General features: G+C 43.2%; 1 protein-coding gene across 4 annotated transcripts; it reads left to right on the top strand.

Moving 5' to 3' along the window:
* Positions 1–20,226: 20,226 nt before the first annotated feature.
* LOC144679206 (uncharacterized) lies at positions 20,227–78,310 on the top strand. 4 transcript variants are annotated; one of them, XM_078539633.1, is made up of 11 exons: positions 20,239–20,342; positions 37,525–37,869; positions 39,787–39,865; positions 42,189–42,314; positions 48,869–49,012; positions 54,151–54,244; positions 57,131–57,225; positions 68,367–68,474; positions 69,905–69,966; positions 74,626–75,271; positions 76,803–78,310. In XM_078539633.1, coding segments are annotated over exons 4-11 (1,638 nt in total). In that variant the 5' UTR covers positions 20,239–20,342; positions 37,525–37,869; positions 39,787–39,865; positions 42,189–42,313; the 3' UTR covers positions 77,291–78,310. The 4 variants fall into 4 exon arrangements, with proteins under 4 accessions (XP_078395757.1, XP_078395758.1, XP_078395759.1 ...); XM_078539631.1 differs by lacking the exon at positions 37,525–37,869 and having other exon boundaries at positions 20,227–20,342; XM_078539632.1 differs by lacking the exons at positions 37,525–37,869; positions 68,367–68,474 and having other exon boundaries at positions 20,227–20,342.
* The last annotated feature ends 56,500 nt before the right edge of the window (positions 78,311–134,810 follow it).

Genomic DNA, 134,810 nt, shown 5'->3' with positions numbered 1-134,810 from the left:
AAGCTGAGGGCCACTGTGACCTTCAAAGCCACCGGCATGGGGTGTCTGTCCACGCGGTTGGAGGTGATTTCCGGACCTATCATGTGACATATTGCTGTCACTGTGTCCCTGGTGAGACAGAGTCTCCTGCAGCACTGAACCTTGGACACCTGGAGGTAGTCGGAGCGCTGCCTGAACACTCTAGATGCTGGGTAGTGGCATCTTCAGTGTGCCCTCCCGCCTTGGCCTGCCTGCTGGTCCTGCACCAACTGAACCCGTGCTTCTCCTCTTAAAGTTCTGTCTCTGGGACCCTGCCCATGGCCACCGGGCCTCCTCTCCCTCCTGCCCCATCTCTTCCTCTTCAGAGGAGGGTCCACCTGGGGAATACACTGTCCCCATTGGATGGGATGCAGAGGAGCAGTGCCTTGGAAATGAAGGAGCGCTGTGCTGCAATTCTCAGGGGAACCTTCCAGGGAAGGTGAGGACCTGAGGTGCTGAGAGGCAGACTGGACAATCGAATGAGATGCCAGGAAACTCTGGGACAACTCTGTACCCACACAGCGACGAGCTGGCAATGGCAGAGAAAGTGCTGCTGCTCCGGGGCCTTTCATCCTGCCTGTGGATGGGGGAAAAGATTAAAACGGGAATTCCTTATCACCGAGAATTACATTGATTCCACAATGTGAGGGGACCAAAACAGGACACTGTATTTCCAATGAAACACTGAGGTTACAGCAGAATGCACAGCCTTAGCTTTCTGTATCACAGAAGAGTTTACTTTAGTAAATCAACTACCGCCAGCGGAACCTTTGCAAGATCCTCCAAAATTTGTGGTAAGAAAGGCGGTCCAACAGCAGCGTCCTCTCCCCAGGCACTTCCCCAGCCTCGAGGCGCTAATCACTCAAAACCAGCTCCGCTGGATAGGGCATATCGTCCATATACCTGACGCGGCCTCCCAAAGCAACGATTCCACTCGGAACTCGGCTGCTGCAGGAGACCCCCCAACAGGTGATCAGAAACGCTTTAGGGACGCCTTTAAAGCAGCCCTGAATAGGTCAAACATCCCCACTGACTCACAGGCGACACTGGCTTGTGACCAACCAAGATGGAGAAGGTTCATCCGGGAAGGCACCGAACACATCGAGCGACTTTGTTGGGAATACGCAGGTGCAGAATTGAGACGGCAGAGTGCACAAATCCCCAAACAACCCATCTACCCGACCCTTCGACACCACCTGCCCCCCATGTGACAGAGTCTGCAGATCGCACATTGGACTTATCAGCCATCTCAGAACCCATTGGAGTGGAAGAAGGTCATCCTCAATCCCAAGGGACTGCCTAAGAAGAGAATGACAACTACTGCTACAACAGCTTGCATTCATAGGGTGCCTTTAATGTAGTAACGTTGTACAGGAGGGTGAGGCCATGGAGCAACTGGATAGGAATTTTAGAATGAGAAGTTGAAAACTGAGAGTTTGCCGCATCGGGTGCCAGTAGTCAGCCAGCAACCACAGGAACTTGTTGCGAGTCAGGACATGGGGCAACAGAGTTTTGGAAGAGCTCGAGTTTATGGAGGGTGGAAGATGGCAGGAAGGCCAGGGGAGTGTGAGAATAGTTGTGTTGAATAAGCCTGGAAACTGGCTGTTCTCGTTTTCAGCCAGACAGTTCTGCGTTTGCTGGTATGATTTGGCTGTCAAGTACATGTGTCATTTCTAGAGTTAATTGGATTTTCTCACAAGATAGATCAGCTTTAATTGCGCTGTTACAGAACGTCACAGGTATTACCTACTGGCTGATGAATGAGGCTGAGATCTTGAAACTGCCTCAGCCATTTGTAAATGATGAGAAAACATTCCCAATTAAAGGTTGGCTAGCAGTTAGTTTAGCCGTGCAAAGACTCTTTGTTCTTAAAATCTCCAAGTCTCCCTTGTTTACTTATTCCAATCAGCAGGGAAATTGTCAAAATAAAAAATAAGAATGAGCGGTGTTGTCAAACTCAGTAAAGGACGTCTCATGGCAAAGTGAACGTAGAAACCTCAGGAGTGACAGTTAAGCCATATTATGCAAATCTTTCCCTGAAGACACTAAATAAGATTCTAATCGCAGCTTCCAACTGATGAGCTATATTTGCAGAAGTCAACCTGTGGACGTGGCATTGTGCCTGATCAGAAACACCACCAGCATATTCAAACGGAGAAGCTTCGAAACAAACAGGACTTGCTTTTCTTCCCTGAATCAGAATTGCCTATCTGGAAAATGATCCAACAAGTTCAGCTCCCCCTCCACCGCCGTCATCCCCAGAAGCTGAGTCACAATTCTGTCATGTGCTGCAACAGTCAATGTGTTACTAACATACTCTCCCTTCATTTACTTTCTCCCATTTTGAGGAACATTTATTGTGCAGAACTCCTTCCTCTGCAAATCAGATGGGATAGCAGGGGAAAATGGGAGGCATTCAAGCCAGAAGGACGTGTTCCCCCCCACCGAACCCACCCCACACCTCTATTTCCCTTCTCACCCCATACCCACTCAGACAGTTGAAGGCCATCACTTCCTGGCCTACTGCACATAGAAACAGGAGCCTATTCAGCACCCCCTAGAGTGTTCCACAATTCAATGAGATCATGGGTGGTCTGTATCCTACATCCACCTGCCTTTGCCCCATATGCCCTTTCACCCTTGGTTTGCAAAACTCTTATCAATTTCAGATTTCAAATTCTGGATCAAGCTGGGATGCTGCTTCTTGTGCTGTAGAGTTCCCCACTTCTATCATCTGCTGGGTGAAGAAGCATTTCCTAACTTCTCTCCTGCATGGCCTGCCTCTGATTTTAAGGATATTTCCCCTTGTCCCTTTCTCCCATGAGCAGAAAAGGTTCTCTTTATAGAGTCATAGCATCACTGAGGCACAGAAGGGGATGATTCAGTCCATTGAGTCCATGCTGGCACTTTGTAGCACAATCCAATCAGTCCCATTCACCCACTTTCTCCTCAGAGCCCTGCAAGTTTATTTCCCTTATGTACCCATCCAATTTTCCTTCGAAATCATTGATCATCTCCATTTCCACATAGGCAGTGAGTTCCAGGTTATTACCATTTGCTGCATAAGAAAGTTCTTCCTCACATTCCCACACCCCCCATCCCATATCCCTTCCCTTAAATCTCTCTCCCCTAGTCCTTGTATCATCAACTAATGGGAACAGATTTTCTTATCTAAACTCTTCATAACCCTGTACACCTCTTACAAATCTCCCTCAATCTCCTTTACTCTGAGAAGAACAGCCGCAGTTTCTCCAACCTAACCCTGCAGCTCAATTCCCTTATCCACGGAACCATTCTGGTAAATCTCCCCTGGATCCCCTCAAGGAACTTCACACCCTTCCAAAAGTGTGGTGACCAGGAGTGTATCTTCCATATCAATTGTTTCCAAAATCCTCAAAACTACAATTAAATCACCGCCTAACCTTCGATATTCCACAGAATATAAGCCTAGCATGTGTAACTTCTCCTCATAATCTATCATCAATCTCAGGGTCCAGTGGGAGGGAGGGATGCGGGGGCACAAGGGAGACTGTCAGGTAGCAGTGGAGGGCCCACTGACCCCTATTGTTGGCAGGGTGGGGTTACAGAAATAACCCAGCTGATGTTCACCTTCATTGCCCCCTCCCACCAAAGGGCTTGTCCTGCAAGTCTAAAGAGCTTTAACCCAGCAAAATAGGCTAGAGTTATGTTTGGGTCAAAGCATTGGACAGAAACCCCATTGCTTTCCCATGAACAAGAGCAATTGGTTATTTTATCATCCGTCATCATGCTATGCTGTAAATTCACAACATAATGAGATACTGAAAATAAGTAAAGGACATTAATTCCTCTTTTAGTTTCTACACTTATACCATCCTATTCACCCTTTCCTTTTTGAATTCCCATCCCAAAATCAGAGATCATAAATATAAGATAATCACTAATAAATTCAATAGGTAATTCAGGAGAAAGTTCTTTACACAGAGAGTGGTGAGATTGTGGAACTCATGACCACAATCAGTGGTTGAAGCAAATATAAGTGCCTTTACACACATGAGGGAGAAGGGGACAGAAGGATAAGCTGATTGGTTGAGATGAATTAGATTGGGAGGGGGCTCATGTGGAGCATAGATGCCAGCAAGGACAAGTTGTGCTGAATGGCCTGTTTCCGGGTAATAGACTCAATGTAATTCACATTTTTACTGGTCCTTGGAAATAAGACAACAAAGCTAGACTGGTTTGATCAGAATGAAGCTTCCTTCATTTGGTCAATGCCACATAAAACTCAAAATACTCATAATGAAATTCTATAGGGATTGGATTGGTCTCTTGCTGTAACCCCGGGACACTAGTAACTGGTTATACCAGGTATCTGCAGACTCCTCCAGCCTCCCACTGCAGTTATGGTAGGAAACCAAATGAACATCTGCAGAATGTCCGGCTAGAACTTCCATTGGGTTTAAACTTGTACAACAGAGGAAGACAAAAGTGTTTCAAGTGAAGTTGATGTTTCCATGTAGCTTCCACTGGTATCTTCTCTGCTGCTAATACCCCTACAGATTGCTGTAAACAAGGGATGGAAGACTTGGGCTGTCTTGCCCCAGGTGTAGGCTGTGGCTGCGCCTGCATTTCTGTGAAAACAAGAGAAGCAAAGTTCTGATGACATAGCCTTGCCAATCTGTAATATCTGATGGAGCCAGACATCCTGTGCACTGTGGTGCTGCTCTGATTGACCCAGTTATTGGCAAAGTTGCTCTGACTGAGTTTTATTATGCATACCAAAATTGCAAAGGGATATAGATAAGTTCAGTGAGTGGGCAAAAAATTTGGCAGATGGAGTAATAATGTGGGAAAATGTGAGGTTGCCCACTTTGTGAACAATAGAAAAACAGAAAATTAGTGGAGACTGCAGAATGCTGCAGTGAAGAGGAATATGGGTGTCCTTATGCATGAATCCAGAAATTAGCATGCAGATACTTAGGAAGACAAATGGAATGTTAGCTCTTATTGCAAAGGGGATGGAGTATAAAAGTAGGGAAGTCTTGCTACAACTATACAGGCAATGGTGAGACCTTACCTGGAGTACTGAGTGCAGCTTTGGTCTCCTAATTTAAGAAGGGTTATACTTGCATTGGAGGCAGTTCAGGGAAAATTCACTCAATTGATTCTGGAATAAAGGAGGTTGTCTTATAAGGAATGTTTGAGCAGGTTGAGGCTATTGGAGTTTAGAAGAATTAGAGATGATCTTATATGCTGGAAAAACTCAGCAGGTCTGACAGCATCTGCGGAGAGGAACACAGTTAACGTTTTGAGTCCGTATGACTCTTCATCAGAACTAAGGAAATAGAGAAATGAGGTGAAATATAAGCTGGTTGAGGGGGGTGGGACAGGTAGAGCTGGATAGAGGGCCAGTGATAGGTGGAGGCAAAGAAGAGATTGCCAAAGATGTCATAGACAAAAGGACAAAGGGGTGTTGACGGTAGTGATATTATCTAAGGAATGTGCTAATGATGACATTAAGGGTAGCAAGCAGGACAAGCAAGTGGCAGATGTCCCTAGTGGGGGTGGGTTGGGGGGAAGGGATCGAAATGAGCTAAAAGGTGGAGATAAAACTATAGATCAAAATAAATTTAAAGATAGGTGGGAAAAGAAAAAAATATATATATTTTTTTAAATTATAAATTATTGGAAAAGGGGGGGATCGGAAAGGGGGCGGGGATGGAGGAGAGAGTTCATGATCTAAAGTTGTTGAACTCAATATTCAGTCCAGAAGGCTGTAAAGTGCCTAGTCGGAAGCTGAGGTGCTGTTCCTCCAGTTTGGGTTGAGCTTCACTGGAACAATGCAGCAAGCCAAGGACGGGCATGCGGGCATGAGAGCAGGGTGGAGTGTTGAAATGGCAAGCGACAGGGAGATCTGGGTCATGCTTGCGGACAGACCGAAGGTGTTCCGCAAAGCGGTCACCCAGTCTGCGTTTGGTCTCTCCAATGTAGAGGAGACCGCATTGGGAGCAGCGAATGCAGTAGACTAAATTGAGGGAAGTGCAAGTGAAGCGCTGTTTCACGGTGAGGAGGGGGGAAGTAAAGGGGCAGGTGTTGCACCTTCTGCGGTTGCATGGGACAGTGCTGTGGGAGGGGTGGTGGAGGTGTAGGGGGTGATGGAGGAGTGGACCAGGGTGTCCCGGAGGGAACGATCCCTGCGGAATGCCGCCAGGGGGAGTGAAGGGAAGATGTGTTTGGTGGTGGCATCATGCTGGAGTTGGTGGAAATGGCGGAAGATGATCGTTTGAATGCGGAGGCTGGTGGCGTGATAAGTAAGGACAAGGGGGATCCTATCATGGTTCTGGGAGGGAGAGGAAGGTGTGAGGATGCGCGGGAGATGGGCCGGACACGGTTGAGGGCCCTGTCAACCACCGTGGGTGGAAAACCTCGGTTAAGGAAGAAGGAAGACATGTCAGAGGAACTGTTTTTGAAAGTGGCATCATCAGAACAGATGCGACGGAGGCGATGGAACTGAGAGAATGAGATGGAGTCCTTACAGGAAGCGGGGTGTGAGGAGCTGTAGTCGAGGTAGCTGTGGGAGTCAGTAGGCTTGTAATGAATATTGGTGGACAGTCTATCACCAGAAATTGAGACAGAGAGCTCAAGGAAGAGAAGGGAAGAGTCAGTGATGGACCACGTGAAATTGATGGAGGGGTGGAAATTGGAAGCAAAATTAATAAATTTTTCCAGATCCAGACGAGAGCATGAAGCAGCACCGAAGCAGTCATCGAGGTACCGGAGAAAGAGTTATGGGAAGGAGCCTGAGTAGGACTGGAACGAGGAATGTTCCACATACCCCATAAAGAGACAGGCATAGCTGGGGCCCATGTGGGTACCCAGTGAAGCTCAACGCAAACTGGAGGAACAGCACCTCAGCTTCCAACTAGGCACTCTACAGCCTTCCGGACTTAATACTGAGTTCAACAACTTCAGATCATGAACTCTCTCCTCCATCCCCATCCCCTTTCCGATCCCCTTTTCCAATAATTTATAATTTTTAAAAAATATATATATTTTTTTTCTTTTCCCCCCCTATTTTTAAATTTATTTTGATCTATTGTTTTATCGCCACCTTTAAGCCCATTTTTATCCCTTCCCCCCACCCCACCCCCACTAGGGCCATCTGCCACTAGCTTGTCCTGCTTGCTACCCTTAATGCCCCGATTAGCACATTCCTTAGATAATATCACCACTGTCAACACCCCTTTGTCCTTTTGTCTATGACATCTTTGGCAATCTCTTCTTTGCCTCCACCTATCACTGGCCCTCTATCCAGCTCTACCTGCCCTCTACCAGCTTATATTTCACCACATTTCTCTATTTCCTTAGTTCTGATGAAGACTCATACGGACTCGAAACATCAGCTGTGTTCCTCTCCACAGATGGTGCCAGACCTGCTGAGTTTTTCCAGCTATTTTTGTTTTTGTTTCAGATTTCCAGCATCCACCATATTTTGCTTTTATCTTAAGATCCTGGGGAGGCTTGTTAGGGTAGATGCTGAGTGAATGTTTCCCCTCATGGAGGTATCTAGAACTGGGGCACTGTCTCAAAATAAGGGATCTTGTATTTAAGATGGAGATGAGGAGGAATTTCTTGTCTAACAGGGTCATTATCTTCGGGATACTCTTCCACGGTGAGCAGTTGAGACTGGGTCATCCAATACGTTGGTTGGGTTAGACAGATTTTTGATTGACAAAGGAATCAAGAATTATTGAAGGCCGGCAAAAAAGTGGAGTTAAGGGCACAATCAGATCAGCTGTGATCTTATTGATTGGCGGAGCAGGCTTGAGGGGCCAAATGGTCTATTTCTGCTTGTATATCTACTCTTGATCTTGTACGCCTCTTTCTGACCCACCATCTCACCTTTTCTTGAGCCTCTTAGTCCATATTGTCCACTGTGAATGAAATTGTAATCCATCAGAGCAAGCTGTGGTTCCAAATTAAAAGGTTGGTGTTCTTTCGATTCTCTTCCTTTAGATTGGCACATTTATCAGCACATTTAGAAATTTGAGACGGCATCATATGTTGACAAATAATATTAATGATATAGAAATGGATAATATGTTACTGCTCTAACTCTTATACATTTTGGCTCCTTGAATGCAAGGTTAATAAATATTGGATGTAGAAAATTCCTATTTTAAAAACACAACCATGGAATGAACATGAGGCCCAGAAAAGTATGATGCATGTTGCTAAGAGCTGTTTCCACTGGCTGGACACTCTAGAACTAGGGGTCACAGTCTCAGGATAAGGGTCAGCCATTTAGGACTGAGATGAGAAGAAAATATCTTCATTCAGAGTTGGAATCCTCTACCCCAGAGATCCATGGATGCTCAGTCATTGAGTATATTTGGGACAGAGATCAATAGGTTTTTGTGTACTGAAGGGATTAAGGGATATGGCAATATGGGGATATGAGGAAGGTGGGTTTAAGGTAGATAAGCCATAATCTTATTGAATGATAGAACAGGCTCAAAAGGCAGAATGGTCTTCACCAGTTCTTATTTCTTAAGTTTTAATGAGCCACATTGAATAGGACTTAAAATGTTCAGAAGTGGCAGAATACCTTGGTGTTGTTCATCTGGAGGGATTGGATAAGAAACTAAAGAGTGCACACCTCCTCAGCAAGGAAGCTATTGGCCACTTTGGGTGGAAGTTTGACTATGATTAAGGGACCTCAACCAGGCAGTGACTACATTGAAATGGAGCTAGATTAACTTTGGGCAATGGGGAGGGTAGAAGGTGCAACATTGTATTAATGATGGGAAACATTAGCCTGAATTAAAAAGGGCTCAGGAAGAGGACCTCCTTAAAAAAGGAGGTTAGAACATGAATTATTGGGAAAATGCTTCTTCACATGAAGTATTAGCAAAGAGACCATGCTGGAAATATAGAAAATGCTGGAAATAATCGGCAGATCTGGCAGCATCCATGGACAGAGAAACAGAATTAATGTTTCGGGACAAATATAACTCTTCTTCAAAACTCATGCCATGCTCGATGTGGACTCCCAATTTTAATGCCTTGGCCAAACTGGGGCTGGACAAACTTGTGGTGTAGGTGTACCTGTGCCCCAAACACACTGAATTTGTGATAAGAGGCGTATGCCATATTCTGAAATGGTGTAGAGGATCTGAAAACTTAGGTTTCCCACATACTCAATGGGCCCCACAAGAACTGTGAAGAGGACAATCAGCTTTGCCTTCACCTTGATATTGTCATCCCCAGTAAAGATAATCCTAACAATTAAGATATGAACTTCATTCAATGTGGACTCTTTGAAATGGACATTTTCTTTAAAAAGTGAACAACATGCTGCAAATATGGCTGCTGAAGATCAGGTGACCTGGTTTGTGTATTCAAAAACTGCTTCTCTGTCTAACAGAGACAAAAGGGCACATCCAGATGAAAAAGTGTCAACTAGACACATCCTGAGACCATCATCCTGAGACATTCCCAAACTGAATAAGTCTTTCTTAAACCAAAGGAGGTGATTGTCTTAATACCTTTCAGGATGAGTGTTTTAAAACAATAAACCAGGATGTGGCTAATCCATCCAAGGCCATATTTGGAAAGGGAAACTCAAATTGTGAAGAGTCACATGGTAAGGCAGCCATGTGTGTCCCTTTGTAATTTTTTTAATGATGTCTGCAGAAAGTAAGAGACGCAGCGGCAGAAAGGACAGTAAAATCTATGCCTTAAAAGAACTGGAGGCTGTAACATTGCAAGGTCTCCAAGTCTGTTCCTTTTTTGTGTTCACCTATGCAGCAAACTGACCTCCGGGTAACGAGACTACAAGCAACTATCTTTGTGACCTGCAGAAAGTCCAATTCTTAGAGAGAACCCTCAAACCACTTTGGAATACAACTTCAGCTGTTGAATTCACCTAAACTACCCTTCAGGAGTGAAGACGTCTTCTTCATCAGGCCTGCAACATATGTTTTCCAGAACAAGACAATCGTGTGAATTATGAACTATTCTTTTTGTTTATAACCTGTAAAAGTGCACTGCTCTCTTCAACTGTACTTTTCTTGAGCGTGTTTGTGTGTTTGACTATGTGTGTGAGGGCCATAGCATTAGATTTTAGGAGTGAGCATGTAAATGAACAATCCTTTTTATTTAAACCCACAAAACGCTGGCTGCTGGTTATTCAAATTGTCCTCATACTCCGGTTAAAAAACACATCTTCTTCCCAAAAGCTTACTGATTATGAAGAGTTGGGAAGGGGACAGGGATTTCAGCAGTTCTCTTTCACCCTGTCTGGAGCAATACCAATATCTGATTTGGCAATTATATACTAGGGAACTGTGTTAGTGGACAGTGTGGCTTCTAACACACTTGGCTGGGAACAGAAAACCCGCCCAGGTAGCAGTTCTTAAAGGGCTATTGCCTCCATTAAAGGGATGGTGCTGTGGTGGCAGAAATGCGGCAGCAGAAATACATGGACAAAACTCCTCTGTTTTGATGCTGAGTTGTCTTCACTGAACAGCCTATTGCTGCAGGGACAAAGAAGAAGGGTAGGCCCAATTTGGGACTGAAAGCCAACAGTCAGTAAAAGCTCAGGTACAGAGTGCATGAATATTATATGTCTGGAAGGTTCCAGCAGCGGCCATCCTCAGTGACTGTTCTAAGTGACCTCTGTCGGTAGTACAAGAGTGTCTGGCAGATTTTAGGATGAAAATTAGGCAACATAGGATTTATGGCACAACCTGCACTTTGGCTAGGATGGGAGATTCTCGTACCATCTCGGCTGAACATAGAGAAAAACTTTGGGACATAAGCCTGGCAGATCCCTCTTAAATTCCAAATTCCATCCCCACCTCCGACAGATTTATCAGGATTATACCTGACAAAATTATTAGAATTTTGGGACCATTTTCTTGCAGTCCCGGTCCAGTAATGTAATCATAAACATATCCACTACATTATTTTACCCAACAAAAATAAGGACAAGAAACAATATTAATTCATACACAAAATTATTAGTTGTAAGTTAATAAATTGTCAAAATAATACGAAACAAGAAGATAGCTGTGAATATGTTAATTTTCTGAAACTAATTTTCTTTTGTTCATTATATAATGCCAAACAACATGTTATAACCATGACAGCACAACTGGCGGGAGAAAGAATTAAAAAAAGGAAAGAATTATTTTGTCAAAACTAGATTGTAAACATAAAATGGCAATTTGAAAACTTAAATGTTGAAGACATTTGTTGATTCAATGTAAACAGTTTCCAGTATAGATCCTCACTTGTATTTCAATGGATCTTTGGGAAAGGGCTGAGGAATGGGACTATGTGGGGTACCTTTTTCAGAGAGCCAACACAGCTATGAAAGGCTGAGTGGCCTCACTCGGTGCTGTAACAATATGGGCCGGATTTTATGTTGCCCTGCTGGCGGGTTTGAAGGGTGGGGTGTTGTAAAATCCAGCCTGCAGCCTACCCGCCACCTGCCTGCCCACTCCCGACCTGTCTGAAATTTTACTGGGGATGGGGGAAGTGTCAGGTGGAAGTTTAATGGCCTCATCCTGGCCACCACTGGTATTTTACTCAGCCCACATCATGCAGGAATCTAGGGAGCATTAACTACACGGGCAAAGTTGGGGGGACCTCCTTTGTGAGTCCCCTGGGCCCAACGGAGGCATTTCCCCCCCCCCCACCCCCACCAACCCTCCACTGGCCTCTTCAACCAGGGCCATCCATCTGTCCATCCCACCCCCTCCACCTACCGCCCCTCCCCCCGCCACTTGCACCCCCTTCGCCGAGACCCCCACCCCGGACTCACCTGAACTCTTCAGTGTGATGGGACTGCCTGCAGTTCCAGCAGTGGCCACCACTCCAAGCTGGCAACGCTGGGACTACAAAGTTGCCAGCCATCCGATTGGCCAGCTGTGCTCTAGGGCGGTACATCCTCCTGAGAAAAGGGCAAAACCCTTGCAGTTCCCAGCATTATATTGCTGCAGGGCAGCCATGGGAATCATGTGCAGGCTCCTCCCTAACATTTTAGCCAGGGTGGGGACAGGGAATGCGGCATCCCGTAAAATTCAGCCCTATGATTCTAACAAGGAATTCAGACACAGAGCCCTGCAGGATTTCATTGGAAAATCCTCCAGAACTTGCTAGCTCCAAGTCTTGAATTTCTGATTTACATTTCCCATGAATGAAAGTTCCTGTTGTAAAATGTGTCTTAGGTGAGATGAGAATGACATAAAGGCCAGTTAGCTTGACGTCTGTCATTGGGAAGTTATTAGGATCGATCGTTAATGAGGTTATAGCTGGGCACTTAGAAGAGCTCAAGGCAATTGGGAAGAGTCAGCATGGTTTTGTGAAAGGAAAATCATGTTTAACCAATTTATTGGAGTTTTTCGAAGGAGTAACATACCCAGTGGGAAAAGGTAGACGTACTGTACTTGGATATCCAGAAGGCCTTTGATAAGGTGCGACATTAAAAACTATTACGGAAAATAAAAGTGTATGGTGTAGTAGGTAGCATATTAGCATGGATAGAAGATTGACTGGCTGGCAGAAAGCAGAGAGTATGCATAAATGGGTCTTTTTCTGATTGGCAGGATGTGACGATTGGAGTCCCACAGGGGTCTGTACTGGGGCCTCAACTTTTAATGATTTACATCAATGACTTAAATGAGGGGAGTGCAGACATGGTAGCTAAATTTGCAGATGATACAAAGACAGGTAGGAAAGTATGTTGTGAAGAGGACATGAGGAGGTTGCAGATGGATATAGATAGGTTGAGTGAGTGGGCAAACATCTGGCAAATGGAGCTTACTGTGGGAAAATGTGAAGTTGTTCACTTTGGTAGGAAGAACAAAAAAGCAGAGTATCACTTAAATGGAGACCGGCTGCATAACTCTGAGGTGCAAAGGAATCTAGGTGTTCTAGTACGAGTCACAAAAAGTTAGTATGCAGGTACAGCAAGTAATTAAGAAGGCTAATGGAATGTTATCCTTTATTATGAGAAGGATTGAACATAAAAGTAAGAATGTTATGCTTCAGTTATACAGGGCATTGGTGATACTGCACCTCGAATACTGTGTGCAACATGTAGTTGCTGTAGTTTGGTAAATAAAGTTAATTGTTTCCACTGAGAAAAGTTGCTGAAGATCAACTCTATAACAAACTGGTGACGAGGATAAATCAGATTTGGTGCTGTACCTCGCCCAGCAATTGTGAGTATCTAAATTTGTTAAAAATAAAAGAAGATATACTCATCCAAAATGCCACAGTTTGACAGAATCAATCACTTTAAGCCAGCCACAGACGATTGGTCTCAATATACAGAACGTCTTGCTTTCTTCTTTCAAGCAAACAAAATCATGGAGGAGGAAAAGAGTATTTGTCGGAGCAAGACCTACAGTTTAATTTGAAGCTTGATGGCCCCCAGGTGCCCCAGATTCGAAGACTTTCTATTGAAGTAGTCGACCTCATTAAGGGACATTTTCAACTCAAGCCCTCAGTCACAATGCAGAGGTTCAGATTCAATTTATGGAATACAGCCCCGGAGGAGACAATTGCTGCCTATATGCCGAAATTAAAACAACTAACGGAATATTATGATTTCGGTGAAACCCTGAATGACATGCTCAGAGATCGTTTAGTATGTGACGTGCATAGGAAGACACTATTCAGCAAAGGTTGCTGGCTGAAGTGAATCTTGATTTTAAGACAGCATTAGAAATAGCGCTGGTGATGGAAAGCGCTGTAAGGGATTCACAAGCCATTCAAGGCACGCAAATTGGCGCCAGTCTCCTAGTCGGGTGGGAACAATCAGCCTAAAGTGGCGTGTAAAGCCGGGACTCCGCTGCGAAGTGTGAAACAGCCCCCGCTAACTGAAAAATGAGAAGAAACAGCTTAGCAGCTAAATTGAAAAATAACTTTCATCGATGTGGAAACCATCAGTTTTCTAGCGATTGGCAATTTTAAAAAGTAGAATGTTATTTTTCTCGCAGGAGTGGACACATAATGAGATAGTATAAAGAGAGACTTAAACAGGCCTCCAAACAATAATCGAAGTCCAATGAAGTCTATAGTGTAGAAGAGCCAGAAACAACCAATTATAACATATATTCATTATTCAACATGAAAGTTGGGAAGGCAACCAATATTTGTTACAGTGCAAGTGAATGGTAAACCATTAAAAATGGATGTGGACACGGGTGCTTCTACCACTATAATAGGAGAACACACTTTCAAATATTTAAATAAAGGTGTTCAACAATTAAATTTGGAACAAACATCTGCTGAGTTGAAAACACACACAGGTGAAGAAATCCAAGTGAAAGGTATCAGCAGAGCAACTGTTCATTATGGAAACCAGTCGGCACAGCTACTCGTGATGGTATTAGAAGGTAGCGGACCAAGACTTCTAGTTCGAAATTGGTTGAGGGAAATTAACCTTGATTGGCCAGTGAGATTTCAAAAGGAAGCAGGAAGAGGTCCTGTCTTGAAAAAGGAACATGAAAAGGTACTTCAGAAAGAGCCTGGAGAGTCCAAGGACCACAACTGGATGAAAAGGGAGTGTGTAAGGATTCAATAACCTGAAGAAATGAAGACTGTCTTAAACAACGACATTGAAGAACAGTGGAAGAAAACCAAAGAGACTCTGCTGAATGACAGAGCTCAAGATGAAGTGAACAAACTTCGCAAAGAAAAGGACAACCTGTTGAAAGACCTTCACACACCACAAGGATCCCTCCGGTCAAAGTTTGTGCCTCTGAAAATTTACGAAGAGCAACAGGAAGAATTGAACACCTCTCTGAACAAACTGAAAAACCAGTTGGCAGAGAAGACACAGCGATGTTCAAGTTTTCAGGAGGAAGCCAACAGATATAAGAAGGAGACAGAAGAGTTGAAGAATCAGCTGAATGAAGCTAAAGAGGCTTTAAAAGCAAAAGTCATAAAACTTTCCAAGATGCGAGTAGATATTGAAGTCATGGGTAACCCAACTACTGAACCAAGACAAATTGAGGTTGCATCTGAGAGAAGCCTGGCCGACATCGAAGTCAAAGGAAGGCTGAGAGTAAGTTCTGTAGTAGAAAGAAGAAGACATGCAGAAAGGAGATGCAGAATTACTGATAAGGCACCAACTTTAAAAAAAAATCATACTGTGTGGGATTCAGCATTGCTCAACATCCTGATTTTGTGAATCGTTCTGGAAGTGAACAAATAGGAACCCATGATTGTGCCATTTGTTCATTTACAACTATCGGAATTACCCTCCACAAATGCTGGTCAAACACAAGTCAATCTAGCGATACAAGTACCAGTTCGCACCATTTGCTTACCCAGTTCCGGAGTTCTGGATATGCCTCTATCTTATGTCTCAATCTTTTCATCAAGGCACCATCTTCATTCAAGACTGAGCCTAATATTTCCCAATTTGAGGGGAAGGTGGAGAATAGTCAACAGAACCAAAAAGTGACTCATGATTTGCACAGTCATGAGTGAAAATTTACTGTCGGAAAAGCAGTATATGTAAAGAATTTTGGTGGAGGATCAAAGTGGTTACCTGGTAAAGTGAGTTCTGTGACCAGACTATTGTCATACCATGTAGGAGTGGAGGGCCGGATCACCCGTAAGCATGTGGATGATTTAAGAAAAAGAGAGATACCCCAACAAAATGATGCTCCCCCTGTAACCATTGCTGAATCTGTGGTTCCTGTTGAAGTTGCGCAACCAAGACAGACATGCCCAATGTCTCTGCCAGAGTCAAAGACAATGAACTGCATGTATCTATTGAGGTACCTGATGTTATTGCGGCTCCAGAGAATGTGTTTCCTACAAAAGAATGAAACCAGACCGACCCCCCAGAATCGACCTAGGCATCGGAAACGACAATGGCAATCTCAGCCCTGTCGACCCTGCAAAGTCCTCCTTACTAACATCTGGAGGCTAGTGCCAAAATTGGGAGAGCTGTCTCACAGACTAGTCAAGTAACAGCCTGACATGGTCATCCTCATGGAACCATACCATACAGATAACATCTCAGACACCACCATCATGATCCCTGGGTATGTCCTGTCCCACTGGCAGGACAGACCCAGCAGCAGTGGTGGCACAGCGGTATACAGTCAGGAGGGAGTTGCCCTGGGAGTCCTCAACATAAACTCTGGACCCCATGAAGTCTCATGGCATCAGGTCAAACATAGGCAAGGAAACCTCCTGCTGATTACCATGTATTGCCCTCCCTCAGCTGATTAATCAATGCACCTCCATGTTGAACACCACTTGGAGGAAGCACTGAGGGTGGCAAGGGCACAGAATGTACTCTGGGTGGAGGACTTCAATGTCCACCACCAAGAGTGGTTCGGTAGCACCACTACTGACTGATTTGGCCAAGTCCTAAAGGACATAGCTGCTAGACTGGGTCTGCGGCAGATGGTGAGGGAAACAACAAGAGGGAAAAACATACTTCACCTCATCCTCACCAACCTGCCTGACGCAGATACATCTGTCCATGACTGTATTGGTGGTAGCAGCACCAGGCACACCTAAAAATGAGGTGTCAACCTGGTGAAGCTGTAACACAGGGCTACTTGTGTGTCAAACAGCTTAAGCAGCAAGTGATGGACAGAGCTAAGCGATCCCATATCCAACGGATCAGATCTAAGCTCTGCAATCCTGTTGTGAATGATGGTGGACAATTAAACAACTCACAGGAGGAGGAGGGTCCACAAATATCCCCCTCCTCAATGATGGAGGAACCCAGCACATCAGTGCAAAAGATAACGCTGAAGCAGAATTGCCGAGCGGATGATCCATCTCGGCTTCCTCCAGAGGTCCCCAGCATCACAGATGCCAGTCTTCAGCCAATTCAATTCAGTCCATGTGATATCAAGAAACAGCTGAAGGCACTGGTGTTATGACCGATACAGTTGGTAAAGCGGAGTTATTTAAAAATCCAAGAGGGAAACTTTAAACAACTGTCATAATCTATAATTTTAAGTGTTATGTTTGAGATGCGACTCTAAATTCAGAAATCAGACCTTCAGTTCTTGAGGATTTACATTAAAATAATTGAAACATTTTATTAATTTGCACAGGGTAAAAAAATATATACACATGGCTACAAATTACTACTATCATAACTTTTAACAAATTCCCAAACCAATCTCCATTAAGGCAACAGCAACCCATAGACTTAACCAAACACCAGGTAAAGCATTTTCACCTTACGAGTTCAAAATGAGGTTCCTTTCACTGTGGAACCAGTTAGAGGCTTGCAGCTGCCTTTTGATCTCACATTGCCTCCACCTGCACACCCGAAAACTGCTGAAGTTATACCTACCACCACTGATTAAATTCAAATTCTCATTGCCTCACCAATGAAACCCCTTTCATGGTACCAATTTTATTAGTAATATAAACATATTGCTGGGTAGCTGCTAGAAAGGCATCAAGTTTTCACCCCACTTCTTGAATGCTCTATTCAAAAAATGCAAATGCACGCTATCCCTCTTACATATCAAAACTAGTACATATCAAAGCATCCAGGCTAGCTGGCTTTAATCCAATTAAGACATACCCACAGACTAAACTTCTATTTTAAAAGAAAAATATTTTCCAAAATATTATGTACATTAATAGCTTCGTGACAACTGGATACTGCAAAGGCTATGGGCCCTGACAATATTCTGGCAACAGTACTGAAGACTTCAGCCCCAGAACTTGCCGCGCCCCTAGCCAAGATGTTCCAGTACAGATACAACACTGGCATCTACCCGGCTATGTGGAAAATTGCCCAGGTATGTCCTGTACGCAAAAAGCAGGACAAATCCATCCTGGCCAATTACCACCCCATCAGTCTACTCTTGATCATCAGTAAAGTAATGGAAGGGGTCATCAACAGTACTGTCAAACGGCACTCGCTTAGCAATAACCTGCTCACTGATGTCCAGTTCGGGTTCCGCCAGGGCCACTCAGCTCCTGACCTCATTACAACCTTGGTTCAAACATGGACAAAAGCGCTGAACTCCCAAGGTGAGGTGAGAGTGACTGCCCTTGACACCAAGGCAGCATTTGAATGAGTGTGGCATCAAGGAGCCCTAGCAAAACAGGTGTCAATGGGAATCAGGGGAAAAACCCTCCGCTGGTTGGAGTCAAACCTAGCACAAAGGAAGATGGTTGTGGTTGTTGGAGGTCAATCATCTTGTCCTGGGACATCGCTGCAGGAGTTCCTCAGGGTAGTGTCCTCGGCCCAACCATCTTCAGCTGCTTCATCAATGACCTTCCTTCCATCATAAGGTCAGAAGTGGGGATGTTCATTGCTGATTGCACAATGTTCAGCACCATTCGTGACTCCTCAGATACTGAAGCAGTCCATGTCTAAATGCAGCAAGACCTGGACAATATCCAGGCTTGGGCTGACAAGTGGCAAGCAACATTCACACCAGACAAGTGTCAGGCAATGACCATCGCCAACAAGAGAAAGTCTAACCATCGCCCCTTGACGTTCAATGGCATTGCCATCACTGAATCCCCCATTATCAATATCCTGGGGATTACCATTGACCAGAAACTGAACTGGACTAGCCATATAAACACTGTGGTTACAAGAGCAGGTCAGAGGCTAGGAATCGTGCAATGAGTAACTCACCTCCTGACTGTGTCCATCCCTAGCTGTCCTTGAGAAGGTGGTGGTGAGTTGCCTTCTTGAACCGCTGCAGTCCCTGTGGTGTAGGTACGCCCACAGTGCTGTTAGGAAGGGAGTTCCAGGATTTTGACCCAGTGACAGTGGAGGAACGGCGATATATTTCCAAAGCAGGATGGTGAGTGACTTGGAGGGGAATTTCCAGGTGGTGGTGTTTGCACTGATTGAGCGTAGTTCCTACCAGATGTGACTCTAGGACATAAAGCCACCCCAAATTTGCAAATGTTAGTAAATTGATCAAAGCCTGTCCATCAACTACAAGGCACAAGTCAGGAGTATGATGGAATACTCTCCACTTGCTTGGATGAGTGCACCATGAGTCCAGGACAAAGCAGCTCACTTGATTGACACCACATCCACAAACTTTCACCCCCTCCACCACCAACGCACAGTAGCAGTAAGATGCACTGCAGGAATTCATCAAGGCTCCTTTGACAGCACCTTCCAAACCCAAACCACTACCATCTAGCAGGACAAGGGCAGCAGATAGATAGGAACACCACCATCTGGAAGTTCCCCTCCAAGTCACTCACCATCCTGACTTGGAAATATATCGCCGTTCCTCCACTGTCACTGGGTCAAAATCCTGGAACTCCCTTCCTAACAGCAGTGTGGGTGTACCTACACCACAGGGACTGCAGCGGTTCAAGAAGGCAGCTCACCACCACCTTCTCAAGGACAGCTAGGGATGGACAACAAATGCTGGCCCAGCCAGCGAAACCCACATCCCGTGAATGAATAAAAAAACAGAAAATGGCCTCTGAGCAATTTATTAAAATATTATACTGTTTCAGGCACTTAAATGACACCTAATTCAAGTTCATGGTTCAGTTAGAGAATTAATGCTTCTCCTTTTCTGACTTTCTATATTTGGACAAGAACCCACAATTTAAAACACAGATTGAAAACCAGGCTCTGAGGTATAAACCAGAGCAAGTCACTCCTCACAGAGCCCACTCAGTAACACACAGTTAACACTTGCCTTGCATGTTACCAGTAACCTCTCACAGAGAGACAAAGAAGGGGCAGGAAAAGGGAAAAGATTTAGGGGAAAAGAGACCCAGAAAGATAAGAGGAATGGGAGGGGAGTAAATAGATGGAGAGAGGCGAGGGTTGGTTGGAGCAAGTGGGTTATATATTTAAACGTCCAACAAAGAAAATGAGACATTAAGATAGATTTGAGAATAAACAAATACTATGCTGTGGACAGGTTTAAGAAAACATTTTTAAAAAGGAACCACTGCCGTTAACGTGTGATGGAGCAATGTGCCTATAAGAAGGTGAGAGGCTTATCTCAAGGGAGCACATTGCTGGTGGGCAGTTTATTATGTCAGTGTCATGTTACTGGCGGGGATACTTCCTCAAACTCTCGCAGTTAAAGTTCTTCCAAAGCTGTGAGGTAACACACTCAGCACTGATGTGTGTGTCTACTGCGGGGAGTGTATCAGCAGCACAAGGACCTTAAAGACAGTCGATCCCCTTGCTCTGTGAAGCACTGGATGAGGAGGGGGGGGTTCTGCTAAATTGTTCCCTTGCACATTGGTCGCCCTCAATGGAGCCCAGTTTGTCAGCGTCTCGCATTCTTCAGAAGTGGACTGGGATTCTCTTCTGCGTCTCTGCTTTCGCCGCACATGTAAGTTGTCTGTTGGATCTTTATCCGCAGTCTTCTCTGCACGCTTGGGCAAGAGTTATGAGCAATGAGCTGTAGCTTGCCTCTCCAACACTCCTCTGCCCACTCTCTCGCCTGCTCGCAAGTTACTTAACTTGCGCCAAATCTGCAATCGCACTTTTAACATGTAGAAAAAAAAAGTTTTCCCAAACTATTGACTAAATAACTGCTGCATGTATCACTTGCAACCGCGCCCTGTGTAATTGAATATGCGAGGGCTAATCTCCAAGTGAGTGAATAAATGACTTGGAATTATTATTCGCCCACTTCCTTTATTCAAAGGAACACATTTTAAGGAAAAGAAAGGATGTGGCCAAAAACATGACTTACAGGTAAAGATCATTCAGATCTTACTGATTTCCTTCCAAATTTAGTGGGGGGCGAGGTGAGTTGTTGGGAGTTAAGCTAAAATGAGGTCTGGTATCAGGACCCACAGTGGACTCTCCTACTGCGTTGCTAACATCATGAATATGATGCATTTGGACGCCACTCTTTCACAGGGGCAAAATCTAGGGCCAGGCAATTGGATTTTTCCTGGATTTTCTTTCAATCACTGCTAAGAGAAATCTGTTATTCCATACTTTTCTTTCTTAATGGCATGTGGGTGTCACTGGCAAGGTCAGCATTTGTTGCCTATCCCTAATTCCCCTTGAACTGAGTGGCTTGCCAGGCCATTTCAGAGGGCAGTTAAGAATCAACCATTTTGCTGCGGAGTCTCATGTAGGCCAGACCAGGCATGTCAGCAGATTTCCTTTCTCGTTTCTGTGACACTCGATAATAGTTTCACGGTCACCGTTACTGAGACTAGCTTTTTTAAAAATAATGAATGGATTCCACATCTTCCGATCCAAGATCATTTCTTGCTATCGTACTTATTCCATCGCATACTAACAAAGCTACCCCACCACCCTTTCCTTCCTGCCTGTCCTTTCAAAAAGTCACATATCCCTGAATATTTAGTTCCCAGCTTTGCTCTCCTTGTAACCGTTCCCTTTTATATTAGTTGCCAGTCTCTTTTCATAATCTCCCTTGACTTCCCTTATTTGTTTTTTCACCTTGCCTCTGATCCATCTGTATTCAGCTTGGTTCTCAATTGTATTTTCTGCCTGACATCTGTCATAAGCACATTTTTTCTTCATTATCTTAATTTCTATCTCTTTTGTCGTCCAGGGAGCTCTGAATTTGTTTGCCCTACCTTTCCCTTTTGAGGGAATTACCTTGACTATGCCTGAATTGTCTCTTCTTTGAAGGTAGCCTGTTGATCAGTTTTTCCTGCCAATCTTTGACTCCAATTTATTCAGTCCAGATCTGTTCTTATCCCATTCAAGTTGGATTTCCCCCAGTCAGTTCTTTTTACTCTGGACTGTTCTTTGTCCTTTTCCATCATCAGCCCAAACCTTACGATGCAATGATCGCTGTCCCCTAAATGTTCTCCTACTGACATTCGATCCACATGGTACACCTCATTCCCAAGAACCAGGTCTAGCAGTGCCTCCTTTTAATCATTGGACTAGAAACATACTGCTGTAGAAAATTCTCCTGAACACACTCAAGGAACTCTTGCCCATCTCTGCCCTTTACACGACTATTATCCTAGTCTATGTTCAGATAATTAAAGTCCCCCATTATAACCACTCTATAATTTTTTGCACCTCTCTGTAAATTTCCTTGCAAATTTGTTCTTTGACATCCTTCCCTCTAGTTGGTGGCTTCTCGACTTCACCAGGCAATTTAAGCACACCTTTTCTGTTCCTTGGCTCCAACCAAATAGTTTCTGTCCTTGACCCCTCTAGGACATCCTCTTTATCCAGTGCTGCCATACTCTCCTTAATCAATACTGCTACCCCCCTCTCTTTCTACCTTTCCTGAACACCTTGCATCCAGGAATATTTAATACCCAGCCTGCTGAGTTTTTCCAGCATTTTCTGTTTTTATATCATATTTCCAAATGGCAATCTGCGCCTGTAACTGACCAATCTTATTTCACACTTTGTGCATTCACATACATGCACAACAGCCCTGACTTAGACATTATTACTTTTTCCTTTACTCTGACCCCACCTATTAACTTACCAGTCCCTATTCTAGTACTACCTTACTCTCCCAGTACACTGTGCACCTTGGTATTTTTCTCTGATATTATCTCCTGGTTCTCACAACCCTACCAAGATTGTCAGCTTTTAGTTTTGTGCTCAAACCCAGGAGTGGGACTTTAACTTGTGACTCAGAGGTAAGGATACTACCAACTGAGCCACAGCAATGAGCCAACAGTGTCCACAGTAAAGGAGACCATTGACACCAATGGAGATCCATCAAGATTTGCAGTTCTTGATGATACAGTCACAACTGCTACTCCCACAACTAGGGCAGTACTAAAGCAGCACTTAGCTGTGGGGGGCATAGTGGACCAACACAAAGAAGTTCATGACACGTAAGGGAAAAGACACCAACAAAATACAAAAGAACACATACACAATATACGTTGAAATAATACATTTTATTCACTTTTAATATAATTGTTCCATGGTGCGGAAACATGTGCTAAATTTCTAGATGTGAAGTTAACAGAATGAATGGCATTCCAAGTCAAGTGCAAATACGTAAAGCAGAAGTAGATCTATCGCTGTAAGCTTGTCCAATAGAAAATTATAGTGAGAATTGGGCAGGGAATGGGGTGAGTGAAATTCTCTCCACTGGCAGAAGACACACCTGGCGCAAAGAAAGATTGGTCATTGAGGGCCAATCATTGCAACCCAGGACACCATTGCAGAAATTCCTCAGGATTGTGTCTTAGGCCCAACTCTCCTCAGCTATTTCATCAATTATTTTCCCTCCATCTTGTTTGCTGGTGATGATACCATGTTCAGCTTCATGGTTATTTCTTCAGATTAGAGGCTGGGCATTCTTCAGTGAGTCACTCACCTCCTGACTCCCCAAAACCACTCTACCATCTACAGCAACAACGTTTACATAGTACCTTTAATGTAGTAAGAAGTCCCAATGCGTTACAAGGCACAAGTGAGGAGTGTGTTGAAATACTCCACACTTACCTGGATGAGTGTAGCTCCAACAACACTCAAGAAGCTCAACACCATTCAGGACAAAGCAGCCCACTTGATTGGCACCCCACCCACCACCTTAAAATTTACTCCCTCCTCCACTGGGACAGAGTGGCAGCAGTGTGTAATGTCTGCGGGATGCACTATAGTAACATCCCAAGGATCCTTTGGCAGCACCTCCCAAAGCCACAGCCTCTACCAGCTAAAAGTTCAAGGACAGCGGGTGCATGAGAACACCATCACACCCCAGTTCCCCTCCAAGTCACATTATACCCTGATTTGGAAACATATCACTGCTCTTTAATCGTCGCTAGGTGGAAATCCTGTAACTTCCTACCTAATAGCACTGTGGAAGTGCTTTCACTAGGCAGGCTGCAAACCATTCAAGAAGGTGGCTCACCATCACCTTCTCCAAGGCAAAAAGGGGTGGGCAATAAATGTTGGCCTTGCCAGTGATGCTCACATCCCAAGATTGAAAGGTTTTACATTTCAGAGTTCGATGGAAATGTTAGGAAATGAGCTCTTCAAACATCTGCCCCTTGCCTGCCAAATGTCCAAAGTATGACAATAACTTTCCAAATATTTGTTCAGTGAGGACCTGGTTCACTGGCTGTGGATGTTCTGGGCAGGGTTAAAGGAGTTGTGCAGAAGTGTCATCAGCTATGGTTGCAGCAGATAACCTTTAGGGTAAATTTCACTAGTCTCCATTCCCATTAAGGAGTTTTGCTTGATGGGAGGCAGGATTGGAGGAGCAGATGGAAAGATCAGGCACCTGATTTGGGATACTCTTGACTTTCTGATGATTAGTTTAATGTAAATAACTGAAAGGTTAAAGGTGCTGAAGCAGTTGAGTTGATCTCCACACTTTAATTCTCCATTAAGCAAGACTCTGTACGAGAAGTCGAGACTCATATAAATTTGGTCCAAATATCTTGCCGAATCAGTAATCTGCCTGTTCTCCTCCTTCAGAAATTTATGTCACATGTAACCCTCACAGGAAGGAAGTATTACCATGTTATTTTCTGCTGCTGGCCACATACATTTGCATATTTTTACAATAATGACCTTTCTTATTTTGGTATGCACAGTGGTAATTTCCACATGAGTGGCTACTGGCTTAGTGTCAGTGAATTCTCCCCGGTTTGGGGGGGGGGGGGGGGGGGAGTGGAGGGTGGGTGGGGGTGTGTGGGTGCGGAGCGTGGGGGGGGTGGGTGCGGAGGGTGGGGGGAGGGTGTGGGGGTGGAGGGTGGGGGTGGGGTGGGGGGGGTGGGGGATGTGTGTTGGGGGGGGTGCAGTTTCATCACCCCAGGTCTGGGTCTATGGTAGACTAATTAATAGAGATTGATTGATTGCTATGATTAGCAAACAATTCCATTATCGTTGAATCAAGTGATTACCAGGATGGTAGAAGGCAAATTAGATGGTCCTTGGTCCTTTCCTCAATCTGGCAATCCTTATGTTCCTACAGCTGTGCTTTGCTCCCAAAGTCCAATTGCTTGGCACCACTCATTGTCGAGGTCCACACATGATTGTTTCCTGTCCCTAGATGAGATTCAGTCTGAATCACATTGTCTGAAGTCAATTAATTCAGTACAGGGTTATTTCCACTTGCTGAACTATGTCCCACCAAGAGTCAGTCCCTTCAGGAGAGAAAAGGAAATTAGTTGGGGGTAGAACAGGCTGACAGTCTATTGTGCACACAATTATGGTTACAGTAGCTCATTATATTTACATCCATGTATTTGAAGAGGATTAATCTGCAGGGTTATGGGGAAAAAGCATGGGTGTGTGACTAAATTGGACAACTCTTTGAAAACTATGATGGGCCAAATGGCCTCCTCCTGTGCTGTAAGATTCTCTGATTCTATCTCGGGTTTCATAGCAACTAATTCAGAAATTATTTCTATGAATCTTCTCAAAAGCCAAAAGGGCTTCTTTTTTGTTCATGTTTTAGTTATAAATGGTTTTGAATCACTTCCCATATATCTGCTACAATTCAGTATGCTCCAGAGTTTAAGGATGGGTCAGTGGTTCAGAGTTAATTGGTGCCCTTTCTTTTGAGTAGTTGTTTCACTTTTCTGTCTGTTTTCTCAAACCAGTAGAAATGCTGCTTACAATACAAAATCATTTACTTCATTTTTGTTCCAGTTACTTCATTAGGGTTGTAGTCCCTGAAATTTATTAAGTTAAAGCAGGATTTGATTGAAGTTTTCAAGCTATTAAGTGGAACAGATAGTTTCTCTCGATCCATCCTATTTCCACTGATTTGGGAGTCTATGACTAGGAGGCACCGTCTAAAATTTAGAGCCAGATCTTTCAGGAATCAAATTAGGAAACATTACTTCACATAAAGGGTGGTAGAAGTTTGGAACTCTCCTACACATGACAATTGATGCTAGATTGGTTGTTAATTTTAAAACCGAGATTAGTAGAGAGTTAGGTCACAGATCAGCCATGATATCTCATTGTTAGTCAGAAAAAGGCTCAAGGGACTGAATGATATTCTCCTGTTCCTTGGTTCTTTATAAAAGAGTGAAAATATTAGACATTCTAGAAGTACTGCAGCATTTCACTGGAGAAAAAAGTGTGAAATCTGACCTGTTTGTCAGATTGGGCTCACCAGATTTGCCTCTAATTGGAATGTCTGGTGACCGTGCAGGACAAATTGTATCTGGTCTACCAAACATCACTTTGGGATAACCAAGAATGTCAATTTCCTTGCTTTATTTCCTCACTCAATGAAACAAAAGGATAGTGAAAGAAACAGGGTGAATTAAAGTCCAATTAAAGATAGAAAGAGAAATGGAGAAGAAAAGAGTCGACTAAGAGAGAGAGAGAAAAAGTGACAGAAAGGAAAAGTTAAAAATGTTTAAGAAGAAGACATTGTAACCAAGTTGTGTTTGAAAATTCTTTTTTTGGTCCTTGACAATTTAATGAATGAATGGCAGGGTAGATGCATGAAATGTACAAACGTTCTTGAACCAGTGTGACCATCATCGTCAAGAACAGTGGAACTGTTTTCATAGGAACACAGGAGTGACTAAATGAGAAGAAAACCAAGGTCCATTTAGTTCACCTTCTCCCAACCTGGTAGTCACATGATGCAGTGATAATGGAGTTGTTGACAAATCACAGCAATCAATCTCTTATGAATGAGTCTACAACAGACGCTGACATGAGGTGAGGAATACCCCCAGTGGTGGAGAGCTTTGGGAACTGTAGGTTCAAAGTCACCTGTTCCTCACAAACACAATACACTCATCATACATCATGTCTCACATTACTCAGGTACCATATCCCAAGAGTTTTATTTTCGAAAAGAAATCTCTCTAAATTGCATTTCTGAGCATCAAAACAACATTGCACCCTGAATTAACATAGGAGTGGGAGTAGGCCATTAAGCTTGCTCCACTATTCAATTAGATCATGGCTGATCATCTACCTCAACGCCACTTTCCTGTGCTATCCCCATATCCCTTGATGTATAGGAAGAGGCTTTGAGTACAAGATTAAAGATGCTTTTTTCTTTCATGGGCTGTGGGCATCCCTGGCAAAGCCTGCATTTGTTGCCCATCCCCCTTGAACTGAACATTTCAGAGGCCAGTTAAGAGTCACATGTGGACCAGACATTTCCTAAAGGGCATTAGTAAACCAGATGGGAGTTTACAACAATCAATGGTGGTTATGGTCACCATTACAGAGTCTAGCTTTCAATTCCAGATTTTATTTATTGAATATAAATTCCATAAACTGCTGTGGTGGGATTTGAACCCATGTCCCTAGCACATTAGCCTGGGCCTCTGGATTACTATCCTCATGACATTACCACCATGCCACCATTGCTTTATATTACTGCCTCCCGACATTAAAAGAAGTGTAGTTGACAGGAATGGCACAGTGATACTATCAAGATAGATACACAATTTGGAATAATAGAATGTTTACAACATAGAACGGGCCATTCAGCCCACTAAGCACATGCCAGTTTATTTCAATTTTATTTGTTTCAATGTGAAAGCTCATGGTGAGGTTGCAACTCTTTCGTTGCTTGGGAAATTTGTGGAGAATTGGAACTCCTGGTGCATCTCATCTTCACCACAAATTGCTAGATTGTTTATGAACTAATAATGCCAAATGCCATGAGCTCACCGTTAATTTTCCAGAAATTTCTGCGCCTACATACCTGGGAAGGCAAGAACAGATTTAAAACAAAATCCAGATTCAAGTCGCATAGAAAATAATACAAGGTGCAACAATGTTTGGACTGTGCGCAATGGAGATGTGTTGATAATATTAATGCACATGAAGGGGTGAATTTCCATTTTTGCCACTGGGCTGAAAGTGAACGTTAATTAATCAACCACCTGGCTTGTCCTCCAATGATTGGAAACGAAAATCAGGGAAGATGCAAAATGAGTGGTCGATCCACTATCGCCTATTGTCTGCCCAACTGTTTCATCCCTATGGTATTGAAAGGCCAGTGGTAGTATGGATATGGAGCTGAACAGCCAAAGGGAAACAACAACAACTACTTATTTGTTTCGTACCTTTAACCAATAACATCCCAAGGCGCTTCACAAATGCATTATAGAGCAAGATTGGACACTGAGCCGTATGAGGCGATATTGGAACAGATGGTCAAAAGCTTGGTCAAAATGTAGGTTTCAAGGAGCGCCTTAAATGAAGAAAGCAAGATAGAGAATTGGAGAGGTTTAAGGAGGGAATTCCAGGGCTTAGTGGCAAGGCAGCTGAAGGCATGACTGTCAATGGTGGAGCCATTAAAATCAAGGATTCACAAGAGGCCAGAATTAGCGGAGTGCAGATATCTTGAAGGGTTGAGGGGCTGGAGGAGATTAGAGGCAGGCGAGGCCATGGAGGGATTTAAAACAAGGGTAAGAATTTTAAGATCAAGGCATTGCTTGACCGGGAGCCATGGAAGGTCAGCGAGCACAGGGATGATAAGTGAACGGGATTTGGTGTGAGTTAAGACGCAGGCAGCAGAGTTTTATTAGGATAACCTCAAGTTTACGGATGATAGAATGTGGGAGGCCAGCAGGAGTGTATTGGAATAGTCGACTCTGGAGTTTTTGGAGACTTTGCATAGATTTTGGAGATTGTGTATAGAATATGCAGGGCTTGGCTATAATCACACTACATTAACCTTCCCCACCCACAACCTGCTGTATGTCAGCAACAAATCTGCTTATCTCATGTTCCTTATGGGCTGTAACTTAAAACCTGATGATCTCAATACTGAACTTTATTTTTTTAATTTTCTAAAGAAAATCATGCTTTGCTTTCAGATAATTCTAAGTTGTGCATGATCAAGAATGAACATCAAGCTGCCTGTTAGTAAAAAATGGACAGCTGATCATTTATGACATACTACTTAGTCATGTAGTAGTATGACTAAGTCTGAATTTGGGCATGAATTTGGGAGATGACAACACATTCAAAGGCTTTGGAGAAGAAAGGGAAGTTGGAGATGGGGGTGGTAGTTTGCAAGGGCAGAGAGGTTTTTTTTTGAGGAGAGGGGTGATGTTGGCAGGTTTGAAGGAGAGATGAAGCCTGAGGTAAGAGAAGCTAACATGGAAGCCAGAAGCAATGATGGATGAGCAGTTTAGAGGGGAGAGGGTCTAAAGTGCAGGAGGTGGGTCTCATGAACAAGTTGAGCTTGGAAAGGACATGAGGAGAGATAGTAAAGAAACTAGAAAAAGATAAGTAAAACAACAAGGAAAAGGGAATTCTTAAAGGAAGTTTGACCCTGTGGCTTAGGGGAAGGGAGGAATGCAACAGAGTCAGCTGAGTGGATGGCCGCAATCTTTGTAACAAAAACGACCATGAAGGGAGAGATTAGGAGCCTATTGCTATCTGGGAGGTTGTGAGTTTATGTCCTAACAGAAGCAGTTACCTAGAATTACAGGTACAGAAACAGAAGCATTCAACCCAACCATTCCATGTCTATGTTTAGGCAAAGGCAGAAGCAGAATTTTTAATGGATTTTAAAAGGGAAGTGAACAAATATTTCAAAGAAATTAAAAGGCAAGTGCAGGGGAGTAGACTAAGCGGATAACTTAGACAGTCGCCACAGCAAAATGGAACTGAGTGGCTTCCTGTTGTATTGGGAGTGTCTACAATTCTCTGCCCAATAGTTGTGAAGTCTTTTTAAGCTTATCAGTTCCCAGTTCACACCCAGACATTTCTATTGCCAAAGATTACAACTTCTAAAGAACAAGCTGAGCTTTCACTGCACGGATTCACCTGATCCACTCCTGGGGCAGAATTTTACGACCCTGTTTTGGTGGGGACGGAGCTGTAAAATGCCACGAGACATTCTAAACCCCGTTAACTTCAGCGGGAACGTAAAATCCCGCTGTTGTAAAATTCTGCCCCTGGAGTCATAGCTGATGAATTATTTTAGCCCATTGATGGGCATACTTGCGCCATGAGTTTAAGGTGTAAGGGGTAAATTTTCTAACCTCACAATCTTGCCTATCGCTAGTGCACTCAAGGCAAAAAAATAAGACACGCGGAATGAAAACTTTTCTAACTATCAGTTTCACCTGAAGCTCCATTAGCTGCTGAGGATCTGTATTGTAAGCAGCACAATCAGAAAATGACTCCTGTAGCTTTAGACAGGATTGCGAAATCCTTTACGATTCTCATTACGTTACCACACTTCTTCACTTCCGCACATTGTCACTAGAAAGTTTTTTTCTCTGTATTGCCTGGAACTTAGAATTCTCATCCTTGTGCTCAAATCCCGCCATGGTCTCACCCTTGCATATCTCTACAACTTCTTCAAGCTCTACAATCTCCAAGGTCTCTGCCTTTCCCGAATTCTGACCCCTTGTACCTCCTCAGTTTCCTTTGCTCCCACCATGCCTTCAGTTGTCTAGGGCCTAAGCATCCTGGGACATTCTGCTACGTTAACGACACTATATAAATGCAAGTTGTTGTTGTGGACTTGGCGTTGTAGATATTATGCGCCAGTAGACTCCAATATCTTTGACCCTTAAGAGGGAAGTGTTAAGCTGCCAAAAATTTCCAATTCGCATGATTTCAATGTAGTGATTGGTTACTTTTAACCTTCTGCAATTTAAGAATATGGGATAGTGTTAATTATACTATACGATCAAATGTTCATGGCTTTTATTCTATTGTTTGGTGCTTTGCCTATTATGCCAAATTTTTGGCGGCTTAACACTTCCCTCTTAAGGGTCAGCATTCTATGCATTACAAAGCGAACTGACACTTGGTTAACAAAAAAAAAGTCAGGCACCTGGGATTGTACCAACTCTTGCCAAAATTATCCCTGGGATTTCCACAGTTCCGTCTCAAGTATCTGGCCTCGCCTCCGGTCCTGTCTTGAGTGGAATTATTTTCATCTGGGGCATGTAATGCTATCCAGATTGACACAGAACATTTCTGTAGCCCTGAGAGTTTCGGTAGGGTGGTAGTTGAGATCCCATATAAAATGTTATCCTGTTACACTTTGGAGCCAACAGGTAGTAATTACACTTTCCCTCTGCAACCTGGTATAACTTAATAACGTGATCATGAACGGCTGCTATTTGCAAAATGGTTCCTCTGTTGTTCACTTGTGCTACATCTTAAAACCTTAGAGAACACCTTTGTGATCAGAAACTATACTGTACTCTTACACCAAAATTGCTGGTGTTTCTTTGCTGAGAGCATGGATCAGCGTCATTAAAGCATAAGAAATAGGAGCAGGAGTAGGCCATTTGGCCCCTCAAGCCTGCTCCACCCTTTGATGACCGATCTGACTGTGGCTTAACTCCACTGTCCTTCCTCTCTCTCCCCCCCACCGCCCCCCCCAAAACCTTTTAGTCCCTGTCTAACCCAGTCTTGAATATATTCTCTGACTCAGCCTCCACTGCTCTCTAGGGTAGAGATTTCCAAAGACTAACGACCCACCGAGAGAAGAAATTTCTCCTCACCTCTGCCTTAATTAAGAGACCCCTTATTTTGAAACTGCCCCCTAATTCTAGATACCCCTACGAGGGGAAACATCATATTCTCAGCATGTACTCATCAAGCCCCCTCAGAATCTTATAGGTTTCAATAAGATCACCTCTCGTTCTTCTAAATTCTAATCGGCCCAACCCGTTCAACCTTTTCTCATAAGGCAATCCCTTCATGCCAGGAATCAGTTTAGTGAACTTTCTCTGAACTGCCTCCAATGCATGTATATCCCTCAAATAAAGTGACCAAAACTGTACTCCATACTGTAAGTTGTAGCATGACAGTTGGCAGCGAACACCAATTAGCTCTGCTCCAGTCTCTCGATTTTTGGGTCTCATCCTTTGAAAGAATTTTAAAAATCCCTGATTTTATTTGCTCTATGATTTGTGGCCAGCTGCCTGGGTCCTAAGCTCTGGAATTCAGACCTGATCCTCTCCACCTTTCTACCTCACTTTCTTCCTTTAAGACACTCCTTGCCCACCTTTTGGCCACTTGCTCTGATATCTCCTTGATGGTCAAATATTATTTTATCATTGCTGCTCTGAAGCTGTGTGAGATGTTTTATTATATTGACAGTGCTATATAGGTACAAGTTGTTGCTTAAATATTTGAAACATGGATTTATCAAGAATTGGATTTGATTTAGGAAGCATTGAACATGAGAAAACATGAGGCTGCTACATTCTCAGAAAAGGCTCCAGTCTCTGGCAAAAGATTAATAAACATCTCATATGCACAGTGCACAGATTGACTTGAGTCTTTATGTTTATGCAATATATACCTTGCATATACAGCACAGTATCTAGAGCATTGAGTATCATAAAGGAAGTGCAATGTAATTAGTAACCTTTGTGGCGATCCAGAGAACAAGAATTCATCCAAGCAAACTTAATTTGAGATTAAGGTTGAAGTTGCTGAGTGTAGGTGTGGCAATGTTGTGAGTGGGTTGTAGCTTTTGGGTTAAGGGTCAGATTTTTTTTTTTGTATTCTGTTATCCATTGCTGTATCTCCATTTGTTCAGTTGAATATTTCCCACATGGTTTATTTTTCCATCAAGATAAATTTTATCTTAAGTAGTTGCTTGACTTGATGGGCCCTCATAGGATTCAAAATTCAGGTCTTCAAAATCTGAAGCAAACTCACTGAGTGAGCAGGGGACATTTTGGATATATTTTTGTTGTAGGGGACAGCCAAGGAGTTGGATGCATAACTGCCCCTGGGGCATCAGAGCTGAATGGAGAGAGAATGAGTGTGCGATAACCTGTATTTGTGGAGTGCCACAGATCATCTTTGAAGATTAAGGAACATTTTTCCCCTCGAAATTTGCCATTCGTAAAAGCGTCATCCCATTGGCTAGATTACTAGAAAAGTTAATATGTAAATATCTGCTTTGTCAGTCCCATTTCTCATATGGAATTTCCCTTTTTATTCAAGAGGCCTTGGCATACACACAACACACACACACATGTATATATATCTCGGTAATCCTGACTGCTAGATTAATCACCCTGCCAAATAAACAGGAACTCCTTACAGGTGAAAGAACAAATTCAAAGGCAAACACTTTTAACAGTTTAAAACTTACTCAGTTAACAATTCTTTTTTTTCTGGAGACCTGGCCCTGTGATTTAATCTTTGGATCTCCAGCAATCATTTCACAGCCCAGGGACATAACTGTAGGCAGAGAGAGAGAGGGGAACTGATTGCAGTTACAGGAGGAGAAAAATCAATGTCGCTGGAGTATTTGCTCCCCTTCGATATTTCACAGTTTTCATATTGAATCAGTGGCCAAGGGCTTTCTTTATCAATCTAACGTTTTCTTCAACTGGAGGAGAAGTGGAAAATTTTCCCCGATGCCAAACAGGACTGATTCCGCCTTACAGTCATTACTTGTTGAGAAGGTCTTGAGTGAGGAGACTGGGCCTGTATTCTCTAGAATTTAGAAGCATAAAAGGTGATCTCATTGAAACTTACAACATTCTTAAGGGGCTAGACAGGATAGATGCAGGAAGGACGTTTCACTTGGATGGGGGATCTAGAACTAGGGGGATACAGTCTCAGGATAAGGGGCAGGCCATATAGGACTGAGATGAGGAGGAATTTCTTCACTCAGGCGGTGATGAATCATTGGAATTTTCTACCCCTGATGGCTGTTGAGGCTCAGTCATCGAGTATGTTCAAGACAGAGATCGATAGATTTCTAGATACTAATGACATCAAGGGATATGGGGATAGTGCGGGAAAATAGTGTTGAGGTAGAAGATCAACTATGATCTAATTGAATGACAGAACAGACTCAAGGGGCTGAATGGCCTACTCCTGCTCCGATGTTCCTATGTCTTTTTGACAGACTTATTAGGGGTATGTGTTTTGTTTTTTCAATGCAGTTGGATCCCTGACAACTTCTGTATCATATTGACCTGATAGGTATATGGATTGGAATTTTATGGCTTTGCCCCTTCCCCAGCCTAAAAGTTGGGGTGGGGGTAGTGCGATTTCCCCCCTCCACTTTGTTGGGTCACCCCAAGCCAATTTTATGTCTGTTGGGGCCATTGATTGGCTCAGGGTGAGATTTCCACCCCTGGCTGGGAGAATGTCCCGCCTCCAAGAACTGCCAACCAATCAGCTAGACCTAGCAGCATCACAGGGAGTGGTGGCCCCAGCTGGGACTGCAGGCAGTCCCCAATGAATGGCCTCGATAGAACAAGATCAGAAGGTAAATTAAGGTCTTCCACCTGGGCCTCTCTGGCAGGCCCCGTGAAGGGGGTGGAGGACCAGGTTCAGGAAGGCAGGGGGAGAATATGGGGGAGGGCGTGGTTGAATACTTGGGGGCGTGGGGGATGGGAGACCTCCATTAGGCACAGCATGCCCGAACAGGAGGATTGCCCCCCCACCCCAACCTTCCATCCCCTCTCAGCCTGCAAAAAGGCCGCCAGGTCAAAATACCAGTGGCAGTATTGGGGAGGGCAGTTTCAGTGGGGGACAGTAAAATTCCACCCATGGTTTTCTTTGTACTGATCAAGCTTAGAGGAGTTACCAACCCTGAAATAGCAAGTGAACATTTGTAAAGATAAATTATTAATCTAGAATTAAATCACCCAGTATGATTTAGTGAATTATTCCCCCCCACACCCTGTTAATATTGCAGTAAAGGAGTTGCAGAATCATAGCCTACTACAGCATGGAGATAATAATGGGGAGTGGGCGGCAAAGTGAAGTTGAAGCCAAATTCCAGCTCTGATTGCATTGAATGGCGGAGCAGGCTCAACTGGCCTTATGGGCTATTCCTATTTCTTATGTTCATAATTTTTCAGTGTTTTGCCCACATGAACCACCTTGCCTAATCTCACCCTCCTGCTTTCTTCCCGCTTGTCTTTGTGGCCTCTTGTCAAGAGATAAATACAAAATACACCATAATGGAAGAGGCATGTTTTGACATACAGAAAGAATTTACATTTGTATATTGTTAGGAGCCCCATAGAGACCAATAACTTGTTAAAAGAAATTCAAACTTCCAGTGAATAGCTGAAAGGTTTCAAGCTTTTACTGTAACAAACAAACTAAAAGCACCTTTGACTAAACATTTTTTTTTAGGCAACTTATACTTTAACTATGGAACAGAACTTTTCCCTTTCACTTTTAACACAACAGAAAATCCTATTGCATGGTTATACTTTACACTGCCCCTTAAGTAGACATCCAGTTATCCCGGAACCAGTCCAAAGTGATTTTTGGCTCCTGAGAGTTTACTTCAGATCTTTTCCTTTCCCAGCCCAGTAACTTTTAAACTGTCTTTCATGGTGAGTGCTCAAGCTAGGTGAATCTTCCAACCTTGTTTAAATCCTCATGAATTTGATCTTTATAATCGGAGTACAAGCTCCCACTTACATTCCTGTGCTGTGAATCATGGAGATTTTTCTCTTTCATCTGCTGCCTCTCTCTCTCTCTCTCTATCTCTCTCTCTCTCTCTCTCTCTCTCTCAGATCCTAGTAAACTGCCCTGTCTGTGAAATTCAGGAATATCTTTTAGGAGAACCTTGTACCCCAATCCTACAGTGACTTCCTATACACCCCTCCCTCTCAAAGCCCATATACATGTCAGTGTGAATCACATGGGCCTTGTATCCAGGTAGAAATGCTGATTAGCTATCTTTAAGACTCCCAACTTCATTCTATCTTGAAATTAAATAGGCAGATAAAGAATAACTATTTACAAAACCTGACATTCTTAACACGTTCCTGGGACTTTGGAGACTAACATCCTATCCACTGTCAGCATAGATGCTTCTGCCATTATCTACAAGTGTGAACACCTTGCACTTACTTCCCAGTAAAACAACCAAACCACCCAAGTTTGTCGTCAGCAGAATTCAGAACAGGTCACATTACCTGCTTCATTCCTTCATTGTGCCCTAAATTAAAAACACTGTCTCAAAACATAACAAACTTATAAAAACCTTGCATTTGTAAAAATAGCAAGTTCTCTGGCTCCAAAGCACTTAACAACCAATGGATACTTTGAAGTGCATTCACTGCAGTTTTAACAGCGAACTTGACTGTCAATCAGTACCTAACAAGAAGGCACCATAAACACAAAGGAACATATTCCATTTGGGTGGTGTTGCCTGGGGCACAATTATTGGCCAGGGTATTAAGGGAACACCATGGCTGCTTTCATTGTTGCTATTGGATCTTCTATGAGAATTTGAGTAGAAATTCTGTAGAAGCGTCTGGTACCCGCAGGCATAGTGTGGCAGATCTGTCATGGCCCCACTCTAAATCCAAAATACAGAACCATTATTGAGAGATGGGTGACCATGCCAGCAGCAGCATCCACTGTGGCAGACAGAGTTTTGCGTGGCATCCTACGGGATGGGGAACAGGGTGGGGACAGGGCACAATCCAAAAATTTGAGGAGCACTTACATTTTCTCCTCTTAATTCATAATGATGCCATCCACTGCTTTCTGCAGGGATCAACACTGCTGGGACTCCTCTTTGTGGTGGGGGGCTTTGCAGGGTGCACCAAATAATCACCCCAAAATTAAGGTCATGAGAGAGGGTCAGGCATAGGATGTGCCCAATCTACTGCCAGAATTTGCCATGGCTGCTTTCAAAGGGCAGGAACCCAGCTGAGATGAATTCAACCCCAACCTCTTTTCCTTCAGTCACCACTCAGCCTGATTTCTGCCTCAACAAGAGCAAAAGCCCCAGCCTTGGGTTTCAGGTAAACTTCTGATCTGGAGGACATCACCTCCAGCGGTGCAACAGTTTCAAAAGCCTGGAACTCCCTTCCTAACATCATTGTGGGCGTATCTACCCTACACGGTTTGCAACAGTTTCAAGAAGGCAGCTCATCACCACCTTCTCAGGGGCAATTAGAAATGAGCAATAAATTCTGACCTGGGCATTGACGCCCACATCCCATGAAAGAATTTTTAAAATACTGAAGTGTCAGCCTAGATTGTGTGGCGTAGACTGCAGTGTGACAGGAACTCTCAATATCCTGACTTAGTGACACAGGCTAAAATTTGTCAAAGTTGGAATTGAAAAAGACTCGAAACGTTGACTGATTTCTTCTCCACCGATGCTGCCAGACCTGCTGAGTTTTTCCAGGTAATTCTGTTTTTGTTTTGGATTTCCAGCATCCGCAGTAGCTTTTAGCTTTTTGTTTTTAACTCTGGGTGTGTTGGTTGACTCATCATTTACTGGGAGCAAATGGGTAATAACTAATTAGCAACCCATTTTATACCGTCCTCCCTTTTTCCCAATGCTTTGGTGACCACTGAATACTCTAAGGTCTAGCCTACTCATTGTGGGTCAGTTGCAGTCAGAGGGCCTATAACTGGCCCTGACAAAAGGCCTAACATGTGGTTTAGACGGTCACTTTAGATTTTCCTTCTTCCATCTTGCTTAATGCTCTCTTTGTATTGTCCTTTCAGTATCACCCTTGCCTATGCAGGATGTGCTACAAAAAGTTAATTGCTGCTGTGATCTTTTCTAGTTAGTGCACAAAGAACAAGTATTATTTTCTGTTCATGTCTTTTTAGATCATTTAAAATTTGCACCTCCTTTTTAATCCATTCTTATCCTGTCACTTCAGATGATTTGGAATAGGAGGCAGCCACACTCCCGGGAGACAGATTCAACTGCTTAGGCTATAGGTATTCACAGAATGCAGGCTGAAGGAATTGTTCATTCATGGTTAATTTCAAACCAAGAAAGTCAGCAGTTTCATCCAAGCTGGTGCTTAATTTTGAATTGAAATGGATTTAGAAACTACCTTTCGGAGGATTAAATGAAAATGTTGCAACAGCTGTGGCTCAGTGAGTAGCACTCTTACCTGTGGCTTCAAGACCCACTCCAGAGACTTGAGCACAGAAATCCAGGCTGCCACTCCGGTGCAGTACTGAGGGAGCGTTGCACTGTTGAAGGTGTCATAACCCAGGTGAGATGTTAAACCAAGACCCTGAATGCTCTTTCAGGTGAATGTGCGAGATCCCATGGCATTATGTTGAAAACGAGTGCAGTGGTTAATATTTACCCCTCAAGCAATATCACTAAAACAAGAGATTATTTGGTCGTGTTTACATTGCTGTTTGTGGGAGCTTACCGTGTGCAAATTGGCTGCTGTGTTTTCTCCATTATAGCAGTGTCCACATTTCATTGGCTGTAAAGCGCTTTGGGATGTTGTGAAAGGTGCTATCTTATTGCAAGGCTTTCTCTCAGTGAGCTGATTATCGTTTTTCAATCACTGTATTTGACATTGTGTTTTCTTACTGTATCCCATGTCCAAGGTGTACAGCTGTGAAACTCCAGGATTCTTTCCTGGACTCGGAATGGCACTGGAAGCTGAGTGAGCTTACCCACTAGTGAACAGTAGATTTATCTTGTGTACAAACCTGTCAGATTTCCCAGGCTTGAGTGCAGCACATCCGGCTGACCTAGTTTGGGATTATCATTATTCTCCTTATTTTTCCCATTGATTTAATTATTGTCGGTGACAACATGCTACCTTTCTTGCCTCATGCAGTTCAGACCTGTCTGAAATTATAGTTATAACTCTCACTTAATCTGTGGATTCATACCCTGTTCTTCACACCTGCAAGGTTTCACTTTGCATTATTTGCACAAGTAATGGAGATCTCCAACAGTGCAGGACGGGGAGGGCCCGTTAAGCCAACCAGACAGGTTCATTAGTAACTCCAATGAGACATTTGCAATAAAACATTTCCAACTGCCTCGATGGTAACAAGCATGCAGTCACAAGGCACAACCGGGTGGAGGGACAGCACCACAGAGACTCCTGCTGATGAGAAATAAAAGAGAAATGGGCTACTTATCGATGCATTCAGAAAAGGCAAGGAAATTCTCAGTAACTCAGGGGGAAAAAAAACCAAAACTAAAGCTAAACAAAGTAAATGGAACTTAATCTCCCACCCTCAAAAAATGAATATCGTAAAACATACAGATAGCCCCAACCAAGAGGGTAGCAAATAACCATTTGTACGTACTACAGGTGTACAGTTACAAAATGAGTTGGATGCCTGGATTCCAAACAGTATGATTAGGTAGGCTACAAGATGGGATGCATGGCAAACTGGAATACGTTTTATATTTTATATATACCTTTGTGAAAAATATTCCATGGACAAACTCTTGTTGCATTTCCTGTTTTCTATATAAACCAAGACACCAAACAACATATGAAAAGGAGGGAACACTTGTCTTGGATTATTTCTATTTTAGTTCGAATTTCATTGCTGTGTACATTAGCATGGGCTGTTTATCTTGTGGCTTTGCTAACACTATGTTATCACCTTTTTATGAGATCAGTTAATGTAATGGAAAAACTTCCCATTACGAAACATTTGCATCATTTCATTACCTCAGCACATCTCAAAGTACTTTCCAGCCAATGAAGTATTTTCAAAGTGTAGTCACAATTATAATGTAGGAAACACAGCAGTCAATTTGCGCACAGCAAGGTCCCACAAACAGAAACATGATAACGACCAGATAATTTGTTGTTTAATGATATTGATTGAGGGATAAATAATAGCCAGGACATTGGGAAATAGTGCCATGAGATATTTTGCATTCACCTGAGGGAGCAGACAAGGCCTTGGTTTAATGTCTCAACCAAAAGACAGCACCTCTGACGGTGCAGCACTCCCTCAAGTCCTTGACTGGAGCATCAGCCTAGGTTTTATGCTCAAGTCTCTGAAGTGGGATTATGAACATGCAACCTTCTGGGTTCAGAGACAAGAGTGATATCAACTGATCCACAGCTGTCAATGTCCTCTGATGTTACTTGCAAGCACAAAAATAATTCATTTTTCTAACATGCTTTTATGTTTTGCAGGCAAATCCACAGCCTTTGAATTCAGGCTGTGCTGACCATTATGATAAAGTGAAGAATTGCTGCAATGAGTGTCAAGCAGGTGAATTCTTTATACCATTCTGCATGAGATTTCCCTCTGTTGATGTTGTCATAGTTTGACCATATTTGTAACATTCCTGCCTTGTACTCGCTTTGAAAAGGCAACTTCCATCAGTGTCTCCAGCAACATTCGCATCATAACTGCCAGGCAATGACCATCTCCAACAAGAGTGAATCTAACCATCGCCCCTTGACATTCAATGGCATTGCCATTGCTGAATCCCCCGTTGCCAACATCATGGGGTGTTACCATTAACGAGAAACTGAACTGGACTAGCCATATAAATACTGTGGCTACAAGAGCAGGCCAGAGGTTCAGAATCCTGCGGTGAGTAACTCATCTCCTGACTCCCCAAAGCCTGTCCACTATCTACAAGGCACAAGTCAGGAGTGTGATGGAATACTCTCCACTTGCCTGGATGAGTGCAGCTTGCACAACACTCAAGAAGCTTGACAATGTCCAGGACAAAGCAGCCTGCTTGATTAGCACCCCTTCCATGAACATTCACTCCCTCCACCATTGACACAGAGTGGCAGCAGTGTGTACCATCTACAAGATGCAGTGCAGAAACTCACCAAGGCTCCTTAGACAGCACCTTCCAAACCCACGACTGCTACCATTTAGAAGGACAAGAGCAGCAGATTCATGGGAACAGCATCACCTGGAAGTTCCCCTCCAAGCCACTCTCCATCCTAACTTGGAAATATGTCGCCGTTCCTTCACTGTCGCTGGGTGAAAATCATGGAACTCCCACCCTAACAGCACTGAGGGTGTACCCACACCACATGGACTGCAGCGGCTCAAGAAGGCAGCTCACCACCATCTTCTCGAGGGCAATTAGGGATGGGCAATAAATGCTGGCCTAGCCAGCGATGCCCACATCCCGTAGATGAATTTAAAAAAACATAAGTTATGTGAGTGCATTGATGCCATTCTCCTAACCACAGCTTGGACACACACCATACTTTATCAAATTGAGGTTCTGCTAATTGGAGTTCTGGAGCTTCATCAACAGCTGCTTGTCTCTCTGCACCTTAATTCTGGTAACTCATTGAGCCCTGGATACACCAGCTTATGTTCTTATACCTGGCCTCCAGGTAGTATTTCCCAGCAGCTATTATGACAAGTCTTAAGAGTTTCCTCATCCACCATTTGACAGGCAACCACTTCCATTGTGGTGAATTGGACTTATATACAGAGCTGATATTGTGCCGACCATCTTGATGTTCTCGATGTCCAAGACAGTTGCCCAGCAAGAAGCTTATACATCATCAAGTGCAAAGTCCAGGTCCTCATATGAGGGATTTTGACAGAGATATGCTCACTTTGAGAATGACTCTCCTTCCAGGCTACGCAGTGACAGGTTGATATAGAATGAAATCCTGACTCCCTGCATCCCTTTCCCTTTCTGCTGCAAATATATTTTGCAGCCTAGTCCTTGTTCTCACAAGTTGGCCAGCGGAAGCCCTTTGATTCCTTGTTTTTCCTCCCAAAATCCATTACCTCACACTTGTCCAAAATAGCATTCCCCCAAACTACTACTCCCACCAGGCTGATCCCTTTTCCAACTGCCCAAACCTTTGCATCATCAATACATTTTGGGATTGTGCTGTGTCTGTGCAAGTCCTAATCATCTTGTGTAGACTGAGAACTAAAGTGGACCTGGGGTGCATCACTGTTCCAAATCCAGTCTGAGCCATAGCCCTTGCCCTTGCATCCTGTTCCTGCCTGTCAATGAACTTACTGTCCTTGTTGCAACATTACCCCTCAAACTGTACCAAGTTCATGGATTGGTGTCAGTGCACTCCAGGTCCATCAACAAAGGCGGTCAGCAGCTGTCTGCATGGAAATTTTGGCGATGCGACTCAAACTTTTTTAATGAACAACTGGGGCAAAGGTTCTGACTGATGGTGAAGTCGTTTCATTTCATGTGTACATTACATTAATGGTCACAACAGGAGGCTAACAGCGCGCAGTAGTCATTAAAGTAATGTGTGTTCTTCATAAAGTGAGAATTGAGTTTTGTTTGGATGAGTGGCCACATTTACTGGGGAAATACGAGTTCGACGAGTTAAAGTCTTGATAGTTAGTTGTAGTTGTAAGACCTGTTTGTGTTGTCTGGTGTTGACTGAAAGTATGTAGCTTTTCCCCTTCAGCGCAAATAAAATCCTCAATCGTTGGGCATATTTCAACTGTGCACATTGATACAAATAGTACATATTTGTATACGGATTGTAAAGAGTCCCTGTCTATCTTTCCCTTTTCATTGCTACCAGTGAAGGATAGCATCAGATGACCATTAATACTGTGTATTCCCTTTTAGGCTTCTATCTCTCTGCTCCCTGTACCAAAGACAGACCTGTCAACTGCAAACCTTGTGGGGAAGGAGAGTATCTGGAGCACAGTAATTCTCAAACAGAATGTTTGAAACAGATCGAGTGTGATGAAAGTTAGTATCTACTTGTGACTTTACCGAACTCTTAAGGGATTTTCGTTCTGCGGTCGGGAGCGCAGAGTCAGGATGTATCTGGTTCTGCAAACCCAACCTGGGAAAAAGTGGTCTACTTGTCCCACCCCCCTATAAACCAGCTTATATTTCACCTCTTTTCTATTTTTCCTTAGTTTTGTTGAAGAGTCATACGAAACGTTAACTCTGTTCCTCTCCACAGATGCTGTCAGACCTGCTGAGTTTTTCCAGGTACTTTTATTTTTGTTTTGGATTTCCAGCATCCGCAGTTCTTTTGCTTTTATCTGGGAGAAAGTGCCCTGGAAGGTCAGATTTTCATTTCAGGATGACAGGGCGCTCTGGGAGTAAGGCCAGGCGACCTTAAAACGATTGTGGAGGCTGCCAGGTGCAGAGGCGGGCTGGACGGAAGGTCTGTCTCTGTTCTCCAGTTTAAAAAGCAATAAAACAAAAAGCATCCCTCCAGCCTTCACCCCTCACACCCCCTCATCTGCCTACACACTCCCCATGCCCCATCCATGTCAACTCATGCTCTCTACACCCCTCATGGCCCCTCGTACCCTCTATGCCAACCTATGACCCTCTGCCACCTTCCATGGCCCCTCATACCCTCCATGTAAACCTATGCGTCTTTACCCACCCCCCATGGACCTTTATAACTCCCATGCCAACTTAATTCCAACTCATGCCAACCTATGTCACCCCAGCCATTGCTTTTTGCCCTTCCACCTACCATGCCTACTCACCCAGTGCCCACCATGGGCAGCTCTCAGGACCTATGTCGAGATTACAGAAAATAAAGTTCTAAGTGTCTATTGCAGACTTTATATTTAAAAAAAACACTCTCATTCATAAAAACCCATTCATTGCATTTACATTTCTTCAACTACACCCTTATAAAAATTAACATTTCATTCAAGTGCTTAATCCTTTATAAAGCCAATCATTGGAATTCATTGCAAAAACAAAAATTGCTGGAAAAACTCAGCAGGTCTGGACAGCATCTGTGGAAAGGAAGACAAAGTTAACGTTTCGAGTCCATATGACTCTTCACCAGTTCTGATGAAGAGTCATACGGACTCGAAACGTTAACTCTGTCTTCCTTTCCACAGATGCTGTCCAGACCTGCTGAGTTTTTCCAGCAATTTTTGTTTTTGTCTAGATTTCCAGCATCTGCAGTATTTTGCTTTTATCATTGGAATTCATAGTCCCACTTCAAAGTGTCTACAACTATTTCGAGCTGTAAATCAATGGGTGAAATGGAAGGCAGCCACTGTGATAATGGAAGGTTGTGAAATCAGTCATGCAGCACTAATCCAGTAATGGCAACCCTCAGGCTTATGTCAACAGACAGCCTGCAAGAGTAAGCAATGATTTTATAAAAACACTCCAGACTAAAAGGGCAGGAGAATTAAATACCTTAACAGCATGACAGTTGCCTCTGACAGTTCGTTTGAATACTTTTGACAGTTCATTTTGACACCTTTGACAGTTCCAATCAGTTCGTCATTTAATATGTTTTACACACATTCATGCCTGATTTAACAACCCCAAGGGGCACCTTGTCTCCCACCCCCCCACCACCCCCCAAGAGGCACTTCACTTCCCCCAAAGGACACCTCACCTCCCCCAATGTTATCCTGGGACCATATCCAAAGGAGTACCCTACCTCTCCAAAGAATTCCATAAAGTTCAGACCAGCTCCTACCAGGTCTAACCTGTGTACGTCGTGTTTCACACACCTGGGTCACCAAAATGAGACATGACTGGAGGCAGCTGTTGATTTATATGGGCAGCTGCCTCCACAAAAAGTGTATGTGCAAATCCCAACCCCAGCCCATTCCTGCCCTCACAAAAATGGTAGATGCCATGTTCAGGGGCAGGACTTCCAATTTTGGCCTCTTCTGCCACTTTCACACCAATGGAGTTGTTTCCTGTCATTGTGAAAATCCAGGCCAAAGACATACATCCAAAATAAAATAATTAACAATTGGCAAGTTTGAAAATAATCACTGCTGTTCAATCACTACCTTTATTACTCTTTGAAGAGGTTTAGAAAAGGACACAGAACTGGGGAGTGTGTGTCGGTGTGTATATAAGTATTTGTGTGTGCTTTTCATGTACATATGAAATCATGTATACATATATTATATGCATAAATGCATAAGTTTGAGGTGATCCAAAACTCTGCCTGTGTCTTAACTCGCAGCAAGTTCCATTCATCTTATCGCCCCTGTGCTCGCTGACTTACATTGGCTGCCAGTCATCAAAATCTTGATTTAAAATTCTCATCCTTGTTTTCACATCCCTCCATGGCTTTGTCCCTCCTTATCTCTGTAACCTCCTCGAGCCCCACAACTCTCCAAGATCTCTGCACTCCTCTAATCCTGGCCGGCCACTTGAGCATCCCCAAATCTAATTCCTCCACCATTGGTGGCTGAACCTTCAGTTCCCCAGGCCATAAGTTCTGCAATTCTCTCGCTACACCTCTCTACCTCTCTACCTTGTTTTGCCCCTCTCGGACATTCCTTAAAATCTACCGCTTTGACCAAGCTTTTGACCATCTGACCTGATGCCTCCTTATGTGGCTCGGTGTCAAATTTTGTTTTATAATGCTCCTGTAAAGTGTCTTGGGATGTGTTATTATGTTAAAGATGCTATATAAATATAAGTAATTGTTTTTGAAATGTATGAGACAACCCATCTTACACGAGGTATGAACACAAACAACGCAGGAACAGTTGTCTTGCCATCCCAGTGCCTTTCAAATTAATTTGCCATCACATGAAGATAAATATAAACCAATGACTGTTTCAATTTGGTAACTACACTTAATACAATGGACAAGAGGGTCGCAGTTGCTCGTACAAGCGGACTCAATAAGAGAATAGCTTCTCTAGTGTGCTTAACGTTGTTGCAGGTTTAACCTCCTGCTACAAGTATGACTTTGTTTGTTTAGGTTCTTTTGAAGCCTCATCCTATTTCCCGTATTCTGTTCCTTTGATGTTCCAACACGATGCCTGCCTGAGAGACAAGTCAAACAAGCCATCCCAGATCTCATAAGGCTCCCTATAAGATTGTCAGGGTGAATCACTCAATGATTTTCCATCCAGCCTTTTGTGGAGATGTCTCCTCTCTGTTCAGTGTTTCCCTCACACTCGAATCATGGTGAGGGAATCACAAGTGTGTGTTTAGATTAATGGCTAGGGGGAGGTGGTGGTGGTGTAGTGGTAATGTCACCCAGCCTAATGCTCTGGGAGCATGGGTTCAAGTCCCAGCACTGCAGCTGGTGGAATTTAATTTCAAATAATGAACCTGGAGTTGAAAGCTAAACTCAGTAATGTTGACCAGGACCCTACAATAAAAGCAAAATGCTGGAAATCTAAAATTAAAGCAAAAAATGCTAGAAAGACTCAGCAAGTCTGGCAAGCATCTGTGAGAGAGAAATGGAGTTTGCTCTGAAGAGGAGTCACACAGATGTGAAATGTTAACTCTTTCTGTCTCCACAGAGCTGCCAGACCTCAGCATTTTCTGTTTTTATTTTATGACCCATGGCCCATATGGTTCACCAATCTCCTGGTCTGGCCTACATGTAACTCCAGATCCACAGCAATGTGGTTGACTCTTAAGTGCCCTCTGAAATATTCAGTTCAACGGCCACAAATGTTAGCCTTGCCAGTGATGGACAACTCCCATGAAAGAATGTAGAGAAAAAATACATATCAGCACCGCTATTGGAGCAGCACACTACCGTCATTAAAAATCTTCCTGACAAACCCCCTGATTCCCTCGATTCCTATGGGAGTTAGATCATTACCAATTCGTTTACAGGAGGTGGAAAAAGGCTTCAGCTACCTTGCCATATATAAGGACAGGAACTGATTCCTGTCCAAATTCGACAGTGATCACTGTGCCCAAACTGATGGACAGGGAGATCGCGCAAAACTGGCCATCTTGTGCCATTAGAGGTATTGTGGGCGGCACTGCAGTGTGTGCCAGTCCTGTAATGGATGGAAGGGATGTTGCCATCAACTCCACAGTGAGATCGAGGGCTGGGTGGGGTAGGGGGGTGGTGGGGGTTGGGGGGTGGGGAGAGGCAGTGGCCAGCAGCGGTCTCGATGTGAGACCAGGATGAATGTTCAGTTAAGTGAAATGTTGTATTTAAAGCCTGAAAAGATTGACCACAGCCTGCTCTGGTCGGTCATGAGCAACTAAAGGGAAGGGGCCTGAAACAGATGTTAGACCCTGGATTTGGGTTGGAATTGGACCTGACATTGGCCACAGGCGAGGGCGTCCTAACCAGCTTGGTAAGCAGTGCTGTCTTGGCACAGAATGACCATGTTGGTGCCCACATGCCACATTAGACCCTACAGCACCCATTTTCTCATGCTAAAAATGCAGGCTGAGCGATCCAATTTCCCGACCTATGATTTTTCAGCAAAGAGATAATCATGAAAATGTCTCGAGAGAAGATATGGTGGAATAGTGAGAAATCGCTCTTAAGATGCCACCAAACATTTGGATGTTCCACTGTTCAAAAGTTTGGGATGCAGCTATGGTGTCTTTTTTTATAAAAAGATCTCTTCTGAACTCCTCCAAACTCTTTCCACATCACAAATTTAATTTGATGCAACTGCAATCTGCCCAAGGCTGTTGCAGGAATATCATTGCGTTGGTGATAAGAAACTTAAATATTTTATGAAAACTCTCAATTTAAAAACAAAATCTCTTGAGGGTTGAGTGAATTCTAATAGTCTGCCATGGCACTAATGTAATAGAGCAAAGCGTTCACATTCCCCAAGCAATACACTTGGCAGTTCTGACTCTGGCTCTCTCTTTTGAGTGGATATTGGGTGGAATTTTAACCTCGCCCCCCCTGCCCCTCCCCACCCCCGACCCCTCACCAAGGATGGGCAGGTATGGTTCAGATTTGAAGTAAAACTTGACAAGAAGTTTCAAACCTGGCCCAATTTGCCTCCAACCCACCCATTTGTGGTTTTCATGATGGGGGAACAGGGGCAGCCAAGCCATTTGGTTTCAGGAGGCAGATCCATCATTGAATTCTTTTAAGGTGGCTACGTGCCTCCATTTTTACATTATTTCTAGTTTTAACTCATGACACAACATGTGGAAGGAGACAAGAAGGGACTGGATCCATGAGGAAATTGCCTTTACAGGACTGCTTGTGGGTCAAGAGGAGTTGGAGTGTTTCCCCTCAGGCCTAACAAGCTGACCTCTTTACACATCTTGCGATTGGCCAAATCATCCCCCAACTCCGCCTCCTGATCTTCACAATCTGTCATATAAGGGTCTACCACATATAGGGTTGATGTGGGACTGAGTGAAGTACCGCCCACACAGTGAAGTAAGAGAACATATGACCCGCATCTAGGGGGTCAGTGTGGCGTTGGACAGAGCCGCGTGCAGACCTAAGCATGGAGACAGTTCCTAGCTTGTACCCTTTACTGTATATTTGTAAATAGCTCTAGTAGTTAATAGAGACTTACAGTTAACCTGCTAAAGACTACGAAGACTTCATCAAACTTACTGAGGTGTAACCAACACCCTATAACACCCAACCCCCCCTCCATCCCAATCATCCCACCCACCGCCTATTCTTCCCCATTCCCTGGTTGCAGCCTAATCCTGCAGGCTTACCTGTCCAACAGACGGTTAGCTTGTCAATCAGGCTGTTGGATGGGAAACATTGCAGAAGTTTAGAGCATGTCCTGTACTAAAATTTAGCCAGAAATCCTAAATTCCCAGTTCTCCCTTTGCTTTCCTTTTGGGTAAACTTCCTGGGTTGGGGGGGCATTTGTGTATCAGAGAGTCAGTGGACAAGATTTTGCTCTTAATACTGGGTTATCTCCTTTACTCAGCATCCAACAAAGAATCTGTGATATTTATTACATGTGGTCAAGAAATTTGAATCTTCTTCATGGTTAGCCTGTGGCAACACATTGTGAAATGAGAATCGTCAGCAATTAAACTGATTTACAAAGTGTGCAAATTAACTGTAGACTAAAACAAAAAAAATAAGTTTTAACCAAGGTTTATAGATGTTAGAACTTTATTTGCTTATATTTATAATAATATCTAAATTTATCAACCAGTTGTTATTTTGCCTGAGTGGGTACATTGGTAATGAAGACCCGACAGCCTTGTCCCAGCAACAATTGAAGGAGAAATCGAGGGTAAAAACAGAAAAGGAAGTAGAAAAATCAGAAGAATAGAAAACATTGTGATGTGGACTGAGGGAGAATGGAAGAAAATGAGAGAAGAAGCAGACTATGTCAATGGCCCCCCGTTAAGCTATGGTGACAGCAAACCAAACAAATGTTGTTTAGTCTTGGTTTTAATCTAAATTTTCACTATAGTCTAGATGTAGTTAAAGACCACAAAAACATGTTAATTTGAATATCTATTGTTCCACATTTAAGATGGATATTATCACTCAAATACACAAGCATGCAGCATATGTTGGTTAAACGTGGTCACCAGTTCTCATTGAGTCTGAGACTGTTTTGTTTCCTTCATAGTGAAAGGATTTGAAGTACTGCATAGAGGAGATGCAGTGACTGCTACACAGTGTGTATGTAGAGCCAATTACCACTGTTCACAAGATTGTGAATATTGCCTCAGGGACAATCCGTGTCTCCCAGGTTTCGAAGTGAAGGAGAAAGGTAAGCATGTGTTATGGGAATGCTGTAGACTTAAAGGAAAAATTAAATTCCATGAAGGCTTTGTAAAACTGCAGTTTTTGTATAAATTGAAAATAAGGTGATTTATTGTGGGAGTTAGCCATTGCGTTTTGAGATCAGGGTTCCAGTCCTAACATCTCAATTCATTAGTGTTTCCCTACATGGTAAGTTGGTAATCTTAGCCAAATTGTTAGACATGATGTCAAGTGGATGAGAGGTGCTGAGCTGACTGAAGAGTAGTGTGACCAATGGAAAGTCCATTGTGTTCACTCAATATTGGCTGGCAGCAGCGTGGCTTTGGGAGACCCTGTGATGACTACAACAGGACTTCAGCACCAGAGGAGCCAGCAAGGATCTTAAAGGGACATGAAGGAGATCATAAACTGTTTAAATCAAACATTACTTTCTGCTTATTTAAAAATGGACTTTGCTGGACCAAAAACATGGCTGCTATAGGGGTCACATAATTTGCAAGTTGGCTACAGTTCTGGAAACTTCCAGCAGTAATTACAGGACAAAGCTCAACCCTCAATCTTGTGGAATCTCACACCTATCATTGTATTGACCCATTACAATCAATGAAGCAAAGGAGCAGCAGGCAGTCGGTCTCCCAGGCTGGACTTACAACAAAGAGAGAGCCATCAAAACTCGTTATACCTGCGGAGGCGCTAATAACCACCACCTATCTCCTAAGGTGAACATTGGATTTTTACCGGAGACATAGAAACTGATTGAACCTGAAACTGACTCACCAATGGGTAACACCATATGGCCTAAGCTCCTCTGGCCTTTGCAAAGTTTTAATATTATATTCTGGACTCCCAGGCCAGTCTGCTATTGAACATCCAGCCTGTCAATACCAAAGCTGGACTCCAGGTTGACAACAAAGCCTGCCTCAAGTTTAAACCTCCTCGAACCCTGGTTCTTTGCAAGATTCCTGCCATCGCCTGTAGAGTGGACCAAGTCTCTGGATACCAACATCATCTTGTTCTAGCATCACTAACTTTAAAGGAAATCTGCAACTCCGGGGACAGAATATTGAGCTCGGTGGGCAGGCTTGCACTTGTGTCTGTGTGTGTGTGTGTGTGTGTGTGTGTGTGTGTGGGTGTGTTGTGGGTGTGTGTGTGTGTGTGGGTGTGTGTGTGTGGGTGTGTGCAGCTGTGAAGACTATCCCCAGGTTTGAATGTACGAATAAATAGTACTTCTGATTTCACCTTAAAGAAAGTTTGCTGCGAGTCACTTTAAAATTGATGTTACAAACAGAGGGTTTGGAGAAACACGCCATGGCCTATTTCAAAAATTAAAACACCTCTGCTTATGAACAGACAGCAGGAAAAATAAAGGAATTCAGTTTGCCCCACTCCCCTGTGCATGATCGAACACTTAAGGTTGGGCGCAGTGTCCCACTGAAAGACTGAGACCGGGGCCTTGAGCAGTCAGATGCTGACATCAGAGCAAAGAGGGAGAAGGCTACCATGAGGGTACCTTATGGCCATTACCACGGTTTCCTGTAACCTACCACTACCATCCCCATGGTGGCCCCAGGAAGCGACTATAGCGCAAGCAGATGGAAGGGAAATCCACTGGGAGCCCAAGTCCTGCACTGCCCACCCCTACACCCCATTTACATGCAGTGGGCAGGGAAAGCAAGGCAAGTGGAAGTTCTGGCATGGACAGCAGGAGAAAAATACAGATTGGTCAGCAAAGTAGCAGTTCTGTATTCAACAAATCAACTATTCTAGAGAGTAGGGGAACCCTGGCTCCTATTGTTGTCTTTTGTGCTGAGTTTGTGAAAGTGTGGACGTGTCTTTGTTATACTGTTGGCTCTTATGTATGTGTCTGGTGATACACGTATCTGGTGTTACACATTTCTGGTGATATACGTGTCTGGTGATACATGTGTCTGGTGATACACGTGTCTGGTGATACACGTGTCTGGTGATACACGTGTCTGGTGATACACGTGTCTGGTGATACACGTGCCTGGCAATACAGCCACACACTTCACATTCAGGTTAAAATAATGAACTTGAAAGAACACTGTGAAATAGGGCAGCCACAGTCAATTCAACAACCAGTATGATTTGAAATCTCATGATATATTATGTTGCTCAAGCAATAGATCGCTCCCAACCTAAAATGAGCTCAGGCTAGGTTTATTTGAAGGATGTGGGGAGTCATTGATGGATACCTCATTTACAAGGTTTATAAGAGTAATCAGCTCTAGGCAGATTTCAGATCCAGCTTGACCTCCAACTGGCAGTGTAGACATGGTATAATTAATAACAACTGTACTGTGGAATGTTTTCTCCTTGTGTTAAAGAGATATTGTGACAGATCAATCAGCTATTTTCTCTCCAAAATGTGATGGCTTGAAGCGTTTAATCACCAAAAATCCTAATAGAAAAGTAATAGACGTGGGTTTTATAACACCTTGTGTTGCCTGATCGTTGGTATTAAAAAGCATTGCCGCTTCTGTACAATGTGGCTGGTATGGAGCTGTCCAAAGATTAAGAAGGTCACAGGTTTGTCCCAGAGCATACATCCACACACCCAACTTTAGGTGGCACCTTTCAGTTTTCCAAATCAATTTCTGTCCTGTCCAGTGGGCCCCAACTTCAAAACAGCGTTCCTGAATTTTAAATTACTCATGAGACTATTTCATCCATGAAGAAGTTGTGAATACAGGAAATGTAATAGGTGCTTAATTTGCTCTTTTTTAAATCACATTAGCGACATTAACAATTTATGGCACTTTGACAGCATTTAGTCTTGAAATTAAGCACGTTCCATACTGATGCCCCTTCTTTGGATTGATGAGAACCATAGCAATGCATTAAACTCATTAAACTCATTAGGGACAGGAGGAGACCATTTAGCCTTTGAGCCTGTTCTGCCATTTCAATGAGATCATGACTGATTGGCAACCCAACTCCAAATCTGTCCCATATCCCTTACTACATTTGGTTAATAAAAATGTATCAATCTCAGATTTAAAGGTCACATTTTTTATTTGTTCATGGGATGTGAGTGTCGCTGGCAAGGCCAGCAATTGTTGCTCATCCCTATTTGATGTGGCACCCATTGTCATTTGCGGAAGGGAGTTCTAAACCTCTACCACCCTTGGCGTGAAGAAGTGTTCCTTAATTTCATTCCTGAGAGGTCTGGTGCTAATTTTTTGACAATGTCCCCCAGTCCTAAACACCCCAACCTGTAGAAGCAGCTTCTCCCAGTCTTCCTTATCTGTTGGCTATCTGAGCCCATCAATAATTATGCAAACAATTTAAAATGAGGCAATTTGAATATTCATGAAGCTACGGACAGAAAATTTAAGTGTGGCTACCGTTCAGCCTCCACATCCCCAACCTTCAAGTTTTGTAGAGTGAGAGTTTCGCTGTGTTGCTATGCGTTGTCAGTTGGGATTTTTATTCCTGATCCCGATCCATTGAGCCTGGCATAAAGATAAATATGGCTCCCCAGCCGGGGCAAACAAACTCACTGACAATATATTTCCATCAGATGACTGTTAAAGTCAGGAACTCCGCTAAGCAGTGTGTCAATGAATAAACATAGTTACTGCAGAGCTCAGGATGCTATGTATCTGCTCCTGCCTAAATGTCATGCAAAAACTAGTTTGATTTTTGCGGTTGCGCAAGATTAATTTACAGTGAATGGAAATGGTTTTCTGTAACTTAAGATTAAGTGGATTCTGTCTTCTCTGAGGTGATGAAGAATATCCTTCTGGTAAGCTAGAAATCGCTGCTGACAATAACAGAGGATCAGCACTCAATACAATTCAGATGCCATTCCTCTACCTGCTCTCTTACTGGGGCCTTATGCTTTAAGGGTAGTTTACGAAAATTGTGGACAAAAAGGTTGTCATGCACACAAAATACTAATGATTCATCTGCTATTATCTGTAACTGTGATGACAGGCCCGGAGAGTTGACTTCGACTGAGTGCGATTTTGTGAAAGGATCACTAGTGAGTTGGCATCCTGTTTCACCCCTCTCACCGTTTTTACTGGAAAACTGTGAATATTTTTGTCTGGCTACCTGAGGGAGAATATATCTGCCCTGATAGGGGCTCAATAGAGGTTCACTAGATTGATTCCTGGGATAAGAGGGTTGTCCATTGAGGAGAGATTGAGTAAAATGAGCCTATACTCTCTGGAGTTTAGAAGAATGAGAGGTGATCTCATTGAAACATATAAGATTTTGAGAGGACTTGACAGGGTCGATGCTATTCCCCTGGCCGGAGGGTCTAGAACTAGGGAACATTGTTTCAGGATAAGGAGTTGATCATTTCAGACTGAGGTGAAGAGAAATTTCTTCTCTGAGGAATCTTTGGAATTCTCTATCCCAGAGGGCTGTGGATGTTTAGTCATTCAGTATGTTCAAGACTGAGAATGATTAGGTTTTTAGTCACTATAAGGGAAATGAAGGGATATGGGGGTAGGGCGGGAAAGTAGAGTTGAGGTAAAGGTCAGCTGTGATCTTATTGAATGGTGGAGCAGGCTCGAGGGACTGAGTGACCTACCCCTGCTCTTGTTTCTTGTTCTTATTGAAGTCAATGTAAATAAAAATTTGGAAAGATATTAAACAGGTGCCAACTCACTGTCACATGTTTAGCACCATAATGCAATGTCAAGATCTACTCATAACTATCTTAAGCTTGATTTGCTTAGTTGTTTTGCCTTTTGCTGTATTTTATGAACATTTAAGCAGTAATTGGGTGGCATTCTGAAACTGTCAGCTTCATTCCTTAACAGGGTCTCTTTGAGTACAGAGCATAGCGGTTACATTACTGACCATGAAGCTACCAGATTGACGGAAAAAAAAAATTTGGTTCACTAACGTCCTTTAGGGAAGGAAATCTGCCAGCTTTACCTGGTCTGGCCTACTTGTGATGTGGATTGAACCTTAACTGCCTTCTGAAATGGCCTAGCAGGCCATTCATTTGCCTAAGGGATAGACAATAAAGGCTGGCCTTGCCAGAAACACCCCACATCCTATGAGTGAATAATAATTTTTTTTAAAAAACAATCTTCAGCCACTGATGTTTTCTTTAAAATTTTGCTTGGGTTCCATTTTCTAACTGAATATTATTATCTTCCACAGCAAACAGGTTATCTGATACTAAATGTAGGCCCTGTCCACCGATGTACTTTTCAAATGAGACCTCACTTACAGCGAAGTGTAAACTGAGGACAAAGTAAGTTCGTTATATGAATCATAATGTTATGGTGTTGTAATTTACAGAGTTGAATGATGTTTTATTGTTTTTTAATATCTGTTACAAAGTATTTACAGCACAGAAACAAGCCATTTGGCCCAACTGGTCCATGATGGTGTTTAAGCTCCACACGAGCCTCCCTCCGCCACCACCACCACCGCCCCCCCCGCCAACGTTTCATCTAATCCCATCAACATATCCTTCTAATATATTTTGAGAAAGACGTTTGTAACAGTTTATGTACTTGTGTCACAGAACCTTCCTCACAACATCAGAACAAATTTAACTTTTCTTCAACATGTTTTTACATTATGAAAAGCATCTTTTCAAATAGCTTGGTACACAATTTACGAGTCTAAATCTTTACGTTTCGAAAAAACATCATTTCTGAGGAACAGTATGGCATTTGGTTTATCGCACCTGTGGGTAATGGTGGATAATGGGCCGTGGTTCAAACGACTTTCATCGATTTTTAGTGCTGATAGATGACAAGGGCTGGAGATTTGTTTTGGGCTGAAATAGGTGGAGCCAGGAGCCCTGGGGCTCACCCAATATTGGACCTGGGGCCTCATCAGCATATTGTCCGTCCAGACAATTCCGTGAAGATGAAGTAAGGCCATGCTGCTCAAAGAATGGAATATCCCATCTAGTTTTGGGCATGTTGAGGTAAGGGAAATGCTAAAATTCAACTGTAAAGGTAACATTTCATGAGCTCGAGTTTCAGCTTGGTTAAATTGGCTTCTACGAGGCCATTTGTCCGAAAGCGGTACAATCGATGCAAATGATCTTGGAATTTATCAAGTTTCACAATCAAAACACTATTAGGAGCTGGCCTTGCCCACAAAACTAGCCATGTACAATTAAGAGTTTCCACTGATTGTCTTGTCTTCAGGCCTTCGAGGAGGCTTCAAAAATTAAACTGGATCTTTTGGGTGTAAATATACTAATGGGCACATTTCGAAAGCTTTGTACTAGCTCAAAGAATATGGCACCCTAATATAATGAGCAAATAGCCCTGTATATTTTGCAAAAGTCATTTTTAGTTATTTAAAGTTGGGTAATTTACAGATGGTGGACACTAAATATTTATTTTTTGTGTTTCAACATTTCAACAGTTTTAATCAAACTGCACCAAGTTGCCATTCTTAACGATATCAAGGAATACATTTTAAAGCAACATTTTTTAAAATTGCATTGTGAAATGCTGCTCGATCAGTTTGGTTTGTGGCAGAGTGTGTTTGCTGATATGCAAATACATTTGAGCGAAAGCCCGGGGGGAAAAGATGCTTCTCAAAACTAGTGCAATTCTAGGCCCAGTTTGCACCCAGATCACCCACAATTGTGCCTAAAGCAGAAACTCTACCCTCTAATCTGTATTGAGTCAGTCAACTGAGACTGAGATTATGGAACATGGAGATGTCCTTGTTCTTTCCTCTGCACCATCATTGTCAGTCTGAACAACACTCTGACAGCACCAATCATTCCTGTCACTGCTACATTACGCTAAGAGCTTAAGGGGCTTTTATACAATGGCTATTGGTCTGAGATGTGTCATTTCCTTGGGCAACTTTTACAGTCTGTGCTGGAGGATGGTTTGCTTTGTGGAGCCTTTGCATTCTGATTACCTGTCACAATTGTATTTGCTACAATCCTTCCAACTTCCTCTGTGGTGGACCACAATTACTGTCTATGCAGAAGACATAAGGTGATGATGTTAAGCATTCCACATTTTGGTCTTTTTTTTAAGGTATGGAGGTACAAAAATTTGGAAAGATATTAAACAGGTGCCAACTCACTGTCACATGTTTAGCACCATAATGCAATGTCAAGATCTACTCATAGCTATCTTAAGCTTGATTTGCTTAGTTGTTTTGCCTTTTGCTGTATTTTATGAACATTTAAGCAGTAATTGGGTGGCATTCTGAAACTATATTTTCCTCTCATGATTAAGTTTAATAGAGAAGTATGTAGGAATTAACTGATAAAGTTTTATACTTTATACATATTTAATGCGATCGATTGCTTGTTACTTTACCTGTTAAGTCTAACAACTATTTGGGGTCAGTTTTATAAACAATGGAACGCAAAGAGTTTATTTTTCACCATATTGAAATGATAACAGTATATTCCAGGCAACCTGATTTGATTTATAATTAATTGTGATAGTCAAGCCTCTGCTGTGTTCAAATGCACATATGAAACTGACACACTCTACTCTAACTGTGGCCTAGTCAATGTAAACTTGAAGCTGTATTTCCCTACATTACAACAGTGACTACACTTTGGAGTGGTACGTCATTGGTTGTGAAGCAACCTGGAATGTCCTGAGGGTGTAAAGGCTCCTGTATAAATGCAAGTTGATTTTCTTTATCAATCAGCACTCACACTTTAAGTAAATTATGAATTTCAAACTTTAAAGTCTTTGTTTCACTGCTGTCCAATCCCCAATCCAGTTTCCCAACTATGCTGAAAAGCTCCTTCCTCTTCCCAAATTCTCAGCACTGAGATGTGGCAATTTGTTTAGTGGAATATTTTATGTGTGCAAATAAATGTACCTAGCCAACGTACCATTTTGAGTAATAATGATAGTTGCAATACCTGATTTTATTGAGAAATATCCCAGCCAATATTTATCCCTCAATCATCACCACTAAAATAAATGATCTGGTCACACATCACATTGCTGTTTGTGGGAGTTTGCTGTGTGCAAATTTGCTGTCACATTTCCTACATTACAACAATGACTACATTTCAAAAAGTACCCCATTGGCTTTATAGCGTTTTAGGATCTCTGCAGTTGTGAAAAGCAATATATAAATGCAAGTCTTTCTTTTTAATATTAACGCTGTATTTCATTTCCTATAGTTGCACCATCCTTGGAATGAAGGAAAAGGTTCCTGGTAATACGACTTCTGATGCCGTGTGCATCAGTGTCGATGCATCACTTTCACCCATTTCAGGTACAGTGGATGCAAAATCTATCTGTCACAATTATAAGTACCATTTGGAGCTCTGCATTGTAGTATGTAGCTTGAGCCTTCATTAATCTCAGTTATCTATACTAAAACAATTTATTCTTCTGAGACAAGAACAGAAATGTTCTGTAAAACACTCAGCAGGTCAGGCAGCATCTTTGGAAAGAGGAACAAAGTTAATGTTTCAGGTCGGTCACCTTTCATCAGAATTATTCTGAGGGTTTAGCAATGTTGACTTTAATGTTTGAATTTTCCGAATCGTTGAATAAACTTCCATTGGGTTCGCACTGAATTCAACACATATCCTGAAAAGCAGAATGCTCCAGTGTAATTTAATGGGGCTGCTTTCTAATATATTGTTTAAATAGCAAAGAACAAGTAGGTCAATGATAAGATTGATTGACTTGCTGGCAATTGTACACATTGCAAATTTATAACAATTGTTACATATGAACATACAAATTATGCTAAGAAACGAGCCCCATTTTTGTGAAGTTCTTGGTACAGAAACAGTTGTATATTCAGCCAGAGATATTTAGAATTAGAACTACACAAGCTGTTAAACGTGGATCCTTTATTATCTCTTTGTTGCAGACTGCCTCTGCTGGTACATGTGTGTATGGTAGCCTGAATGGCTAAAATTTTCAATTTTTTAACTCTGTTGTAAGTAAAACTTGATCTAGTAAATGTGGCTTAAAACCCTGTGGATTCTGCTGCTTAAAGTCCAATCACATGGCCACTGCCACCTTCATTATTTCCTGTTCTTGCTTTTGCTCACAAAAATGTTTTCCTACCACTTACCTGATCCATTGGGCAAGAGTTTCCCACTGGCTTGAGAACTTTGGGGCATCAAATGAATGTCAGAAGCCCGCACTGTGTGGGAAACAATCAGTCAATGTGATTTTCCCCGAATTAGTCAATTAGTGGCCAGAGGGCAGGATTGCAATTGTAAAAACACATCTGGTTCACTAATGTCCTTTAGGGAAGGAAATCTGCCGTCCTTACCTAGTCTGGCCTACATGTGACTCCAGACCCACAGCAATGTGGTTGACTCTTAAATGTCCTCTGAACAAGGGCAATTAGGGATGGGCAATAAATGCTGACCTAGCCAGCGGCACCCACATCCCGTGACTGAATTTTTAAAAAAATTAAGGATGGCAGGTGGGTTCTCAAAGTTGGACGGCCAATAGTTGACTCTTCAGTTCAGGAACAGCAGCAAGCTGCCTTTGCAGGTAAGTGAGGGAGAGGGCACCTCAAGCTAAAGGTAACCTCTCTCCAACATCTTAAAATTTAAAGTAAAACCTGGCCTCAGATCCGGGTCACTGTTGTTAGGGAGTGGCTGGTGGGGCAGCGCTCCACAGGGGGCGTCTGCGGCTATAGCTGAAGCCGGGCAGGCAGGGAGCCACCTCTAAGCTCACCTGGAACATTGAGTCACATTGTTCCCTGGTGCCTCTGGCAACCTGGAGGCAACCTGGGATATTCTGACAATAGTTCTTAATAGGCCCTTAACTAGTTGAATCAGCTAGATGCCCCTTGCGGGTGGCTTGCCCTGCTGCTCTGCCTCCAGGAAAGTGAGGGGATGGAATCAGGGAACCAGCACGTTGACCGACGGTGTGAAATTCCATCCCACCCAACTCGATGCCCTCTCTCATCGGAAAATCCTCAACTGGGTTTCTAAATTATTTATCCTCAAAACGAATCATTTCTAAAATAAATGAGAGATAACACATAGGGAAATGAATGATGAAAATGTTTTAAAAACCGTATTTGCTTAGAATGTTGTTGTGTTACTGAAAAGACTATTTAAAAAAATCTGGTACATCATTTCAAAATTCTCTTCCTTGAGTTCAAATCCCTCCATGGCCTCACCCCTCCCTATCTCTGCAACCTCCTCCAGTCCTGTAACCCTCTGGAGATCTCTGTGTTACCCCAATTCTGACTTCTTGCCCATCCCCCACTACCTTCATCCCACTATTTGTGGCTGGGCCTTCAGCTGCCTAGGCTTTAAATGGCAGAATTTCCTCCCTAAACCTCTGCCTCTCGCGGCCCCTCTCTCCTGATGAGGGCTTGGCGGTTAAAACCGGACATGCAATGCTTCGTTCCCGGATTCCAGATGTGTTGCCCACTGCAAGGTCGGCCTCATTTTAAAATCAACCCAGCGACCCTCTATAAGATGTGGGTAGGACCACAGTTTAAGAACTGTGCGCAGTTTTGAACATCTCCAGGATAGAAAGGATACTGGAGGCATGAAAAAAGATGCAAGATAGAGCTGCTATGACCATAGTCGCCCTAAGAGGATATAAAACCCATAACCTAATGCTCTGTACATCTGTAAACTTACAAAGACTTGTCTACTCTCCACTTCTGTTCTGCTTATAAGACAGACGAGCATGTCATCCGTGCAAAACGAACCACAGATGAAAAGGAAAATGCTGCCGTCTGGAGTGAATAAGGCCTGCTGTTTTCTGGCACAGAAGGAGGCTGTTCGGCCCATCATTCCTGTACTGGCTGAAAAAGACCTATGCAGCCTCTTTCCAATTTCCAGCTCCTGGTCTATAGCCCTCTTATTTTATTTGTTCATAGGATGTGAGCACCAGTGGCTAGACCAACATTTATTGCCACCCCTAATTGCCCTTGAGAAGGTGTTGGTGAGCCACTGACTTGAACCACTACAGAACATGTGGTGTAGGTACATCCACAGTGTTGTAGGGGAGGGAGTTCTAGAATTGTGATCCAGCAACAATGAAGGAATGGCGACATAGCTCCAAGTCAGGATGGTGTGTGGCTTGGAGGGAAACTTGCAGGTGATGTTGTTCCCATGCTTCAGGCCAGAGTTGGAGAAACACAGATGTCTCAAAGGGCTGTGGGGCCGGAGGATGTTATAGGAGGCAGGGCCAGGGAATCGGAACATGGTGATGAGCCTTCACTTGGAGGGGAAGAGGGTTACAGCTGGTGTGTCACCCAACTTGAATTTAACTAGGTCAATGCTGCAACATCCCTAAAAGGAATGAAAATATCAAGCACCACAGTTTATGCAGGAGAGACCTGAACCCCACACAAATGCACTTATTGGCATTGGCAGAATTACTTTGCTGATAACAAAGAATTGTGTTTTTGAAGCTGAGACATTGGGCCCAATGTTAATTCTGTGCAAGTGGTTGGGTTTTGAATGAGTTAAAATCTCACCCATTATATCTAGAATCTTGGTTAGGAACTCAAGTGATAGACCATAACAAAAGTGCTGGGTCCTAGTAAAATTCCCTTCCTTTCAGCTGCCTTATATTTTTGCTGTAATCTGGGGTAATCACATTAAAATGTCACATTCCCATCAATTGATTTAAAAATTGCCAGTTGGCACAGACCAATTGACATCAAATAGGATTTGGGTTACACTACCTCTGTACAGGTAAAATATGCTGCTGAGGTACCACAAGCCACAAACTGCAATTGCGCAATGAGTATGTGGCAGACTGTCATCTACTGACCACTGTCTGAAGCATTGCAGAACTAACATCAGACTGAGGCAGTAAACACAGCTCCAACAACAATGAGCATATTGAACAAAAAAAAAGCTGATGACTGCAGGAAGATATCAATGGACTGGTCAGGTGGGCAGAATAGTGGTAAAATGGAATTCAATCCAGAGAGGTTCTTTTCAATTTGCTGCACAATTAATGAGTTTTGGAAAGTCTGTTTTCACAATTTACCATACAGCTTGGGGTTGCTCGTGATACTGCTTCCCTGCTTGTCCCCCATCTACAAGGCACAAGTCAGGAGTGTGGTGGAACACTCTCTACTTGCCTGGATAAGTGCAACTTAAACAACACTAATGAAGCTCGACACCATCCAGAACAAAGCAGCCCGCTTGATTGACACCCCATCTACCACCTCCAACATTCATTTCCTCCACCACCGACGCACAGTGGCAGCAGTGTGTACCATCTACAAGATGCATTGCAGCAACTCACTAAGGCTCCTTCAACAGCACCTTCCAAACCTGAGACCTCTACCATCTAGAAGGACAAGGGCAGCAGATGCATGAGAACACCATCACCTGCGAATTCCCCTCCAAGCCACACACCATCCTGACTTGGAAATATATCACCGTTCCTTCACTGTCGCTGGATCAAAATCTTGGAATTCCCTCCCTAACAGCACTGTGGGTGTACCTACACCACATGGATTGCAACGGTTCAAGAAGGCAGCTCACCACCACCTTCTCAAGGGCAATTAGGGATGGTCAATAAATGCTGACCTAGCCAGCATCACCCATATCCCGTAAATGAATAAATGAAGAAAAATTTGAGCATGAACAGCAGAAAATGTTGGGAAATTGGGAGGTCAGTTTAGCATCACTTCCCACTCTGACCTCCGAGTTTTCATATCCCACTCCTCCACCCAGCCGTTCACAAGCAGCCTCTCTGCACATTTCTGCAGGCACTTTGGGGTGGGGCATACAGCCACCCAGTTACTTTAGGGTCAGCAGCTGTAGTACATGCTCACTGCGATGGGAACTTAAAGGGTTAGTAACTGATGCCCCATTTGGAATCAAACGGAATGTGACTTCCACTTTCACAGCATTTAACGCTGCCCAGCAAACTTTCAGAATGAAGTGTTCTCTCTTCGCATTACCTGCCCCACCAGCACCACACCCTCCTTTTTTACAATTCCAGAAAGAAAAATTCACTATCATCCTGTCTTCTTTCCATTATTCAGCTGGACTTGCCCCACCGCCAAGTTGTAAACGATCTGTCAACCACTTGGTTCTCCTTCATGAATGAGATGGGGTTTTTAACGACACTCCGGTAGTTTCAAGTTCACCATTACTGAGACCGACTTTTTATTCCAGATTTATTTAATTAACAGAATTTAAATTCCCCAGCTGCAGTGAGCTCATGTTACCAGGCCATTAACCCCTCTCCAGTACGTTGAACCCAAGCCTACAATTTACACTGGCTCAGCTTCTTGAAGCACAACTCTGCTTAGCTACTGTACCATTGGCCTTTGATCTCTGCAGGCTATGAAGCTAAGTATGTATAATGTGACTGAGCATAGGATCAAAGTGGAATATGTAATACATGCTCTTTGGTTATGTGCATGAAGAAGCTCATTAGGCGGTATAGTGGATGTGTCTCCGCCAAGTCTTTGAATAACTGCCAGTGTTTGTCATGGAGCTTTCTGGTAGCCTTTCACATATTCATGAAGTTGCTTCCAAACCTGTAGAGTGCAGTTGTAACTGTGGAATATTCTAGTTTCCAACTACTAAATAGCACATGGGTTTAGAAATGCACAGCAGGAGAGGTCTCTGTGCATTAATTGAACAAGGCATAGACATGAAGCAACATATGAAAAACTATCTGCAAGAGCTTGTCTTCTGACCTGGGTAATTTTGGAAATGCCACAAGTAGCCTTGGTTCACCAGAGTCATTGTTTTAACCATTAGAATGCCGCTGATCAGGTACCTCGTTGGGCAGTGGCAATTATCATTTGGTGCTTACCAATGGAATGAGAAGTTGACCGGTTACACTTCAAGGGGCGATGAAATTTTGTGGGCTTCGCCTATCTGCCTGCCATAATTGACAGAACCATAGAATTTTACAGCACAGAGGAGGCCATTTGGCCCAATGTGCCTGTACTGGTTCTTGGGAAGAGCTGTCCAATTTCGTCCCACTCCTCAGCTTTTTCCCATAACCCTGATAATTAATTCTCTTTGAGTACTTTTCAGATGTCTTATGGATTCCACTGCCCTTTTTGGTAATGTGTTCCAGATCCCGACAAACCTCTATGTGGGGAAAAAAATTATCTACGTTTCCCATCTTGTTCTTTAATCAATTATTTTAAATCTATGATCTCTGGTTATCAACCCACTTGCCACTAATTGTGCCTGCAAGTATCACAGAATGATACAGCACAGAAGGAGGCCATTTGGCCCATTGTGCCTGTGCCACCTCATTGGTTAGTCCCAGTAAGTTGCACTAACCTATTTCTTCATAACCCTGTAAAATTTTTGCCTTCGAGGTTTTATCCAATTCTGATTTGAACATTACTGTTGAATCTGCTTCCACTGTCCTCTCACAGAGGTTTTGGCTGCAAAATTGGTCTTCATTGCACCCATAGTTTTGGCACACATGCACAGTTTAGGCATGGCACACACCAAATGCCATCTTGGTGAGCGCATTAGCGGAAGCATGCCACGAGTGCACCAAAAGTATACAGAGTAGGCAGATTGTCTATCAGTGTGTAATGCTGGCACTCTCAAACTCCGTCTAATGCCCTCTTTCAAACACACACAACTCAATATGAGTTCAGCATCAGGAAACCAGTCCTATTTAAAGGGATCCTAAATGACTCTCTAGTTAGTTGCTGATTAATCTCTACTGGCTCTGTTTGACTTTGTAGAACTGCTTGGTGGTTTGCAGTTGAAGTTGAAGTCAACAGGGATGGATGCTGCACAAGTAGAAGGCCGTGGTTCTGACTTCCAAGGGTTCTGGTCAGACCACCTTCTTCCCATTATGGGTACCATAGTTACCAATCTCTCCCTTGAGCTGCAGCACAAGAGGGAGACGGAGCTGAGGCGACAAAGAAGAGGGCAAGCTGCTTGCAGAGGGAGAGGAGAAGGGTTCACAGCAAGAGGTGGAGTAGGAGGTGATAACAAGGTCACTGGACAACTAATCTAGAGGCCCAGGCTAATGCTCTGGGGACACTGGTTCAAACCCACCATGGCAGCTGGTGGAATTTAAATTCAATTAATAAAATCTGGAATTGAAAGCTAGCTTCAGTAATGGTGACTGCGAAGCTATTGTCGATTGTCATAAAAACCCACCTGGTTCACTAATGTCCTTTAGGGAAGGAAATCTGCTGTCCTTACCTTGTCTGGCCTACATGTGACTCCAGACCCATAGCAATGTGGTTGACTCTTAACTGCCCTCTTAAGTGTCTCAGCAAGCCATTCAGTTCAAGGGCAATTCAGAGTGGGCAACAAATGCTGGCCTTGTCGGCAATGAATCATGAATCTCATGAAAGAATAAATAAAAACGAGAGGCCTTATTCATCTTCAGGAAGCATTTGTCTTCCCTGGAGCTAAGCCAACACCCAACCTGCATCATCAAAACCCCTCATAATTTTAAATGCCTGTCCACCTAACCTTCTCTGCTGTAAAGAGAACAATCCCAACTACTCCACTCTCTCCATATAACTGAAGTCCCTAATCTCTGCTTTCATCCTGATAAAACTCCTCTACATCCTCTCCAAGGCCTTGATATCTTTCCTAAGTGTGGTGGCCAGAATTTCAATATTCCAGCAGTGTTTCAAGATCAATGATTGTAGTACTTTCTCAGTGAGAGTCTTTATTGAACTGACTGTAAGACGACCACTTACAGAGCTTCCCTCATGGCAGATTGGACATGTAATATTGCTGTATTTCAAAACCCAAACATCCCCCTTTTCATAACGAACAAAGGACAAAACATCCCCCTTTTCCTAATGAACAAAAGATGAATTTGCATGCATGATCATGTGTAACTGAGAGTTACCCAAGTTACCCACTATGCACCCACTGTTCTCATGCATTAACAACTATTTGTTCTACTCATCAGTCTCTGCATCTGCATTGGATACATAGTCTTTCAACCCATGCAGGTCTCTTAGTGGTACGCGTGCATGTTGTCATTGGCTGTTCATCTGGATGATGTTCCTTGTCCAGAGAGTGTCGTTCCTGTGGCACTTGTTGCCATGGTAACTGTTGTTGTTCCATTGCCGTTGTTGGGGACCCATGGACCTCTGGGGTTGATGATTGTTCTGTACTCTGTACAGCTGATGAGATCCCATCTTCCTGATTGGCCACCTCCAGTGAAGGAACAGCTTCTCTAGTTGTTCGTATATGCCTGTTGTTGTGCAGGTACATGATTTGTTCAATTCTACCGTGTACGATCAAGGTGACAACTTCTCTACACATGTCCCAAGTTACCACGTGGGCTAACACTTGTTGAGAGCGTTGAAGGTTTGTACCCTAACTGGCGGTGGTTTGACAGTTGTGTCAAAATGAAATTTGGTTTTCTGCCATTTCACCTTAATTTTTTCACTCACGCCTGTTACTACTTCTGGTTCCAGTAGCTTTTTTGCTATTGGAAGAGTTGTTTGTGTGCAGTGTGACCTTAGTCTTTGGACTGGACTACTATCCATACCTTCAGTCAGCTATTTCTCCACTCAAGGATTGCCTTGTATACACTTATGCTAGATTTGCTTGATTTCTTGATGATTCATTTGGCGATTTTCACTGCCGCCTCAACCTTTCCACTTGAGTGGGGATAGTGCAGAGATGATGTGTGGTGTTCAATTTCCCAATCCTTTGTAAAATGGCTGAATTCTTTGTTTGTGAACAGAGGGCCATTGTCACTCATCACAATGTCTGGAATGCCGTGACGACGGAAGTGTGCTTTCAGGCATTCGACTATCTCTCCTCTTGTTGTTGAAGTCAGCTGGTTTACCTCCCAGTTGTCAGAAGAGTAGTTGACAGTGATAAGTTAATCAGTCCCTGCTATGGTGAAGAGGTCCACTCCCTTCATCTTCATCCATGGTCTGCCTGGGATGTCATGTGTCATCAAAGGCTCCCTAGCTTGTTTAGCCTGGTACTCGTTACGAGCACCGCACTGGCCAATGCGGTCTTTAATTTCACTGCCCATGTTTGGCCAATAGTGCACTTCTCTTGCCTTGACTTGATTCAATTCCTTGATGGATTACATGGATGCGCTTCAGCATCTCATCTCTCATCTCCTTAGGAATGATGACTCTATTTCCTTTGTACAAGATGCCAACATGTGATGTTGTTTCATTTTGGTGTGCCCAATATACTCTTGTGACCACAGGTGTGTTCATGACACTCTCAGACCATCCTTTCATCACTGCTCCTTGTAGCACTTGGAAAGTTGCATCTTGTCTAATTTGCTTGATTTGAGCAAGGCGCTTTGTCAGATTCACTGTCTCTGCCGGGTTGATGACTTCCAGATCATGTCTAACTGCTGCCTCACATTGAATCTGGAAGATTTCACATTCTATTGTAGCCTCCTCAACTTTTTTCAATGAGAGTGCTGCTCTCGACAGCATGCCAGCAATGTACATCTGTGTCCCTTGCTTGTATGTCATATCGAGATGATATCTCTGTAAAGGAAGTAACATTCTTTGCAGATACTTTGGAGCAGATAGTAGCGGTTTTAGAAAAATGCTTTGAAGTGGCTTGTGGTCGCACTCCAGTGTGACTTTGTCTCTCCCAAGCAGGTATTGATGAAAATGCTCACAAGCAAAAACTATAGCCAAGTACTCTTTCTCGATCTGAATGTGGTGTTGTCCATTTGCATTAGTGCCCTGGATGCAAATGCGACTGATTGTCCTTGCTGCACTAAGGCTACTCCAAGACCTGTCTCGCTGGTGTCACACTGAAAGTTGACTCCTTCATTAACGTAGTTGTACTTCAGCTGTGGCATTGTTGTCATTAGTTGTTTGATTTTAGTGAAAGCTGCTTCTTGGTAAGTGCCCCAATAACATTGCACCTCCTTGGCAGCGAGCTTGCATAATGATTCACACTCTGACGACAAACTGGGCTATAATTTTGCCAGATGGTTCATGAATCCTACAAATTGTTGCACTGCTTTCACATCTGTTGGTTGCTGCATCGCTGCTGCAGCTCCAACTTTATCAGGATCTGGGCGAAGACCTTTTGCTGTCAGTACATGACCTATGTACTCGACTTCAGGCATCTTCAGTTGCAATTTTTCCTTGTCCTTTTGTAGCAGCTTTTAGCAGATTTGAACATTTCTGTGTGCCTTTCTGAGCTGTGGCTTCCCTCAACATTTTCAGGGTTTCAAAATTCTATTCTAAATCCACCTCTGACACCATGTTTCAAGTTCAATGATTGCAGTGGCTTCGGAGTGAGAGTCTGTATTGAACTGATTGTAAAATGGCCACTTACAGAGCTTCCCTTGGCAGAGGTCACATGACTACAGCAAGCCAGATAGGGCATGTAGTATGTCGTATTTAAAGCCCAAACAAGCAGAGGCCTCGCTAGAGGATAGCTTAAGTAGAAAAGCTCTGAAAACGCCAAAAAAAGAGTAATTTCTGCAGAACTTGTGCTAATATTTCATCAACATTACAGCAGTTGACTTGGAAACCTTCTGTATAAAGGCAATCTGTTTTACTGAAGTTAAAAATTACCCTCCGTATTCTAGCACGCAGCATTTGGAGTGCAGTGCCTATCGCACACTGATTTAGGCTACCAAATTTCTAATGGTTCTGCTCACAGTTACATCAGAAGTTTTACAAGGCCATGGACACTATGCTATATGGCATCTTATTCTTTTGTTAAATTTAAATGCATTTACCGTTAAAATTAAAAAATTTAATTGTAACCCAAAACTGATGAGCAAACCCCAATCTGCAAAGCTCCCTGACCAAAAAAAAAATTAGACTCCGAATGTTCCCAGGCTGTGTCCAGCCCTTGAAGAATTAACCACAGCTCCACTTTTGGCAGCTGAATAACATTGTTCGTCATACAGTGTATTGTTCTTGTCATCATAAAACAGTGTAGTTTGCTAAGACCAACACCGCAAGGGATCTGTTAAAATCTATATGGATGGGTCAGGGTGAAACCAGATACAATTGTAAGAAATCTGCACCCTTGGTGGTTATTGGGAACAGAGAAAGACTCCAGTTTTATTCTATGTTGTTTCTTACTCTGTATTTCTAATCTGATAAAATGCATCAGAAAATTAATGTGTGCGATACAAAATGCATTTATGCTATTAGTGTGATCTTGTTATCGGTTGCAAATTACAAGAATATGACTTTCATTATTCTATAAAGACAAGCATTCTCCGTCCAATTAGCATTGAATAATAGCAGTCATTTCAGAGCACTGCATTACTTAAAACCTCAGCTAGTACTTTATCAGACAATGGTTAGTTATCTCTAAATTTGACATGAAGGGGAGTAAAAGAATGTATTTATTGTTCCATCAGCAGCAATGTTGTGGTGTACTTGATGATTTAGTCAATATATCTGAGGAATTACTATGTGTTAGTAATGGATATTCAATTAGAATCTCACTGTGACTGTGTTTTATCCTTTAATTATAGATGGTTCAATACCGGCAATCACTGTGGGCCTTGCATGTGGATGTGGAGTAATCATGTTGTTTATCTGTGCCTTAATATTCCACAGAAAGACTCTGACAACTCTTACAGGTATTTTGAGATCATTCACATGGCTTCAAACGACGTCGCAAGTTACTAAAAAAAATTCTAGATTTAGACGTGTCTTCCACTGTGGCATTGGCCAGGAAATTCCTCGGAAATGCACCCTCTGCAACAGAGGAAATTTTCGGCCATTACGTTCTCTGTCGTGAGTGTGTAGACTTATATTCGCCAGTGTGGGGTAATATTTGTTGTACGGTGTTGGATACAGTTCGATTGGTATGAAGAAGCCTTCGTAGTCATGCATAGGTGAACTGTAGTTCTAAGAGTCAATCAAGACTTATTTACAAATGTACAGTAAAGCATACAAGATAGGAACTGCCTCCATGTTTGCTGATACACATGGCTCTGTGTATCTTGCTTGACCCTAGGCGTGGGTTATGCGCTCTCTTACATCACTGTGTGGTTATGTACGTGGTTGCCTTATGAGGATAGATTGAACAGGCTGGGCTTGTTTCCACTGGAGTTTAGAAGAGTGAGGGGTGACTTGACTGAAGTATATAAGATCCTGAACGGTCTTGACAAGATGGACGTAGAAAGGATGTTTCCCCTTATGGGTGATTCTAGAACTAGGAAGCACTGTTGTAAAATTAGGGGTCGCCCTTTTAGGATAGAGATGAGGAGATTTTTTTTTCTCTCAGAGGGTTGTGCGACTTTGGAACTCTCTGCCTTAGAAGGCGGTGGAGGTGGGGTCATTGAATATCTTTAACACTGAATCAGGGACAGTTTTTTGAATTTGTGCAGAGGTAGATAGATTCTTGTTAGACAAAAGAATCAAAGGTCATCAGGGGTAGATGGGAATGTGGAATTAGAAACACAAACAGATCAGCCATGATTCTATTGAATGGCGGAGTAGGCTCGAGGGGCCAAATGGCCTACTTCTGCTCCTATTTTGTATGCTGGTATGTACTCAGACCGACAGTAACCCTATATGTACCAGATCCTTATATTACGATATTTTGTAAGGTTGATTGCCAGGCAATTTTCTCAGGGCATGTTACCACTCCGCCACTGTGAAGTGGTCAGATGTTCGGCCGAAGCCCCATTTAAATGGAATTTCCACTAAAGCTAAATGTGTCACATATATTGTAGGAGAAACACTGATCTCAGGAGGTTTCACTCTGGAAGGTAGACCTTTGCTGACCCCTGTTGTTGTGTGGTTTATCTATCGTTAATTCAGTTTGTCACATCAGTGGTGGTAGTTTATTGAGTTTATTACACCAGTAATGGTAGTTCATTGGGCTTACTGCACAAGTAGTAATTTGCATAAATCAAGGGTAATTTTTTATTCTGTCTCTGTCTCATAATAAAAATGAAATTGGCTTTACGGGAAAATAAGAATTGCTATTCAGCTCTCCTCCTGCTTCTGACACTGTATCGTAAACTGGTACTTGACAGTAACATGTTACCTTTGCATCCAGATAGTGTTCGACAGAGAATTGCTGATGCCTGGTGCAGTGTTCAGAGTCAAAAGAGAAATGAGGTGAGTTTAAAAAAAAATGTACAGTAAACTATAGAACTGAAAAACCAGCCAAGACATTTGTTAAATAATAGATAATAGAGCCCCTCAAATTCACTTAATTTAAAGGGAATTGCATTGCCACATCATCTAAAAGTATTATAAAAGGAGAGACCTGAACCATTACAGTAGTTCTCAGTCTAATTTTCAGTTTACTATAATAATTAAATTTGACTATCAGCTTTCTGGTGTTGTTATACTCAACTACTTGGCCAAAAAATCCTCCTAAACTGCCCAAACTCTGCCCCAAAAGGCTCAGGAGGGGTATATCTTCCAATTTTCCATTTCAGTCAATAATAAACACCTTCAGGTATCCCTGTACTTTGTATTCTGAATCTTCCCTCTCGGATGAGCAGTCCCTTAGTGTGTCAGTGTGTTATTGATCCAATTCCCACGCCTGCTATTTTGCAGCTAACCTGGGTGGGATTGCAATTAACACTGAATCAGGGACAGTTTTTTTGGATTTGTGCTGGTACCCACTGGAATCTGAGTAAAGAGCTCCCAAACTAACATCACGAAGGAAACTTAACACCAGCAATGAAAGGAAACAACCATCCTTCAGTCTGCACTCAATTTGAACACACTGTACACACACACACACATGCTGCACAGAAGAGGTTGGCCATCCAATGCCGATAGAGGGTGAATGATCTCATCCGTGCCCTCAGGGTATGGCAACCATCTCATCCCTCTAAACTCATGCACTCACAAGCCCATCACACATTCACTGGCATCTCACTCACTGCCAGCTCAAGGGACATCACCACCCATTCTCACACACACATACCCTCACATCTCCATCTGGCCTCATCTCCTCTGGAGACTGCCTCCTCTGCCCTCACCCTCTTGAGGCCACATGCACCGATTAACATGTTCCCCCCACACACACTCTGGGATACCCCCCTTCCCCAGTACAGCCCTCACCCTGCAGCCTCTTCCCTTGCCTGAGGCCACTTCTCCCCCTTCCCCAAGTAAGCCCTAGCTCTGCAGCCTTATGGCTGGTCTGGTAGGTAGAGACCTGCCCGTGAGCCCCCCTAAAGGCGACGTGGTGCTGTCTGTGAAGCCTGGCGCTGATGACTGTGAGTGCTGCCCGAAGCAAGGTAGGCAAACAAACCTCGAAATCCCAAGTGAAGTGCAGCTCGCCAGGTGCACGTCACTTATGTGCCGTTGTGAAATACGTCAGCGTGCAATCACGCCAACATGGCCGAATGATCCAGCGTGGGGGGGTTGAGTCCAGCGAGCTGGCCTTATAATGATATGCAAATGTATTACAATGAGGTTCCCGCTGTCCGATGGTGGGTAACGCAGCCCATGGACGAGCTGAGCGGACGATCGCAAACTGGCTTCATGACGCCGTGAAGCCTATTTCTGGCCTTCTCGCCATATTGTCTGCTCATGCCGCCGAGCACGCCCAATGCCAGCGGGCATGGACAATACCACCCACGGTTTGAAACAATAATAAACTGAATTTCCAAAAAAAGTTAAGGTTTTAAGGAAAGAAACAATTGCTGAGCAGAAGTACAGCAATATCATAGCAATAAATTGATAATTTAAAAGAGAGTAATTAATAAAGATGACCAGAGTGTGAGAGGGTCAGGATGTGTGTGTGTCCAGCTCACTCCAATCTCAGGGTTCTCACTTACTTAACCTCACTCACTGGGAGTGGGTGCTGGTGTATGTGTTGGTGTGGTGGTGAGAGTGAGTGAGAAATCCGAAATTGGTCACAAGGCAGACTCGCACTCCTTCCCCAACTTCCCACACTCACTCAGTCACACTCCCTCACTCCCGCCCACACTCACTCAGTCACACTCACTCACTCAGCCCCACACTCACTCAGTCACACTCCCTCACTCAGCCCCACACTCACTCAGTCACACTCCCTCACACCCCCACACTCACTCAGTCACACTCCCTCACTCACCCCCACACTCACTCAGTCACACTCCCTCACTCAGCCCCACAGTCACTCAGTCACACTCCCTCACTCAGCCCCACACCCACTTAGTCACACTCTCTCACTCAGTCACACTCCCTCACTCACCCCCCCACTCAGTCACACTCCCTCACTCACCCCCACACTCACTCAGTCACTCCCTCACTCACCCCACACTCACTCAGTCACTCCCTCACTCATCCCCACACTCACTCAGTCACTCCCTCACTCACCCCACACTCACTCAGTCACTCCCTCACTCAGCCCCACACTCACTCAGTCACACTCCCTCACTCCCGCCCACACTCACTCAGTCACACTCCCTCACTCCCGCCCACACTCACTCAGTCACACTCCCTCACTCACCCCCACACACTCACTCAGTCACACTCCCTCACTCACCCCCACACTCACTCAGTCACTCCCTCACTCACTCCACACTCACTCAGTCACTCCCTCACTCAGCCCCACACTCACTCAGTCACACTCCCTCACTCACCCCCACACTCACTCAGCCACTCTCTCACTCACCCCCACACTCAGTCACACTCCCTCACTCACCCCCACACTCACTCAGTCATACTCCCTCACTCACCCCCACACTCACTCAGCCACTCTCTCACTCACCCCCACACTCAGTCACACTCCCTCACTCACCCCCACACTCACTCAGTCACACTCCCTCACTCAGCCCCACACTCACTCAGTCACACTCCCTCGCTCACCCACCCACTTAGTCACACTCCCTCACTCACCCCCACACTCACTCAGTCACACTCTCTCACTCCCCCCCACTCACTCACTCACACTCTCACTCCACCCCCCCGCCACACTCACTCAGTCACTCACTCTCTCACTCCCCCCCACACTCACTCAGTCACTCTCTCACTCCCCCCATACTCACTCAGTCACACTCCCTCACTCTCCGCCCATACTCACTCAGTCACACTCACTCCACCCCCCCACCACACTCACTTAGTCAAACTCTCTTACTCCCCCCGCACTCACTCAGTCACACTCTCTCACTCCCCTCCCACACTCATTCAGTCACACTCTCACTCCCGCCCACACTCTCTCAGTCACACTCTCACTCCTGCCCACACTCACTCCTGCCCACACTCACTCAGTCACACACTCTAACTCCAGCCCACACTCACTCAGTCACACTCTCTCACTCCCCACACTCATTCAGTCACACTCTCACTCCCGCCCACACTCACTCAGTCACACTCTCACTCCCGCCCACACTCACTCAGTCACACTCTCACTCCTGCCCACACTCACTCAGTCACACTCTCACTCCCGCCCACACTCATTCAGTCACACTCTCACTCCCACCCACATTCTTACTCCCGCCCACACTCTCTCACTCCCACATATTCATCACAACATGGCTTCGCCCTCCGAGCCGCCAAAACTTCGCCCTCCACGGGCCCAATGCTCCTGGCTTCCCGGACTCATGTTCATTTCCCTCGCCCTCAGCACACTCACCAAAGCTGGTTTTCGCTGCTTCTGCAATCAGAGACGGCTTCTCTCCTGTGTTTGCTGCTGATGGAGGAGCAGCTCCATGCAGAATCTTTCATTGACTCATCTGTTTGACTGGAGTTTTGAAAACTGGCTCGGGGGCCACAGAGAGAGGCTTCACAGGCTACATGTTGGACAAGCCTGGTCTAGATCCATCTCCAGATAAGATCACCCCTCAAACCAGCTCCTATATTCAATAAGGTCATGGCTTTTCTTATTCTGTCATGGGATGTGGGCATCACTGGCTAAGCTATCCCTAATTGCCCTTGTTCAAGGGGCATTTAAGAGTCAACCACATGTAGGGCCAGACCAGGTAAGGATGGTAGATTTCCCTTCCCTAAAGGGACATTAGCGAACCAGATGGGTTTTTATTACAACATCGGCAATGGTTTAATTCCAGACTTTTATTGGATTCAAATTTCACCACCTGCCTTGGTGGGATTTGAACCCAAGCATTACCCTGGAGCTCTTGAACGCTAATCCAGTGACAATACCGCTCTGCCACCGCCTCCCTAGCGGTAGCAAGTAATTCATGATGAGAACAATAGTGGGGCATTTTGAACATAAGAATTGAGAGCAGCTATAGGCCACTCAGTCCTTTGAGCCTGCTCTGCCATTCAAAGACCATAACTCCATCTCCCTGCACCAACTGCATCGCCCTTCATTCCTTTAGTAGCCAAAATATCTGGAATGGCACTTTCTACTGTTTTATGCTTAACATGGTGCAGTACACCATGCCATCTTTATACCCCTTTCAACAATCCTTTTGAGCGTGTTACCAAGGGGATGTGTCACTGCTTCTCCCTGTTGTCCATAGATAATTAATGGGGCAATGATCCTTAAATGTACTGGAAGTGGATATCAGTGAGCATGCATGTATTCAGATGGCACTGTTTATCCTTGCACCATTAAATGTTTATGTTGTAGAAGGAACAATGTTAGTATTTCAAGTCAATCAGCCTTAAATGAATTTCTAAAGCTCTGAGTGAATTTGTGACTTTAATTTTAGGCATTGAAAGAGCAAAATTGGCCATACAAATTTAAATCTGTCTCTTTGTGGTTTTGCTGATAGACACACACGAAGTAGTCAAATGTATTGCTTTCCTTCAGCTTGTTTGTGCTTTTCCTATCACTGCGTGTCTGAAGATTTTCCATTGCTTTTCAAGGGAAATCCACCTGCTGATCAAGCGATTGGTAAGTTGCCAAGTGATAATCACGACTGGGATCCAGAGAGTGAGTTGTTTATACCACCCAAGTATCCGGAGAAGGCAATTGATCAGGACAGTGGCTCCATATTCTACTCATTTGCAAAGCATCCAGATTGTAGCTACGCTTTGAACCCTTTCCGTGAAGTTGAGCCCCTGCGTAGTGCCGCACATTCCCCAAGGATCCCGAGAGAGAATCCAGAAAGTAAATACTCCATTGGAAATGGAGGAGAAGTCTCCAGTGCAACGCATTTAGAAGACCCAAGGGCAGGAAATTCAATGAATCCCCTGTTGCCTGCAGGGTATAAGGTGGAAGAGTCAATTCAACATAATTCATCCAAGCAAGAAAGGAACAATATCAACACTGTCCAAACACAAACATCTTGTAGTACTCCGATCTCAGGCAGAACAGCTCCATTGCCTTACAGACAGTCAAACAAAGGTCATACTGTAAAGTATGATGGTCATACAAGCCATCAAAGTAACTGTTGCAGCAACAGTCAGAGGTCTGACAATACCGACGGGCACAGTCCGAACAACACAGACTCTGATCACTCAAATCCAGGTGACGAAAACAGTCACAAGTCAGGAAATTCAACACCACCTGGTAAGTTAACCTCCTTATCTTAAGTACATTAACATCTTTAAAAAAAAAAGCACGTAGGAATGTGGTATAGATCATAAGAAATAGGAATAAGAGTGAGCCCTATGGCTCCGTGAGCTTGCTTCACCTTTCCTGCCGTGGTTTATCTTCTACATCAACTCACCTTCCCACCCTCTCTCTATATCCCTCGATTTCCGTTGTGTTGAATGGTTTATCGATCTTAGTCTTGAATATACTCAGCAGCTGAGCATCCACAACCCTCTGAGGGAAGGAATTCCCAAGATTCAGAGCCCACTCAATGAAGAGGTTTTTCCCTCACCTCGGCCCAAAATGGCCGACCCTTCATCTTGAGAGCTGGCCCTTATGAGTGTGAGTGTGTTAACTGGTTATACTTGATTCTCAATGAATGTTCTATCCTAGAAGTTCCAGTTTGATCTACTGCTTGTTGTGTAGAGGTAAAATAGCTTTGACTTCTCACTCACCTGCAGTGCCATTTTATTTTGTCTTAACCTGGATAACCTATTCACAGGGAAACTGTGGACCACTTAAAATTTTCTGGGAAAACTCACTGTCTTTGATTATCCACAGTATTGTTCCCACACAATGACCTGTTCATTGAAAAGAGAGCAGCACTAACCCTCTAGAGAAACTATGCACTACAATTCGAAGACAATTAAGCACTGGAAATGACAGTGAGATGGCCCTGTACTTACCAAATTATGTATATCTGGCACAACTGCGTGAGAAAAATAGTTCTTATACAAAGTATTACAGAAGAGAAATAGGCCATTCAACCCAACAAGTCCATGCTAGTGGTTATGTTTCACAACAGTTCCCAATGCTACAGAAATCTTGTGTACTCCAGATTTGCTACAACTGACACCGCATCTGTAAAACCCAAGCTCCACGGATGTAATGAACACGTTGGACATCCAGTGTATCAGCTCAACAATATGCTCGCTCCTCCCTTAATCAGAAATTATGCTGTCCTCAACCTTGGTTGAAGTTTAGTACATGAATATTCATTTCCCAATGCCAACGTTGTGGACTGAAGTCAATCTCGATCACATTATTATTGCTGCTTCTCCCAACAATTGCAAGTGGCAAAATTCTTGATGCTACTTGTCATTTCTAGCCTTTTATCTCCTATACTTCTCATGACCTCTTTACTTAACTCATTTTAACCTGGGACTCATTTTGGCCCAGTTCTTGATATCAATAGTGTTCATTGTTACCAAATATCTATTTCTAAAAGTGTCTCGTTCCTTTGCGCTTATTTCCCTCACAGCGAATTCTCTCAATTCCCCAATGCAGTTTATTCTTTGCATCCTTATACTCTGAAGTCATGCACACAGCTCCTTTTCGTAAGTCAAAACAAAAAAATCTGTGTCCCAAGTGTTTACCACTTCTAAATTACTGATCATTTCTAATGGACTGCCATATGTGCACCAGGTTCAGTGGTTCAGGTATTTAAAACTAAAAATATTGGTCTGTAAAATGCTATATTAAACTTTCTTTCCACTTAACTTGTCAGGTTTTTCCTGCGGCACGAATGTGACAAGTGGCCAACCGGTGCTGAGTGTTGGTGGTGGTTCGGTCGTTTTCAATGTAATCGTCAAAGTGAATCACATGACAGAGCAGGACAGCAGGGGAGAGGTGGATGACAGAGCCGGCTTTCCCGGAAGGAAAGGAACCCCCAGAGAAAATGAGAGATTCCCCTCGAGGGAGGAGAAACCAGGCCCCGGGTGTGACTTTGAGACTGATGCAGGACTCCCTGTGCAAGAACAACACTTTAAGGAAACCGTGTGTGTCCCTGTCCAAGAGGAACAAAGCAGCCTTCACCTCCACAAAGCGAACCTTCCGATCCAGGAACAAAACAGCAGAGAAAGCTCGGAAGAAAGTCTGAGCTTGTCAAGTAAAACGGTCAGACAAGACAGTCAGGAGCATCCCAAAGGAAGTACGCTCATTCCTGTGCAAGAAGATGGAAAACCTGAACACTTTCCCAACAAAGAAGAGAATTAATAAGTAGAACTCTTCATTTCAAAATGTTTTACTGAAATTCTGAACTATATATGTCTTTTGCATAGACATAACTGGAGATTATACACTAACATCCTGGGAGAGGTGCTACTGGCTTATTGAGGAAGTTAAGGAAATTGTGTTAGTTTTTTGTATGTTTACCAAAATGATACTTTTTTTCTGGCAACTTTATGGCCCTAATGAAATTACTTTTCAGCCTCGTTTGTGGCAAGGTCAACACCGGAGAGTTTTGTTCACAGTACAGAATGATTGTAGAACGTTAAAAGACTGCAGGCCACACTTCACCAACAACTTGCACTTATATCGCACCTTTAACATTGTAAAACATTCTGAGGTGCTTCACAGGGGCACTACCAAACAGAAGGAGATAGTAGGACAGATGGCCTAGTAGGCTTTACAGAGCGTCTTAAAGGAGGAGAGAGAGGATGAGAGGTTTAGGGAGAGAATTCCAGAGTTTAGGGCATAGGACACTGATGTCACAGCTCTGAATGGTGAACCAATTCAAATTGGGGATGCTCAATTTTTATAGGTATTTTTCTTTATACCCAATTTTCATCACCAAAATAGGAATGTACTTCTGTGAAAGATGTAGCTCATACCAAAAAAACACATTAATGCATGTGCATTTGGAAAAGATGTGGATAATTTAATCATTAACATTTTCCTTAAGGAGCAAAGGGAATTTAGGCCTTTCTGCTTAGTGGCGTGAGACTTAACAGTTTGAGAGTCTTCCAGCATGGTTGTAAAATAAAAGGTTGGAGTGATGAAAAGTGATTGTACAGAATGGACTGAGCTATGGGTCCATCTGCTGGTAAAGATTATACTAACCATGCTTCAAGAAAAAAATTGAATTAAAATGCCCCTTATATACAACAATTTGGGATGGATAATAAAATTGAATATAATTGAACTAGAGAGATTTGACAATGTATTGCTGTAAAACAATGGGGACAAAGTATACATGTTCAATCACCAAGGATTTGCATCTATCTATTTTATATTGATATATATTTTGTTGGATCTGTTTATGTTTATCTGTTTAAATACAAGATTCGCTTATTTAAAAAAATACAGCCTTGGCTTTCCATGAGTCTTCTTGATGGAATTTAGTCCCTTTGATGCAGAGTATTTAAGATTCAGATCTGGAAATGGAAAAGTAAATCCGCATGTCAAAAAGTTCTGGTTTGACATTTGGTTTCACTTATAGATCGTGACTTACGAGGAGACAAGGAGGTGCCAGTCTTCCGTAGCAAGTGACTCTAGTCTCAAAGAGAGAAAAATCACTTGAGTTTAGAGAAGTGTCTATTTTTTGGTGGTGTAGTGGCAATGCCACTGAACTGGTGGTAATCCAGAAGCCCAGGCTAATGCTCTAGGCCATGGGTTCAGAGCCCACCATGGCAGCTGGTGGAATTTAAATTCAATTAATAAAATCTGGAATATAGTCTCGGTAATGGTGACCATGACAACTCACATCGATTGTTGTAAAAACCCACCTGGTTCACTAATGTCCTTTAGGGAAGGAAATCTGTCATCCTTACCTGGTCTGGCCTACATGTGACTCCCGACCTACAGCAATGTGGTTGACCCTTAACTGCCCTCTGAAATGGCCTAGCAAGCCACTCAGTTCAAGGGCAATTAGGGATGGGCAACAAATGCTAGCCTTGCCAGTGATGCCTACATCCCATGAAAGAATAATAAAAGAAAATGCCAAGGTCCATAATGCAGAAAAAAGGAGAAATTATGAAGCAATGTATTGTGCTTAAAGACCTGTAAATGAGAAGAATTAATTGCTCACGAAATGCGGCAGCAGAGGTTAATAAGGCCATTCAAATAAAGCAAACAAAGCACTGGACTTCATTTCTACAGAGAGGAAATTGAAAATCAGAAACATTGTGCTAATATGTCTAGAACCTTGCCAGTAGGCTCCCAAGGTGTGGAAAGTGGTCCATGTTGTCCAAGGTCTCGTTGTGGATTTTGATATCCGGGGAGCAGTGTGTTGTGGAGGGGGCAGGTTGGTAGAGGACCTTTGTCTCAGTGTAAGGCCCATGCTGTCATACACCTCGGTGAAGGTGTTGACGATGACTTGGAGCTCGGCCTCCAAGTATGTGCAGGCACAAGCATCGTCTGCATCCTGTAGTTCAATGACAGAGGACGGGGCAACTTTGGATCTGGCCTGCAGAGGACAGAGGTTGAACAGGTTTCCATTTGTTCTGTAGTTTTGCTGTGGAGCTTGCTGAGGGTGAGATGGAGCATTGCAGCAAGGAAGACTGAGAAGAGCATCAGTGTGATGACACATCCTTGATTGACCCTGGTCCGAACATGGATTGGGTCCGTGGTGGATCCGTTGGTCAGGATCACAGCTTGCATGTCATTGTGGAGCAGGCAGAGGATGGTGACAAACTACTGTGAACAAGGGCAGACATCGACGACGAGGTTCAACACCAACTTCAGTGTGCCAGTGCAACCTTCGGCCGCCTGAGGAAGAGAGTGTTTGAAGACCAGGACCTCGAATCCAGAACCAAACTCATGGTCTACAGAGTAATAGTGATACCCACCCTCCTATGTGGGTCAGAGACATGGACTATGTACAGCAGGCACCCCAAAACTCTGGAGAAGTACCACCAGCGCTGCCTCTGCAAGATCTTGCAAATCCATTGGTAGGACAGGCGCACCAACGTCACTGTTCTCGCTCAGGCCAACATCCCCAGCATTGAAGCATTGACCACACTCAATCAGCTCCGCTGGGCGGGCCTTATCGTCCGCGTGCCTGACATGAGACTCCCGAAACAAGTGCTCTACTCGGGGCTTCAACAAGGCAAGCGAGCCCCAGGAGGGCAGAGGGAACGCTTCAAGGACACCCTCAAAGCCTCCTTTAAAAAGTGCAACATCCCCACCGACATCCTTGAATCCCTGGCCCAAGACCATCTGAAGTGGAGGGAAGGCAGCTGTGAAGGAGCTGAACACCTTAAGTCTCATTGCCAAGGGCTAGCTGAAGCCAAGCGTCGACAGCGGAAGGAACGGGTGGCAACCCAGGTACCCCACCCACCCGTCCCCCCTACCACCGTCTGCCCCACCTGTGACAACGACTGTAGGTCACGCATTGGACTCTTCAGTCACCTGAGGATCCATTTTTACTGTGGAACCAAGTCATCCTCGACCCCAAGGGACAGCCTAGGAAGAAGAACAACCTTGATTAGACTACACTTAAGAGTACTGTCCATAGTTTTGGTGTCCATATTCTAAAAAGGATATAGATGCACTGGAGAAGGTGCAAAGAAGATTTACTAGGATGATACCAGAACTGAGAGGCTAGAACTATCAGGAAAGATCGAACAGGCTGAGGTTCTTTTCTCTAGAAATTGGAAGGCTGAAGAGTGACTTGATAGAGGCCTTTAAGATTTTAAAAGGGCTTGATAGGGTAAATGTCAAGATGCTGTTTCCATTTATGGATGAGAACAGAGCTGGGGACCATAGACATAAGATGGTCACGAATAAATCCAACAGGGTATTCAAGAGAAACTTCTTTACCAAGAGCGTTGTTAGAACGTGGAACTTATTACCACAGGGAGGCGAATAGCATTGATGCCTTTAAAGGGAAGCCAGATAAACACACAAAGGGGAGAGAAATAGAAGAGTATGTTGATGGGGTTGGATGAAAAGGGGTGGAAGAAGCTCGTGTGGAGCTTAAATGCCAGCATGGACCAGTTGGACTGAATGACCTGTTCCTGTGCTGTAAATGCTGTGTAATACAGGTATATACAACTTATTGACTCTCTGATATTTCAACCCACACATTTTGGTCTCCAACTGTAATTTCAGCCTCCCTGTAGTGTCTATAATGCCACAAGTTTACCTGTCAGATTCACCAAATGTTTGTGAGTACAGTATACACTTGTTTTTCTCTGACGTTTAAATAAATGTCCTCCTGTTCTGCTGGCTTGACTAACCTTGAAACAATTTCTCAATTCACCGTATCGATTGACACTTTTCATAAGATTCCTCTCATTTTACTTGGATGTAAAGGTTAACATTTTCTCATAGCCCATTCCTTTCACACTTCAGATCATTCTCCTTGCTGTGTTCTCCACCTTCTGTAATGTATTTAGCCTTTTGAAGTGTAAACGCAATTCTTATACCAAAGCAGGAATTTCATCTCATTTGGTCCATGATTTTAAATATTAAAACCTACAGCTTAGTTCAAAACAAGATACTACTCCTTATTATGGAACACCATTACTGGTCTGAACTGGTCTTGTATAACTTAAAATGGTACACCAGTAAAAACTGGTAAATAAGAGTACTGGTCCGAACTGGTCTTGTATACATGTCAGGAAGATATAATAATTCTCATAATGTTATTGGAATTTATTATAAAATAGCGGTATCTGTGTCAGTGTGTGTACGTGTGAGACTTAATTGGATTAAAGGCAGCTGGTCTGAAGGCTTTGATGTAAACATGGTAACCATAGGGAAAGTTTAGAAACATGGGCAGAATTTTTCCGTCAGCGTGCAGGGGGGTGGTGGGACCCACACGCAGACGCGTAAAATGACGCGGGGTGACATTGGGTGGAACTCCCGATGTCACCCCGCGTCATTTACATTTTCAGGTTGGCGGGCGTGCAGCCAAGTCGGCTGTGCACCCGCCAACCTGTCAATGGCCTATTAAGGTCATTAGGAAACCAATTCAGCTCATTAATGGACCTGCCCATCCAGCCTTAAGGTTGTCGGGCAGCCCGGTAGCCCAAGCAGGCTTGTGAAAAAACATGAAACCTCATCCACTAGTGGCATGAGGCTTCATGAGGGTTTATAAATTTTAACGAAAGGTTGTAATAAAAGTTATGGACATGTCCCAACTCGTGACAGTGCCACATGAAAGGACATGGCTGGGAAACTTTTTAAACTCCTTTATTAAAAGTTTCAAAATAGAGCCGATCTCCCTGAGGCAACACTTAGCGTCAGGGAGATGAGTGCGCTCTTTCACGCGCAAGTTTGAAAGAGCACACTCCCGGCTGAGGGAATCCCCGCAACCCCCCCCACCCCCCCGCCGCCCAAACAAGGAGTGCATAGCGCTTCCTGGCGGACATCACGCTGGGTGGGCCTTAATTGGCCCACCCACATAAAATGCTCACGCCCACTCCCGCTCTCCCACCCCACCCTCCCCCCGACGGAGGGAACATTTTTCTCATAGGTGTCAAGGGAACATTTGCTTTTTTAAATAAACTATACTAGATTGTTTTCAAAAGAGGGAGTGAAATGTGTCACCTAGCTAGGTGAAGTTTAGAAACAGTGTGTTTATTTTTCCCAAAGATTACTGGTAAAACTTAGTGCTATGAGAGATTTTTATTATCAGAAAGATAAAGTCCAAAGACATAGTGAAACAATGGGAATTTGCTTTCAAAGGGGAAAATATGTATAAAGGAGCAACGGCTGCGTGTAAGGGTAGACATTTTAAGATCTTACAAGTGTGAAAAGCCTTCAGCATCAATGTCTCAAGCTGCTGTCTTCAAAGAGCTGAAGTTACGAAAACTCACTTTGAATTTGACTGGTTCAGGGTATCGTGTCTCATTTTGCCTGAGTCTTTTAAAATCTATGTGTCGTACTGTGGCCTTAACAAAAGTATAACTGGGCGTTAGATTGATTAGGTGATTTAGAAGTTATCATAGTAGTAATTTGTAGATCTATGTATGTATGTAAAATTATTTTTCTTATTAATAAATGTTTAATCTAGTTTTGTAAAAACTTATAAGACTTGGTGGTCTTATTACTACTGAATTCAAGTCACACATCTCGAAATTTATACAAATTGCAAAACAAGTTGTGGCAGTTGTTTCAAGTTTCCCTTTGGGATTTGAACATCTCAGCATTTCCCATCGGCTGTGCCATAAGATAGTTGGGGGCTCTTTGCGGGATATATTTGAAATTCCTTGATTGGGTTTGGAGTTGGTGAGTCTTAAGGTTACAAGTGCAAAAAGCACTTTGAATTCAGGAGTTGGTATGAGAATTTTTTTGGAGTGGTGAGACTGCAATGTGGCTTTGGCAGTTGTTCAGACTTTCTGGGAGTTGAAGTTATAACTTTGGCTGTTTACAAAAGGTAACTCAAGTTAAGTTAATGGAATTGGCAGAAAAAATACAATTGGGGTTACCTGCAGGGGCGAAGAAAGCAGATATAATTGAAGGTACAGCACAGCATTTAAAGTTGGATGTGATACCTGACACTAGTGAGTCACAGCTGGAGGTAGTGAGACTTCAGTTGGAAATGAAGAGACTTGAATTTGAACAAGCAAAGGAACTAAGAAAACTTGAATTGGAGGCAAATGAAAAGGAAGAAGAATTGGAAATGAAAAAACTGGAACTAGAGGCAGCAAAACAAAAAGGGTAAAAGAGAGATTATTTCAAAAAGGAATGGAAACGTGAAAACTTGATCTCCAGAGGGAAAGGTTAGCAATGGAAGAAATAATTAAGGCAAGAGACAGAGAGTACCAGCTTAAAAAGCTGGATTTTAAAAAGGAGACATCAGATGTTGACAAAAGTTCTGATGATGAAAAAACCTTTAACCTAAAGCCCAATGGGGGGGGGTGCTTAACTTTGTACAAACTCTTCCAAAGTTCGACGAAAGAGAAGTGGAGGCGTTCTTCATTTTATTTGAGAAGATAGCTAAACAAATAAAATGACAACAGGAAAACTGGACATTGCTGTTACAATCCAGGTTGGTGGGTAGAGCACATGAGGTTTATGCTTCACTGTCAGAAGAAATGTCGATGAACTATGATGTGGTTAAAAAAAAAGGCTATTTTGAGTGCATATGAGTTGGTTCCTGAGGCATACAGGCAGAAATTTAGGAGTATGAGAAAACAGCCTGGGCAAACTTATATTGAGTTTGAAAGAGTTAAACAAAGTAATTTTGACTGGTGGATATGGGCATTAAAGATGGAGACAACATATGCAGCTCTTAGAGAGGTAATTCTTTTGGAAGAATTTATAGATTCAATTCCTTCAGTAGTGAGAACTCGTGTGGAGGAACAGAGGGTTCAGATGGTGAGACAAGCAGCAGAGAGAGCTGATGATTATGAGTTAGTTCATAGATCTAAACCTTTTATTCATCACACTTTTAAGTATGAAAAGACTATAAAGTGGGAAGGTGAAAGGAAGGTGGGTGGTCATGGAAGAGAAGGAGTAGGTGGAAATTCGCAGAAAGTTTTTTCTCAGAATAAAAAGGAAGGTGCTGAGGGTAGAAGCAATATTCAAAAATTGAGGCGTTTTCATTGTAATAAAGTTAGACATACAAAATCTGTGCTGGAAATTGCAGGGAAAATCTGTTGGAATTTTTGGGGTGCAGAAAAGTTCTGGAAGTAAAAGTACTGTGGGTTCTGAGGTTCAGGCACAGGAAAAACCAGTGGTGTGTGTTCAGGTAAAACGGAGAATCAGTGATAGGTAAAGAAGTGGGAATGTGTTCACAATTTACCCACGAGAATTTGGAGGAGCAGGTTGCAGAAACATTTAAAGATTTTGAACGTGAATGGTGAAGTAGGTAAAGAATGTTAAAATTTTAAGAGACACAGAGGCTGGTCAACCCTTAATGATGTGCGATAGTGACATTTGTTGTTCAAAGGGAGTATTGCAGGAACAGGTGATAATAAGTGGGGTTCATGGAGACGCTAAACCTATTCCATTGTGGAAGGTAAATTTTAAAGTGGAAAACAGGTGAAATGATCGTTGGAGTAGTGGGAAAATTGCCCATTGCAGGAGTTCAATTTATTCTGAGTAATGATATAGCTGGATCACAAAAGTGGGTGATACCTATGGTAGTTGAGCAGCCTGTATAACTGTTTTCAACAGAAGTGTTGCAGAGAGAGCATCCTGGATTGTTTTCAGATTGTGTGATAACAAGATCATAGGCTCATAGGTTGAAAGAAGAAGAACAGGAAGTTCAAAGGCAGAGAGAAGGTGTGGAAGTCCAATTAGCTGACACTGTGTTTGACAAGGATCTTCAGGAAGAAAGTCTGGCAGACAATTCAGCTGAAGTGTTTAACTCGAGGAGGTTAGTGGAGTTACAGAAAAAGGATTTGCAAATAAGACAGCTTACTCAGAAACAGAGGCAAAATGTATTCCAGAATGTTATTACCTTAAGGGTAATGTTTTATTGAGAAAAAGCTTCAGCAAATTAAAGCTGGAGGGAGGTGCATCAGATTGTACTACCATTTAGATAAAGAAATGAGATTCTGAGGACAGCTCATGAAATTCCAATGGGGGGTCATTTGGGAATTAGAAAGATTAAGACGAAGATACAAAAATATTTTTTTGGCCTGGATTGCATAGGGATGTAGTCAAATTCTGTAAAACATGTCAAACATATCGGGTGATAGGGAAACCACAAGCAGAGATTAAGCCGGCACTTTTAATTCCAATTCCACTTGAAGAACCTTTTACTAGGGTCATGATAAATTGTGTCGGACCCCTCCCTAAGACTAAAAGTGGAAATCAGTACTTACTGATAATAATGGATGTGCCTACCAGGTTTCCTTAAGTAATACTTTGGAGAAACATTACAACAATTAATATTTTTTTTATTCATTCAAGTTGCGGGCTTCCCAGCATTTATCCCCCTTGCCCAGGGGCATTTAAGAGTCAACCACATTGCTGTGGGTCTGGAGTCACATGTAGGCCAGACCAGGTAAAGTCAGGAGTCACATGTAGGCCAGATCAGGTAAGGACAGCAGATTTCCTTCCCTAAAGGGAATGGGGGAGGTGATGGCATAGTGATATTGTCGCTGGACTAGTAATCCAGGGACCCAGGGTAATGCTCTGCAGACTCAGGTTTGAATCCTGCCATGGCAATAAAAATCTGAACCAGATGGGTTTTTACAACAATTCACAATGGTTTCATGGTCATCATTAGACTTTTAATTCCAGATTTTTATTGGATTCAAATTCCACCATCTGCCCAGGTGGGATTTAAACCCGGGTCCCCAGAGCATTACCCTGGGTCTCTGTATTACTAGTCCAGAGACAATACCACTACACCATCACCTCCCCCATTAATAGGGGCATAGAGTACAAGAGCAAGGAGGTTATGCTGAATTTATACAAAACACTCGTCAGACCTCAGCTGGATATTGTGTATAGTTCTGGGGCCACATTATAGGAAAGATGTGAACACATTGGAGAGAATGCAGAAGAGATTTACAAGAATGGTTCCAGGGATGAAAAACTTTAGTTACGAAGATAGATTGGAGAGGTTGGTACTGTTCTCCTTGGAGAAAAGAAGGCTAAGAGGAGATTTGATAGAGGTCTTCAAAATCATGGGGGGCGCTGGTCAGAGTAGATCTGGAGAAGCTATTCCCACTTGTAAAAGGATCAAAAACAAGAGGTCACAGATTTAAAGTGATTTGCAAAAGAAGCAAATGTGCCGTGAGAAGAAACTTTTTCACACAACGAGTGGTTCGGGTCTGGAATGCACTGCCTGAAAGTGTGGTGGAGGCAGGTTCAATCGAGGCATTCAAGGGGGTGTTAGATGATTATTTGAATAAAAACAATGTGCAGGGGAACAGGAAAAAGGCAGGGCAATGGCATGGGGGTCATAATGCTCATTTGGAGAGCCAGTGCAGACACAATGGGCCGAAAGGCCTCCTTCTGTGCTGTTAAAATTCTGTGATTCTGTGAACAGAGAGAATTGTGGAAGAGTTAAATTAATTCTTTACAAGATATGGTTTACCTAAAGAAATACAATCAGATCAGGGATCAAATTTCATGTCACAGCTGTTTAAGGAAGTCATGAACAGTTTGGGTATAAAACAGTTGAAGTCAACAGCTTACCATCCTAAGTCACAAGGGGCTTTGGAAAAATCGCACCAAACTCTAAAAACTATGATGAGGGCGTATAGTCAGAATTTTCCACAGGATTGGAATAGGGAAGTTCCATTCTTGTTATTTGTCATCAGGGACGCTCCTAATGCACCGAATGGTGTCAGTCCTTTTGAATTAGTTTATGGTCATGAGGTAGGGGGGCCACTGAATTGATTCATGAGAAATTGGTGGGTCAAAATTCAGAAACTACTCTCCTGGATTACGTATCAAACTTCAGAGAGAGAATGGACAGAGCATGTGAGTTGGCTAGGGAACATTTAAAGATATCACAGCAAGTGATGAAAGTGAAAGCAGAGAGGAAAGCTACCGCTCGTAGTTTTGTTGCTGAGGAGAAAGTATTAGTTCTGTTACCAGTACTGGCGGACTCATTAAAGGTGAGGTTTAATGGGCCTTACAGGGTTGAAAAGAAGCTGAGTGAAGTGAATTATTTAATAAATACTCCAGATAGAAGAAGCAGAGGGTGCATCATGTAAATATGCTTAAAAAGTATTTTGACAGGGAAGAGGACCAAAAGGAGGTGTTAGTGGTGGTAGATAATGAGAAAGAAGTAGAAATGCAGGATTCTGAAATTGATTTTGCTCTAAGCAAATTGGATAATGAGGAGTACTTGAAAATTTAAATGTAAAATATTGAGTTACCTTCCAGACAAGTGTCAAAGTGATTTGGAAAAGCTATTGCGGGTCACACAAAGACATCTGTGGAAATAAGCTGGGGAGGCCGAATTTAGCTAAACATGATATGTCTGTAGAAGTTTCATCTTCACTAAGGCAACATCCTTACAGATTAAATCCGGCAAAGTTATCACGAGTACAGAAAGAAATCAAATTCTTGCTTCAAAATGATATCATTGAGTTTAGTTGTAGTAACTGGAGTTTGCCTATTGTACTGGTACCAAAACCAGATAGAACACAAAGACTGTGTGGGCTATTGAAAGATGAATGCGGGGTGACAAAAGTGGATTCATATCCCATACCAAGGGTGGAAGATTGTATTGAGAAAGTGAGACAATCAAAATTTACCACAAAGATTGACACGCTAAAAAGATATTGGCAAGTACCATTATCGGAGAGAGCAAAGGAGATATCAGCTTTTGTGATGCCAGACGGACTATATCAGTTTAAAGTCATGCCATTTGGTATGAAAAATTCAGCTGCAACATTTCAAAGACTGACAAACAAAGTAATTGCAGGTCTGAGCAATTGTGCTGTTTATATTGACAACTTGACAGTTTTCAGTCCTACATGGGAGCAGCATTTACAATGTCTGGAAGAATTATTTACTCACTTACAAGCAGCTAATTTGGTGAACTAGGCTAAAAGTGAATTTGCAAATACACAACTTACGTATCTAGGCCATACCATTGGACATGGTAAGTGGCTCCGAGAGATGTGAAAGTCAAGATTATCAAGGATTTCCTGGGCCTACAACAAAACAAAAAGTTTTGAGATTACTGGGCATGAGTGGGTTTTATCAGAAATTTGTACCAAATTTTAGCCAAGTGGTTGCTCCGCTGACTGAACTATTAAAAAAGAACAAGAAATTTCACTGGACACAGGAGTGTCAGAAGGTGTTTGACAATTTGAAAACTGTATTAACTATGACACCAGTTTTGGCAGTATCCGATTACGCCAAGAAATTTAAGTTGGCCATTGACGCAGACCCTTAAAATATAATCATGGAGAGAATGGTTACAGCAGAGAGGGAGGCCATTTTGTTTATGCTTTCATGGGATGTGGGCATCACTGGCTAGGCCAGCATTTGTTGCCCAACTCTAATTGCCCTTGAAATGAGTGGCTTGCTCAGCCATTTCAGAGGCAGCTAAGAGTGAACCATATTGCTGTGGGTCTGGAGTCACATGTAGGCCGGACTGGGTAAGGATGGCAGATTTCCTTCCCTAAAAGGCATTAGTGAACCAGATGGGTTTTTACAGCAATTAATGAGAGTTTCATGGTCACCATTACTGAGACTAGCTTTATATTCCAGATTTTATGAATTGAATTTAAATTCCGCCAGCTGCTGTTGTGGGATTTGCACCCATGTTCCCAGAGCATTACCCTGGGCCCCTAGATTATCAGTTCAGTGACATTATCACGACACCACCATCTTCCCCCATTTGGCCTTTGTGTCTGTGCCAACTTTCTGCAAGAGCAAGCTCCACCCCCTACCATTTCCCCATAGCTCTCCAAATATCCTCTCTTTAGGTAATTATCCAATTCCCTGTTGAATACCACAATTGAACTTGCCTCCGCCATATTCTCAGGCAGTGCATTCCGTCACTCGCTGCACAAAAAGTGTTTCCTCGTGTCACCTTTGTGTCTTTCACCTTAAATCTGTGCCCTCTGGTCCTCGACCCTTTCACCAATGGGAACATTATCTCACTATCTACTCTGTCCCGACCCCTCGTGATTTTGAACACCTTTATCGAATCTCCCCTCAGTCTTTTCTAAGGAAAACAGGCCGATTCTACCAGGATTTATAATTATTCCAGAATCGCAGCTAACACAAAAGGTACAGTTCACTCTCATGTCTTGGTTTCAAAGGAGAAATCTCCTTCCATTGATGCTACCACATTCAATGTTATCTTGTTGCAATGGCCGCTTATGTTGTGACTCCCACCCAAAGAAAGACCCAGCATTTCAGCCACATTATGACCTCACTTCAGAAACTTGTTCAAGCGTTGGAAATCGTTGGCCCTGTATCTACCTTGGACAACATGAGGTATTGAGAGCTGAATTCTCACCAACAAAGGGAAAAGTTAATTGAACAGATAATGTAATATGGGCGCCTTGATTAGTGAGGTGTTGGAACATCTCTCCACAGATTGAAAGGGGCTGAAGTCTGTCCATCCTTCAATCACTGCCCTCCCCATTCTGGTCCCATTTTCTTCACTGCCGTCTATTCTGCTCCCACCTTGCTCGCTGCCCTCAATTTCTGTCCCGTATCATTTATTTCTCCCTGAGTCAGTACCACTTGATTTACTGCCTCTGATTTCTGTGATTACTTTGTGCTCCCAAGCATTAAAATAACAGGCCTATGACACTAATCAGAGCAAATTAGCACATGCTATTAAAACTGAGTGAAGAATGTGATTAGTGTTATTTTTAACTTTCTCTGTTCTTGTAAATATTCTGATATTTCTGATAATGTTACACTTGAATGTGCATATCTCCTTAGCAAAAGAAGGATGTTTGTGTCAATATGCAACAGAAGCATTAAAATGTGGTTTAAAAAAAAACTTTTCAATATTCATGTCAATTTTTGAGTATACTCTAGGAAGCATCCTGTACAGAGGGCAATTCATAATCCTGTATCACTTAACAGGGTTAAAAGTCAAGTTCATAATTTTACTTTAGTGGACTAGCTGCAGCTCTCATCACTGGGATAATGCAGGAAACGCAGTGGTCAATTTGTGCACAGCAAGATCTCACAAGCAGCATTACGATAATGACTGGATAACTGTTGTTTTGTTAAGTGATGTTGATTGAGGGGTAAATATTGGCCAGGACACCGAGGAAAACTCCTTCAAAATAGTGTCACGGGATCTTCTGCCACCGGACGGGACAGACAGAGCCTCGCTTTAACATCTCATCTGAAAGACTCCAACAATGCAGCACTCCTCAGTAACGCACTGGAGCTTCAGCTCAAGCTCCTTCTGCTCGGGTCATGGAGTGGGACTCAACCCCACAACCTTGTGACTCAGAGCTAAGGGGGGGCTTACCAACAGAGCCACAGCTGAAATCAGAGGGGTCTAAACTGAAGGATGAAGATGCATTTCCTTTCACATCCGCAGACCATCAGAAAGCAATTAATTATTTTTGAAATGTGGTCACTGCTGGTTTGTAGATGAGCACAGTAAGCAATTATTAAAACCCAGCCTCGTCATTTAGTTCAGGAATTGTACTGTCCTTAGACTAATGATTTAACGGCTGAAGTCACCTTGGAGAATAATGTGGAAGTATACCCCGTTGATTCAGATTTTTCATTAGTTATCATGGAACCCATCGTATCTCTTAATATGTACGTTTATTTTCACAGAACATTTTTTATTTAAATGGTCAACAAGGTGTATTAGTTGGGGAGTTCCCATATTGACATCTTGGCTACAGTACATGGAGCTCACAGTTCTGATTGACAATTTTCCACAGGGTCAATTTTTTCCACAGTGGTGATGTGTTTTTTTAAACGAGCAATCTATTATTCTCATAAGATATATTTTTATTCTTAGAGAATTAGCTGTAAATGCAAGCTGACGCTGAGGTTTCTAAATGTGCGTTCATGTATATGTATACATGTATTTATATATATATATAATATATGTGGCGTTTCCTGGGAACTGCATTACAGCAGGAATGTGATCACACCAGAGAGGATACAGAAGGGATTCACAAGGATGTTGCCAAGAATGGAGAATTTTAGGTAGGAGGTAAGATTGGATAGGCTTTGGAACAGAGGAAGCTGAGAGGAGATTTAGGCCGGGGTTTTCCAGCCTCATCGTGGCAGGACCCACCCCAGGAGATTCAGCAGCCCAGCCAAAAGTCCATCGGCCTTCAGAGGGACTGGGCGATCCCGCTGGCAGGTGGGGCCGGAAAATCCCGCCTTTAATTGAGGTGTATAACATTATGAGAAGCCAAGATAGGCTGGATAGGAATGACTTAATTCCCTTAGCAGAGAATTCGATAGTAATAGGGTAAAGTGATGGATTAGAGGGGGGGATTTTCACCCAGAGGGTTGTGGGGGGGCCTAGAACTCACTGCCTGAAAAGGTAGCAGAGGAAGAAATCCTCATCTCATTTTTTAAAAATGCACTTGAGGTGTCATCACCTATGGACCAAGAGCTGCAAGGTGGGATTAAACAGCATAACTCTTTTTTGGCCAGCACAGCTACAATGGGCTGAGTGGTCTCTTTATGTGCTGTAAGTCTTTCTTTGTTTTTATGGGACATGCAGCATTATTAATCACCCAGGTCTTCAGAACCCTTGAAGGGCGCAAAAGAAAAAGGGAACTAAGAAGTGAAATGTATACGTCTTAAATCTTTTTGTGCAAAACCCACATTTATTCACACTTACGCCATCTTTAATTGGGTTGCTAATTTGGACTCTCTTCCTGGATCCCATAGACCTTCCAATTTGTCCCTCAATTCAGTTCTCGTCTCTCATTCTGAGTGTGAGAAAGACCCCTAATGATGTAGCCAATTTTAATTTCAAAAACCAGAGAAGCCATTCAAGCTGCAAACAGTTAAAGAGGAAATATCACCAGAACTCTTTTTATACATCCGCAATGCAACAAGTATTCAACTTTGACATTCTTTTATTTCTAATGTTCTGAATTTCTTTTTGTCCATGAAGCTGATGAGATGGCCTGAATTTGAGAAGCCTGAATAGCAGCGGGGAGTTTTATTATTGACAGTATTGATAAAGCAGTAGCGCTCTGAGAGTGCAAATTATTTATCAATTATTCTCCTAGTACCCATAAAAATATTTAATTTCCTTTCTAAAGAAATTAGTAATTTCTTTTGAAGGTAAATCAAATAGCCATTATGGGGACACCCTGGTCCACTCCTTCACCAGCCCCAACACCTCATCCCCTTCCCACAGCACCTTCCCATGCAATCGCAGAAGGTGCAACACCTGCCCCTTTACCTCCTCCCTCCTCACCGTCCAAGGGCTCAAACACTCCTTTCAGGTGAAGCAGTGCTTCACTTGCATCTCCTTCAATTTGGCCTACTGCATTCGTTGCTCCCAATGTGGTCTCCTCTACATTGGAGAGACCAAACACAGACTGGGTGACCGTTTTGCGGAACACCTTCAGCCTGTCCGCAAGCATGACCCAAACCTCCCTGTCGCTTGCCATTTCAACACTCCACCCTGCTCTCATGCCCACATGTCTGTCCTTGGCCTGCTGCAATGTTCCAGTGAAGCCCAACACAATCTGGAGGAACAGCACCTCATCTTCCGACTAGGCACTTTACAGCCTTCCAGACTTAACATTGAGTTCAATGACTTCAGACTATGAACTCTCTCCTCCATCCTCACCCCTTTTTTAATCCTTTTTTTAAAACTTATTTTTATTTTTATTTACTTATTTCATTTTTATTCATTCATTTATTGTTTTATCCCATTTTTTATCCTTTTTCCCCAACCACCACCCGCTCCCACACCACCACCCCTCCCCCCACAAAAAGACCATCTGTCACTTATTCTATGTTGTTCTTTCACAGAGTACTGACCTTTATCCTGCTATTAACATTTTGCTTTCTTACCTTTATGCCACTATCAGCAGCTTTTTAGTCTTCACCACTACTATTAACACTCCCTTTGTCTTGTTTCCATGACATCTTTGTCAGTCTCTCCTTAGTACCCACCTATCACTGGCCTTTCTATCCAGCTTTACCCGCTCCACACCACTTAAACAGTATAAATTCCATCACATTTCTACTTCCCTTTAGCTCTGAAGAAGTCGTGCAGATTCGAAACGTTAACTCTGTTTCTCTATCCACAGATGCTATCAAACCTGCTGACTTTTTCCAGCTTCTTCTGTTTTTATTAGTCATTATGGGGTGGTCATTTTAAAGTGGAGAGGCACAATGGGCCAAATGGCAGTTTGCTGTGCTGTATGAATCAATGATTCCATGGTGTCTCCCATGTGCTAAACTGTGCCAGGTATTTCCACTTCGCTCTGTAAGTAGTCCTCATTCTCTTAGGCAGTCCTTCAGGGTCAAGGATGACTTGAGATGGCTGATAAGTCCAATGCGCGATCTGCAGACTCTGCTACATGTGGGGCAGGTGACGCTTGGAGGGTTGGGTGGATGGGTTGTTTGGAGGTTTGTGCACTCCCTCCCACGCCTCAGTTTCACCTCTGCACCTTCCCGACAAAGTCTCTCAATGTGTTCGGTGCCTTCCCGAATGAGTGATTCTCCATTTCGGTTGGTCACCAGCCAGGGACTCGCATGAGTCGGTGGGGATGTTTGCTCTTCAGGGATGTTTTGAGGGCATTCCCAAAGCGTTTCCACTGTCCTCCTGGGAATCTCCTGCCATGACCAAGCTCCAAGTCGAGCAGTAGCTTTGGGATAGAAGCAAAATACTGCTGGAAATCTGAAATTAAAATAGAAAATGCTGGAAAAACTCAGTGGGTCTGGCAGCATCTTTGGAGAGAGAAACAGAGTTAATGTTTCGAGTCCATATGACTCTTCTTCAGGACTAAAGGGAGGTAGAAATGTGATTGATTTTAAAATGTTTAAGAGGGGGTGGAGCAGGTGGAGCAAAATAGAAGGTCAGGGATAGGTGAGAGCTAAGGATAAATTTGAAAAGATACCAAGGACACAAGACAAAGGGAATGTTAATGGTAGTGTTAAAGACTAAAGAAGGTGCTGATAGTGACATAAAGGTAAGGGCAGAATGTGTTAATAGCAGAACAAGGGTCAGTGCTCTGTGAAAGCAAAACATAGATACAAGTGACAAATGGCCCTGTTTAGGGGAGCGTTGGGGAAAATGGATTTAAAAAATAATAAATAAATGAATGAATAAATAAAAATAAAATGGGATTAAAAAGGGGGCAAAGATGCAGGAGAGAGTTCATGGTCTGAAGTTGTTGAATTCAATGTTAAGTCCAGAAGGCTGTAAAGTGCCTAGTTGGAAGATGAGGTGCTGTTCCTCCAGTTTGCGTTGGGCTTCATTGGAACATTGCAACAGGCAAAGGACGGACATGTGGGCATGAGAGCAGGATGGTGAGTTGAAATGGCAAGCAACAGGAAGGTCTTGGGTCATTTTTGTGGGCTGAGCGAAGGTGTTCCCCAAAGCGGTCACCCAGTCTGCATTTAGTCTCCCCAGTGTAGAGGAGACTGTTGCTTTGGGAGTCTGGTGTCAGGCATAGGAACACCACGTCCCGCCCAGCAGAGCTGCTTTTGAGGAATGGCCTTGCAATCTCTTCTATAACTCACTATTAAAACATCAAATGCAATCTTAATTAAATGGGAAACATTTTATTTTGAAAAGGAAGGTTTTGGAGACCATTCAATGAAGCACTTAATTTGGTCAAAAATTAATGTAATATGGTATACAACTGGTCCAGACATTTTGCGTGCACAACCAACAACAAGATTTAAATCTTTTTCTACAAAGTTACAATTGGCCTTGACTGCTAGATATTGGGCAAAGGTTGCAAATGAGCTGGGGCTTGTTCTGAATTATGTAGAAATGTTCATTGTTCGTGGAAGGATCATATAAGTGTTTAATTCACTACCACCTTTACTCCTCTTCCAGGAATGCCTACCTTGAAAATGTTCTTCTCCTCTGTTTGTCTCGTTCTTAAAACCTGTAATGTCTCTAGCATTTTCCAGCTCTGACAGACCTGAACCGTTGACCACTCTGATGAAGAGTCTTACGGACTCGAAACGTTAACTCTGTCTCCCTCTCCACAGATGCTGTCAGACCTGTTGAGTTTTTCCAGCTATTTTTGTTTCTGAACCATTGACTCTTGTTTCTCTTTCCACATTTGCTGCCTGCCCTGCTGAGTATTTTCAGCATTTTGTTTTCGTTATTTTGGATTAGTTGGGTAGACAGATATAGGTCAGATGGTGTTTATTCTAGGAATGAGGTGGGCTCGATGGGCCAAAGCAGACTTTTTTTTATGTCCTTGTGCTATCAAAACGTGATCAAAATGTTCAGAGTGCACCCCAGAGATGGCTTTCTTTTCAGGTGAGCTGATTAAAATGTTAGAAAAAGAATTGCAAGTTAATTCCACCAGAGGGAACTCCCACACTACATTTGGCAGCTGAGTCTTTGCAGTGTTTAAGCAATGTTTACAAAGGGTTTGTAACGAATTCCAATAAATATTTAACCATCCAGTACTGAATAGCTTGCAGCAGATAGCATCATCCAAATGCTTTTCAACTGTACAAAGTTCTGAGCACTGAGAAGCCACTGAAAAATATCACCAGTTTTAGCCACTGTCTGGTGAATTTTGGTCCCTTCAGAAAATCATTTGTGTAAGAAAATAATAGTAAAAGCAGAAGGAATACCCCCAGTACTGCTTTGTGCATTTCAGTTGGATAAAGCACCTACAATGTATTTGTGTTCCCTTAGTATTGTAAGAATGTCACCACAACTTTAAGGGATGTTCCATTGTTTTCAGTCCTCATAACACGCAATACTCTATCTATCCTCTGTAGTTATTTGTATAGGCCAATTAGTGTTGCAGCAAATTGGTTTGGTCAGTGTATTCTACCAATTAAAATTTAGGATCTAACATCATTCTAAATTTTATAATGTTATAATAACATTATTTTATAATATTTCAGAGCCTCTAAAGGGCTTTGGTGAGAGCACACCAAGAGTACTGTGCAGCGTTTTGATCTCCATATTTATGGAAGGATATACATAAACTTAAAGGGGACACAATTGAGAATCACTGAATTGGTTCCTGGGTTGGGAAGACTGTCCTATGAGGAGCGATTGAGTATTAAGGGCCCACACTCTTAGTTTAGAACAATGAGCGGTGATCAAATTGAAACATATAAGACTCAGGGAGGGCTTGACGGGGGAGGAGCTGACAGGCTGTTCTCCACCGGGGGAGACGAGAACCAGGGGCATTGTCTCAGGATAAGGAGTCGGAGTTTTAGGATTTAGATGAGGATAAGTTTCTTCGCTCAGTGTGAATCTTTGGAATTCTCTATCCCAGAGAGCGATGCTCAGTCATTGTGTATTTTCAATGATTGTGTTTTTTATTAAAATAGCGAATTCATAAATAGACACTTAAGAACTTTATTTAATCTCGGCATGGGTCCCAAGGTCTGCCCATGGTGCATACTGGGTGCATTTGCATCCAGGCTGTAAGGGTAAATGGTGGTGGATGGGGGGGCATGGGTTGGCATGGAGGGCATGGGGGAGGGTTAGTGGAAAGGAATAGATTGATATGGTGGGTATGAAGGGCAATGGGGAGTGGGTGTGGAGCATGAGGTGGCATTCGTTGACATGGGGAGTGTGAGGGTGCTGAGGGAGTGTGAGGGCTGAGTGCTGGAGGGCTCTTTATTATCTCATTCTTTATTTCGCCCCTGGGTCAAAGTGGTGGAGCACCGAGGCGGACCTTTCCGCTCAGCCTCCCTCCGTACATGGCAGCCACCATGCTGCCTCTGCACTGTTTCCAGGGTCGCCCGCCACAACGCCCATTTCACCCCCTGGGGCACTTTTTCCCGGGTCGGGTTTGTGGAGCTGAGAATTGGTCCCAATTCTGCGCTCCTGACTGTGGAGCAAAAATTCAGGCCCAAGAGCGTGAGAAGGTGGAGTCGATGTAGAAGATCTGCCATGATCTCATCGAATGGTGGAACAGGCTCGATGGGCCAAATGATCTATTCCCAGCTCATATTTCTTATTTCCTCAAGGATACTGGATTACTTACATCACATTATTTAGATTCTAAATAAATACTACATGGCAGTGGGTTTTAGGGAGCCAATAATACACTGAATACAATAACTTAATTAGAAGTTTACACCATGTATAGAATAAATTTACTATCTTGATTCATTATTCTCAATTTGATCACCAAAAGAAAGAAGGAACTTGCAATTGTACAGAACCACTTTACAGCCAGTGAATCATTTTTGAAGTGTAACCACTGTTGTAATGTAGCGGCCAATCTGTGCACAGCAGTTTTAAGGGGCGGAGATCCAGTATTACAAGTCACTGCCTTTTTCCATGAGCATTCCCCAAGACATGCTAAATCGCCCCCTGTATGTTTCAAATAATCCACCAGAATTACTCTAGGGGTAATCTCTAAACTGAATAAGGTTCATGGGTGATTGTGCTATTTATAGGAAATATGATATGTTTACTTTTAGCATATTTATCCTTCCTGCCTTTGCTTGACTGTGTTGTCATTTTTATAATATAATCCTTTGATTTGAATAATTTTCTGTGCATTTTTGGGATCGCCTTTTTTTTAATTCATTTGTGGGATGTGGGTGTCGCTGGCTAGGCCAGTATTTATTGGCCATTCGTAATTGCCCTCGAGAAGGTGGTGGTGAGCTGCCTTCTTGAACCACTGCAGTCCACGTGGTGTAGGTACACCCGCTGTGTCGTTAGGGAGGGAGTTCCAAGATATTGACCCAGCGACAGTGAAGGAACGGCGATATAGTTCCAAGTCAGGACGGTGTGTGGCTTGGAGGGTGAGCTTGTGAGTGCACTTCTTAGTGAGGAACAGGTTTCTTTTCACCTTAGTTGTTTTCCTGTTATTGGGTTTGTGTACTAAACGTGGTATTTATTGATGTTACCTGGGCTGGTTCAGGAGACTGGAGGAGGTGCAAAAAAGATTTACAGGGATGATGCCAGAATGGCAAGGTTATACCCATGAGGCTGGGTCGCTTTTCCCTTGAAAAGAGAAGGTTGAAGGGTGAACTAATCAAGATCTTTAAAATTATGAAAGGTTTTGATAGAGTGGATGATGAGAAAATGAGTTTCCACTTGTGGGGAAGAGCATAACTAGAAGCCATCAATATAAGATAGTCACTAATAAATCCAATAGGAAATTCAGGAGATTTTTTTTTTTACCCAGAGAGTGGTGAGAATGTGGAACTTGCTCCCACAGGTATGGGTTGAATATTACTGATGCATTTAAAGGAAAGCTAGATAAGCGTATGAGGGAGACCATTGATCATTCACAAGCAAATGTAGAGACAAAAGCTGTGATTGTGACGCCACGGTAGCAGAGCTAGCCAACAGAATAATCAAGCTCGTGATAGCATCTACCCCAATGAAAGCATTCCATAAAGACCTCCTGGATCAACCCAAAGGTTACACCATGGAAGCACTAGCCTAGTCAAGCTATACGGTCAGATGTTGAGGACGACCAAGCCATTGACACAGGAAGTGAGCTGACATTTGGCATGATGAACATCAAAGAACGTATTGGTACAGTGGTACCAACAGAAGCCTTTGCCACCGTCCAGATTATATGTCCGCAAATGAAGAGTCAGCATAATCTATACGCAAAACTGCATACCGGTGCAAATATCCTTCCACCTCACACACTGAAATGATTGCACCCCAAAACTGGCAAGTGGCAATCTGACCAACCGCCAAACTCATTGTGTACAATGGCTCAGAAATTCCATCCCTAGGATCCATTACATTCAAGTGCCGTCACAAAAACTCACCAGAGTCACCCCAGATATTTTATATTGTGGGCATCAAACATCCAGTGATTGTAGACTTACCATGCGCAAGGACCTGTCCTTGGTCACCAGCCATGGTATTGTCAAGACAGTAATGGGGACCAGAAACTACAAGGAGCACCCTCAAAACCTTGTATTTATACTGGGATAAGATCACCTAACTCTGCAACACAGATCATCAGTCAATAGGCTGAGCAGCACAATTTGAACCAAATATACCCATTCCGAACGTGTACACTTCATCGCACTGCAGAACTGATGTGGAATTGCTATTCGACAGAGAAGTGTGAACAAACCTCCCCAGTTATCACTTGTTGATACTCCCAGGAATACGTGATGCGTTACTCGAAAACAGGGGAAAGTGAAAGATGCCCACGAGCGGCAGGCAGGTAACGAATTACACAGCCTGAACATCGGACAGAAAGTTCACATACAACACCCAACTGATGGCACCTGGAATCCAGCAGCAATCGTCAGCATATGCCCAGAACTAAGATCATGTCAAGTACGAATACCAAATGACATGACAGTGCAACGAAACAGATGCCAAATCAGAACAATAGCACAACCAGAAACACCGAGTAATCCTATTGTAACTAGAACACGGTCAAAGACGCAACATAAACAAAGCAACACTAACCAGCAATCTGAAAATGTACAGCAGCCTCCAGCAAAGATCACCACTACTAAGTCTCAGCAGATAAGCAAACGGCCAATACATTTCAGAGGCTTGTAAGTGTATTGCTTTGTGTTAAAGTACAGCAGGCACAATGTTATTTTCTTTTGCATGCACCTCTACGGGCATATATCTTAAACTACTGTAAATCATTAATACCTCGACAGGATTTGCTTTATTAGTCCCATGCCTTGTAGTCAATCTACAAGCAGCAGTGGTTGAAGTCAGACGTGTGCCTCACCACCTCGCAGTTAACTCTACCTGCCTAATCTTCAAATAAAGAACCCGCATTATTGTTTCACCAATCCTTATGTATCAAATTTCCTCACTAGAGTCCTCACATATGACGAAATCCCTCACATTCCAAGAACGTACATTGGCATGTTACATAAGTAACATAGGACTTAGGAGCAGGAGTAGGCCAAAAGACCCTTCGAGCTTGCTCCGTCATTCAATGAGTTCATGGCTGTTCTGGTTGTGGTCTCAACTGCTCTGGAAGTAAAACACACAATTTCAACAGACAGAAAAGCAAGGGCAGGAGCCCACAAGTTTAAAAAGTGCCCTTTCAATCAATGTTCCTCATCATGTGAACTCAAACTTGGAAATGTTTTCTCCAGTCACTTGACTAACTGCCAATTATGATGTTTTAACTACAATATAATAATCACACATATTCCCACTGGTGAAAGGATCAACAATGAGACGGCACAGATTTAAGGCAATTTGCAAAAGAAGCAAAAGCGATAAGAGGAAAAGCTTTTCCACACAGTGGGAAGAATTTTCCCCCTGTTGGGGGGGAAGTGCAGGAGTGGGTGCGTGCAGGCGCGCCTCTGACCGGCACCCCCGATTGGGGGCGCGCTGCCATTTTACGTGGGTGGGCCAATTAAGGCCCACCCCAGCGCGATGTCCGCCAGGAAGCGCTATGCGCTCCCTGTGCGAACAGGGGTGATTCCCTCAACCGAGATTGCGCCCTTTCGCACATGCGCATGAAAGAGCGCACTCATCTCCCTGAGGCTAAGTGCTGCCTCAGGGAGATCGGCGCCAAATTTAAAAATGGTGAAGGGACGAAAATAAAACTTCCCTGATATGTCCCCTCATGTGACACTGTCACATGAGTTGGGGCATGTCCATCACTTTTAATCAAACATTTATTACATTTTTAAAATCCCCCGAGAAACCTCATCCTGCCCGTGGATGAGGTTTGATGCTTTTTCTGAAGCCCGCCAGGGCTCCCGGCCTGCCCGCCAACCTTAAGGTTGGACGGGCAGGTCCATTAATGAGCTTAATTACTTTTTAAATGGCCTCAATAGGCTGTTGACAGGTCGTCGGGTGCACAGCTGATTCGGCTGCGCCCCCGCTAACCTGAAAATGTAAATGACACGGGGAGACAGCAGGAGTTCTGCCCAACGTCATCCGGTGTCAATTTACATGTCAGTGAGCAGGCCCCCCACCCCCCTCCCCGACCCTGGGCTCGCCGACTTAAATATCCTGGCCAGTGAGTAGTTAAGGTCTGGAATGCACTGCCTGAGGGTTTGGTGGGGGCAGGTCCAATCAAGGCATTCACAAGGGAATTAGACTGTTATTTAAAAAAGAGCAATGTGCAGGGCTATGGAGACAAGGCGGGAGATTGGCACTGAGTAAATTGCTCATTTGGAGAGCCAGTACAGGCACGATGGGCTGAATAGCCCCCTTCTGCACAATAATAACCCTGTGATTCTGTATTGTGGGAGGATATAAAGGAGGAAATTGTTTACAGTTCAAAATCTATCAGCAAGTGGATTAACAGTATAATGCCTGTAGATGTCTTTTAATATCATTCCCAATTGCCCCTAAATCTATATATCCTTTTTGCAAATGACATTAGATGACGGTCCTGTGACATCAATAACTTCCATCAACTTAAACAGTGTTACGGTAACAATGACACAATAATCTTTCACTATGGCATCGACAAACAAACAAACAAGTATTCATTCCAATGAAAGGTGTTGTGGATACTGGAACCTACATAATGTAAATTGGAGTGTGTCATTGTGATGTAACTGCTGCCTCTCTATAGTTGCAGAAGAGCTTGGCAACCACTTTATCACCTGGAAAACATGCCTCAGGAATGTGAATGTGACAAAGGTAGCTGCTTAACAATATTATCTTGATATGTTCCCTTTGACTAATTCCAGTACTTTATCACCACAGGCCTTTTGTTAACTATAGTAATATACTTAACTGAGGAACCACAAGATCTATGGTACAGGCTAAGGGAATGAAAATGATTTTGTTTGAGAGGAAAACCAAGTGATTATAGTTCAGGTTTTTAATTTAATGATGGAAGTTCAGAAAGTAGAAACGAGCAATGCTCACATATCATGCTTAGGCTGCCTGCATACACACTTTACCCCATGTCCTGTCAGTAAATTGGCCTAGATCTTTAGTAGAGATCTTTAAAATTATTGAAGGGTTTGATAGATTAGAAATAGGGCTGAATCTTCGGCTCAGCGAGCGGGAGCGGGTCCCACTCGCCGAGGTGTAAAGTGACGCGCGGTAATGTCAGGCGTGCGTCCCGGACGTCACCGCGCATCACTTAGATTTTCAGTTCAGTGGGCGCGCTGCCGAGTTGGCTGCGCACCCGCCGAACTGTCAAAGGCCTAGTAAGCCCATTTAAATATCAATTAAACTAATAAACTGAGCTGCCCGTCCAACTTTAAGGTTGGCGGGGGGGCTGGCGAAGAGCCCAGGCGGCCTTCACATTTTTCATGGCACCTCATCCACGGGTGGGATGAGATTTTATGAACGTTTTTAAAGTGTTTTAAAAGTTTTTAATAAAATTAATGGACATGCCCCAGCTCATGTGACAGTTTCACATGAGGAGACATTTCCTTAAAACTTTTGTTTGCCTTTAATCAATATTTCATAAGTGAAAGTAATCGTCCTGAGGCATCCCTGTATGTCAGGGAGATTTCTGCGCTCTTTCAAGCGCATGGGCAAAAGAGTGCACTCCCAACTCAGGGAACTCTCCCGCCCGCACAGGGAGCGCACAGCGCTTCCAGGCGTGCATCACGCCGGGTGGGCCTTAATTGGCCTTCCCACGTAAACTGGCGGCACCAATTGGGTCCGCGCCTGCCCGTGCCCACCCCTACACAACCCCCCCACCGACAGGGGGAAAATTCTACCCATAGAGAAGATGTTTCCACTTTGTTGAGGTGTCCAAAGCCAGGTGACAGAAATATTGTCACTGATAAATCCAATAGGAAATTCAGGAGAAGCCTCATTACCCAGAGAGTTATTACAATGTGGAACTCCCCACCTTAGCAAGTAGTTGAAGTTGAGTCACTGGACAGCATATATGCATTTAAGGAGATAAGTACAAGAGGGAGAAAAAGCTGAAGGACATGCTGGTAGGATGAGATGAAGGAGTGTGAGAGTAGGCTCCTCTGGAACATAAATAGCAGCATAGACCTGTGGGGCCGAATGGCTTTGTTCTGTGCTATAAATTCTAAATAATTCTATGTTCACACTATGTTAATGTTTAGGGTCATACCTTTTACTGCTCAACTATCCCTGCCTTCTCTTCTTTTTGTGCCCTTGTATGTCATTCCTGCAACAAAATGAAGGAACAGTAGCAAGAGAAACCTGGCCATTCAACCTTAGCAACACTTAGTCCGTCTTCATCTCGAAACAAGGCCCTTTCTGTCCATTACTTTATTGTAAATAACTATATTAACATCAGGCTTTGAGAAAAATTTGCCTTGGCCCTTACTGAAGGCCCCCTGCCTGGCTGTACTCTCTTATGCCCTCCAAACTGCCACAGTAATGAGCACATTACCCTAATTATCTCATGCTTAAGCCCATGGACAGAGTGAGAGTGCTTTCTTTTCACATTCCATTGATGTTTTAAGAGGATCTGAAGACTCAAGTCTTGATCATGAACAGGGCATGTTCCTCAGCTTTTTATTTTTTTCATGTAAGTAATTAATAAGCAAAACAACAGTAAAATATGGAAGATATTCTCCCAAAAAGCTCTTAAAAGGCACTTACAGCTTGATCAGCAATTCATATTGGCAGAGGTTTTGGTTGACAAAACAAACAGCTCTTAACTTCTTTCTGGAATTGAAAGCAGATTCAGAAATTAGTTCTTCAATGAACAGCAACTTGAATTTATATACTGCCTTTAATGTACAAAACTTTCAGGGGGAGATGTTGGCATAGTAGTGATGTCACTAGACTAGAAAGGGAGCCAGATCAAGTAGTGGGATTTAAATTTAATTAATAAATCTGGAATATAAAGCCAGTCTCAGTAATAGTGACTATAACAACCATCACTGATTGCTGTAAAAACCCATCTAATTCACTATTGTCCTTTTGGAAGGAAATCTGCCAACCTTATAGAAAATGAGTCTGGGGAATTAATAATGGAAAGTAAGGAGATGGCAGATGAATTGAATAGGTATTTTGCATCAGTCTTTGCTATAGAAGATACAAGTAACATCTCAGAAATAGCTGTAAATCAGGAAATAGAAGGGAGGAAGGAACTTAGGAAAATCACAATCACCAGAGAAGTAAGTGGTATTAAAAAAATTGTTGGAGCTGTGGCTGACAAATCCCCAGGTCATGATGGACTTCATCCTAGGGTCTTGAAAGAAGTGGCTAGTGAGATAGTTGATGCGTTGGTTACAATTTTCCAAAATTCCTTGAATTTGCGGAAGGTTCCATTAGATTGGAGAATAGCAAATGTAACTCCTTTATTCAAAAAGGGGGGAGACAGAAACCAGGAAACTATAGGCCGGTTAGCTTAACATCTGTCATAGGGAAAATGTTAGATGCTATTATTAAAGATGTTATACAGGGCACTGAGAAAAATTCAAGGTAATCAGGCAGAGTCAACGTGGTTTTGTCATGTTTAACCAATTTATTGGAGTTCTTTGAAGGACAAAGGATAAAGAGGATGTACTGTACTTAGATTTCCAGATCAAAGGTCATTGCGGAAAATAAAAGCTCATGGTGTAGGGGGTAACATGTTAGCATGGATAGAAGATTGGCTAGCTAACGGGAAACAGAGGATAGCCATAAATAGGTCTTTTTCTGGCTGGTGGGATGTTACGAATGATGTGCCATAGGGATCAGTGGCACTGTGCTGAGGTCCCAACTTTTTACAATTTGTATAAATGACTTTGATGAGGGGACCGAAGGTATGGTGGCTAAATTTGCTGATGACACAAGGATAGGTAGGAAAGTAAGTTGTGAAGAGGATGTTAGCTGAAATTAATGGGACTGAAGGTTGATAAGTCCCTGGAACCTGATGACCTACATCCCAGAGTGTTGATAGAGGTAGCTATGGAGACAACGGATGCATTGGTGATCATCTTCCAAAATTCTATAGATTCTGGAATCGTTCCTGCAGGTTGGAAGGCAGCAAACGTCACTCCACTATTTAATAAGGGAGGGAGAGAGAAAACAGGGAACTACAGACCTGTTAGCCTTATTTCAGTAGTGGGAAAATGTTAAAATCTAGTATAAAGGATATGGTAAATGGACACAGATAATAATGATCTGATTGGACATAGTCAATATAGATTTATGAATGGGAAATCATGTTTGATGAACCTGTTGGGGTTTTTTGAGGATCTTACTAATGGAATTGATAAAGGGGAGTCGGTGGACGTAGTATGCCTGGATTTTGAGAAAGCTTTTGATGAAGCCCTGTTATGGCACAGCACAAGGTAAATGCTAAGCTGCTCAAATCCCAAAGGGAAACTTGAAGCAGCTGCCACAACTATTTGCAATTTGTATTTATTCTGAGATGCGAGCTTTGAATTCAGTAAAAAGAAGGCCAACTGAGGCTTAGAGAGTTTTTACAGAACTAAATTAAACATTTATTAAATAAAGAAATAATATTAAGCACACACATAAGTCTACAAATAACTACTATGATAATTCCTAGCTCCCCTAATTAATCTAACTCCCAGTTACACCTCCGTTAAGGCAACAGTAAAAAGACATAGGCCAGAATTTTTCCATCGGCGAGTTGGGGGCTGGGGCCTGCTCACCGACGCGAAAATAACACGGGATGATGTTGGGAGGAATCCCTGATGTCATCCCGCCCCATTTAAATATTCAGGAAGGCGGGCGGACAGCAAAATCAGCTGTCCGCCCGCCGGCCTGTCAATGGCCAATTGAGGCCATTGACAGGATAATTAAGCCAATTAAATGCCCTGCCCGTCCAACCTTAAGGCTGGCGGGCAGGCCAGGAGCCCCGGCGGGCTTCTGAAAAAACATGAAACCTCATCCACTGGAGGGATGAGGTTTCATGTCTGTTTTAAAAAACTTTAATAAACTTTATGTGATATTTATTAACATGCCCCATCTCGTGTGACATTGTCCCATGAGGGGGACATGTTAATAATTTTTTTATTTTTCTATTTTTTTAAGTTTATAAAACTTTCAGCACTCTCCCTGAGACAGCACTTAGCCTCAGGGAGCTGTGGCATGCGTGAAAGAGTGCACTTTGATAGTTGGGGAATCCCTCCCCCGCGCACAGGAAGCACATAGCACTTCCCGTCGAGTGGCCCGCCCACTCAAAATGGCAGCGGGGCCCATTTCGGCGGCAGCGATCGGCTGCCCGCCCGCCGCCGAGCCGGTGGGGCCCCCCCGCCCATCAAGGGCAAAATTCTGCCCATAGATTTTAAAAGATCCAGGCAAAGTAACACAGTACCCTGAACAGCTGAATTCAAAGTGAGTTTTCTTAACTTCAGCTCTTGCAGACAGCAATTTGGGCACAGAGCCTGGAGGCTTTTCACAGTTGTTAGGTGTTAGAATTCATGCCCCTTACACACAGCCTTCTCTCTTTTATACATATTTTCCCCTTTGAATGCAAATTCCTATTGTTTCTCTACGTCTTTGGACTTACCTCTCTACTAATAAAAATCTATCATAGTGCCAATTTTACCAGTATTCTTTGGGAAAAATAACCTCACATTCTAAAACTTTCCCCATGTTTACCTCCAGGCTCTGTTTACCTAATTAGCATTTCAAACCTAGTTTCCCATCTGATACATCAAAGTACCCAAACCAGCTATCTGTAATTCAATTAAAACACGCAGACACACACATGCACACAAGCACACACACACAGACCCACTAGTACTGTACAATAAATTCCAAATAACATTATGAAAATTATTATATCTACCTGACATACACCACAGGAGGTTCGTTAGCAATATTAATGCATATGGAATAGGACGTAATATACTATCATAGATTAAGGATTGGTTAACAGGCAGAAAATAGACAGTAGGAGTAAATAGGTCATTCTCACGTTTGCAGACTATGACTAGTGGGGTATGTCAGGAAAATATAATAATTTTCATAATGTTTTTGGAATTTATGGTAAGTAGGTATAGTGAGGTGTGTGTGTGTGTGTGACTTAATTAAATTAAAGACAGCTGGTCTGAAGGCTTTGATGTATCAGAAGAGAAGGTAAATTTGAAATGTTAAATAGGTAGACATGGCTGAAGTTATAGAATGTGAGGTGTAAAGGGAAAATTTGCATTTTTATATAAACTAGAGCATTTGAATTTCAAAAGTGGTGTTGAAATGTTACACTTAGCCAGAAGAAGCCAAACAGTGTGTTTATTTTTCTCAAAGCTGGTTGATAAAATTGGTACTATGAAAGATTTTTATTATTAGAAAAGTAGAGTTGAAAAGACATATTGGGACAATGGGATTTGTATTGAAAAGGGGTGGGGGGGGAACCTGTGTAAAGGAGATGAGGTTTTGTGTAAGAGGAAGGAATTCTAAGATCTAACAAATATGAAAAGCCTCCAGCCTCTAAGCCTCAAGTTGCTGTCTACATGAACTGAAGTGAAGAAAACTCACTTTGAATTCGACTGTCAGGGTATTGGGTTCCTTTTCCTGTGTCTTTTAAAATCTATGTGTTTTACTGTTGCCTTAATGGAGGTGTAACTGGGAGTTAGATTAGCTAGGGGAGCTAGGAGTTATCATAGTAATTTGTAAATGTATGTATGTGCTTAAAATCATTTTTTTTTATTAATAAAGGTTTAATTTAGCTTTCTAAGAAGCCTATAAGACTCTGCAGTCTTATTACTACTGAATTCAATGCATGCATCTCGAAATAAATACAAATTGTAACATAGTTGTGGCAGTTGTTTCAAGTTTCCGTCTGGGATTTGAACAGCTCAGCAGTTACCATTCGCTGTGCCATAATAGGGTACCGTAAGAATCAGTACTTGGGCACCGGCTGTTCACAATATATATCAATGAGTTGGATGTGGGGACCAATGTAGAATTTTCAAGTTTGCAGCTGACACAAAGCTAGATGGCTATGTGTGTTGTGAGGAAGATGCAAAGCGACTTCAAAAGGATTTGGACTGACTTAGTGAGTGGGCAAGAACATGTTCGATGGAATATAATGTGGAAAAATGTAAGGTTATCCACTTTGGTAGGAGGAACAAATGCGCAGAGTACTTCTTAAATGGTAAGAGATTCGAAAGTGCAGATGTACAAAGGTCCTGGGTGTCCTCGTCAATAAGTCACTGAAGGCTAACATACCGTTGCAGCATGCAATTAGGAAAGCTAATGGTATGTTGGCCTTTATTGCAAGAGGGTTTGAGTACAGGAATAGTGAAGTCTTGTTCAATTGTATAGAACCCTGGTTAGATTGCACCTGGAATACTGTGTGCAGTTTTGTTCCCCTTGCCTTAGGAAGGATATTATTGCCATAGAGGGACTGCAAAGAAGGTCCACCAGACTTGTTCCCGGGATGGGAGGACTGCCCCATAAAGAGAGATTGGGGAAACTGGGCCTGTGTTCTCTAGAGTTTTGAAGAATGAGAGGTGACCTCATTGAAACCTACAAAATACTTAAAGGGATAGACAGGGTAGCTGCAGATAAGATGTTTCCCCTGATTGGGGAACCTAGAAACAGGGGACATAATTTCAGTAAAGGGGGAGTCACTTAGGACCAAGATGAGGAGGATTGTGAAGGTTCTGAATCATTGAAATTCTCTACTCCAGAGGGCTGTGGAAGCTCAGTCACTGAGTATGTTTAAAGTAGAGATTGATAGGTTTCTAAACGCCAATGACATATAGGGATATGGAGATAGTTTTGGAAAAAGGCATTGAAGTGGACGATCAGCCTTAATCATATTGAATGGCGGGTCAGGTTCAATGGGCTGAACGGCCTACTTCTGCTCCGATGTTCCTATGTAAAGAGTCTACAGAGTAACATAGATAGGTTAAGTGTGTGGGCAAAGATCTGGCAAATGGAGTATAATGTGGACAAATGAGAAAGATGACAAATGTGAAAAAAAAATTTGCAGCAAGAATAAAAAGGAGGCTTATTATCTAAATGGTGAGAGTTTGCAGAGCTCTGAGATTCAGAGGGATCTGGGTGTCCTAGTGCATGAATCACAAAAGACTAGTATGCAGGTACAGCAAGTAATTAGGAAAGCTAATAAAATGTTATCATTTATTGTGAGGGGAATTGATTAAAAAAGTAGGGACGTTATGCTTAGGTTGTACAGGACACTGGTGAGACCACATCTGGAGTATTGTGTACAGTATTGGTCTTCTTATTTAACGAAGGATGTAAATGCATTAGAAGCAGTTCAGAGAAGGTTTACTAGGTTAATACCAGGGACGGGGGGGTTGTCTTGTGAGAAAAGGTTGGACAGGTTAGGCTTGTATCCACTGGAGTTTAGAAGAGTAAGAGGTGACTTGATTGAAACTTTTAAGATCCTGGGGGATCTTGACAGGGTGGATGTGGAGAGGATGTTTCCTCTTGTGGGAGAATCTAGAACTAGGGGTCATGGTTTAAAAATAAGAGGTCGCTCATTTAAGACAGAGATGAGGAGAATTTTTTTCTCTCAGAGGGTCATGAGTCTTTGGAACTCTCTTCCTCAAAAGGCAGTGGAAGCAGAGTCTTTGAATATTTTTAAGGCAGAGCTAGATAGATTCTTGATAAACAAGGAGGTGAAAGGTAATCAGGGGTAGGCAGGAATGTGGAGTGGAGGCTTCAATCAGATCAGCTTTGATCTTATTGATTGGCGGAGCAGGCTCGAAAATGGAGAGTGCAGAAGAGGTTTACAGGAATTTTTTCCAAGGATGAGAAACTTCAGCTATGAGGATAGATTGGAGAGGTTGGGGCTGTTCTCCTTGGAGAGAAGGCGGCTAAGAGGAGATTTGATAGAGATGTTCAAAATCATGAGGGGGCTGGGCAGAGTAGATAGGGAGAAACCGATCCCACTCGTAAAAGGATTAAGAATGCGAGGGCACAGGTTTAAAGTGATTTGCAAAAGAAGCAAATGTGACGTGAGAAAAAACTTTTTCACACAATGAGTGGTTTGGGTGTGGAATGCACGGCCTGGAAGTGTGGTGGAGGCAGGTTCAATCGAGGCATTCAAGAGGGCATTAAATGATTATTTGAATAGAAACAATGTGCAGGAGTATGGGGAAAAGGCAGGGCAATGGCACTAGGTCATAATGTTCATTTGGAGAGCTGGTGCAGACATGATGGGCCGAATGGCCTCCTTCTGTGTCGTTAAAATTCTGAGAGGGGCCGAGTGGCCTACTCCTGGTCCTAATTTGTATGCTCATATGTACCTATATATGTATGTTCTTACCCTGTCTGGCCTACATGTGACTCCAGATCCACAATAACGTGGCTGACTCTTAACTGTCCTCTGAAATGGCCTTGCAAGCTATGCAGTTCAAGGGCATTGAGGGATGGGCTGCAAATGTTGGCCTTGCCAGTGACACCTGCTTCCCATGAAATAATTTTTAAAAAGCGTCCCAAGGTACTTCTCAGAAGCATAATGTGTCAAAAAATGACACTGAGCCAAAGAACGAGGCACCAGGACAAGTAAACAAAAGCTTGGTCAACGAAGTAGTTTTTTTAAGGAGTGTCTTGAAGGAGGAGAGCTGGCGAGGTCTAGGGGAGGAATACAGTCTTGCAGTGGTAGTGAAGGAGACATTTAATCACACTTTCTATGTTATTGATAGCCAAACTGTGACCTGACAAGTAACAGTCAATTTGTTATATCTGAATGAATAAGCCAGGTGCAGTTGTACTGATTAGAGCAGTTTTAGATAAAAGAAAAGGATTTTAATGCATTGTCTATGCCTACACATCATTTGTGTCCTGTTCCCCCTTGCCTGCCTCTTCCATGAAAGGAACGCTGCCCTGTTACTCCCTAATGAGAGAGTGAGAGAAGTAGGGTTTCTTTGCACTCCTAGCCGTCAATGTTGACTAAAAGACTACTGTATTTCCTGCCTCATCCCACTCTTACGCCAGTAGAGGCATAGCTGTCTGAACTCTCTGCCTGTTGGATGACCACCACCTGGAATAATCCAGAAAAAACAGATCCTCCATGATGTGCTGCAGTGACTTCAGCTGCCCCTCCTGAGCTCAAGCTTGAGCAGCTGGAGGCACTTTCTCCACACAGGGTGCGCCAAGATGCATGAAGTGTTCTGAAGTTGCCAAATGGCACATGAAGTTCAAGCAACAAGTCTCAGCTGTCCATCCGTGGTATAAAAAGTCTATTCCCATTTCAAGAGTACCTTGTTTAATATATTAATTATGCGATTATGCTACAATTATCTTCTCAAAAACATTATATTGTCTAATGAATTACCAAATTTTTAATTGATTCATTTGCTATCTTAGAGTAGAATTTTTATAGTGTGTCAAAAGCTTAAATAATTTTCACAGTTCAAACGTGTGTCATTAGTCATCAATTTGTGACAATGTTTTACATGCTGTTTAATGTGCTGGTTTTATTTTAACAGCCCAACATGATGAGTTTGCATAATGCCTTCAACACTTGCATGAATGATGTTTCAGCTAGCCTTTGTTCAGTCCAGACACACCCAAATTGGTAAGTTAATATTATTCAAACATAGTGTATGTACAAACTCAAGAACAACAAGGGACAAATGGAATTCAACACAGCAGCACCAAGCGCTTTATTTTTTAGCTCAAAGAGGCAGCACCTTCCTAGATGCTTGCTGCTTGATGATCAAGATGAACAACTAAAAGCATGAATACATGACTATTACTTCTGTTCAGACATTGTGAACTGAAGATGGTTGCTATATTTGTAAAGTTGAAGATTCTGGCCTGAAAGAGACATGAACTTTGTGAAAAGCCACAATACCATTTGGATATTTGTGCAATCGGGTAGACTTTGTCAGCTTATAATACATTATCAATAATGCAGCCAAGCACTACAAGGGACTATGTGCATCCTATTGCCCATTTTTTTCTGTGACTGCCTCATGCCTTTTGCCATTTGCAAACATTTAAAAACTTAAGTCATTGCAGACATTGTCAGAATCATTTTGTAGATCCTTGAACTTTGGGCAAATTTTTTCAATATTCATTCACAGGACTTGGCCGTCACTGACAAAGACAGCATTTATTGTCCATCCCCAATTGCCCTTGAGGAAGTGATGGCAAACCACCTTCTTGACCGATGCAATCTGTGTGGGGAAAGTACTCCCACAGTGCAGCAAGGTTAGGGAATGCCAGGATTTTGATCCAACAGTAGTGAAGAAATGGTGATGTAGCTCAAAGTCAGGATGGTGTGTAACCTGTAGGGGAGCTTGGAGGTTGTGGTGTTCTCATGCATCTGCATTGTCTCCGAGGTGATAGGGGGTCATGGGTTTGGGAGCTGCTGGCAAAGAAGACTTAATGAGTTGATGCAGTGCATCATGTAGATGATACGCACTGCAGACATGGTACACCGATGGTGGACCGAGTGAGTGAACGATTAAGCTGGTGAATGGGGTGCTAATCAAGCAGGCTGCCTTGTTCTGGATGGTGTTGAGCTTCTTGAATATTGGGAGCCACACTCATCCAGGCAAGTGGAAAGTATTCCATCATACTCTTGACTTGTGTCTCATAGATGGACAGGCTTTTGGGTGTCAGGAAATGAGTCACTTGCCACAGAATACCCAGCCTCTGATCTGTACCTGTCGCCAAAGTATTTACTTGGCTGGTCCAGATAAGTGTCTGGTCAATGGTGACTCCCAGGATGTTGATGATGGGTGATTCAATGACGATATTAGCACAGAATGTCAAGGGAATGTTGGAGATGGTCATTGCCTGGCACTTATGTGGCACGAATGTTACTTTTCACTTATCCACACAAGTTCATGATGTATCTCTGTGTGGACCATTTCATTATCCGAGGAGTTGTGAACAAAACTGAACATTGTGCAATCATTAGTGAAAATCTCCACTTCTGACTTAATGATGGAGGGAAAATCATTGATGAAGCAGCTGAAGATGTTTAGGACTAGAATATTGTCCTGAGGAAGTCCTGTCCTGCGCCAACATAGTAGGCATCCAACAACTGCAACCATCTTCCTTGGTGGTAGGTATGACTTCAGCCAATGGAGAGTTTTCCCTCTGATTCCCATTGACTTCAATTTTACAAAGGTTCCTTGATGCTACACTTGATCAAGTGCTGCCTTGATGTCAATGGCAGCCAATCTCACCGCAGCTTGGGAATCCAGCTCTTTTGACCATGTTTGGACCAAGGCTATAATGAGATTTGGAGCTTAGTGGTCCTGGCAGAAACAAAACTGAGCATCAGTGAGTAGGCCATTGGTGAGCAAATGCTGCTTGATAGCACTGTGACATCTTCTATCACTTCGCTTGATGATTGAGAGCAGATTACTGAGTCAGTAATTGGCTGGATTGGATTTGTCTTGCTTTTTGTATACAGGGCATATCTGGGCAATTTTCCACTTTGTAGTTGTCAATGCTGTAGTTATACTGGAACCGCTTGGCTAGACATGCAGCTGGTTCTGGAACACAAGTCTTCAGCAGTAGAGTTAGGATGTTGTCAGACCCATAGCCTTTGCTGGGTCCAGTGCACCTAGCCATTTCTTGATATCACATGGAGTGAATTGAATGAACTGAAAACTGGCTTCCATGATGATGGAGATCTCCAGAGGAGGACGATCATCATCCACTTGGCACTTTTGGCTGAAGGTGGTTGCAAATGCTTCAGCATTGTCTTTTTCACTGATGTGCTGGGTTCCCCCAACATTGAGGTTGTTCGTGGAGCCTGCTTCTCTTGTTAGCTGTTTTAATTGTCCACCACCATTCATGACTGGTTGTGGCAAGACTACAAAGCTCTGATCAAAGCTGTTGTTTGTGGCATTGCTTGGCTCTGTCTATTGCATGCTGCTTCCACTGTTTAGCTTGCATGTAGTCCTGTGTTGTACCATCACTAGGCTGGCACAGCATTTTCAAATATGCCTGGCGGTGTTCCTGGCATATTGTTCTACACTCCTCATTGAACGAGGGTTGGTGCCTTGGCTTGATGGTAACAGTAGAGTGAGGAAAATGCCGGGCCATGAGGTTACAGATTGCAGTTGTATACAAGTCAGTTTTGAGCTGCAAGATCAGTTCTGAATCTATCCCATTTAGCATGGTGATAGTTTCACACAGCACAATAGAGGATGTCCTCGGTGTGAGAATGGTACTTTGACTCCACAAGGACTGTGCGGTGGTCATTCCTACCAATTCTGTCATGGACAGATGCATCTGTGACAGGTGGATTGGTGGGGATGAGGTCAATTAGCTTTTACCCTCTTGTTGGTTCTCTCACCACTTGCAGCAGGCCTAGTCTGGCAGTTATGTTCTTCTGGACTCAGTCAGTAGTGGTTCTACTGAGCCACTCTTGGTGATTAATTCCCGCACCCAGTGTACATTCTGTGCCCTTGCTACCCTCAGTGCTTCTTCTAAGTGGTGTTCAATTCCTAGAGAAGCAATGATTCATCAGCTGAGGGAAGGAAGTAGGTGGTATATATTCTCCTCATTCTGCATTGTTCTTTGACCAGCACCTGAGCCAAGCAATATCCACCTTCAAAATCATTAGCCTTAATTAAAGCATTTATATAGCATCTTTCATGATCTCAGAATGTCCCAGAACATTTCATAACCATTGAAATATGTTGAAAATGTGGCCAGCATTGTAATGTGACTATTTCTTCATCATCCAACAACTCCCCTCACCTGCTATCTGAGACTTCAAGGATTATTCCTGTAGCAGAAATTGGAATTGATGTAACTCCACTTAAACCAACTGCAAGATTTTCAGTTTATACAGGAGGATGTGAATGGGCTAGTAGTAGTCTAAAGCTGGCAACTGGTTGCTGTGGAAAAGAGACAGGAAATTATTAGGATATGGACAGAGGCGGGACCAATTAGCTCAATTGGCCAGATGGTTAGGATGTGGTTTACGATAATGCCAACAGTGTGGTTTGATTCCCGTTCCAGCTGAGGTAGATTTGGAACATCAGCCTGTTCCTGAGAGTGGAAGGTAATGACAAAGCACGACTGAGGAACAACTGCCAAGAAAATGGCTCAGCAGACAATGAGTTAAGGACCTGCCTTCAGGCAAAGCACGTACAAATGAATGGACAGTGGAGCAATTTCCAGTTGCCACCCACTGTAGATTCACCAACAGATCAATGGGAGGGGCTCAGAAAACCTATGTCTGATTGTCTTTAGATGTGAGGAACAGCCCCTTGGGCAGAGTGGAGGACTTCTGTTCTCGCGTAATCAGCATTTTCAAGAGGGGAAAGGAAAACAGTAACAAAAAGATACAGCAATATTGACCTTACAGGCAACAGTTTTATGACTGGTCCGTCCAAGAAACTGAAAAGTGAAGGTGCCATTTTAGGAAGACAGTTGGATAACTTTAAAGGGTGAAGAAACCTCATGTGGAAAAAACATAGCCTGAAAGAATTGAGTGCAAGACAAAAATATATTAAGTCAAACAAGCTAACTGCATTGAAAAGCCAACATGCTGAGAGCGATTGTTCAACTAGGTGTGAACGATGTTCTAATCTCTGTTTTATGGTGAAAGATTTTTGCACAGCTCCAATAATTTGTTGAGCAATGAGAATTTCCAGGAAAGTCTGTGTTTCTCCATTCACAGCTAATTAAGCAGCTTACTTGTAACGCACACATGTTGAATATTATTTATTGGCTCAGTCGTCCCTTGAAAGACAGCGTTTCTTATTAGCACCCACTGATCACCATCCTGCCTTAGAAATCTCACTGGAGGAACTTGCGGATTCCACCAGCACTGCTTGAACCTGAACTGCAAGCTCTCTCAACGTGACCCAGGATACCGCGGGAGTTTTTGTATTTGTGCGCAAGCAATTTTTGGCAAGAAGCTGGGTTCATTTAGCAGCCCGCAGCTGCAGCCAAGAGCAGAAAATGAAAAGACCAGGCCAAACAGTCCAATGAAAGTACAGGAGTGTAGAGCTATCAGACCAGAAAGAATATAAACCACAAGTGAGGTGCAGGTTGTGTGTGTGTTTTGGGGGAAGAAGTAGTGAGCTTTAATTATTTAATTAAATGCTGGGCTTGGATTTTTAGTGCAGCTCATTCCATGGTGGATCTGACTTCTGTCCCTTGGTTGGAGACCCCTGGATTTCACATTTTGAGCCAGTGAGCATTCTCATCATAGTTTAAGTGGAGGGAGCAAAAATCGTGGGATCCTCAACTCATTCTTCCATCAAATTTTCAAGGTCAGAACTAAATATCCTAATTTAAATCATCCAAACAGCCACAGCAACTTTATCTTGGTCTTCTAATGTGAGGGAAAGATGGCAGGAAATGAAGGCTGGGCAGTCGTGTGCGAGACTGTCTCATTATCTCCAGCCCTCCAGCAATCATTTGAAATTCTCCACAACCACCTCTGAAAAGGACTCAACCAAATGTACCAGCCCTTGACCTGGAATAAGTAATGCCCACCTGGGGTCCAAGCAAGGACCCAGGCCCAGATTTCCACCTGAGCCCCAGTTGTTCTGGGCTGAGGTCCAACATACATGGTTGATGACTACTTGGCATAAGCCAGACCAGAAAGAAGGCATTTCCTAGTCCAGGAATTCAATCCCACTCCCACTAATGCCCAGGACCATGTTGGGTTGAATTGAGGCTCTGAACCAAGCGAGCTCCTGTGGAAACTTGGATGCCTATAAATCCTGGCATAACTGGGTCAGATTATAATCTCTGGTGCTCTCCATTGCACTCCTGTTCATCCAACAGCATATATATTTCATATTGATGCTTCTACGTATTTGCTTTCTTTGCTAAGTTACTGCCAGGCTGCCAAAACAATACTCCTATGTTTGGAGGCTCTGAGCCAGCCTTAGACTGGGGACTAAACATTATATTGTGCAATCCACTCTCATAAGTGAACAGATATTTAAGAACATAGCTAAGCAGAGCATTTAAAGTGCTGCAGAGCAGCATAATTCACAATTTACAGCTCAGACTAAGCAAGGCCATGGGCAATAGGTCTGAATATACAATTGGTCATAATGGATGTGAGGATTGAAATAACTGTTGGTAATCAAGTCCCAACCTAGAGACTTGGGCACAAAAATCAAGGTGGAGACTCCAGTGCAGTACTGAAAGAGTGCCGGACTGTTGGAGGTGCTGTCTCTTAAAGGAATGTAAAATATCTCATGACACTATTTTGAAAAAGACCCGAGGAGCTATCCCTAGCATCCTGGTTAATATTTATCCCTCAATCAACATTACTTAAAAAAAGTTATTGATCATTATCACATTGCTGTTTGTGAGAGCTTGCTGGGCACAAATTGGCTGTTGTGTTTTACAAACAAACAAATTAGGAGTGGGAGTAGGCCATTCGGCCCCTCGAGCCTGCTCTGCTATTCGATAGGATCATGGGCCAAGTGCTGGTAAATGGGATTAGGTAGGTAGGTCAGGTGTTTCTCATGTGTCGGTGCAGACTCGATGGGCCGAAGGGCCTCTTCTGCACTGTGTGATTCTGTGATGGCTGATTTGATTGTTGCCTCAACTCTACTTTCCTGTCTATCCCCGATAACCTTTGACTATCTTGTCAATCAAGCATCTATCCAATTCACTGCTCTCTGGGGAGGGGAATTCCACAGACTACTACAACAAGGACTACACTTGAAAAGTACTTTTTTGAGGCGATAGCAGAGTGCCAGGATAACATCTGGGGAAGAAAGGTTATGTTGTGTTAATGTAGCTGCGCGCCTTCACTGAGGAAACCTCAGCAACAATTTGTGAGATGTTCATATTATATAATTGTTACTATTACTTTGGACAGGATAAATAGGATTGGATTCAGCCAGCTATAGCTCAGAAAAGACTCACTTTGGAGATGAAATTTCTTCAGCAGGGGCAGAAAATGGCGCACAGTGACTGCAGTGTGCACTATCTACAAGATGCACTGCAGCAACTTGCCAAGAATCCTTTGACAGCACCTCCCAAATTGGTGACCTTTACCACCTAGAAGAGCAAGGGCAACAGATGCATAGGAACACCAATCAACACCTGCAAGTTCTCCTCCAAGTCTCACACCATCCTGGCCAATATTTTATTCTGACTTGGAACTATATCATCATTCCTTCACTGTCATTGGGTCAAAATCCTGGAACACCCTCCTTAACAGCACTGTGAGTGTATCTATACCACAGGGACTGCAGCAGTTCAATTGGCAACTCACCACCACCTTCTCAAGGGCAATTAGGGATTGGCAATAAATGCTGACTTGCTAGCAACGCTCATATCCCTATTCTAGTCGTGCTATCAGAGATGTTGTTCCAGCTTCTTTTGGGAAAAAGTATCTCCACTTGCACTAACTGTTTGCCAAAGCCAGCTCTGACCACATCACTGTACAGACCTGGATACTGACAAGTGGCACCAAGTATCTCTTCTGCAGCCTATCTTGACTGATATTACTATATAGGTCCTCTTCTTTTCCCAAACACATCATATAGTGGGTATTCCCACTCTGTACCAGTAACTGCAGAAGTTACAAATAATACATTTGCAATTGTCACACACACGGGAAATTAAATGCCAACATAGAGAGGAAAAAGTGAAAACAGCTATTAAAGTCTAAAAAGCACATACCTTAATATTTTTCTGGGTAGAATTTTACGCATCATGGGCGGGTGCACATCCAACCCGATCGGGCGTAAAATAGCGCAAGAAGATGTTGGGCGAGCATCCCAACGTCATCTTGCACGCGCACAATCTTCAGGTCGGCAGGCAAGCGTGGGTGTCAGAGCCGCACCCTCCATCAGTTAAAAGGCCACTTAAGGCCCATTAAAAAGGCAATTGATCCCATTTTTATGCTGCCCGTGCGATTTCACACTTATTGTACGGGCAAAACGGGCAGGCGGGCAGCCCACATTTTGCAAAACCTCATCCAAGAGCGGGATAAAAAGGGCCAGCAGCATTGCCATTGTGAGTAGTGAGGAGTTTAAGGGATAGTTTGCTGCTAGTTGCTTATTTGAACTTGACATCTTCATCTCTGTTCTGAGCTTCAGTCTTAGCATTTCTAGGCTTCATTTCAGGACTCATTGGTGTCTCCAAGGCCCCAGGAGGATTTTGACCATGTGGACCCTGCCAGGTTTCAGACAGCCTTCGGTGACCCTGGTAATGGGGATTGTGGATCTTCGCTGGAGGCGCCTCCTCTGAGGAGGAAGAGAGGGGCAGAAGGGAGAGGAGACCAGATGTCCCATTGCAGCTTCCAGGGGAGGGGCCTGTGGGAGGAGAGGCACAGGCACAAGGGGCGCTGGACCAGCAGGTAGCCCAAGGCGGAAGGGGACGCAGAAGACGCCACTATCCTGCTGCCAGGGTTTACAGACGGCGATGCAGCTACCTCAATATGTTCGAGGTGCAATGCAGAAGGAGGCTCCACTTCTCCAAGGAGACAGTGACCTCCATTTGTCATATGATTGGGCCTGAGATCACCTCCAACTGTGTGGGTTGACACCCTATGCCAGTGGCTCTAAAGGTCACAGTGGTCCTCAGCTTCTATGCCTCCGGCTCTTTCCAGGAGTCAGTGGGGGATCTTTGTGGAGTGTCCCAATCAGCTGTACACAGTTCCGTTAAGCTGGTGACAGAAGCTCTGTTCAGGCGGGTACTGACGTTTATTCTTTACCATACGGACGAAGCCAACCAGAGGTTTTGCAGTGATTGCTGGGTTCCCCCACATCCAAGGTACAATCGACTGCACATGCGTGGCCGTCAAAGCACCAGCAGGTGAGCCAGGTGCCTTCGTCAACAGGAAGGGCTTCCACTCCATGAACGTGCAGATAGTGTGTGATCACAGGATGTAGATTCTCCAAATCTGTGCAAGGTACCCTGGGAGCTCCCATGACACTTACATCCTGAGACACTCCCAGGTGCCGAGGCTCTTCACTGCTCCAGCCCAAATGGATGGATGGCTGCTGGGTGACAAGGGCTATCTGTTGAAAAGGTGGCTTATGACGTCTCTCTGCCACCCAAGAACAGAGGCAGAGCAGCATTATATTAGGAGTCATGCCTGCACAAGGGCGGTGATAGAAAGGGTCATAGGTCTTCTGAAGATGCGCTTCCGATGCCTGGACCATGCGGGGGATAGCACTACAATACCCCCCAGAGCGGGTGTCACTGATAGTGGTTGCATGCTGTGCTCTCCATAATCTGGCACTGGCAAGGGGGGACCCACTGAAGGAAGAGGATCTTGAGGCAGCTCCACAGGCCACAGAGGATGAATCCAATAGTGAGTCAGAAGAGGAGAACGGTGAGGGCGTGGAGACAGACCTCTTAATCCTTCAAAGAGGCAGGGACACCAGGGATGCCTTGAGCCAATGCTCCTTTAGCTAGGCTGCCAAAGATGAGCTTCAACAGCATGCCAGGGCTGACGCCTCCATCCCGGATGTCTGAAATGACCCTTTCATTTGAACCCAAAGTTCACTCAGTGCCTGTGCAGTAAAGTTTAGAGCCACTCGCATCCAGCATTACAGACTGGCGTACCCTACACCAAAAAGAAAATGGAGCATACTCAAGCCATTATGACAAAAACAAAATTGATGTCATTTTGTGCCCAAGTCTCTAGATTGGGACTTGATTACCAATCAGGATGGGTGAAACCAGTTCGCAATTGTCCACTCAGCCCACCGATGGTGGGCCGCATTTCCCACTATCGGATGTCGGGAACCTCATTGTAATACATCAGCATAACATTATTTGGTCAGCCCGCCGGAATGGTCCCCCCGCTTCTGGATCGTCAGTCCATGTCGGCGGGGGAGAGCACGCTGATGTTTCTCACAGCAGCACATAAAAGGTGTGCACTTGGCGGGCTGCACTATGAGGGGAACTCGGAGGTGAGTGCACAGTAACGTTGTGCAACACTCGCCCGGGTTGCCTGTTGGACTTCAAGCTTGAGGTGTGTTGGGGAAGTGGCGGGGGGGGATAAAAGGCAGCCCTGCCATTGAGATGACATGTGGCAGTCGGGTGGGGTGGGAATGGTGGGATTCAAGAGCTGCCTTGCGGTTGAGGCAACTTGTGAAGAGGCAGTGCAAGAGCTGCCGGCCGTTGAATATACTGTACAAGCATTCGGGGTGGGGGGTAGGGTGGATGAGGGAAGTGGCCACACATCAGGGAAACCTGTATAAAGTGATCATTCCTCTGACCATAAGGCCATAGGAGCAGAAGTAGGACATTCAGCCCATCGAGTCTGCTCCGCCATTCAATGAGATCATGGCTGATCTGATAATCCTGAAGAAGGGTCTGAAGAAGGGTCATACGGACTCAAAACATTAACTCTATATCTCTCCCAACACATGCTGCTAGGCCTGCTGAGCTTTTCCGGCATTTTCTGTTTTTGTTTCTGATAATCCTCCGTCAGCTGTTTCCCAGATGTGCCTGTAGAAGCGAGGGGAGATAATTAGTGCATGGCAGTGGCCAGTGAAACAGGACACATCACTCACAGTATGGTTGTCTGATGGATGTTGCACTACTGGACCCTCACTTGGTAGAGCAGCACCAACCTCACTGTCAGCACAGGACCGGTCCAGATTCTCGCCGGCCAGCTGGATGGCTCTGTTTTCATTGTCCATGAGGACCTTGATTTCAGGCATTCCTCCACCCGTCTGCAACTTCTCCCTCTTGTTGTGTGCCAGCTTGTCCTGCATGAATAGAGATGGAGAAAATGTAAACAGGACGCCTGCCAGGCCAGATGATAAATATGCCTGGCATGTGTGGGGGCTGTGTTCCCATGGACGGGATGAGGACAATGGCGGTAAATGTGAGAGAGTGAATGGTAATTTCCCTTGAACGGCAGTGAGTGAGGGCCCTGTGGATGTGTGATGGGTGTGAGTTGAAAGTGATGAGGAGTGACTTACCCTGGCAGAACAGGGGAGATCATTCATCCTCATGTGGCACTGGGTGGCTGTCCTCTTTTGAAGGGCATTGGCACTGACCACCGCTGCCACTGTCTCCTAAGCCTGGTTGGTCACGCTGCTGCCCATCCTGCGGCCAGAGCGGGAGTAGAAGACATCCTGGCGGGACACCCTGGCATCCAAAAAGCGTTCCAGTTACGTGTCGCTGAACCTGGGGGCTGCAGTCTTTTTGCCTTTCAGGGCCATGTCTCCCTGCAGGAGTCGTGGGCTGGAAGCGCTGAGAGGTGCGCGCGCGCTGGACTTTAAATATGACACCCGGTGTGATGAAGCGGTGAGGTGATGGCAGGCTGGTGAATGAAAGCCCGCCCGCCATGGAAACTGTATGTTTCACAGGAATGCGTAAATAATGTGGCGGGTTTGGGATGATATAGCGTGAAAACCCGCCATCACAGCCAGTGGGTAAAAGATCATTTTTACCCGCCCACTGCCACACTTAATGCAAATCTGGGACGATTTCGCCCACTAGTTATCCCTGTGAAGGCATATTTGATATAAAGGCCTAGACATAGACATGTGCAGCATAGGAGTTCTAATGGCGTTTCAATGATTTACTTTTTCTTTATTTGTGTAAGCATTGTCTTTTCCCATGGGTGTCATAATATAGAGGATTGTAACATTGTTGAGCTGCTGCAACTAAAGTAGTTTTAATTCTTACATTTCTTCTATTTTTGATAACTAAAGGGCTAATTAAATTAATATACCTGTACAACCATCATTGATTGACCCTAGAATGTGCATGCACTGTGAAGTGAGGTCTCTTTAGAATCAAATATGACTTCTCTTATTTTCAAGTCTCCTCTCCAGCAGGAGGTTCATGTACCTCTTCAGGAGGTCTTCATAGCCTGTCATTTTCTTTCCCAATTTATTCCCAACGTTCTTCCTCACTTTATCTCAGATGCAACATGGTCTGAACACATTCTTTACTTTTTTTATGATTTGTAGCTTTGGGCTATCCCCATGAGCCAAAAATCTCACCTTTGCTACATCCCATGAATAACTGCCTGTCGGGAGTCAGCCTCTGTCTTTTGAGATCTTTTCCTTACTTATATTATCAGTGCAATACAGCCTTCTATGCAAACTAACTTCGGTTTATATTGATTAACAACCAACTAATCAATATTCTAACAGCAGCTGTTTGCAGTGGCTTCTTAGGTTTACATTACTGCACATGTGATCAAGAAGGGAAAAGGGTAATCTCCTCAGTCCATTACTAAGGAAAATCTTTTATGAAAGTAGATGCATTTGATGTGATTTTGGGGCCATGCTATTTTTGTACATTTAACCTATTATCAAATGCTTCATAACAGAGAATAGGAGACTGTGAAGGCTGAATCACCCTTTGGTGTTCAGCAGTTGGGTCATTTCCAGTCTTTGCTTTGCCAAACTCAGGCACTAACCCTGATGTAAACATTTGTTTTTGGTATTTAAATTAATCTCTTTTGGCCCTGGAACACCACTTTACAGTTCTTGTCATAACTCTTCTGATAGTTACTTCAAATATCACATTCACTTTATGAGTAATTATTTGCAATGTTTATTATTAGTTTTATTTGACTGTGAAGTGAGGTCTCTTTAGAATCAAATATAACTTTTCTTATTTTCAAGTCTCCTCTCCAGCAGGAGGTTCATGTACCTCTTCAGGAAATCTTCATAGCCTGTCATTTTCTTTCCCAATTTATGTTCCATTTTAAACTTTACACACTTGGACAGATTAGTTGAGGTTGTTTTCATAATCTAGATAATATGCACGTGTAATAAAAACCCTATTCAGCAGGATGTTAAGACAGCAGGCTCTTTAATCATTGCCAGCAATAAAACAACAACTTGCACTTTTATAACCCTTTTTAAGATGGGAAAGCCTGCCAAGGTGCTTCGCTCCTGACTTTCTGTTGCTGAGTCCTTCATTGTCGACAGTGTGAAGGTCACCACTAACCAAAAGCTGAACCAAAATCAGTGCCATGACTACATCGACTATAGATGGTATTTTGGGCCTTCTCTGTTTTGGTTCCAGATTATTTCCATACGACTTACTCTGCTTCTAAAATAAAAGCAATTTACGCTGCAAAAGAAACAGTGGAGCAGAGCTGGGTACTATATGATAGGGAGAAGGCTGACTCACCTCCAAACCATTCAAAGCCCCACAACGTCTCTGAGGCTTGTCAGAAGCGTGATGTAATACTCATCATTTGCTTAGAAAAAGTACAGCTGCATCAATACTCAACATCGGACACCATTTTGACAGAGCAGTTTGCTTGATCAGCTTCCCTGTCACTGGACTCAATAACCTCCACACCCACCACTAGCACGTTGTGGCAACTGCATGTCTGATTTACAGGGTGCACTTCGACAACTCAACACAGTACTTTGGTCCCTCTACCACAGCCTCTACAACCAGGACAAAAACGACAATGCTGAGGGATCAAGATCCTCTCCATGTTCCCCTCTAAGTCATATACACTTTGACATATATCACTGTCCCTTCATTGGTGTTGGGTCAATATCTTGGAATTTTCCCAGCAAATAAAAAGCAAATCAGTAACAATCTTCCAAACTGACTAACTTGCACATTTACCATTCTTAGCAACAAGCCAGTCCAAGCGCTAAATTAGTTCAAAGTTTGGCAATCCAGTTTACAGGTATTGGAAGCAAAGGGCTACAGTTTGATGCGTGTAGTTCCATTTGGCTTTCTCCTATGTAACTTAACATGCATGCCTCTCTCTTCTTCCATTCCCAGCAAATTTAGAGAACTCTGTTCCTGCAGAACAGGTAAAGGTGTTTAGACTTCTTTTTGTTCTCTCAGCACACACTCCAGGTGCTTTCATATTATGTATGTGCTCCTGATGATGGGGGGTTTTGGGGGGACAGTCAGCTGCACTCAATAGTGTAAATTAGTCCAGCCAGCCCATCTCAGTAATGTTTTTTTATTATTCATTTACGGGATGTGGGCTTCGCTGGCTGGGCCAGCATTTATTGTCCATCCCTAGTTGCCGTTGAGAAGGTGGTGGTGAGCTGCCTTCTTGAACCACTGCAGTCCCTGTGGTGTGGGTACACCCACAGTGCTGTTAGGAAGGGAGTTCCATGATTTTGACCCAGCGAGAGTGAAGGAACGGCGATACATTTCCAAGCCAATAGGGTGATTGACTTAGAGGAGAACTTCTAGGTAGTGTATTCCCATCTATCTGCTGCCCTTGTCCTTCTAAATGGTAGTGGTCATGGGTTTGGAAGGTGCTTTCTAAGGAGCCTTGGTGAATTCCTGCAGTGCATCTTGTAGATGGTACTCAATGCTGCTACTTTGCTGGGAATTGAAGAAGAGAGAGGCATGCATGTTAAGTTTCATAGGAGAAAGCCAAATGGAACTACATGCATCAAACTGTAGCCCTTTGCTTCCAATACCTGTAAACTGGATTGCCAAACTTTGAACTAATTTAGCGCTTGGACTGGCTTGTTGCTAAGAATGGTAAATGTGCAAGTTAGTCAGTTTGGAAGATTGTTACTGATTTGCTTTTTATTTGGTGGGGAAGTTCCAAGATATTAACCCAACAACAATGAAGGGACAGTGACATATGTCAAGCGGGCTGCTTTGTCCTGGACGGTTCAAGCTTCTTGAGTGTTGTGGGAGCTGCACTCATCCAGGCAAGTGGGGAGTATTGCATCACATTCCTGACTTGTGCCTTGTAGATGGTGGACAGGCTTTGGGGAATCAGGAGGTGAGTTACTTGTTGTACAATTCCTAGCCTCTGACCTGCTTTTGTAGCCACAGTATTTGTATGGCTAGTTCAGTTCAGTTTCTGTTCAATGGTAACAACCAGGATGTTGATAGCGGAGGTGGGGGGGGTTCAGTGATGGTAATGCCATTGAACATCAAGGGGCATTGGTTGGATTATGTCTTGTTGGAGATGGTCATTGCCTGACACTTGTGTGGCACGAATGTTACTTGTCACTTGTCAGCCCAAGCCTGGATATTGTCCAGGTCATGGATGCATTTGGACAAGGACTGCTTCAGTATCTGAGGAGTCTCGAATGGTGCTGAACATTGTGCAATCATCAGCGAACATCCCCATTTCTGACCTTATGATGGAAGGAAGGTCATTGATGAAGCAGCTGAAGATGGTTGTGGCGAGGACACTATCTTGAGAAACTCCTGCTATGATGTCTTGGAGCTGAGATGACTGACCTCCAACAACCACAACCATCTTCCTTTGTGCTAGTAATATTGCAAATCTACGGAAATGTGGGCCTGCAACTACTATCAGGGTAAAGGTACTGGTTTGACTAACCTAAATAGGGAGAGTCAATCCTGCATATTCGCCCCCTGCTTTTCTCCAGATAAAAGTGGAGCCAACTTTGTTTTTGTGTACTGGTGACCCACTCCCAAGAATTGGGAGCACAACGTGTAGACCTCTCTCTTCTGATACCAAATAAAGTTACACGCAAATGTAAAAAAAACCCTCCTAAATTAAAGTATACCACCTGTGGATCTGGTTGGCAGGCTTTTGAGAGGAGGTGCAGTTAGTCACTTCTGCATATGGGTCCTTCTATTGTTTCATTACTTGGAACCCACTTACAAAGGCCCTCCTATTATGCGACAGCCAAGCCTCTGGAGGTGACTTTCACACAACTGCCCATGTTCGATCGTTGCTGCTAATTTCTGAATCAGGGCCATGATACAAATGAGGTGAACTCAGAAAATAGGCCAACATGCCATATAGCAAAATTTGACTGGATTATATTGACTCGAATTCCTCGAAGGGGCTGAAAAGTTCACCCATCTCAAGCTCCCAGCGTTGAGCTGCACTCATGAGAAGCACTCGTCAGAGATTTGCCTGCAGCACTAGTTCTCCAACCAGCACAGCTCAATGCTGGGAATACAGAATTTACCCTATGGCTTATAAAGGGGTATTTATAAAGTTCTTGTGCAAATTTAAACATCAGTAGCTTTGGATGTACAGATGATAGAAGCAAATTGTTGGCAGCATACAAAAGCATAATTCATAATATTTTTGATGTTAGTGTTGTGCTAATGATGCTGAAATGAATTGAAAATGGCAACAGTAGGATAAAAAGTGAACCGTTAGAAAATTGGACTGAAAAATATATCACGAAAGGTGGCTGTAGTGATTGTAAGTAAAACCTATCATACTGGATCATGTGATCAGGAATCAGCCCTAAACCCGGGTAATCTTAGAGGCGGAGCTTTCTTGTTGTGGACCTGGTTCAAGCATGTAGCTTCATCAGGAGCTCTGCACACAAAATTTAGTTACTGTTTCTAACAAGAAGCCTGTCTGGTACACACCAAGTTTATTACAGTGGCCCTTATGCAGAAGCCTAGAAAATTGAACTGTATTGTGTTAAAACTGTGTGGATTATGTTTTCATATGCTGTTTACAGTATGTTTCTATCACGTGTACTTCCAAAGTTATTAAAATTTAAAATTGCACAAGGACTTTCTAACACTTTATATTAATGACAAGACTGGTTTTCTGTAGGGACAACATTACTTTGCCAACCTGTGCTGTCAAATGGCATGTGTGTATTTATTTTGCAGCATCTTCTATTTGTGTGATTCCTATTGCTGAATCTTTCTTAGAAAAACATGGAACATCAATGGTGAAGTAATAAATCCAGCAATAAAGGCGGAATCACAGGTGAGTGAGCATATGCAGTTGGTTCAAACAGCACTAGACTAATTTCTAAACTTGAACGGCCACAGAACTTTGTAGGGGAGTGGAAGTAGAGGCAAAACAGAATGTCTGCCCACTGGTTTGGACTGCCTTTGATATTAACCAAATCCTGACAATTGAGTAGGTTGACAATTTGAGATCGGCTTGTTGTAGCCTAGCAGGTGTCCACCTAACTGAAAAGGTGGAAGTCAGAGTGGCATCATACTGCGTTGAAAGGAGTTGCCCAAGGCCTAAAGTGCCCAAACCTTTTTTTTTAAAAGATCTAAACTCATCAAGGAGCAAAGGGACCAGTGCTTTGGTTTATTTTCTTCAGGGTCTCGGTTGGCAAATGCCTCACTGGGCCCATTAGGAGCAATCTGGGCAGAATACCCAATGCAGCCAGGAATGCTACTAGATCAATCTATAATGCATTATATTTGGGATTTCAAAATAAAATTGTAGTTCTTCAGGCTTGTTGTGACCTGGAGATAACTGGCATATCTGCAACATAAGATTGTCTACCCAATAGAGTTTTCCTGTCTCTCTTAGCAAGCAGTTTTTGATCTTAACAACATCATGTGTGTTGGCTCTCAGTTATGCCATGATATCAGGACATAGCGGAGATCATAAATGGAATTTTCTCTCCATTTTTAAATCTACATTGTAATGCCAGGCTAAAGGAAAGTGTTGAGTTGATTCTCACAGCAGCTTGGACTTATTTGGCCAGATTTTCGTGAAGGAGGCTGGTAGCTCGAGTTGGGGAGCTTCCCGACTTGGCAGACCTGCCTCCTTTAAAAATGCCCCAGCCCACGATATTTTCATTCTGGGGTGGTGAGGGCAGGATGGAGTCGAGCCTGCCGCCTTTGGTAGGCCCAGATTTTTGCTGCAACTGGCTGACTTGGGAGACCTTCAAAAATGTTTACAGGGCAGACAGGCTAGATGTGGATAGGGTATTTCTCCTGGCTGGTGAGACTAGAACCAGAGTACACAGTTTCAGAATAAGGTGCAGGCCATTTAAGACTGAGATGTGGAAGAATTCCTTCACTCAGAGGGTAGTGAATCTTTGGAATTCTCTACCCCCAGAGAGCTGTGGAAGTTCAATCTCTGATTTCTGTGAGGTAGATGATCAGCCATCATCTGTTTGAATGGCAGAGCAGGCTCAATGGGCCTGCTCCTATATTCCTAAATGGTGGAGCAAGACCCAATTCTGGGATTCCCATCCTTATTCCCTTTTCCAGCAATTCTTGCCAGCAGGGGACAAGGGTGAGGGTAGCCTGCCCTTGCCGGCTCCTTTGCAGGGGCAGGCGGTTCAAAGCCTTCAACGACTTTGGTGGAATTGGGCCCCTTCTGTTACTAAACATGATTCACAGTCTCTCAGGGGAGTCCTGGGGGAACCCCGGTCTCACCTCCAAAAAATAGGCATTCAACATTTCCATTGAGATACATTGGCTCTCTTAACTTCTCATAAAGCTGTCAATCAATCATAGCCATTCATTGCATCAATGTCAGAAGTTTATCCACTTCAGACCTCTTAATCTTATGTAACTAAACACATAAGCAGTAAAAAAGCTGTTCAAAGAAACAGCAAGTTATTTCAAGATAATAGAGCTGTCAATCAAACAAAGCTTTCCCTCCCCTCTGCAGCTGTATAAACGTTGTTTGCTGAGATCTAAGTGTACTAGTCATATCTGAGCTCCTCAAAGTATTCATAATGCTTTTTTACTGCCTATGTGTTATTTTACTTAAGATTAAGAGGTCTGAAGTGGATAAAAACTTCAGACATTGATGTAATGAATGGCTATGATTGATTGGCAGCTTTATGAGAAGGTAAGAGAGCCAATGTATCTCAATGGAAATGTTGAATGTCTATTTTTGGGAGGTGAGACCGGGGTTCCACCAGGACTCCTCTGAGAGGCTGTGAATCATGTTTAGTAACAGAAGGGGCCAGAAGAGGTCATCAGTTCAGCCTGCATTTTTTTGATACAGTTGCCAACTAGTGAATGTGTGGTGCAGCCCATACGGTCCATCGAGCCTGCTCTGCCATTCAATACAATCATGGCTGATCTTGGGCTTCAACTCCACTTTCCTGTCCACTCCCCGTATCCCTTGATTCCCTGAGAGTCCAAAATTCTGTCTATTCCTTAAATATAGTCAATGAAGGAGCATACATAATCCTGTGGAGTAGAGAACTCCAAAGATTCCCAACCCTTTGAGTGAAGAAATTCTCCTCATCGCAATCCTAAATTATCAACCCCTTATTCTGATTCTGTGTCCCCATGTCCTAGATTCCCTAGACAGAAGATACAAACTCTGTGTCTACCCTGTCAAGCCCCTTCAAAATATTAAATAAATGCAAAATACTGCGGATGCTGGAAATCTGAAATAAAAAAGGAAAATGCTGGAAAAACTCAGAAAGTCTGACACCAGCTGTGGAGAAAGAAACAGAGTTAACGTTTTGAGTCCGAATGATCCTTCTTCAGACTCTTCCCTTCAGAATCTTATCTACTTTAATGAGATCATCTCTCATTGTACTAAACTCCAGACAATATATACCCAATTTTACTCAGCTTCTCATCATATGACAACCCTCTCATCCTAGGCGCCAATCTAGTGAACCTTCGCTGTACTGCCTCCAATGTAAATATATTCTTCCTTAAATATGGAGACCCAAACTGCACACGGTACTTGATGTGCCGTCTCCTGAAAGCCCTCTACAATTATAGCAAGGGCAACATGCCATTTGTCTTCCTACTTGTTTGCTGTACTTGCATGCTAAATTTGAGTTTCCTTAACGAGCACACTCAGGTCTCTGTGAACATCAACATTTACAAGTTTCATACCTTTTTAAAAAATTCTGCTTTTCTGTTCTTACAACCAAAGTGAATAACCACCAAAATGAATAACCTCACATTGCCCCATGTTATACTCCATCTGCCATCTTGTTGCCCACTCACTTAGTCTCTCTATGTCTCTTTGCAGCCTTTCTGTATCCGCCTCACAATTTACTTTTCCACCTAGCTTTGTGTCATCAGCAAACTTAGTCACATTACTCTCTGTCTCTTTGTCTTAAGACATCAATAACATTACAACCAAACCATAAAAGATCCTAAAATGTAGTTCTCAAAGTTGCAGTGACTTTTACTTATTGAATGCTTGGATTCAGTTTTTAAAGGAACAATTTAATACAATTTTTATGCTCCACTATTCCTCCTGAATCATTTTTTGAAATTCTGATGTCTCACTGTCACTGCCACTTGATGTATGGATAGCATGAACAGACAACTGTAACATTTTTACACCCTAATGCTGATTTCTACAAGTCATAGCATCCATCACTACAGATGGCCTAAGGAATGGGGAAGTTAAAGCAGCTTGTTAGAGGGAATTAACTTTTCAATTATTTAAATATAAAATTGAAAAATGTAAGTCAAGATTACATAATGAATAAAAGCACATAAAAGACATTTAAATATATATATTTTAATTAAAATCAGATGTAGAAGTATTATGAATGGGGCATAATTAATATTGAATACTTTATCAAGTCAGCTCACTCATAACTGTGCCAAACCTTAGTTATCTGGTCAACATGCATGGGATATAGATCTTTATCTTAGTGGAGCCCATAATGTACTTTTATCTAAATTACACATTAAACATCATCAGGCAAAGCATGAGGTTAATTGGCAAAAACGCTGGTTTCAGCATCATGGCAGTTGTTAGCATTTTGGGTGGCAATTGGATGATTGCAGAAAGTGAATTTAGAATGTTTAACACTAAAAATTTCTCTTTGAATTATTTTTAAAGGAAAGGTAATCCAAACAAGAAACAGGAAGACTGTTAATTGGAAATTACACCACTATGTAAATGCACACCAGGCATTATCTATTATGGCTGTGCTTCCAATGTATGGTCTCACTGAGTCTGTGTCCCCATGTTCTAGATTCTCTAGACAGAAGAAACAACCTCTGTGTCTAGTGTGGTTTGGGGTGTGGTTTGGAGGATTTGGTCTATAATGTTATAACTGTTACGAATCTATACTTTTCATAAGCAAGTCACATTGCTGAGACCACATTCTCACTGAATTTATTCTACAGTATTTTATGTCATTGTCTGATATAATTACAGCTCTTTAATATAAAAAGCTTATTAAAATTCTGATGGCATGTTGGGGGTGGGTTGGGGGCTATAAGGAAAAGCAGAGCTGCTCCCGCAGAAGGAATATTATTTCTGACATTCATGATCAACAATAGTTTCCAAATCCCTTAAGTATAAAAGTTGTGGTTAATAGTGATCAACATCAAAATAGTTAATGTTTAAAACAAATATAACATTTATAATTCCATAGCTGCCAATATTGGCAAAATGTTACTGAAATTTATATATGACTTAACAAAAATTAGTCTGATCACAAACCTATTTAAATATATGAGGCTTTTTTAAAGGATGGGATGGATCAAAATTGGTCACAATTTTAAACTGACAAATGAGATTTTACAAGTAGATCTGGTGGCTCTTTTGCTCTCTCTCCCCAGTGCATTAAAGAATAAACCAAAGGGAGTATACCCAAGTGTGTCACAGCATTGGAGTGCAATGAGATTTGGTGCATCTCTTGCCTGCTCCTCAGTATACTAAAGGTAAACCATGGAGGTTATATCCCAATGTATCACAATATTGGAATGCAGTGGGTATTTAGGCTGAACTCTGGGAATGGATAAACTAGTTGAAGGTTAAGAAACAAGTTAGAAGTTATATCAGAGTGGGAAAATACTGAGTAGAGTGCCTCCATATTCAGTGCTGGGACCAACACAACTGTTTCTAACTCACAAACAATCTGGATTCAGAAACTATGCAAAATGGTCACATTTTCAGATATCAGACTGAGGGGGGTTGGGGGGGGCAGCGGCAGTGGAATCAGAAAAGACAATATAGAAACAACAGAAAGAGTAGGACGAGGTATGTAAAAGGTCAGAACAACAAAGAATGACATTTTATACATATAAAGCATTACATATAGGAAGAAAACTTGATTGCACACATACTTCATAAATGGTGTTCAAAGGGCTAAGGGTAAAGCTGGAAGAGACCAAGGAGACTTGCACTCAATGCTAAATGTGGACAAATAATGCAGAATAGCCATCAACAACATCAAGAAGATGTTCAATTACACTGTAGATCAAACTTTATATAACTCTAGTCAGACTGCATCTTGAATACTGCATCCAATTCTGGTTACCAAGAAACTAGAGAGACATTCAAAGGTTGGAAGAGGGTTTATGGGTTATGAGAGACCAGAGACATGTGGGCTCTTCAACCTGGAAAGGAGGCACCCGAGACATGCTCAGAAAGATTTATATAAAATCGTTTGAGATATAGAAAAGTTTAATCTGGAATATTGATTTCAACTCCCCTGTGAGATTAGAACTAGGAGGCAATATTCAAACTAGAAAAGGGAACTTTTAAGACTGATATCTGGGAATTCATCTTTACACAGTTTAATCTTTGCGTGAACTAAATTTCCAGATACAGTATTAGAGTCAAAACCCTGTAATCATTTAAAAGCCGGTAAGATGCTACAATGCAGTGAGAGGCCATAAGGATTTCTTTGGAGAGAGAAAGCAAATGGGCTAAATTATTTTCCTTATTCATAATTATTGTGCGATCCTGTGAATACAGCTCAGCCCATTGAGCATACTGTGTCAAAGATGAACCACAGATATAATAGAGATAAACCATGGTGAGGTGAGAGTGACTGCCCTTGACATTAAGGCCGCATTTGACCGAGTGTGGCATCAAGGAGCCCATGCAAAACTGAAGTCAATGGGAATCATGGGGAAAGCTCTACACTGGTTGGAGGCATACCTAGCACAAAGGAAGATGGTTGGGTTGTTGGAGATCAGTCATCTCAGCTCCAGGAGTTCCTCATGGTAGTATCCTCGGCCCAGCCATCTTCAGCTGCTTCATCAATGACCTTCTTTCCAACATAAGGTCAGAAATGGGGATGTTCGCTGATGATTGCACAATGTTCAGCACCATTCGCGATTCCTCAGATACTGAAACAGCCCATGTCCAAATGCAGCAAGACTTGGACAATATCCAGGCTTGGGCTGTCAAGTGATAAGTAACATTTGTGCCACACAAGTGTCAGGCAATGACCATCTCCAACAAGAGAGAACCCAATCATTGCCCCCTGATATTCAATGGCATTACCATCACTGAATCCCCTACTATCAACATCCTGGGGGTTACCATTGACCAGAAACTGAACTGGACTGGCCAAATACTGTGGCTACAAAAGCAGGTCAGAGGCTAGGAATCCTGCGACGAGTAACTCATCCCCTGACTCCCCAAAGCTTGTCCACCATCTACAAGGCACAAGTCAAGAGTGTGATGGAATACTCCCCACTTGCCTGGATGAGTGGAGCTCCCACAACACTCGAGAAGCTTGACACTGTTCAGGACAAAGCAGCCCACTTGATTGACACCACATCCACAAACATTCACTCCCTCTACCACTGACACACAGTAGCAGCAGTGTGTACCATCTACAAGATGCACTGCAGCAATTCACCAAGGTTCCTTTGACAGCACCTTACAAACTGGCGACCACTACTATTTAGAAGGACAAGGGCAGCAGATATGTGGGAAAACCACCAACTGGAAGTTCCCCTCCAAAGTCACTCACCATCCTGACTTGGAAATATATCGCTATTCCTTCACTGACGCAGGGTCGAAATCCTGGAACTTCCTTCCTAACAGCACTGTGGGCGTACCTACACCACAGGGTCTGTAGCGGTTCAAGAAGGCAGCTCACCACCACCTTCTCAAGGGCAACTAGGTTTGGGCAATAAATGCTGGCCCAGCCA

This window comes from Cetorhinus maximus, chromosome 3 (genome assembly GCF_964194155.1).
Source record: "Cetorhinus maximus chromosome 3, sCetMax3.hap1.1, whole genome shotgun sequence".
In the NCBI taxonomy this organism is placed as follows: Eukaryota; Metazoa; Chordata; class Chondrichthyes; order Lamniformes; family Cetorhinidae; genus Cetorhinus; species Cetorhinus maximus.
The sequence above is the reverse complement of the archived record's forward strand: the minus strand, read 5'-3'. Positions and strand labels throughout refer to the sequence as shown.

Coding starts and splice junctions, on each gene's coding strand:
- LOC144679206 (XM_078539631.1), top strand. CDS start 20,262: ATGGAGCCCAGTTTGTCAGCGTCTCGCATTCTTCAGAAGTGGACTGGG. Junction 49,013..54,150: donor TTTCGAAGTGAAGGAGAAAG/GTAAGCATGTGT, acceptor TATCTTCCACAG/CAAACAGGTTATCTGATACT. Junction 68,475..69,904: donor GACTCTGACAACTCTTACAG/GTATTTTGAGAT, acceptor CTTTGCATCCAG/ATAGTGTTCGACAGAGAATT.